The following is a 142,901-nucleotide window of genomic DNA, read 5'->3' on the forward strand; positions in this document are numbered from 1 at the left end:
GGAGTTGTCCCACCTTTCTGGGCTGAACCAATGTACTTCTTACATGTACTGATTGATGTCTTCTGTATCCCTACCATGTATAAAACCAAGCTTAGCCCGACTACCCTGGGCACATGTTCTCAGGATCTGCAGGGGCTATGTTACAAGCCATGGTCACCCATCTTTGGATCAGAATAAATCTCAAATATTTTAGAGTTTGACTCTTTTCGTTGACACTCATGCAGCAGACTATTGCCATCATCCAGGCTACACACTGTTAAATGGAAAAACCTTAGACACGTGTATGTTTTAACTGAGTGTATTTGAGCAAAACAAAGCAGATTCCCGAATGGGGCAGCCCTCCAAACCAGAGCAGGTAAGAGAACTCCAACCAGGAACCTGATCTGATAGCACCTATAGGAAACAGAAGTGTGTGATGGAGACAGCTAATTTGATTATAACTTCATTGCTTAACTGGTTACAGAGTTTCCTGCCATAAAGTAAAGCTCAGTTACTGTAGTTAAACTCCTTATTGGTTTGGTCTGGTAGGTGTAGTTCAGGGTTTCACTCTGTTATCAGAAAGGGGTTCCAATCCAGACCTCAAGAGGGTTCTTGGACCTTGTGCAAGAAAGAATTCTGGGCGAGTCCATAAATTGAAAGCAAATTTATTAAGAAAGGGAATAAAAGAATGGCTACTCCACAGGCAGAGCAGTGGCACTGGCTGCTTGACTGAATATACTGATGAGACTTGAAGCCAGCTGGACTTCCTGGGTCAAGTGGGGACTTGGAGAACTTTTCTGTCTTACAAGAGGATTGTAAAATGCACCAATCAGCACTCTGTAGCTAGGATTGTAAAATGCACCAGTGAGCGCTCTGTAGCTAGCAAGAGGATTGTAAAATGCACCAATCAGCGCTCTGTAAAACGCACCAATCAGCAGGATCCTAAAAGTAGCCAATTGTAGGAAAGATTGAAAAAAGGGCATTCCGATAGGGCAGAAACAGAACATGGGAGGGGACAAATAAGGGAATAAAAGCTGCCCCCCCCCCCCCACCAGCCAGCAGCAGCAATCCACTTGGGTCCCCTTCCATGCTGTGGAAGCTTTGTTCTTTTGCTCTTCATAATGAATCTTTTTTTTTTTTGAGGTGGAGTCTCGCTCTGTCGCCCAGGCTGGAGTGCAGTGGCCCGATCTCGGCTCACTGGAAGCTCTGCCTCCCAGGTTCACGCCATTCTCCTGCCTTAGCCTCCTGGGTAGCTGGGATTACAGGCGCCCGCCACCATGTCCGGCTAATTTTTTGTATTTTTAGTAGAGACAGGGTTTCACCGTGTTAGCCAAGATGGTCTCGATCTCCTGACCTTGTGATCCACCCGCCTCGGCCTCCCAAAGTGCTGGGCTTACAGGCATGAGCCACCACGCCCGGCCTCTTCATAATAAATCTTGCTGCTGCTCACTCTTTGGGTCCATGCCACCTTTAAGAGCTGTAACACTGTGAAGGTCCACAGCTTCATTCTTGAAGTCAGTGAGACCATGAACCCACCGGCAGGAACTAACTCCACACACACTTATAGTTATCTCTTGATTATAGGCTAAATAAGGAGAGGATTATTCATGAGTTTTCTGGGAAAGGGGTTGGCAATTGCTGGAACTGAGGGTTCCTCCCCTTTTCAGACCATATAGAGTAATTTCCTGATGTTGCCATAGCATTTGTAAACTCTCATGGCGCTGGTAGGAGTGTCCTTTAGCATGCTAATACGTTATAATCAGCAAATAATGAGCAGTGAGGACACCAGAGGTCACTTTTGTGGCCATCTTGGTTTTGGTAGGCTTTCGGCCAGTTTCTTTACTGTGTCATCTTATCAGTGCGGTCTTTGTGACCTGTATCTTGTGCCCACCACCTCATCCTGTGGCCAAGAATGTCTAACCCCCTGGGAATGCAGCCCAGTAGGTCTCACCCTCATTTTACCCAGTCCCTATTCAAGATGGAATCGCTCTGGTTAAAAGGCCTCTGACATGTTGAGCCATCCTTTCACCTCAGCCTCTCAAGTAGCTGGACTACAGGTGTACCACACCAACCCCTGCTAATTTTCCAAAAAATTTTGGTAGAGAAGGGGGTCTCCTTATGTTGTCCAGGCTGGTCTCAAACTCCTGGGCTCAAATGATCCTTCCATCTTGGCCTCCCAAAGCATTGGGATCACACGCACGAGCCACCGCACCTGGCCCCACAAGTTTCCTTTAGCACCATGAGGGTGGCTTCAAATAGGGTGGCAGTGGAGGTAAGAGGCCATCAGCCACAGGAGGAGCGTGGGTGGGAGGGCAGGAGAGGTCAGAATGCCTTCCAGGGGTTTGGGCCTCAGCGTTGGAGTGATGGAGCTGCCCTGACCTGAGACGGTGGAAAGCGAAGGGGCCTCGCAGTGAGCTGGTTTGGGGTTCAGGGCAGAGGTTGCGCCTGGAGCAGAAAGGCACCTGACTGCTATACTGGGGGCACATAGTGGGCCTCGGCACTCCACCTGCCAGCAAAATCATTTTCTATAACGCCGCATGCCTAAAAATGGGCCGATAAACACAAACCAGACCCTAAAACAGATCGTTGTTAACTCTTCAACCTGCCTTCCAGCCGAACTCTCTTAGGCCAGAGCTGGGGCCAGGCCGGGTTGGGCATCGCGCTTGTCAATCATCTGGAACGGGGTGTGATTGAGCGAGTTGGGATCCCACTGCCTACAGCCGCGCGGAGGCGGTCGGGAAACCGGAAAAAGCTTCCAATGGCTGTGTTTCCGGCGGCGGCGCGGGGGCAGCTGGGAATCCGGAATGCTGCCCGATGGCCCTGGGTCCTCGCTGTGGGGCAATCGGGGCTTGCAGACGAGGTAAGGTCGATTCCATTTGGCCCGGGGATGGTCACACGCGCGGGGGCCGCAACTGCCGTCGCCGGCGCGGTCGTTGTCGCATTGCTCTCGGCCGCACTCGCGCTGTACGGGCCGCCACTGGACGCAGGTACCCGACCGCTGACCGCCTCTGCTGGCTCGCGAGGGGGAAGCGCCGCCGAGGGGCAGCCCGCGCGCGGGGCCAGGGCGCCGTGTGGCCTGCGGGGCGGAGTAGGGAGAGGACGGAGGCCTCCTGGAACGGCGCGGCGACGGCTGGGCGCGGCTTGGGTGATGGGAGCCTCCGTGCGGGGTGACAGAGGGGCAGAGGGTGGTGCCGGGCCGGAGCCAGTGCGCGTCCCAGGAGCGGCGGAGCCCGCGCGGTGGCCGGGGAACGGGGGGCCGAGGGCCGAGGGCCGGTAGGAGGACCCTGGGGCGCCGTGGTGCGCTGGTCGGATCCGTCTGCTCTGCTCTGTCCCCGCTCCCGGTCTGGGAAAGATGCTCGCCAACTGCGGGCTTGCTGTTTGGTCGGAGCTGGCGACGGGGGCCCTCCTGGGGCCCAGGGACGCGGCGGGCGTGCAGGCGAGCTGGCCGGCTGAGCGGGCTTCGCGCACACCAGGAGCAGGGCCGTCTCTGCATCCCCAACTTGAAGCCCCAGTGCGACTGGGCAAGTACAGACCCTGCACGTCCTTGGACGAGAGGGACTGGATACTGCGACGCCTGGGCCGCAGAAAAGGACTCCACCAGCCAGGCCTCCTTCGCCCGCCCCCGGTTCGGGGGGGGTGTGTGTGTAGGAGGTTCCTTGGGGAGGGAGGCTCACCTGAGTCATCCCCAGAACCTGAAGTGCTGGCCAGATGTCCCCGAGGGCCCTGCCCTGGCCTTGGCTGGTCCTTGCACGCTGAGATGCCTTTTCAAATAGAACGGATAAGGTAGAAAGAATTTAAACAAGAGCTGAGCAAGTGCTTGGAGCCCCATCTCTTCATAGGGTTTTCTTGTCTTTCTGTTTGCCTTGTTGGTATTGGTGTATCTAACATATTTTATACAGGAAGTAGTTCGTGTATGTCTCATTTCTCATAAGGAGAGATTGCTGTTATCCACCTTGGTATAGAAGATAAATAGAAGCTCAGAGAAAGTGACTTAGCCAGGATTCTCCAGCCAGTGAGTGGCCGAAATGGTTAAATGCACCATTTGTTGCTGCAGTCATTAGACAGATTTTACCTTGTGTGTATGTTGGGCATCGTCAGAGAGTTTTGGCTTTTTGTTTTCATCAGCACACACTGAGAATGCATTGGGTGGCGCTGAGAGGGTACTCTACACTGCACCTCACTCACACCAGCAGGGAGGCTTCTTAACACTTTATTTAGAGATTTATTTGTAGCTCTTTACCTTAAATTCACACACCGTGATTAGTAGCAAGATTTTTCATTGCGCTTGGTTGAGGATTTATTATCAGACTGCCTAAACTTTTACGAAAAGCCAGGTAGAGTTGTATATTACTGAGGCTTTAGGAAATATTTCAGTTAACTTAGGGATTGTTGTTAGATGCTCTAAATTAGTTATAACTCACATTAACTTAAAGTATTTTTGTTTTTTTAAGTAGAATTTTCCAGTACTAAAAGCAGTTTTAGCACAAAGCAGCAGTGATAGTCTTCCCCAGACACGCTTCCTTAAAACAAAAGCCAAACAAATTTAACCTGTTCTTCCAGACTCAGAATTGTCCTGAAGAGTTACTGAATGGGATACATCTTAAGTCACCTATTGTCAAGGCCTTTTCATCCTTCAGAACTTTGATCTTTATGTGTAAATGTTTCTGTGTTAACATTTGAAATGTTAAGTTCAAATGGTGACGTCAGTAAGCCAGCTGGAACTTGCTTCACTGCCAAGTGCTGGGAAGTTTAGTTGACCTGCTTTGGCCCTTTTGCTAACAGAAGCTGTTTATCTTAGGTGAATGCTGGTGAGCAGCCTGGATTTTACTTTGTGTTAATACAATTCTAGTTAAGTGAAAATGCTATACTTCTTATTTTGCCTTAAAATGGCAGCATTTTACACCTACTGTGTGCCCACAAAAATAAAAACAAAAACATGGCAGCACTTTGGTAAAATAGTGTCTTGTGGCCTGGCTTGTCCATTACTAACCACAGCATCTGCACAGGTTTCTCTCTGGGCCCCAGTTTCCTTATCTGTAAAAGAAAGATAAAGTGTTAGTGAGGAGAGTGAATCATGATGTCTTGACTTCATCGAACATGTATCAAGTGTCTTGTTCTGTGCCAGGCTGTGTTCGAAGTGATTGAGTCCCACATGGAAGCAGTCAGTGCTGCAGCTTGCGGATGGTGCCACATTCCCTGTGGGCAGGCAGTAGTAGGGTGCTGATTCTCTGCCAGTCCAGACATAAGAACTTCCTTCTTATGTCCAGGTCAACCCCTACCATGTAGGTTGTCTGTGTGCTTGAAAGGTTTCAGAACCCCACATGTCATAATAGTTACTTTTGGTATCACTTTGAATTTTTAAAATTATGTAGCAAAAAAGTTACTATTAATTATGTTATGAGTTTAAAATAATTTTAAGCTAGCTTCCATTTGAGAGCCATCGTTCTCATGTGTAAATCTTTAAATATTCAGTTTCTGGATGGTGCTTATTGTTCTCCAGGGTTCTTAGACCCAGCCCTTACAGTAGCATCATGGCCAGGGAACTGGGAATCTGACAAAGTCTTAAGATTTCACAACGGAACAGGAGCAGGAGGAGGCGACTCCCGCTGGTGGGTTGATCAAGTTGCTATCAAGGTGATTTGCACATTTTGGGCTCCAAAACACTACCTTCTGTATAAGATAAAGGAACAGCTCAGAACAGGATTCTCCCCCGTGTTTTCTTCCTAGCTATGATAAAGATTGCCGTGTGAATGCAGTGGGTTTTACACACTCAGAATTGATATTTTTGGCTTGTGGTAAATGGGACTTTAATGCTTAACCTGCTGTAGAAAAATCCGCCTTAGAAAGTGGCCCTTATTCGTATATTGTATTCGATGTTTAAGCCCCCTGATATCTTATCATTTTAACAAAGCTTACCTTGAAGTGCAGGAAAAATTGTATGTGTTCTTGTCATTATTTGAATAACAACAAAAATCAGTATTAGCTTTAAAGCCTGTAGGTTTTAAGCGTATCCATGCCTGGACTAGCATATCTCCTCTTTCTCAACCAAAAAGATCAGAAAGGTGCTATCCCAGTACCAAAAGTACTGGGAGGACTTTCAGCAGAGTGTGATGCAGAAGGGAAGCTTTTCTGCTCTGAGGAGCAGATGCGGAGAGGACAAGCACTTGGAACAGAGCATCCCTGGGAGCTCTGGTGCTGCAGTGTGACTCCGAGGCGGCCCTGCCGTGCCCTCCTGGGAGTGCTGGGCGACACTGGTTGCAGAGGGGCATTGGTGCTCCCCTCCACCTGACAGGTGCTCCACCTGGACTCGTGGCTGCAGCTTAATTTTGTGTCAGATCCTTTCCGGTAATGTATAGGTTATTTCAACTATGAGGCAAAGTACAAATGGGTAGTTCAATGTGGGTTTATGATATTTGCCCTTTTTGATATAAACATTAAATATTTCATACCTCACCTATAGTACTTTTTTTAAGACTTAAATCTGAAATTTAAGATACAGATGTTTGTAAGATATGAATCTTGGATATTGGGAGAAAGAAGCCTCCTGGAAAATGTACAGTATTATCTGGTGGAACCATTTTATTCCTTTTCTTATTGTGAAAAATACACATTTATCAAGTATTACCATTTAGGAGTTGTTTTCATCAGGCAGGGTACATTGATATAAATGTTAATTTTTAACATCCGTAAGTTGAAGTCTGACTAAATTGTTTTTCTCTGTGATTTCATAAGTCACAATTTATATTTTATATGACCTTAAATATTTAATTTGAAGTACTGGTATATTTAAAGGTGCTAAAACTACACGCATGCATCTCTACTAGTGGTTCTTAATCCAGGCTCATTTTGCCCCATCCAGAAGACATTTGGGAGTGTTGAGATATTTCTGGTTGTCACCACTGGGTGCGTGTACATGCACTGCTGACTGGGTAGAAGCCAGGGATGCTGCTCAGCATCCTTCAGTGCATAGAACAGCTCCCCACGACAAAGACAGGATGCTGATCGATATCCATAAATGTCTTTTTTTTTTGAGACAAGAGTCTCGCTGTGTCACCCAGGCTGGAGTGCAGTGGCATAATCTTGGCTCACTGCAGCCTCCACCTTCTGGATTCAAACAGTTCTTCTGCCTCAGCCTCCCGAGTAGCTGGAATTACAGGCATGCACCACCATGCCCAACTAATTTTTGTATTTTTATTAGAGATGGGATTTCACTATGTTGGCCAGGCTGGTCTCGAACTCCTGACCTCAAGTGATCCACCCACCTTGGCCTCCCAAAGTGCTGAGATTACAGCGGGGAGCCACCGCGCCTGGCCCCATAAATGTCTCTTCTAGACAACTGTATTGTTTTAAAACCATAATTTAGCCCGCCTGGAGGGATTTCAAGGATGGGTGCATCGGACCCCTGCAGGTAGCTCAGCAAGCTTCATTGTGTCTCTCCTTGGCCCACAGTTTATAGTGATTCTGTGCCGGGTCTTGTGTGTTGGTCTGGAAGAAGGTGAAAAGGTTTGGGGTTGGGCTGAGCGCGGTGGCTCACGCCTGTAATCCTAGCACTTTGGGAGGCCGAGGTGGGCAGATCACAAGGTCAGGAGATCGAGACCACCCTGGCCAACATGGTGAAACCCCGTCTCTGCTAAAAATACAAAAATTAGCTGGGCGTGGTGGCATGCGCCTGTAGTCCCAGCTACTCAGGAGGCTGACGCAGGAGAATTGCTTGGACCAGGGAGTCGTAGGTTGCAGTGAGCCGAGATTGTGCCACTGCACTCCAGCCTGGCGACAGAGTGAGACTCTGTCTCAAAAAAAAAAAAAAGGATTTGGGTTGATGGGGATTCATAGGATCTTTTTATCTTGGGGAATCCCAGCATCTGCTCTATCAGCTAAGGCAGTTACATCTACCCATAAAGAAAATTCCTTCAAAAGTTTTGTTGAGTAAAAAGTAAAACTGTAAGAGTTAAAAGACAAAGCTCTTTTGCCGTGAAATGCTCAGTCAGCTTTGGGCTGCAGTCAGTGGAACTTGTGACACTGGTTTTTCTCTGCTGCTGAGATAATTGGAAGGATAAAAATATTGAGTGCCTTGTTTGAAAAAATACTGTTTATATTTGCAAAGATCCTTTCATTCTAGGGAGAATATATGCTTTATTCATTGAGCTCTATAGAACATACCAGCATTTCTCTCATAGCCGAGCTGTTTTAAATATTAAGGTAAAATATATAACACAGGAAGCTCTTCAAGAAAGGCCAGTTGAAGTGTAGCTGTTTAGAGACAACTCAAGATGATGAAATTACTTTAAATGCCACTTTGAACCCAATTTAAGAGGTGTGCCATATTTAGAATGCCATTTCTAGGTTATTTAATTAATACTCAGTTGAGTGTTGGAATACAGTTGAGAGTAATATGATGAATCTGTCAGACTTCTGAGCATCCCAGTGGATTACAGGTGGGAGCTTGCTTTCCAGTTTGTGAGGAGAGAAAAGACCTAATAATCCTAAAGGGAAATTGAAATGAAGTGATAGTTTATTAAGTAATAATGCATTTTTTTACTTGATAAAACTTTCTGGGAAATTAAATGGTCTTCCAAAATTTCAGATACATTTCAAAAATAGACCTGATAGAAATAGCATATGTTGTCCTGGTGGGGTGGCTCATGCCTGTAATCCCAGCACTTTGGGAGGCTGAGGCGGGCAGATCACTTGAGGTAAGGAGTTGGAGACCAGCCTGGCCAACATGGTGAAACCCTGTCTCTACTAAGAATACAAAAATTAGCAGGGCAGGGTGGCAGGTGCCTGTAATCCCAGATACTCCGGAGGCTGAGGCAGGAGAATCGCTTGAACCCAGGAGGTGGAGGTTGCAGTGAGCAGGATCGTGCCACTGCACTCCAGCTTGAGTGACAGAGCTAGACTCTGTCTCAAATAAATAAATAAATAGCATGTGTTACTATATGTGTTAATTACATGTGTTTAGGCTGGGCATGGTGGTTCACGCCTGTAATCCCAGCACTTTGAGAGGCTGCAGCTGGCAGATCACTTGAGGTCAGGAGTTCTAGACCAGCATGGCCAACATGATGAAACCCTGTCTCTACTGAAAATACAAAAATTAGCCAGGTGTGGTAGTAGACGCCTATAATCCCAGCTACTCAGGAGGCTGAGGCAGGAGAATTGCTTGAACCTGGGAGGCAGAGGTTGCAGTGAGCTGAGATCACGCCACTGCACTCCAGCCTGGGCGACAGAGTCAGAGTTCGTCTCAAAAAAGAAAAAAAAAATTGCATGTGTTAATGTAATTTTGAACATCATATTTGCTTACAGAAATCCATTGGGTAAAAATCTATAGCATTCATAATAACTTTGGAGAGGGTTTTGGCTAATGGGCTATTATGTGTACTAACAATATCTGTTTACCTTTCTGAATTATTCATTTTTCTTGTCTTTCAGTTTTAGAAAGAGCGTTTTCGCTACGTAAAGCACATTCGATAAAGGATATGGAAAATACTTTGCAGCTGGTGAGAAATATTATACCTCCTCTGTCTTCCACAAAGCACAAAGGGCAAGATGGAAGAATAGGCGTAGTTGGAGGCTGTCAGGAGTAAGTAGCTGATGTGCAGTGTTGGTGTTTAAAAAGTCAGTTGCTGGCTGGCTGCTTACCTGACTGTCATTCACGCTGTCTAGTTTGACCTCAGTAATCATTTCCAAATGCAGCCTGATAGGACACTCAGTATTTTTCAGTGATCCACTTTTTGATTAACTAGGAAATAACTCTGAGGAGCCCTGACTGAATTACTCCCTCGTGTGTGTCAGTGTTAAGTTTTGTCGTAGTGGGGAAATGAGCCTGTTTTTTCCACTTTCTGCTTTTCTGTATTTAACTGGACTTCATACCACAAGCATGTTTTTTGTATTTAGGATAGAAACACTCAGCAACCTCTTGGTTTACTTTGTCAATTTAAAGATGTTACTGAAAGTCATTTATGAAATTTGACAAATCCCTAGCTTGCTTCTGTTCTGTTTTGCTGCTGTGTTTGGTACGTAGCTGTTTCTAAGTTGTCCTTGGGTGTGAAGGATACCTTCTGCCTCTGACGGAAAGCCTGCCGTGGCTCCTCTTTCTGTTTCTGCTTGCTTTCTGTTTGCATGGATGTGGTATCTCTCTTTGCCCATCCCTCCATTTGCAGCTGTTGATCGTGCCATAGGGTGTGTTAGAGTTGTTACTGGATCAGGTATGTGTGCATTTTACATGCTGGTGACGCTGCTGAATTGTCCCCCCATTGCGTTAGTGTGTGTTGCCTCCCAAGAGCACCTGTTCCCTGCAGCCCTTGGAGGACAACCTTTGCTAGTCAAGTCGACAAGCTTTCTTGTTGTTTTAATGCATTTCTCTTATTAGTGAGGCTTGTTTTCACATGATGGAAGAGTGTGTGCATGTATGTTGCCTGTTCTGTACTGTCTTTTGCATTTACAACGCTATTGACACCGCTTTGCAGGAGAAGGCCATGTAAGGTGATGTGTATCAGCATTTGCCCAGGTCTCTTTTTCTTGGGTTAGCAAAACATTTCACTGCTCGGAATGGACATAAAGGTTGCATTTGCCCATCTGACGGAGGGCAGGGCTCTTCCTTTCTGTGCCTGAAGTGCCCTTAGACCTGGAGAGCCAGGGATTCCAGAACAGCGAGGCGGAAGCAGCTGGGTGGTGGGTGCCGTTTCTTGTTTGTCCCAAGTGGCCCCCATCTGGCCTCTGCTGACTGTGACTCTTGGAGGACGGGGTCTGCCCACTCTGGGACCCTGTCCATGCCCGACTGCTCCGAACATGTGGTTGTCACTTTCTTCTCTCCAGGCAGAAGCCTGCGGTCAGCTCCTTACCTTGAACATTCACATTGCAGGGAGACTGCAGGCATTACTGCCAGAGATTCACTCTCCTGAAATGCATGAAGGTTTTATGTAAAAGATCGACATTTCTGGCTGGGCGCGGTGGCTCATGCCTGTCATCTTAGCATTTTGAGAGGCCGAGGCGGGCGGATCACCTGAGGTTGGGAGTTTGAGACCAGCCTGACCAACATGGAGAAACCCTGTCCCTACTAAAAATACAAAATTAGCCGGGTGTGGTGGCGCATGCCTGTAATCCCAGCTACTCAGGAGGCTGAGGCAGGAGAATCACTTGAACCCAGGAGGCGGAGGTTGCAATGAGCCAAGATCGTGCCATTGCACTCCAGCCTGGGCAACAAGAGTGAAACTCTGTCTCAAAAAAAAAAAAAAAAAAGACATTTCTAGTCAAACCTGGTTCATGTTCATTGAACATTTGCTGAGCATCTTTTAGGTGTTGGGTTTGTGCTGTGTGCTTCATGTCTCTGTTATTTATTGATAAACCATGTCTATATTGTTTATGTCTATTTTTTATTGATAACCTATTTATTGATCAAGGTATGCTTACCTTATTCTCAGAAGTTTTTGACTCTAAATACCTTCTTTTTAGGTACACTGGAGCCCCATATTTTGCAGCAATCTCAGCTCTCAAAGTGGTATGTTTACTTAAAATTCTTTATTGGGATTTTTCTGGTAGAGAGTTTGATTATTTAAATATGATTAAAGCAAATGTTTTCTGATAGAAATCTAAATAATATCTTAGGGTAATCATAGCTAATAGAAACACCTTTAAGTCTATCCTGACATCTGTGCATAAACAAGATCACTTCAGTTGAAGCTCATTTTTTTTTGAGACGGAGTTTCGCTCTTGTTGCCCAGGCTGGAGTGCAATGGCGGGATCTCGGCTCACAGCAACCTCCGCCGCCTGGGTTCAAGCGATTCTCCTGCCTCAGCCTCCCGAGTAGCTGGGATTACAGGCACCTGCCACCACGCCTGGCTAATTTTGTTTGTATTTTTAGTAGAGTCAGGTTTTCTCTCTGTTGGTCAGGCTGGTCTCGAACTCCTGACCTCACGTGATCCATGCGCCTCGGCCTCCCGAAGTGCTGGGATTACAGGCGTGAGCCACTTCACCTGGCCTCAATTGAAGCCCATTTTTAAAACCTAAAGCGTGATTTGTATTGTACTCCACCAAAGTGCACCTGGGATGCCTTTGTAGGTCCCAGCTGAAGCCGCTGATCCTGCAGTTTCCCATGAGCTGAGCAAGTGCTAACGGCCGGCCTCTTCCTGTGACCCTTCCTCCTGGAGGGTGACCAGACCGAGCTGGGCCGTGCTGGTGTGTGTGGCTCTGACCCTGCCTCTGCAGTGGCGGCAAAAGTCTTTCTTTTTAGGTATTGTGCTCTGCGCCCTGGCCCTTTGCTAAGCCACCTGGCTGGGTGTAATCCGAGCTAGTATGTTTCTCATGCACGTCACCAGGGCTGAGTAATGAGCGCTGGACGCCTGTGTCTGGTGGGTGGGCAGCGATGCCGGAGCGATCCCTGAGTCAGCCTCTTGTGCTCCTTCATCAGGGCGCAGATTTGTCCCACGTGTTCTGTGCCAGTGCGGCCGCACCTGTGATTAAGGCCTACAGCCCGGAGCTGATCGTCCACCCAGTTCTGTGAGTCGCTCTGCGCCGGCTTCTCGTAGGTTCTCTTTCCCTCCTGCATCATTTGGGGTTTTGGCACTGACACCGAAAGCGTCCTGATGGATTTTCCATCCTCAGAGTTTGTCAGCAGGTGCTGTAGAGGAAGTAGGGAAATGAAGGAGCCCATTCTTCTGGGGTCAGAATAAGACAGAGACAGAGGGGTGGAGAGGTGGGTGGGGGGAGCTTGGGCCTGTTGGAAATGGCCGGGGCCCAGCTCCAGAGGCAGGGAGGCCTGTGGGCTGTGTGTGACAGGTTTGCAGAAGGTGGAAATGAAGGGCCTCTGAGCAATAACAAGACCCTTCCTGCACTCGGCACATATGTCTGGTGCCAGGCCCTAGCCTGTGTTCCATGGGTCAGCGTGGAACTGGGCAGGCAAAAACCTGCCCCCGTGGGGCTCCCCCAGACCGCCTATGCTATAGAGCTTGCTGTGTGGAGGTTTTCTCTCTGCCGTCCAGGATTGTGGCCACGAGGGCTTGAAATGTGGCTGGGAGGTGCGGGAGCAGAGCTTTTGCTCTTGTTTACTTTTCATTGTGTGTGTTTGCACCGACTGGATTGGGCTGTGCTGCTCTGGAGACAAGGGAGAGGAGGATGTCAGGTGGTGAAGGAACCGTAGAGAGCGGCAGCAGGGAGGGGGCTGTGACAGTGGGCAGAGGGGCGGTTGGGGCGGCAGCGCAGTGTGATGACGCCTGGGTCGAGCCCGGCCTCTCCACACCAGAGAGGAGCCGGCGCGGAGCTCCAGGTGGGGTGCTGTGATGTGTCGGGTGACCAAGAGGTGCAGGGCTGGGCCCCACAGGGTGTGGGGCTGCTGTTAGGGCTGTGGCTCTGGCCCTGAGTAAGCAGGGCAGGGCCAGTGTGGGTCATAAAGGCTCCTAGGCGGCTGTGGGGCTGGGCCGGAGGCTGCGGTAAGGACCTGTGGGAGGGAAGGGTGCACTCAGATGGTGAGAGGGGCCGGATTCTGGGCATGTTTGGAAAGTTTGGGGGTGGAATTTGCCGACAGATTGGATTGGAAAAGGCAAGTGGCACAGACTCCACCAAGGGTTTTGGTCTGAGCGAGTGGTCACTCCCTGTGGTGGAAACGGGCTTGGGTGGGATGAAGATGAGGCGTTGGGTGTGGGGTGCAGTTTGGCTGCCAGTTAGACATCCAAGGGACGTGGCTAGAGGGCATTGGACAGTGGGGACACGGACTTGGGAGTCATGCACATGTGGACGGTGCTTAAAGCTGGAAGACGAGGGAGTAAGAGGCAGAGGGGGGCTGGGGTTGGGGGCAGGGGGGACTTGGCACTCAGATGCTGGGAGCACGGGCTGGGGAGGAGGCAGCAGGGGCCTCCAGGAGTCAGTGAAGCCGCTGTTTCCAGACAGCTCTAGAAGGGCCTGTGTGTGCGACTCTGGGTCAGTTGGAGATGAGGCCTGAGAACGGTTGGTGCATCTCACAGTGCGGGGTGACCCTGACAAGGGAGCTTGTCGGGGAGGAAAGGGGACAGAAGCCTTAACAGTGGGCTCTAGGAGAGGTCACACCGAACAGGAAGGAGTTCTGAAAAAGCAAACCCCTGCCTTGTTCTGAATGAGAAACTGCAGCAGGGTCAGTGCGTTGTGTGTGCGTTGTGTGGGGCCTGGTCTATAAGCACACAAAGTAGGCTTTACAGCCACACATGTATGTGATGGAAACAAACGGGCTAACTTTAGAGGGCAAAGATGATTTTGAAAATAGCCATCGCTCTTTTTCTAACTTGTCGTAACTGTTGAAAGCTAGGCATGTAAATCCGGGCATTAAAAGAGAGATCAGGGAGAGGCAATGGCCACATGCAGTGTGGGGCCTGGTTTGGGTCCTGACATGGGAAGAGGACATCAAGAGGAAATGGGAAATTTGGAAAATGCTGTGGTTTAATGAATAGTATTAACCAATGTGAACTTGGTCATGCTGATCCGGAATGTGGGTGTGTGAGGCGTTAACCTCGGGGAGGCTGGGCGAAGGGTACATGGGAGCCTTCTGTACTGATTAAATAATAAATCTAAATTACAGAAATTATTTAAAAGTCATTACTATTTATAAATTATTTTTTCAAAATAAAATGTAAACACATACATGACAGTAAGTAAATGAGGAATTGTGGGTAACCATCCTGGCCTTCCTTTCCTTCTTTAGCGACAGCCCCAATGCTGTTCGTGAGGTGGAGAAGTGGCTGCCCCGGCTGCACGCTCTTGTCGTAGGACCTGGCTTGGGTAGAGATGATGCGCTTCTCAGAAATGTCCAGGTAATGTGTATACTCACTCACTTCCCTCATGACAGGCTTAGCCCTTGGGCGTGAAGTTGGAACAGAGGCATTTCTCTTGCATTTTGTGTGGTGTTCCGTGTGCCTCTTCGTGGCATGATTGAGATAAGATTTGAGGGACGGAGGAGAAACTGAGTGCAAAGGTGGGGAGGAACTGTGCTGAGATCTGCTTCCCTCTGGGCCCGACTGTTTTCTCATGGAGCAGCTGCAGGAGGTGTGTGTGTGGAGTTGCTCAGATGTTTTATGTCTGATGTGAGGAGAGGGTGAGCAGGACTGAGGAGGTGACAGAGGTTTGGGGTGAGGCCTGGGTGTACCTCCCAGGCCACCCCCTTCTTGCTGGGGGATCCTGGGGTTCCCTCAGCCTCCTGGGCTGTTGTTCCCACACAGCCCTGGCGCCATGCTCTGCTGACATCAGGCTGTGAGGTGACACGGGCCTGCTTGTCCGTGCCCACATGCATATGCGCATGGACTCTCATTTATGCTGGTATTTCTTTCTTAAAGTTCATCTTATGCCCACCTAAATCCAAAAGATGAAAGTTATTCTGATCACTTTGTGCCTGCTGTAAATAAATACCACCTGGGATCAGGGGCGATAAAAAGATGGGGATGGCTGCCAGCTCTGTGTTCCCTGCGTCCTCTGACGCTCCCTGGGCTGGTGTGTCTCTGCTGGGGGTTGTGCTCCTGTGGGGCTGCCCTCTGAGACCCTTTCTCAAGTTCCGGGGGACCCCTGTTAGAGCTCCTGGGGGAAGACACCGTGTGCCAGATGGCCTGGTGCCACAGGGTGCTCACATGTGCAAGGCGTGGTGACTGCATGGGGCTCAGAGGCCGGGCATTAGTGAGGGACTACGCTTGAAGCCCTTAGAAGGTGCCTGGCCATTTTGTGTTCCCCAGATCAGCAGTCACCCTGAAAATGCCAGCCATCTGCATGGCACTCTGTTGGGTGCTTAGTTAATGGAGGGGTCTCTGAGGCTGCGGGGCTTGAAGGCGGCGAGTGACGGAGCCAGCAGTGCAGGATGAGTCATCTGAGGGGCAGGCAGACGCAGGCTGACACTGCACAGACCAGGAAAAGCGGCATGGGAGCCCGTCTTTGAGCTTTAAGGTCTTACCCGCTCACCGGGAAGGAGGAGGTGGCCATGTTTAGGAGCAGTAGAACCCTCTGTCATCCCCGGGGAGAGGCTCTCAGTGGGGAGTCCCATCTGCAGGCTGCTGGTCTGCGTGCACGGCTGCTGCTTCCTGTCCAGCTCTGCATCCTGGGGGTGCGGATGAATTAAAGGTGAACAAGCCAGAGTGCTCTGCTTCAGGTTATTTTCTTTGTGAATTTAAGTTCATAATTTAAAAACTGGTATCTTAAAAAACCACTGTACTGCATGGAAGTGTGAAAGGTGGGAAGTGAGGGTGTGCGTCGCTGCCCCTGCAGCCCAGACTCCGGACCTCGCATTCTGGTTCCTGTACACTGTTGCCGTGGTCTGGAGAGCCCTCAGGTCATGTAGCGTGGGCTGCCGCCTCCTCGTCAGCTTCCAGCTCGTGTCTGGCGCGGAGCAGAGGCTTCCTACTTCGTCGACATTCCTGAATGAGGTCATCATCTGGTGTAGGCCTGAAAACAACCCGATTAGGTAGATTTCTATTCATAGCCCCATTCTTCTGATGACAGATTGAGTCCTGGCAAGGATTCAAGACGCCCGTGGGATCTTGTAGCAAAGAAACTGCAGAGATGGTTTTTTAGAAACGACTTTATTTAGATGATTTACCTACCATACCCTTCACCCATTTAAAGTGAACTATGCGGTGGCTTCAAGTATATTCACAGTTGTGCAACCATCACCATGATCAACCTTAGAATATGTTTATTGCCTCCAGAAGCAGCCCATCCCCGTTAGCATCTGCTCCCTGTTCCCCAGTCTCCCCAGTTCCTGGCAGCCACCCAGCTAGTATGCTTTCTGTCTCTCTGGATTCGCCTGTTCAGGACATTTCATATGAATGGAATTATGCAACGTGTGCTATTTAGTGACTAGTTATGTCACTCTGCATAATTTTATATTTAGAGTTACCTGTGTTGTAGCATGTATCAGTATTCCATTCCTTTTTATATCTAATATTTCACTGTATGCATACACCACCTTTGGTTTATCTGTTGATTAATTTATGGAAAATTGGTTTCCACTTTTTGTGTGGATGTGTTTTCACTCTCCTGGGTGTTAAGTGTTTCACATTTTGAGGCCCTGCCACTGTTTCCCATAGCGGCTGCACTATTTTCCATTCCCTCCAGCAGTGTGCGAGGGCTCTGATTCTCCACATCGTCCCCAGCACTTGTTACTGTTGTTGTCTACTTAGCAGCCACTCTAGTGGGCGTGGAGCGACCTCATTGTGGTTTGGTTTGCGTTTTCCTGGCAGCTGATGCTGTTGAGCATCTTTGCATGTGCTCATTGGCTGTTTGGGTATCTTTTTTTGTTTTTGTTTTTGTTTTGTTTTGTTTTTGAGACATATTCTCACTCTGTCACCCAGGCTGGAGTATAATGGCGTGATCTTGGCTCACTGCAATCTCCGCCTCCTGGGTTTAAGTGATTCCTTTGCCTTGGCCTCCAAGTAGCTTGGACTACAGGCGCCCACCATCACACCCAGCTAATTTTTGTATTTTTAGTAGAGATGGGGTTTCACCATGTTGGCCAGGCTGGTCTCGAACTCCTGACCTCAGGTGTCCGCCCGCCTCAGCCTCCCAAAGTGCTGGGGTTACAGGCGTGAGCTACCACGCCTGGCCTGTTTGGGTATCTTCTTTGGAGAAGTGTCTATTCATACCCTTTCCCCACTTTGAAAACGGTTTTTTGCCTTTTTATTATTGACTTTTAGGAGTTCTTCATATACGTTCTAGACACAGATTCCTTATCAGAGAGACGATTTGCCGATATCCTCTCATTCTGTAGGTTGTCTTTTCACTTCTTTGATGGTTTTGTTTACAGCACAGGTTTTTAATTTTGAAGTCCAATTTAGCTGTTTTTTCTTTTGTCCCTTGTGCTGTTGGTGTCTTATCTCAGAAGCTTCTGCCTAACCCAAGGTTTACTCCTACATGTTAAGAGCCTTATTGTTTTGGTTGTTACTTTAGCTCTGCAGTGCATGTCGAGCTGATGCTGGTGTGGTAGGAGGAGGCTCCAGCGTCAGTCTTTTGCTTGTGGGTGTTCAGCTGTTGCAGCACCATGTGCTGGAGAGACTCCTCTTTCCTCCCAACTTGTCATCCTCCCTGACAATCCGTTGACCCTAAATGTGAAGGCTTATTTCTGGACTCTTGTTTCTGTTTTGTTGATCTGTACAGGTGTCCTGCAACTGCCCAGTCTTGACTGCTGTGGCTGTGTAGGAAGCCTTGACGTCGGAAAGCCCGAGTCCTCCAAATTCGCTCTTTTTAAGGTTGTTTTGGCTCTCCTGGGTCCCATGCATTCCAGTTTTGGATCAGCTTGCTGATTTGTGGAATAGGCAGCTGCAACTTTGGTAGGGATGATGTTGAAACTGAAGATCAGTTGGGGGAATGTCTAACAACATTAAGTCTTCTGGTTCCTGGGCTGGCTTTGAACCCACGTTGTCTGAATCTGGAGCACAGGCTCTTGACCAGTGCACCTGTCCTCACACTGTGCTCTTTGCACACTCATTAACAGTGTGTCCTGGGGACTTTTTCATGGAAGGATATGTGGATACTCATTATTTTTAACAGCCACATCAGAATTTATGGATCTACTACAGTGTATTTAGTTCATTTACACTGTTTTCAGCTTTTTCTTCATGTTAACATCAGTGGTGTCCTGAATCTGTGTGTTTTGTGCACTCTTTTGGGTGAAGTTCCATTGCTGAATCAGAGTAAGGACGTTTAAATTTTTGAGAGATGCCCCCAGATTTCTCCCTAGTGTACCACGGTTTGCTTTCCCATGGGTGGGGACACCCTTCTGCGCTGGGTGCTCTGATGCTGCAAACCTTTCTTGGAGACCCATGTAACATTGCATTTTCCAGGGTTTGAATATTCACTTTTGAGTACTATTTGCAAATACATTAAAAGAAAACACAGAAACAGATGAAAATGTCAGATTGTTGCCAAATACTGCAACACGAAATCAGAAACTGATCTAAAATCTGAATTAGCAAAAGCCTGCCAGTTTTAACAGTAAAGCCAAACTCAGGGCAAGCAGACAAAGAATTTTTATTGTTAATAAAGGGAATAAACTTCCATGAAGTCTCAGGTACCTGCCTCCCTGGAAGGGGCTTCAGGACACACTGCTAATGCTCGGACCAGTGTCAGAGCCAAATACACACTTTCCTACAGCTGGAATGTGCATCATAAACAGGCTGAAATGAGCACTTTGTTAGGCGAGCAGCTAATGCTTTGTCAGCTTTCAAATTTCATTTAATATACACGGCTTTAGTTTTCAATACTTTAAATTATTCTTAGCATGTATTTTTGTGTCCGGAATTGGTGGGTTTTTGGTCTCACTGACTTCAAGAATGAAGCCGCGGACCCTCGCGGTGAGTGTTACAGCTCTTAAGGTGGCGCGTCTGGAGTTTGTTCCTTCTGATGTTCAGATGTGTTCGGAGTTTCTTCCTTCTGGTGGGTTCGTGGTCTCTCTGGCTCAGGAGTGCAGCTGCAGACCTTCGCGGTGAGTGTTACAGCTCTTAAGGCAGCGCGTCTGGAGTTGTTCGTTCCTCCCGGTGGGCTCGTGGTCTCGCTGGCTTCAGGAGTGAAGCTGCAGATCTTCGCGGTGACTGTTACAGCTCATAAAAGCAGTGTGGACCCAAAGAGTGAGCAGTAGCAAGATTTATTGCAAAGAGCGAAAGAACAAAGCTTCCACAGCGTGGAAGGGGACCCGAGGGGGTTGCCAATGCTAGCTCGGGCAGCCTGCTTTTATTCTCTTATCTGGCCCCACCCACATCCTGCTGATTGGTAGAGCCGAGTGGCCTGTTTTGTCAGGGCGTTGATTGGTGCGTTTACAATCCCTGAGCTAGATACAAAGGTTCTCCACGTCCCCATCGGATTAGTTTCATACAGAGTTTCGACACACAGGTTCTCCAAGGCCCCACCAGAGCAGCTAGATACAGAGTGTTGACTGGTGCACTCACAAACCTTGAGCTAAAACACAGGGTGCTGATTGGTGTGTTTATAAACCTTGAGCTAGATACAGAGTGCCGATTGGTGTATTTACAATCCATGAGCTAGACATAAAGGTTCTCCAAGGCCCCACCAGAGCAGCTAGATACAGAGTGTCGATTGGTGCACTCACAAACCCTGAGCTAGACACAGGGTGCTGATTGGTGTGTTTACAATCCCTGAGCTAGATATAAAGACTCTCCATGTCCCCACCAGAGTCAGGAGCCCAGCTGGCTTCACCTAGTGGATCCCGCACCGGGGTTGCAGGTGGAGCTGCCTGCCAGTCCTGCGCCGTGCGCTCGCATTCCTCAGCCCTTGGGCGGTCGATGGGACTGGGCGCTGTGGAGCAGGGGGTGGTGCTTGTCGGGGAGGCTTGGGCCGTACGGGAGCCCATGGAGTGGGTGGGAGGCTCAGGCATGGCGGGCTGCAGGTCCCGAGCCCTGCCCCGCGGGAAGGCAGCTAAGGCCCAGTGAGAAATCGAGCGCAGCGCCGGTGGGCTGGCACTGCTGGGGGACCCAGTACACTCTCCGCAGCCGCTGGCCCGGGTGCTAAGTCCCTCATTGCCCCGGGCCAGCAGGGCTGGCCGGCTGCTCCGAGTGCGGGGCCCGCCAAGCCCATGCCCACCCGGAACTCCAGCTGGCCCGCAAGCGCTGCACACAGCCCCGGTTCCCGCTCGTGCCTCTCTCTCCACACCTCCCTGCAAGCTGAGGGAGTGGGCTCCAGCCTTGGCCAGCCCAGAAAGGGGCTCCCACAGTGCAGTGGTGGGCTGAAGTGCCGCCAAAGTGGGAGCCCAGGCAGAGGAGGTGCTGAGAGCAAGCGAGGGCTCTGAGGACTGCCAGCCTGCTGTCACCTCTCATTTTGTTTAATGTTTTCTATTTTAATGTTTTGTATTATCAGGTGTCTATCAAGTCAAGATCACTTTACATGCTACTGCAGTGTATAATCTTGTCACAATGTATTGGTTCATAATAATAAAAACCACCAAATATTGATTACATATATGTGTGTGTATCTATACATGTAGTTTTTTTTTTTTTTTAATAGAAAACCTTTGAAACCTTCACTGTAATCCTATCAGGGAAAAATGATTCCGTTTATTGTTGTTATTTTAAAACATGTAAGTAAAGTGATATGAAAAATACATAATGACTAATGATTTGGGGAATTCTCAGGAATTCAGATTTCCTGCCTCCGAATGCTGCGTGTTAGTATCTGTTGGAGAACTGGAAGCCCTCGCTGGGGCGGGGGCTGTCTTCATGGGTTAGCCTAGGAGCCCAGCTGTTGTTCATAGCGTTTCTAGTGGGCTTCGCCTTTCAGAGTTCCCAGTGTCCTGCCTTATTTAGGGGCTCTGCGAGTTCATTGGGTCTTTCTGCTTCTCTATTTTATTCATTTACTTGATTATTTTCCATTTATTGTTTGATGGCCTGATGTTGCATTTTATTAAGAGTCTGCTCAATTTTCTTTCACTCTTGGGAAAAGTGTCTTAGTCGGTTTTGCGCTGCTGTAGCGGTACCACAGACTGGGTAATTGATAATGAACAGGCGTTTACTGGCTCACGGTTCTGAAGGTGGATGTCTAACATCAAGGTGCCGGCATCTGGCGAGGGCAGAAGGGCAGGAGAGAGACCCTTATGCCCCTTTTAAAGGTCATTAAACCCACCCATGAGGACACTGCCACATCACCTTTTAAAGGCCCCGCCTCCCAGGACCCTCCCCTTGGCAGTTAAGTTTCACCGTGAGTTTCGAGAAGACGCATACCCACACCATAGCAGCAGGCACGGTGCTCAGTCTGGGTTTCTCTTCTGGCAGGGCATTTTGGAAGCGTCAAAGGCCAGGGACATCCCTGTTGTCATCGACGCGGTGAGTTGACCTCTCTCCTCCTGGGTTGGACTCCCGGAAGGCCTGTGCAGTGAGCACGGCTCCTTGTTCTGTGCAGGATGGCCTGTGGCTGGTCGCTCAGCAGCCGGCCCTCATCCATGGCTACCGGAAGGCTGTGCTCACTCCCAACCACATGGAGTTCAGCAGACTGTATGACGCTGTGGTGAGTCAGTGGACCCCCTGGAGGGTAGACACAAGCCCTCTTCGTCCTGAAGAGGGTGAAGGACGAGCTCCATGCTTCTGCCCAGCCTGTCCCTGTGGACACACCTGCAAGTAATCGCTGTGCCTCTCCCAGCGGATGGCGCGTCTTCCCATTAATGCGCTTGGATTGGATGAACGATGGTGTAGTGGGCTTGGGACAGGCAGGGACTCGGGTCAGCCAGCCCCTCCTGCAGTGCACTCTGGACAGGTCACTTTGTCTGTGTCCTGAGTGCCTCATCTGTAAGGTGATGATGGCATCTGCTTCACGGGGTTGTGACGATGAGATGAGGAAACCTATGTAAAGCCGTGAGTCCCCACATGGTAAGTGTTCCATCAATGTTAGTGCCCAGTACGACTGGAATTTGTATTACTCCTGCAAAGCTCTCAGAACCCAGTCTTGGGTGGTCCTCCTTCAGCCTGCTCTGATGAGGTAGAGGATGGGCACTGGAGCAGGCACCGTGTCAGCACCTGCTCGGAGGACTCACTGCAGGTGATATCCTGGGCATCCTCCCACCTACACGGCCTTTAACAGGTGCCTGGGTGATCCCTTTAGACACGAGAGCATGAGTCTCATGGTGCATGGGACAGGGCTATCTGTCGTCGTGTGTCTGAGGAAGACTTTGCTTTTTCTGTGTCTTCCTGTGTTGTCATAGCTCAGAGGCCCTATGGACAGCGATGACAGCCATGGATCTGTGCTAAGACTCAGCCAAGCCCTGGGCAACGTGACGGTGGTCCAGAAAGGAGAGCGCGACATCCTCTCCAACGGCCAGCAGGGTGAGTGGCGGCTGCCCTCTGTGCATGGGCCGGTGCCAGGTCAGTCAGCATGGCCACACCGAGCATGAGCCCTGGAAGACCTCTCCCGTGCACACCCGTGTTCACACACATTCACACGGGGATTCCTGATGAGCTCGTCAACCACACTTTCTTCAGAGTCCATGTTTTGACTTTTCACTGTTTTGCCAGGGGAGGTGACAGTGGTGAGGGCAGGCTTTCGAGCCGTGGGCCTTACCCGTTGGTTGAATTCCCTTGCCTCAGTTATGAGAAGCAGTCTGGCAGGAGGGTGCCTGCAACAGCAGGGCACAGTGCAGGGTCCCGCGTCTCCAGCTGCCACCTTCATCTCACCTGTGGCATCCACCATCCATGCAGTTATTTGGGTATTTTATTGCATTTCATTCTCTTTTATCAAAATGACTGGGAAGTGCAGAAAGCCCTAAAGCTGATGCTGGTAGTGGAATCTCAGGCACTGAGTGTGGCGAGTCTCAGCTGGCCACTCCCACGGAGCCTGGGGAGGCTTCAGCAAGAGCCAAGTGAGAGCAGGGCAGAGGCTGGGCCCAGCGCCAGCGAGGCATCTGGGGAGCCGTGCCCTTGTCAGCGCTGAAAACGGAAGCCCCTCCATTCAGGCCTGAACAGATGATGGGCAGCGAATGTACTCACCTGCTGAGCTGCGGGGCTGGACTAGGTACCAAAATCAGGGTAGAACACCGAGGCATCTGTGGGCAGGTGTGTGCACATCCACACTTGTACACTCACGTTCACATGCACAGTTGTGCTCACAGCCTCGCACACGCCCTCGCACACTCATCCACACACAGCTGTGCACAAGGAACACAGAGCAGATGTTCTCAGAGGGACTCTGACACCTTTGAGATGAGGGTTTTTTAATCACTGGAAGGCTCTCTTGGGTCTAACAGGTTCAGAGAATGTAACACCTGTTTTTCAAAACATTTTTCAAAGAAATAGAGAATTCCCATACACAGGCATACGTGACGTTATGAGGCCGGTGGAGGCCTCGCTCGGTGTTGCCCTGTATGGTTGAGCTGTGGTTTAAGGTGAACTCTGGAGTGTGGGCTGCAGGTGAGGGCTCCTTCCCCGGGAGCTGGTGGGAGGAGCTGGAGGCTGGTGCCGCCCTGCTCAGAGCTGCCTGCTTGGGCTCGTCTGAGGCGGTTCCGAGCTACAGGTGTCTCCACCAACCTGCTGTGCTACACGGCGGGGTCTGGGGCAGCCTCACCACTGCGTGTCTTGGTTTCCTCTTCTGTAAAACAGAGGCTGCCTCCAACCCTTGGAACAAACAGGGAAGAGCCGTAGCGGGCAGGATGTGAGTGGAGCCTCAGGCTGCTCCTGGAGGGTGTGGCTCTGCCTGCCGTGCGGCCTTCCACACCCGTGGCTACTGTCACATTCACACACATGGCCATGCTGACACCTGCTCTCACTTCTGCCCTGTGCAGTGCTTGTGTGCAGCCAGGAAGGCAGCAGCCGCAGGTGTGGAGGGCAAGGGGACCTCCTGTCGGGCTCCCTGGGCGTCCTGGTACACTGGGCGCTGCTTGCTGGACCAGAGAAAACAAATGGGTAAGGCCACGTCTTCGTTTCTTCTACTTTGAAACCGTCTGATTTTTCTAAGCTGTTTCAGTAGCTCATGCGTTGAATAAGTAGCCCTGGAAACACTGACAATGAACTCTAGGCTTCACTGGAGCGATCTCGGCACAGGCGAACCCTCTTGGCAGAAGCTTCCACCCCACACTTGGGGCTGGGCCTGTCCGTCATTCACTGTGGATGGGGCCTGGGGCAGGGGTGGTCTTCAGAGCTCTCCAGAGAGTTCCGAGGCGCAACCGAGGCCCAGCAGCCCGCTGTTCCGGGAAGTTGAGTGGTTTATTCTGTGTAACACAGAATACTAAGATAGAAAACAGACAGGGTCAAGGCTTAGACACTTGTTTTCAAGATGTGAATTTTCTTTAAGAGACAGCAGAATTCTAGGACCAGGGCCCTTGGCCCAGTTCTGTAGTCAGAGAGCTTTATGAATGCAAGCAGTTCCCATACCTCTAAGCATCTCCATTTCTCTTCTGTGAGCCCATCAAGGTGGTGGCTGCAGGTGCTAGGTGTGGCAGACCCGGGCTTCTGGAGGGTGGGCAGGGCTGTCATCCAGTGGCCTCATCTGTCCTCATTGCCGGGATGGCAGAGTCTGGGACCATCCCCCAAACTAGGTGTGTCCACATGAATTTGAGAGCCGAGGAGGTAGGGGTGTGGGCAGGAGTCTTACTGTTCATTCTGCTGGGTTCACTCTAGTTCCCTCCACCTCTCCCCCAGGAGATGGAGCCCTGGTAGCAGGAATCCACATTCTCAGACCTCAGATGCCCTCCGCACCCGGGCACTGAGAGCACAGTCAAACAGGGCTAAGCAGCTTGTGCCGCCTGGCTTTCCCCGGGAACACCTGGCCCACGTGTGCCCTGGCCCTGGACCTGTCTCCGAGTACACAGACGTTTCCTGTGTGCCTCCTGCCAGGGAGTAGTGGAGGGTTAATGGTGGTTTTCACTGTGATAAACCTGCTTTCTCCTCAGAGGCATATCAGACTTGAAATTGACAATTTGGGGTTCTGAGATTGAAACAGGAGTCAAAACCAGAGCCCAGGGTAGCTGCGGCCCCCAAACCACGACGCCCACTTCCCCACACCTCCTGCTGTCCCCCTCTCCGCAGGTCCAGCCCTCTCCTGGTGGCCGCGTTTGGCGCCTGCTCTCTCACCAGGCAGTGCAACCACCAAGCCTTCCAGAAGCACGGTCGCTCCACCACCACCTCCGACATGATCGCCGAGGTGGGGGCAGCCTTCAGCAAGCTCTTCGAAACCTGAGCCCACGCAGACCAGAAGTAAACAGGCACCTTGGACGGGGGAGAGCGTGTGTGTGATGGGAAAATCCGGACCCACGCGTGTGCTGAAGGCGCACGGTGCTTGCCAGATTTTCAACTTGAGCATAAATTGGTTGCCGTTGAGAATTTAAGAATCTGGAATATTGCAACTTTCGGTTAAACTTAATGCATGGTTGGAGATGTTATGGCGACACTAAACAAAGTATTCCTGAACTTTCCTTAGCTCCTTGGTAGTAACTGGGAAGACAGAAATGAAGAAAATCACATGAGAATGAAGAATTCTTTAGCAGCTCAACAGAATTTCTTTCTCGGCCTGCTCCCAAATCGGCGAAGTTTCTACTTGTTACTCTCTCTGCCGACGCCCTTCATTTCTCCCCCGCTTCCCTTCCCTAGTCTTTCCTCCGGCAGGGAGCTGGGCAGGGGTCCCCGGGTGTCTCCCTGAGTCCCGACTGCACTGACTGGGTCCATCAGAGGGCTGCTTCGTTCTCCAGCTCATCTTCTTTTAAAGTGGTGACTAGCTTGGTGGTATCTGGCTGCTGGTATTTGGCTTATTGACATACTCCAGGGTAATCAATGATGACTTTGTTGGCAACCCTTTTGGAGGCACCATGGGAACAGAAGGAAACATGAATGACGCTGACCCTTGAGTGTGTGGGTGGGCAGCTCTGAGACGCCTCCTGTCCCACGCTCTCCGGTGTCCCTGTCTACACAGGGGTCCCCATGATACCCACCAGCCCCAGCAGGGCAGACCGGACCGGGGACGGGCACGGTGAAGGGCTGCAGCCTGGGGTCTGACGTGGCCCCTAGTGCTGTCTCAGGAGAAGGCTCTGGAGGACTTGGGGCACGCTGGGCCTGGTGCAGTGATGGCGCTAAGGAGACCCGGGGGAAGACAGTATCGTGGTCACGTACGCTTAGGAAGCAGCACAGCCATGTCCTCAGGGATGTTCGCGTCCAGTAAAGACACTGGTAACTGCAGTTTCAGCAAACACGCTTCATGGCAGTGTCGACCTCGGGTTAGCTTCTGTTGTCTTTGTGGATGGTTTTCCTGGAGCGGCCTGACATTGACGTGTTCTCTGGTCCCATGTCTTAGCGGGGCGTGGTACGGTTTCATGCCTGACGCGTGCATTAGGGTGTTCTCTTATACTTTCAGTAGCGTCTTTCCACAGCAAGGGCAAACCCTCCTGGTTCCCTTCAGAGTCTTTTTGGCCTGATGATGACTCTTGAGTGATACCCTGTGATGCAGACATGCCCCAGATGGATTCTACTTTCTTTAAAACTAGGAACTTTCAAGATTAAAAAAAAGATTGTCACTACTAATTTGACACCTAACTTCAGAAGCTTCACTGTCTACATGTGAACTTTTCCAGAAAAACTGTGCCATGGACATTTTTCCACTGGGGAATTAACATCTAAATTCTGGTAACTATTAAAAGACAGATCTGGTTAATTTAAATTGAGTGTTGTATTTTTTTTCCTTAAACAGCTAAAGCTCACCTTTCAACTTTCTTAGGTGAGGACATTGTGAGATGCCAGGGAGATAAGAATATCTAAGCCTGTCTGTGTGAGATTGGCCTCCTCGCCAGCGCCTCTCCCGTGGTGGCTGCAATAAAGCACCTTGAAGGATAAGCCCAAGGCAGCCCCTTCTTTCCTTAGGAAATACAATTCAGCAGTCCCAGGAACTATTCGTCTGGTTTTTGTTCTAAGTAATCCCTTTGCTTAAAGGAGAGAATGGGTTTTTTTATAAGCAGCTCATTGCTTCCATGTTCTTTCTCAAACCCACGTATTTCACGCACTCGCTCCAGCCGGACACGCTCCCAGGAGCTTCCCTGGACCAGGAGAGCAACGGGAAAGTGTGGGGGGGTGGGCGGCCCGTGAGGCAGTGGCCTGGCTGTGGGGGACAGAATGCCCCAGTACTGAGCAGCCCTGTCGAGATGCCTCATTGTAAGGAGCCCTCTGGGGACTTTTTCTATGTGGGTAGCTTTACTAGGGTGATTTTCTAGGTGAGTGACTTCTGAACTGTAGACAGGAGACCTGTACCTCAGGGTCACGGTTAAATGATGAGCAAGCCCGTATCCCCAGTCACGGGTCCCGCTGCTGCCTGTGCCCTTGGGATTCAGAGATGCCAGTGTGACAGGGAGAGGCCTGGCCCAGGGTCTGCGAGCAGGAAGAGTGGAGAGGGGTCACCCTGCTGAGTCACTGACAGCTGTGGCGCTGGGCTTAGCACAGAAAGGTGAGATCCAGGAGCAAGGCGGGTGCTTCAGAAGGCCACCGGTCCTGTAGCCCAGGCAGCCTGCCGTGCGTTGGCCGCCACCTCCCGCTCAGGAATCCTGTCTGTCACAGCTCGCCAGCTGGCTTTCAGCCTGGCTGCCCTGACTCCTCCGGAACCAACCTTTCTCAGGCCCAGCTCGACCCCATCACTGCTCTGCACAGACCATGACCACCAAGACGGCCTGCAGCTGCCAGGATGTTAACTGCAGCGGGACTGCAGACGGGTTCTCAGCTGCATTTTTTCTACGCTGAATACGTTACTTTTGTAACCAGAGAAAAAACGTAAGATTGTGTTCTTGCTGGGGGAGGCGTCCCACCTCTGCTTCAGACTATGCTGCTGCGTGGCCCACCCACCTCACCCATCCGCAGCCCCTCCCTCAGGAGGAAACAGGCTGCATTCTGCCGCCTCCCGGGGTCCCTGCTCTTCTGTTGCTGTGTTGTCTGTTCCCTGGGCACAGGGCCAGCAGGTCTCACGCGCAGGCACATGTGCTGCTGGATGCTACTGAATGTCTGTCACCATTTCACTCACTCAACGGTGAGTCTGTAGCCACAGAACGCAGTGAGTGTTTAGGCTCAGTTACTAACAGACGCCAGTGGGACACTGTTGGTTGCCTTACTTTAATGCTGACCTAGCAGCCCCGACAGGAAGCTTCAACATAAAGCCTTGACCGTGAGAAGTGTGGGTGCGTCTTGTCGTGAGCAGGTTCATGGCTGTGCTCCATCCTCAGCCCGCTGATTTTTGGTCTTTTGTCCTTTGATCCAGCAGTTCCCACGTGGATGTTGTACTGCTTCTGTCCTGGAGAAGAAGAGTGAGGTCCAACTCTGAGCAGACACCACGTCATGTGGCACAGGGGGCTGACGGGCGTAATCAGGTTCAGGGTGCCTGTTCCCTCACCGGCCTGTCCTAAAAAGCTTGCCAGGCGCTTAGAAAGGGCCCCACTACCTCCAGCAGAAGGCCAGGAGCTTCGAGGCACCTGCAGGAGGTGGCGGGGGCTGAGCAGGACCCACGTCCCCGTGCTCAGCGTCCCCTGCAGCCAACTTGGCCCCTCCCTCACGGCCCTCCCACCTCATTTTTTATGGGGGTGGGTTTCTCAGAAGCATGGGCCGGGCGCAGTGGCTCACGCCTGTAATCCTGGCACTTTGGGAGGCTGAGGTGGGAGGATCACCTGAGGTCGGGAGTTTGAGACCAGCCTGACCCACATGGAGAAAACCCGTCTCTACTAAAAATAAAAAATCAGCCGAGCATGGGAGTGCATGCCTGTAATCCTAGCTACTCAGGAGGCTGAGGCAGGAGAATCGCTTGAACCTGGGAGGCAGAGGTTGTGGTGAGCCGAGATCACGCCATTGCACTCCAGCCTGGGTGACAAGAGTGAAACTCCGTCTCAAAAAAAAGCATGGTTATGGGGGATGTCTGGGCCTCTGATGGCCCCACGTCTGTGTGACACCTACCTGTTGACCTACCCGGCTCCTGGGGTGATGTCCCTGACCTGGGTGCGGCACTCACCTTGATGTTGATGCCGTGGGCAGTCAGGCCCCGGCGCAGGGTGTCGCATGCTTCCAGCAGGGGCTGCCTTTCTAGGAGCTGCTGCCGCTGGGCGTCCCCCGTGGCCTCGGGCATGGCCAGCGCAAACTGCCGGACCTTCTGCCGGAACCGCACCAGCTCGTCCACCACACCATGCAAGGTAGCCTCGCTGCCGTCTCCTGAAACGTACTGAAGCCAGCACGGCATGGTTACATCCCCTGGAGACTGTGGATGCCCCCCTCCCCACCCCGTGGTTGGGCTCTGGGCCGAGACCCACCCAGCCCTGGGCTTCCCTGATTCCCTACAGCTGGGCCTCTTTCTGAGTCTGGCAGGGATGGGTACGGCCCGCAAGCGCTGGGCTCTGGGCAAGTCTCCACTCTCAACTCTGAGCATCTGTCGTCCAAGCAAGGCTGAGTGATGCTCACTCGGGAGTTGGAAGGGCTGGGGGCTGCACGCCGCCCCGCCCTGAACACAAACGCTCCCTGGGTTCCAGACCCCACGCAATTGTGGCCGAGGTATCAGGAGCAACCTGAGGATAAGGCTGGGGGGCAGCGACTGAGCACTTGCACACGCGTGTTTCGGCAAATGGTCTGAGATTCACAGCCTCAGGTGCTGAGGACGGGATTTGCGCAGAAGGCCTCGCGCTGCCCTCCCACTGAGAATAGATCCTGGGGCGGTGTGGAAGGGGCAGCTGTACCTATTTGTTAAATCCATGTGTGTAAAATAAGAAACAGACACAACATTTGACCTTGGTGTCAAACTACTTAACCCTCCATACACCCCTCAGTTATTGCTTCCACGATAAAAGACAATTTTTGTTATTACAAAAATATGAGCCCAGAGTGGGCCCAGACATTGGGCCTTGCGGCCGGAGGAAGGTGAATGAGATATCTTTGACAAGGGCTAGGCAGAGCTTGGCCAGATCCCACTTTTCTTACTCAAAACAGACTCTGGAAAGCCGCCCCTAAAAATGAACATGTACATTGCAAAAACTTGGGTCATCTCACACCAGTCGACTTTTATGTGATTGGCAACAGACGCCGGACTGCTGGAAAGGGGAACTAAGTCTACCAGGTGATCAACAGGTATACAAATGAGCCAAACTTGGAAAAGACACTATAGTTCTCTGTTGAGAGCCAGCGAGACGTGTTTGGCCCAGAGCCAGGCCTTCAGCACGCCTGCTCGGGCCCCAGTCCCAAGCGGCGGGACCCTCGGGGTGCCGGGCAGCTGGTCTAGAGTGGCAGCCCCCGTCCAGGCAGCAGCAGCCGAGCCACACCCCAAAAGAGCCAGAGCGCCTTGTGCTGAGAATTCTACAAGGGTGTCCAAAGAATGACAGGGATGTTCAAGGACACAGCGCCAGCCCCAAGGGGCCTCCATCAGCCACATACAAAGTGATGGTGGGGGACTTTAAGAATAAGGCAGGAAACCTCAAATCTGTATTGATACAATAAACGAGTTTTAGGTGAGCCTGGTAAGGAAGAGGACATTTTCATAGGATCCAAGTCTCTCTGCAAAAACGCTCTTGAGTTACAAGGGAAGAGAAGGAATGTGGAGAAGCCTGGCAGCGTCCACCTTCACTGCACAGCCAGGGTGAGCCTCGCTGGGAAGGTGCAGGTGACTCGTGCCTGTCGGGGAGCCCGTCCTGTCCGTACAAAGCGTGCCAGGCAAGGGGGCTCAGGTCGCCAACTTGCCCTCAAATGGGTCAGGAAAAATGTTCTCTTACTGTGCCTGTGACTTCTGCACATTCTGAGAGTCTTTGAACATAAACGTGTGTGCAGAGCTGGCGACACTCTGTTGCTGAGATGGACTCATCTCTGGTTCTGCGCACGAGAGTTTGCCAACTGCAGAAGTAGAATTGTGCAATTCCAATTAATAAGTATTGGCTCTGAGTGTGTTTATTTTTCCAGGAAAGTAACATGTTTTTAAACAGGTAAATACATTAGTGTGGCATCATAATGCTCTATTCCAAGTTAAAAGGGTAAAGGTTATTGTCCCAACATGGAGAAAATTCCAGAATTAAGCATTTAAAATAATAGGACCTACCTGTTGATTTGCCAGAGAAATTCCAACAGTTTCAAAAAACTGTTCAAAGTAAGAGATGATGGCACCAAACACAGCAGGACTTCTCGGCCCTCCAGGTTCCTGTAAGAGATCATGTCGCGGAAGCTCCTTAAAAGCAGTCTTGATGGCAGTGGGCAAACGGAATTCAATGTCAAAAGACAAAGGCTTCAGCAGGTCACTTCAGTCTGGCCTTTCTCCTGGCTTCTATGGAGGGAGGACACAGCTCTGGCATCGGCTACCTCACTGCAGACCATACAACTATAGCTGCATGAGGAATCTCTTGTGCCTCAGTTTACCCATCAGTCATGTGGGTGGTGACTAGCTCATCAGGCTTCGCGGGTGAAGCATGACCGTGGAGTATGGCAGGTGGCGCATGGTAGGTGGAGGCTGAGTGGGCACTGGGCTGGGTTTCTCAGAAAACGGGGAAATCCTGGTACGTGGCTCACATCAGTTACCAAGCACAGAGACCCTTGTGTGACACTAGCCTTAGTTTGCAGGTGCCCCAGAATTGCAAAGGTTGGGAAGGAAAAGCGCAGGACAAAAGCCAGCCTCTTTACTTGTCCCCGCCCCTTGCCACAAGAGGCCCCTGTTGCCCTAGAGCTGGGCCAGCCTGGTAGTGCCGGCAGCAGCTGCGGTGAAGGCAGGAGGCCGCGGACGGGCTGAGGAGGAGGAGCTCCCGTGCAGGAGCAGCCTGGCTGCTGGACCTGCCCCAGCCCAGCCTGGCTGCCTTCAGTGCGGGGCAGCCTGTTCCTGCAGCCGGCTGTGACTCAAATGCCCGCCCCCCTCAGAGGCGAGCCCTGCGCGTCTGCAGTATTTGGACCAAAGGCACCCGGCAAGGGCACATGGCACCCTGCCCCACCTGCTGGTGCTCTGAAACCCAACACTGCACGCAGCCAGGGATGGAGACCTCCACAGAGATGCTCAACTAACAGAGCATGTGGCCAGAACCCACAGGTGTTTCCAGAGGTGGGAGAGGCACAAACATCCTCGGCTTCCCGGGTCATCAAAGGTCACAGGGCTCCTGACGCAGCGCCTCCCAGGGCCTGGCAGGGAGACCCTCAGACGTGCAGGAACCAAAGCCTGCCGCCACTTTCACGGTCTTTGTCCCACCTGCCAAACACTTGCAGTGACCCACGAGTCCAGGCTCAGACCCCTGGGTGCTTGGTGTGGTCATCACACTGGGGTGCAGATTGCATAACAGTGCATTGGGGTAAATGGGTCTTTCCTTAAAAAGTTCCCCACAAAAGCTCTCTGGGAAAGGGCCATGAATGCAGTGGGGACATGAGATGTGTCCCCTGAGGATCAAGCACACAGAATTTCTTAACCTCAGGGGCTCCTGAGAGCTTGTTCCCCAGGTGGCCCTGAGGCCCGGGAGGGTCAAGCCCCAGGCTGGGTGCCATCCCGTGTGTCAGCAGCAGACTTGGGCTCCATGAGTTCCTCCACAGAAGCTGCGGGAGGCGAAATCAGCAGAGATGCCACCCAACCGACATGAGAAAAACCCACCAGAGGACCCGACCCATGCCCCTGGCAGCAGGACCGCGAGGCCACCTGTTCGTTGAGCTACCTTCAGGGACGCCCTGAGCTGTCCATTCCCGTGGTGTGCAAGGCCCAGGATGGCATCAACCACCCTGGGTGTGTCAAAGTCATCTGCCAAGGCCGCCTTCACGGCCCTCTTGGTGCTGGAGAGCCTGAGGGAAGAGGAGAGAACAGTCACAGCAGAGGGAGCTCCACTCTCCCCAGGCGGCCCCCACACCAGTCCTTCCCCAGGGAGAGACGCTGGGGGCTCTAAGCTGGGGACTTTCTCTAGGTCTTATTCCCAAAGACTTGAGTTCCTGAGTAGCAGAAAATTATGTAACATCAACTGCAAACTGTCATGTTACCCCAAGAAAAAGTCCCAGAGCAGAGGTCACCTGTGACACTTAAAATACAAGACACACGTGGGCATTTTCATGATGGTTTTAAAAATCAATAGATATTGAGGGGAGTGGCAAGGAAGACTCGGTGGGGGAGAGACGGCACGGCTGACCACTCACAAAGAGAGGCTAGGGAGGCCCAGCCCGGGGCTCCCGGATCTCAGCCTCCCGTGGCCACTGGCTGCCTACCCTGCTGAAGCGGCAGGGGTGGGTTATCACCAAGACCATCCGGAAGACTCTGCACGCCAGGATGAATGTGCAGCGCTGCCCAGGACACCCGTGGGTGGGGAGTGGAGGCGATGCTGTGGGCCCAGGCCTGTGTGTTTTATAGATTTTGGCTCCTCACCGTCAGGACTGGGAGGGATGAGCAGCTCCGCTCCTCGCACAGGGAACCCGAGCCCAAAGCCACTCTGAGCAGGGGGCTCAGAGCCCGAGGGCCCCAGGCACACTTCCTGCCCAGCGCCGTCTCCCTGGGACGTCTCGGGAGCCCCTGACCCCACACCTCCTGTCCAGCACCCAGTGTCCTGTGGCCTCTGGGGAGCCCCTGACCCCACACTTGCACCTCCTGCCCAGCACCCTGTCTCCTGGGGCCTCTCTTGGCAGTCCCTGACCCCACACCTCCTGTCCAGCGCCCTGTCTCCTGGGGGCCCCTCTTCCCCTTCAGGAGCCCACCAGCAGCACCCAGCAGGCCACAGGAGGGGTGCCACGCCGGGTGCTAGGCGGGCCTCTTACCTCTCCCACAGCATCGCTTCCCTGACGGAGCCGCAGGCCAGCTGCCCCTTCATGTAGGCACGTGCATCCTCCAGGAAAGAGCCCAGCCCCAGGAGCAGCTGCTGAGCTTGGAGCATGGCGCTGTCACTGTAGTCGATGGCTGAGGAGGAAGAGATGGTCACTGAGGCGGTGCCCACCATGCTGTGCCCCTGCCCTGGTCCAGCAGAATCAGTGTTTTCTGAGGGCACTGCCACCCAGGGACCACACGGAGAGCGGGACATGTGGCTCTCACTGCCCTCCAGTGACCGCGAGTCCCTAGGCCCACTGGACACAGACCACAGGGTCTGTCCCAGCTCAGTGGCACCTGCCGTGGGAGAACAAGGTGGCGGTGGAGACATGCTCCCAGTGCTTCCAGCCAAGAGGTGCATTTCCACTGACGGATGGAGGTGCGGATGAATGGCTGGCTCTGGAAAGAAGGAGCCGCGCCCTGGATGGAGGTGTGGATGAATGGCTAGCTCTGGAAAGAGGGAGCCCCACCCTAGGGTCAGAGGCACCTCTAGGGAAGGCCCCCCCCAGGGAAAGTGCCTGTGTGTGATGGGACAGCCCAAAGGGGGAGGGAGGAGCAGTCCCCAGACCTGGCTTTAGAGTCTGTGGGAGTTTCTTAGGCCACCTGGATGAGGAGCCCAAAGTGGAAGGGAGGAGCAGTCCCCAAACCTGGCTTTAGAGTCTGTGGGTGTTTCTTAGGCCACCTGGATGAGGGGCCAGTGTTTCTGTTTACATCTGTTCATTTCTTGTGGTTTCTAGTCTACTGCATTCTGATGGGTAAGACAATAGGAGTGAATCGCTTTGCAATGATCACATATCCTTGGATATCAGCAGAGCCAGCCACACATTTCTAGAACCTTCTCGTGCCTACTCTGTTTCCCAGGCTGTCTGAGTCCACAGTCCATGCTTTTGAGGAGTGCTGCTTTAAACAGCTCTTTGAAAACCACAAGAATAAAAAGAGCCTATCTGGACACATATGCTGAAAATTACATCTCAAGATGCCTACAAGTCCTGACTTCAAAACGAGAATTCCAAAATCAGACATGGCTTCAAGCTGGAAGCAACACAGTGAAAACCTCCCCCAGGGCTGTCTAATATCTTACTTAACATTTTTCCTTTTTTTCTAAATTCACTTTCAGTTTTTACTTTGAATAGCTTGATAGAAAAGAGAAAAAGCCAGAAACCCACAAAGCGATCTGACAAAATTTAAAGATAATATTCGGAGACTGATAGAGTTGATGCATGGGAGGCTGTTAGAATAAGATTACCATTAATGACACAGCAAGATGAGGCATCCAGATGGGGAGGGGCAGACAGATGCCCAGGATGGAGACGCCTTCTGCCTCAAGGTCAAGGACAGCTGCATTTCTCCAAAGAGGATTCTGCTCTACAGATGGGAGACGCTTCTCCAAAGTGTCAGTGCAGCACAGACTTCAAGGGATGCCACCACCGTCCCCCTCCATCTTCCCAAAGGTGAAGAAAGCATGTCTGGGAAGATCCTGAACTCCCACACCATTCGTGGATGGAAGCTCAGACAGCAAGCGACGGCCCAGCTCCTCATGGCCACCTCTGACCTCGGCGGGGTGGGGCAGTCGTGTCCACTGTGGGGATCCACGTCCTGACTAACCTTGTGTTCCTAGAAATCCCTCACCGGCAGATAGGTGCCTCCTGAATCCCACCCAAAATTCCCACTGGGAATGTGTTCCTGAAAGAGCTGCCCAGGCTTGAGAAAGCCTCTTTTCAGACCAAACTTCGTATTCAAAGCTCAAAAAGAACTGCACACAATTAGGACAGTCATACAAGATGCTGCCCCTAATCCTGCCACAATCTGCGAGAAGGGAGGCGGGGCTTCCGAGGGCAAAGAGCCCCTGGGAAGGGATCCGCGGGGAACAGCTTTGAAAGGACCACAGCCCCCAGCCACGAGGGGAGCAAGCACGAGCCGGGGAGAGAGCTCTGCGCTCGCACACGGGATTCATCTCCGCCGCCTCTGCCCGTTTCCAGCAACACGGAGCCAGGCGGAAACAGTTTCTCCAGCCCATTCGCCTCCCCGACTCTTCCTCTCACGGCACGGCTGGGCTGCTTTCATCACGCATAAGTGCACACCACACACACATGCTGCACGAGGCCAGGCGAGCACGAGGCTGGCGACACTTCTTTCTCAAGCTCGTGCGCCTGTGAGCGCAGGTCCCCTGGGCCGATGCACTGCAGTTCCACCCAGGGGAGAGGTTCAGACCACGTCTCAGAAAACCTGAGTTTGCAGTAGAAAGCCAACAACGTGGCGTCAGAGCCAGGATAAAGACATGGCCCAAGGTAGCCTTTCGGTGGTCAAAGGTGCAGATGTCTGTGTGCCCCACTCAAGCTGACAGAGCTGCAGGCCGGGTGGGGTCTGTGCCAGGCCGCAGCCCGGGTGAAATTCTGCAGGCACAGCACAGGGGAGGGAGATGGATGGGACCAGCCCAGGGGCTCACCCAAACCCACCAAAGCTTTGTGTGTGACATAAAGTGTGCTGGCCAGATAGATTCACCCCATGGGGGAATGAGAATAAACTATGTTTTGGCTGCATGTCCCCACTCCTATCATCTTCATTAAAAAGGTGAAATCATCAATTTGGAGCAAGAGAGCTACGTAGGAGGGACAAGAAGGGGGAGAGGGAGGTGGCATGACAACAGCAGCAACCCAGGGCCTCGGCAGTGTCAATGGAGCAGAGGGGACACCAGAGGCCAGAAGGACAGCAACCCTCGCTCACAAGGAAGGAACTGTCACCATCTCCAGAGGACACTGGCCCTGCTCCTGCAGCACTAGCCATACACTGGGACCTTATTGCCAGTTAGGTGGTCAAGCCAGGCAGGGCAGTATCACTGTCCCCAGCCCTCACTTGCCACCAGGGATGCAGCTCTGGATAACGACTTTTTTTTTTTTTTTTTTTGAGACAGGGTCTTGCTCTGTTACCCAGGCTGGAGTGCAGTGGTGCGATCTCGGCTCACTGCACCTCCGCCTCCTGGGTTGAAGTGATTCTCCTGCCTCAGCCTCCCGAGTAGCTGAGATTACAGGTGCATGCCACCAAGCCAATTTTTTTGTATTTTTTTCAGATGGAGTCTTGCTCAGCCACCCAGGCTAGAGAGCAGTGGCATGATCATGGCTCACTGCAGCCTCTGCCTCCCAGGTTCAAGCAATTCTCCTGCCTCACCCTCCTGAGTAGCTGGGATTATAGGCACACATCGCCATGCCTGGCTAATTTTTGTATTTTTAGGAGAGACGGGGTTTTACCACGTTGGCCAAACTGGTCTCGAACTCCTGACCTCAAGTGATCCACCTGCCTCAGCCTCCCAAAGTGTTGAGATTACAGGTGTGAGCCATCGTGCCAGGCCTTTTGTATTTTTTGTAGAGATAAGATCTCACTATGTTGCCCAGGTGGGTCTCAAACTCCTGGACTCAAAACATCTGCCAGCCTCAGCCTCCCAAAGTGCTGGGATCATACACGTGAGCCACCATGCCAGGCCAGTGCTAGACAACTCCTGGCCAAGAGCCTAGCCCGGGGCAGCAGGCAACTGTGCAGCATGGGAGGAACCGTCATCACCCATCCAGGAGACCTTGCTCTGCTACACACCGTTCGGGGAAGTGCTGTCCCTGGGCAGGGCAGGCAGGGTCACGTTTGAGGGCTCCCATGTTCGGGGCCGTGCCAGGCTGGCCCCTTCCAATCTCCCAGTTCACACAGCAGGAAGCCGAGGTGCTGCGGGTTCACGACTTGTCCAGACCCAGAGAGAAGGAGTGGAGAGGACTCGAGCTTGACGAGGAAGCCCACATCCACTGCGGGCCGAGCCCAGACCAGCGCTGGGATCCCTCGTCCTCTGGGTTCACTCTCAACCCGAACCGTAAGGCACACAGCAGCCTCACTCAACAAGGTTCTGCTTATTCTCTGGTCTGCATTTTGCTGTTCTCAGTCCTGTCAGAATGACTGTCTCCGAGCTGGGGGGGAGTCCACTCCGCGTGTGCTCGGCTCACCTGAGCGGTAGCTGCTCCGCAGGCAGAAGAACCGGAAGACATCGGGGGAAAAGGTCTTCAGAAAGTCCTGGTAAAGCGAGAGACAGGCAGTCACGAGGCTTTGCTTTTACGCTTCGCACTGTTCAGAGAACATGTTACTTTCTACAATTACATAAGTTATCTCTACCTATCAAGAAATCAGGAACCTTGATGAAAATGAGCCCTCCAAACACAATTACCACCTGTTTCCTGGTGATTTCCTCACTGAACTTTCCACGTTCGATCTCAGTATTTGTGGAAAGAGCAAGAGAAAGCCGGTTTGCCCTGAAAATCCGCACCTGCGCAGGCTCCAGGAGGAGCGTGTCCTGTGCTCAGCCTGGGCTCTCTTTCTGCACGACGGGGACGTGGGACAGACAGCATGGAGCGATGCTGTGCTCAGGAAGAGACCAGGTAGGTGGCGGGAGGCCACCAGCTCTGGCCTGCCTGCAGGCCCCCAGGAGAAGCTTGCGGTGAACGTCAGAGCCGGCTGACCTCCAGCTCAGCCCAGCCAAGGGGCGACAGCCTCACTCATCCTATTTGGTGGCACAGTTCTTGTAAACACTGGGCTAAAGCATGCGCTAAGCCTGTCTCTTGAAGACTAAACCACCCAGCTTCTGATTAAACCTAAGTAAAACTCAGAACCCAACCGGTATCCTCCTATAGATCATTTAGAAAACGTCTGTCCAGAAAGAAGTGGAGCTTTCTATATGAGGAAGCTTAGAAGAGGTCATTAGAGGCACAGCAAAAGCAGCGCAGCCCTCAGCAAAACCTCCTGTGGGGCGCTCAGGGTTCAGCTCTGGCAGCTACTTTTAAGAGATGAGATGAGTGGGGGAGAGAAGGAAGAGGGCTCTGCCCAGCTTGGGCTTCCACTGTGGCCCCAAGAAAGAAAGCCGAGCTCCGACTGCACCCCTGGCCAGGGACGCGCTCCGACGGGAGCCCGAGTGGCTCCTTGCCTGGATCTGCAGCACATGGTGCCGGCTCTGACCAAAGCCCCCTTTCCTGCCACCACCTCAGAAGACAGAACTGGCTCACCCCATGCCTGTCCTCTGCGCAGGAAGCTGTCGCTGACCTTGCTGGAGTGAGAATTGCATTTCCGTCTCCCTCTGGTAAACCCGATCCCCTCTTCTCTAGGCTGATGGGCAGCAACACAAGCCCAGAGCACAGGGGCTGACACCAACCCACAGTCTGCACCCGCTCATCAGAGCTCAGATACCCACTTCCTCTGCAGGGTGGTCGTGGGAGCACAGAGCTGCCAGGGAGAGTGAGCCGGAAACGGCGGAGTCCAGCTCAAAATACTGCGTCACAACACATGGTATTTTATAAGGCATAAAAGACCAGTCTAAGGCCATGCTGCTCAACAACCCTACTGAGAGCAAAACAAACACAACTGAAGAGCGTCTTGGGGTAGAAGGGGCTGTCCCTGCTGCAGGCTGCAGCGGCCTCGCCCACCCAGTAGGAAGGAGGGGGCTCCCTGGACTGCTGAGCTGGAAGGAGGAGGACACTGCTCCACCTGCCTCCAGGGCTCAGTCCCTTCAGAGGACGGAGCAGGTCTGGTCTGTCTTCTACCAGGAAGGAGCTCAGCCCCCACCCCACAGCCCAACTCCTGTCTGCCTGTGCCTGAGGCAGTGAGGGGCATTCTCATGTGGGGTGGCGTTAATCAGAAAGCTGCTGGGCCAATGCCCTAACACAGGGGTGCTCAACCTGGGGTCCACAGACCTCCTAGGGGCCCACAGAGAGAAGGTGGGAGGGCGGGGAGATCTGTGAACTGGGATGGTTCAACAGTTATGTGTTTATTTCTGCCAGCCTTGCACCGAAATGGGTATTTCCTTCGATGGTCAGTGTAGGCAGCAAACACATCCGGAATCACAGAGCCTGGCATGGTGGCCACAGCTGCCACGGGTGACCCCACAGGGATGACATCACACACCACAAATCACACGAGAGGATGGCAGCCATCAGACCCCACCCACGCTGAGCTAACCGCTGAGTCAAGCAGAGCCCCCGCTCCGCTACTTCAGTATCATCAACGGCCTTTGGGATCCTATGTATTTTATTTTATGTATTTAAAGCAAATTGTAAGGCTGGGTCCACAGACTTCACCAGGCTGCCACAGGGGCCTGGGGTGGGGAAGGGGGCTGGGGTGTGTGTGTGTGTGTGTGTGTGTGTGTGTGTGTGTGAAGAGCCCCTGTCCAATCCAACAGTAGTTCATCAGTAATCACACTGGAATTCAATTTCCGTCTGTCCATCTCCCGGGTGCTCCTTCCCAAATTGTGAAAAAAGGAATATTACTCCTGGGTCCTCTAATTCGCAACTCGCAGGCTCACTTGAGACCCTCCCTCACCCGAGGTGCTGTGGTTCCAATTAACGCACACAGCCATGTCCTGCTGGTTTCAGTTCAGGTTGCGCCCTATTTAGGTCTCCAGGTTTCGGTGTGGAAACACCACTCCACAAGCAGCCTCCACGCTCCCCACTGCATTCCAAAAACGATTTCACCTGGCTTTCTCTCAAAGGGGTTTTCCTCTCAGAATGTAAACGCATGCAGAATTAGCCTCAATGTGTTTTCACAAATCTAATAGTTCTCTGAAACCCCAACAACATTAAAGGCTTATCTTCCCTGCTCTTGCGGGGGCGGGCGCTACTGCAGCGAGCTATAGTACTAGTTTTAACAGAAATCTGGAATCTAATCTTTCTAGAGCATTGAGTTTCTACGGACTAAAGGAGAAACATATTATAACTTCTTCATTACACAGTATTCTGACAATGATGTGAAAACTCTTGAATACTGTGGGTGCACACGGACATTAATTTTTTAGCGTGTGCCTGCTCTGTGCCGGCTGATATCAGCAAGTTTCTATACTACTCCGGTTCCACCGTGCAACCTGCCACGGCTACCTGAGAGGCAAAATGTGGCGACGGCAGTGTAAGCTCGTGCTGGAACTCTCCAGGAGGTAAGCAATCTCCCAGAGCCCAGGCCGGACGACCGGATCGGCCTTCAGGTGGGGACGGTAACAAGCCATGTGAGCCCCAGTGACCTCACGAGGTAACAGGGTGCACACTCACAGGGAGCCCGCTGGGTACATATGCCAGTTGCCGAGGGACTTCCTATGATGCCAGCGCTGCACACACCCCTGGAGCCCCTGGGCAGAAGCAGGCACCAGAGCCTCTCTACTGGGCCAGGCCCTAGCTTGCTTTGAGACGTACAGTAACTAGAAAGCAGGTTTTAAACCATTATCTGAGCTCCAGGGTTGAGCTCTTTCTACATGGACCGTGGCCTCCATTACACAGAAAGCATTGGGTTTTCACCCAGGCTGTCATAAAGGTCTATCAGTGGTGTCCAAGACAAAGAGGACTGGCGGGAAAAGGGTCTTATGCTAGAAACCAGGAATGTGGCAAGTATTTTTAAGATGTGGGGCAATAACTTAACATCTCCAAGGAACTATGGGCTAGGGTAGGTGCGAGCTACCAAAAATATAAATGAAAAATCACCAGTAAATACATATAGACAAATCAACACAGCAAATAGACAAAGGCATGGACATTTAAAATCTAGTTGCCATTCTTCACAAATTAACAAGAAAAATGGGCCAGATGCCATGGGTCACACCTGTAATCCCAGCACTTTGTGAGGCTAAGGCAGGAGGATTGCTTGAGCCCAGGAGTTTGAGACCAGCCTGGGCAACATAGTGAGACTTCGTCTCTAGAAAAAATACAAAATCAGCAGGTGTGGTAGTGCACGCCTGTGGTCCCAGCTCCTCAGGAGGCTGAAATGGGAGGTTTGCCGGAGCCCACAAGTTCCAGGCTGCAGTGAGCTAGGACTGCACCAGGTGCCACTGCACCAGGTACCCAGGTGACAGCAAAACCCTCTCTCAAAAAAAAAAAAAAAAAAAAAAGGAAAAAAGGTAACCTGATTAAAATTCTAATTTGATGCTGGAGAGACCTGGGAAACAGACATTTTAATCTACTGCCAGTAGGAATGTAAATCACACTCGTTGATAAAGTCACCAGGGGCTCTGTCCAAAACATTCCGAATGTGCCCGTATCTTCTGATGTGCGATTCTACCTCAAGGCACTTTTCTCAAGTCACTAATCATTAGATGTGCACAGATATTTAGCTAAAGGATATTCATCACAGCACTGCAGCCTGCAGAGTACAGGTCTCACAAACAAGCCCAACAACAGGGAAATAAAATCACGGTGCCTCACTGTGGCTGCTAAAAATAATGCAGACATGGCAATGTCTGTGAAAATTGAAAATGCACATACCCTAGTGGAAAATACAGTAGGATTTAAATGACCATCAATAGGGGATTCTTTAATTAAGCTGCACCCACACACTGGACTACGCAGCCATTCGAGAGAATGAACCAACTCCATATGGTAGAAAACCGACTGAGGCCAAGAGATTAATCAAGCAAGCGCAAAACTACACGACTGTGTGTGAAGGGAAAGTGAGAAGCACAGCTATAGGGAGATGTGTGCACACACACACCTGCTCCGAGAAAACTAACTGCTGCTTCAGGAGGGAAGCCGGGCAACAGTGAACGTGGTCGGGCAGGAGGCCTGCTTTCCAGACTTAGTACCTTTGAGTTTTTCTACCGTGTGCTTCTCCGTCTTGTCTGCAGTTTTCAAACTTTCTGAAATTAAACCCATCATGTCTATAATCAAATTAAAACCTCACTTAAATTGTTAGGGAAGAGGCGGCATGCATACGACACTGCCTCATGAATGAGACAGAGGAGAAAGGTTTATGTGTATTGGCCTATCGTGTGTAACGGAACACAGGAAGACGAATCCAAAACAGAGAACACAACTGTGGCTGCTGGGGAAGGAATGGGTGCAGGCGGGCTCCAGGCCAGCCTTCTCCATGCTCTCTTTAGTGTTAATGCTGAACCCTGCAAATGTTTCACAGATATGACAAATAAAAGTAAATTGGGACTGGATGCAGTGGCTCACGCCTGTAATCCCAGCACTTTGGGAGGCCGAGGCAGGTGGACCTGAGGTTAGGAGTTCAAGACCAGCCTGGCCAACATGGTGAAACCCCATCTCCACTAAAAATACAAAAATTAGCTGGGTGTGGTGGTGTAGGCCTGTAATCCCAGCTACCTGGGAGGCTGAGGCATGAGAATCACTTGAACCTGGGAGGCAGAGGTTGCAGTGAGTTGAGATCACACTAATGCACTACAGCCTGGGTGACAGAGCAAGACTCTCAAAAAAGACAAAACAAAAAGTAAATTGAAAAGGGGAAGAGAGAGACCACCACACTGGAAACAAACAGAACAAATGAACCTCTTGTGTTAATGAAAGGAGATCATTACATGCTGCGAGTGTATGTGCAGACCACAGAGCTTTAGTGGGGTGCAGTCTATAAGAAAAAGAAATTTCAGTCCAGAATAGGTGAATCACAGAAACAGAAAGTAGATGAGCGGCTGTCGGGGCTGGGAGGAGGTGGGAGTGAGAAGTGATGGCCCATGGATGTGGCGTTTCTTTTTGGGGTGATAAAAACGTTCTTAGAGGCCGGGCGTGGTGGCTCACGCCTGTAAGCCCAGCACTTTGGGAGGCCGAGGCAGGTGGATCACAAGGTCAGGAGATCCAAGACCATCCTGGCTAACATGGTGAAACCCCGTCTCTACTAAAAATACAAAAAATTAGCCAGGCGTGGTGGTGGGCGCCTGTAGTCCCAGCTACTCAGGAGGCTGAGGCAGGAGAATGGCGTGAACCCGGAAGGCGGAGCTTGCAGTGAGCCAAGACTGTGCCACTGCACTCCAGCCTGGGCAACAGAGTGAGACTCTGTCTCAAAAAGAAAAAAAAAAAACGTTCTTAGATAGTGGTGGTTTCACAACTGCGAATATCTTACAAACCACTAAGCAGTACCATTTAAATAGTATACTTATATAGTATGTGCATTACATTTCAATAAAGCTATTAGTTTAAAAAGAAATAAGAGAAGCCTTAAGTTTTACTCAATAGTTTTACTGTTAATGGTAATATTGGTATTAAGTTTTTAAATTTATTTTGTGTGTATTTTAAGATAAAACAAAAAGTTGATATGCTCTTATAAGATGTTTAGTAAGAGAGGAAAATAAAGAGCTAAAACTAAAAAGCCCTGTGATATTAAATTTTATTTGGATATATCAAAATTAACCCAAATAAGGAATCTATTGTGTATGTGCAGGTTTATCTCCCTCTCCCCTAGCTCTGACCCCTGAAAAAGCGTAGACGCAGTGTCACTCTGGTAGCAATCAACATCGCAGTGCCCAAATCTTGCCTTCAAAATCCCATTTCCCCTCAAAGGCAGGGTGGCTGCTTGGAGAAACGGCAGGTCTGGGTAGGAAAGCAAAAGGCAGGCATGTGCAGGAGGGCACAACAGAGGCCGAGGGGCCTGTCCCTGGGGGACCAGAGCCAGTCAGAAGAGCCCTCCCTGGCTAAATCCGGGATGATTTCAACACCCAAAAGATAATGACTGAATTGACAATACACTAAATAAATATAAATCACTGACTCTGTCTACTAAAAAAAGAAAGACAAAAACACTTTTCTTTAAGAAGAATGCCAACTAATAAATGTAAAAGAGGGAACAATTAGACAACCATGACTTTGCAATAACCAATGAAATACATGATCAAAGTGAAGCCTCTAAAACCATAGGGTGGAAGGTTATTAGGAAACAAATTACCATGCAGCATGCCACCTCTCAGATGCTTAATATTCATAAGAAGAAAATAAACTCTGCAGTAGAGGGATTTGGTAGTCATTCCTTAACAAATGGTAAAACTTACCATCATGAATCGTAGGACAACCTGACCTTGCAGTCCCCAGGGAATGCACTGTGAGTTCACAGCATCCACTACAAGGTATTCCTGCCAAAAAGCTTCTACCTGGATCAAACTGACCCTTTAACCCTCACTTCCCGTGAAACGAACTACAGGAGACAGAAGAACAAGCTAAATGACAACACAATGAAACAGACAAATCCAAAATGTGGGATGTTCAACAAGACAAGTGGCTCAATCTCTTCAAAAAGTCAACACCACAGGAAAAATAAAAGTAGAAAGACTGCTGTAGATTAGATTAGAAACCTAGAAAGAACAATGAAATATAATTCAGCCTAAAGGAAGGAAATTTTGACATGGAATAAAGGAGCACAGGTGAATCTTGAGGACACCATGCTAAGTGAAATAAGCCAGTCACAAAAGGACAATTACTATGTGATTCCACTTACACGAGATCTAGAGCAGCCAAAATCATAGACACAGAAAGTAGAAGGGTTGTTGCCAAGGCCTGGGGAAAGGGGAAATGGGAAGTTGTTCAGTGAGTCCACAGTTTTGGTTTTACAAGATGAAAAAATTCTAGAGATCTGTTGCATAACAATGTGAACATATTAACACTACTGAACTGTATGGTTAAGATGATAACTTTTATGTTACGTGGTTTTTTTAACCACATTAAAAAAAAAAACCCTAAAAAGACACAACATACAAATGCAACACATGAACCTTGATCAACTCCTCATTTAAAAATAAAAGTATAAAACACATTTTGGGGATAACTGGAGAAAACAGGCCAGGCGCGGTGACTCATGCCTGTGATCCCAGCACTTTGGGAGGCTGAGGCAGGTGGATCACCTGAGGTCAGGAGTTCCAGACCAGCCTGGCCAACATGGTGAAACCCTGTCTCTACTAAACAAAACAAAACAAAAATTAGCCAGGCATGGTGGTGTGCACCTATAATCCCAGCTACTCGGTAGGCTGAGGCAGGAGAATCATTTGAACCTGGGAGGTGGAGGTTGCAGTGAGCTGAGATCACGCCACTGTACTCCAGCCTGGGTGATAGTGAGACTAACAAACAAACAAACAAACAAACAAAAAAACAGACTACAGACTAGATAATATTAAGAAATTACTGCTAACTTTTTAGGTGTTTGGATTATGTAGGAAAGCATCCTTATTTTTAGGAGTTGGTTACAGAATAGAGAAGTGTGATGATGTCTTCAATGTATTTCCTAATGGTCAATAACAAGCATTATATACAGGTGTCCATGTGCACACATGCTCACACAAATGTGCACATGCACACACACGCTCACCACTCCCATAAACACAGATAAAGCCCCTGAAGGGTACCACAGCCTGCCAGCCCTGAATATGCCTCCCTGGCATACAGATTATTTTGAGCTAAGGACCACTGAGAACAAGCAGATGCAGGAAATGCTCTAAAAACAGGGTGCAAGTTTTCCTTGTAAACAAAGCTCCCAGTTGTAAAAGATGTATCCTGCTGTAGCAGGGTGAGGACTCCCTAACAACTCTCAATAGAGAGGCTCAATTTGCAAAACATTTTACTCAACAATCCTTGTTTATCACTTTTCCTAGTCACCCTCCCAAAACTTGCCTGCCCCTCCTCAAGCCCAAATCTCCTTTTTTTTTTTGTTTGGCCTAGCATGGTTCACAGGCAGACCTCAGACATACTGAAGGGTTGGTTCCAGACCACCACAATAAAGCGAATATCACAATAAAGCAAGGCACACATATTTTCTGGTTTCCCAGGGCATACAAAAGTTATGTTTACACTATTATACTGCAGTCTATTAAGTATATAATAGCATTATGTCTGAAAGAACAATGTACGTACCTTAATGAAAAAATATTTTATTGCTAACAAAAATGATAACAATCATATGAGCCTTCAGTGAGTCATCTTTTTGCTGGTGGAAGGTTTTGATTCAATATTATGGCTGCTGACTGATCAAGGTAGTGGTTGATGAAGGCTGAGTTACTGTGGCAATTTCTTAAAACAAGACAATAATGAAGTCTGTGCCATCAATTGACTCTTCCTTTCATGAAAGATTTCTCTGTAGCATCCAATGTTTGATAGCATTTTACCCACGGCAGAATGTCTTTCAAAATTGGAGCCAATCCTCTCAAACCCTGCCACTGCTTTATCAACTAAATGTATGCAATAGTCTAAATCCTTTGTTGTCATTTCAACAATGTCCACAGCATCTTCACCAGGAGTGGATTCCATCTCAAGAAACCACTTTCTTTGCTCATCCATAAGAAGCAACTCCTCGTTTGTTCAACTTTTATCATGAGGTTGCAGCAGTTCAGTCACATCTCCAGGATCCATTTCCAATTCCAATAGTTCTCTTGCTATTCCCACCATATATGCAGTGATTTCCTCCAATGATGTCCTGAACCCCTCAAAGTCAACCATGAGAGTTGGACTTAACTTCTTTCAAACTCCTGTTAATGTTAATATTTTGACCTATTCCTATCAATTATACATGTTCTTACTGGCATCTAGAATGGTGAATCCTTTCCAGAAGGTTTCCAATTTACTTTGCCCAGCTCCATCAGAGGAATCACTATCTATGGCAGCTATAGCCTTATGAAATATTTTTCTTAAATAATAAGACTTAAAAGTTGAAATTATTCCTTGATCAATGGGCTGCAGAATGTTCTGTTAGCAGCATAAAAATATTACTCTCATTGTATGTCTCCATCAAAGCTCCTGGATGACCAGGTGCACTGTCAATATTTGGAAAGGAATCCTTTTTTCTGAGCAGTAGGTCTCAACAGTGGGCTTAAAATATTCAGTAAACCATGCTGTAAATGGATGTGCTGTCATACAGGCTTTGATATTCCACGTATACAGCACAGGGAGAGTACACTTAGCATAATTCTTTTTTTTTTTTTTTGAGATGGAGTCTAGCTGTCGCCCAGGCTGGAGTGCAGTGGCACAATCTCGGCTCACTGCAACCTCCGCCTCCCAGGTTCAAGCGATTCTCCTGCCTCAGCCTCCCAAGTAGCTGGGATTACAGGTGTCCACCACCACGCCCAGCTAATTTTTGTATTTTTAGTAGAGACAGGGTTTCACTGTGTTGACCAGGCTGGTCTCGAACTCCTGACCTCATGATCTGCCCACCTGGGCCTCCCAAAGTGCTGGGATTACAAACGTGAGCCACTGCACCCAGCCGATTTAGCGTAATTCTCAAGGGCCCTACGATTTTTTGAATTGTCAATGAGCGCTGGTTTCAACTTAAAGTCACCAGCTACATTAGCCCCTAACAATAGTCAGCCTGTCCTTTGAAGCTCTGAAGCCAGCCATTGACTTCTTTCTAGCTACAAAAGTCCTAGACAGCATCTTCTTCCAATAGAAGGCAATTTCATCTACATTCGAAAGATCTGCTGTTTAGTGTGGCCACCTTCATCACTTATTTTAGCTAGGTCTTCTTTCCTTCAACCTCACAAACCAACCCCTGCTAGCTTCCAACTTTTCTTTGCAGCTTTCTCATCTCTCTCAGCCTTCATAGAACTGAAGAAAGTTAGGGCCTTGTTCCAGATTAGGCTGTGGCTTACAGGAATGTTGTGGCTGGTTTGATCTTCTCTATCCAGACCACTCAAACTTTCTCCATTATCAGCAATAAGGTTGTTTTGCTTGCTAATCATTCGTGTGTTCGCTGGAATAGCACTTTTGATTTCCTTCAAGAACTTTTCCTTTGCATTCACAACTTAGCTAAATATTTGGTGCAAGAGGCTTAGCTTTCAGCCTGTCTCAGCTTTTGACATACCCTCCTCATTAAGCTTAAGCATTTCTAGCTTTTGATGGAAAGTGAGAGATGTGTGACTCTTCCTTTCACTTGAACACTTAGAGGCCACTGTAGGGCTAGTAACTGGCCTAATTTCAACAATGTTATGTCTCAGGGAATAGGGGAGTCCACGGAGGGGCAGATTTAAGGGAATGGACAGTTGGTGGAGCAGTCAGAACATGCACAACACATACTAAGTTCTGTCTTCCATGGATGTGGTTCATGGAGCCCCAAAACAATTACAACAGTAACATCAGAGATCACTGACCACAGATCACCATAACAGATTTAATAATGAGAAACTTTGAAATATTGCAAGAATTACCCAAACATGACACACAGAAAGGAAGTGAGAACATGCTGTTGGCAAAATTGTGCCAACAGATTTGCTTGGTGCAGGGCTGCCACAAACCTTCAATCTGTAAAGACACAGCATCTGCGAAGTGCGGTCAAGTGAAGCTCAATAAAGCAAGGTCCCTGCAGTGGCGGGGCTCCGACCCACTCTGCACCATGCAACCCCATGGTCGGGTTTGGACCCCCTCTGCGTCATGCAACCCCATGGCCGGGTTCAGACCTCTCTCTGCGTCATGCAACCCTGTGGCCGGGCTCCGACCCCCCTCTGCGTCATGCAACCCCGTGGCCAGGCTCCGACCCCCTCTGTGTCATGCAACCCCGTGGCCGGGCTCTGACCACCCACTGCGTCATGCAACCCCGTGGCCGGGCTCCGACACCGCCCCCCACATCATGCAACCCCGTGGCCAGGCTCTGGCCCCACTCTGCATCATGCAACCCCGTGGCTGGGCTCCGACTCCCCTCTGTGTCATGCAACCCCGTAGCCGGGCTCCGACCCAGCTCTGCGTTATGCAACCCTGTGGCCAACCCCCCTCTGCATCATGCAACCCCGTGGCTGGGCTCTGATCCCCCTCTGCGTCATGCAACCCCATGGCCAGCTTCGGACCCCCTTCTGCGTCATGCAACCCTGTGGCCGGGCTCCGGCCCCCCTCTGCGTCATGCAACCCCGTGGCCGGGCTCCGGCCCCCCTCTGCGTCATGCAACCCCATGGCTGGCTTCGGACCCCCTTCTGCGTCATGCAACCCCATGGCCAGGCTCCGACCCCACTGCATACCATGCAACCCCGTGGCTGGGTTTGGACCCCCTCTGCGTCATGCAACCCCGTGGCCCCGGGCTCCAACCTTCCTCTGTGTCATGCAACCCTGTGCTCCACCTCCACGTGTGCCGTGCACGCTCTAACACATTTCTCTTTGTTTTTCTCTTGCTAATCTGTCTTTGGCCAGAGTCTAATTTACTAATTTAATTGAGGCTCCCAATCTAAGCTGGGTAGGCGAAAAAGATCCTACACAGCAAATACAGCAAAATCATCACAACTATTGAATCTGGGTGGAGCCATAGTGATGTTTCTTTCAACTTTTCTATCGGTTTGAAATTTTGCCTAGGATAAAACAGAAAAATTCTACTTAAGGAAACTATATACAAATTATTTTGTGAGGAGCAGTCCCTGTTGGTGTATCCTAAATCTGATGGGTACAGCTTTCACTGGTTTGCTATTTAGGCGGTGAGATCTGGATACTATTCTTCTCCATTTATTTTGCAATTAAATTAAATCTGGCTTTAAAGACAGGCCAGAAGACAAAGGAGGAGTTCAAACTATGTCAGCCAGAGCCCTCCGTGGGTGCGCCCGTTTTCCATTCACACGGAAATTCACATTCCATGTGTCAGCACCATAGCACGATGCCATTTTTCAGGTTGGTTAAGGATCCAGCCAGCTCTGAGCCTATTAAAGGCAAACAGCAAAACCTAAACAAATCCCAAAGCCACACCAGTAGGAGGTGGTGGGTGAGGGCGGGAAGGAAGTCAGCAGATGCGCCAAGAGGGAGACAACCATTATAAAAGGAAAAGGCAAGGAAGAGGGCGCCGGCCTTGAAACGCGGAAAGAGAAAGGGAAGCTCCACCAAGAAAGGGACTGCGGAAACCTGCAGGAGGCGCACAGCTGAGGGCGCGATTAGGCGGAGAGCCACTTAAAGTGGGAGGGAGGTGAGGCAGGTCTCGTCATAAGAAAGGGGCCAGAGGGCACTGGGAATGGGATTCCGTGGTTCTCAAATGACACAGAAGCCTTTAAGATGGGTTCCACAAGCTATCGGCACCTCAGAGATACAATACAAAAAGCACGTTACCTTAATAGTAATGTAGTTCTTTAATGATTTGGACATTTTTTCTTCTTTGCCTTTGGCGTGCAAATGCCCTGAAACAAAAACAAAAGCATTCAGTCTGAGCTGGGTGAGGAGACTCTCTGGCCTCAGGGACACGTGGCTCCCCAGGAAACGAATGGGAACCTGCACATATCCAATGTATAGACCAGTGTATGTTGGTATAAATCTGCCCCCAAATCTTCACCCGTGCTGGGCCTTCCGGGAAGACACGACCTGCCCTTGTTCCACGGTGCAGGGACACCCAGCCCCACACTGAGAGCAGATGGCAGGGGTGCCCCAGCTGACTCAGAAGCTAAACAAGAGCCAGCAACCGTGGTACCGACAGCAGTATTTCATCTATTTTCTCCTCTCCTGTAATTCAGAGATACTGAATTCAGATACTGGTCAGCATCTGAAGAAACGACAAAGCTCTCATTTGACAAATCAGGCACTTGGGGGTGAAGCTTGTTGACCGTTGTCCAAAAACAGAGTGGCACTTGTGGGTCTCTGAGTGGGAAGAATCAGAGGTCCTGTTGCAGTTGTTTTCACAGACTTTGATGACCTGGGTATTATTTCATCCCCTATGTATGTGAAAGACAGGAGGAAAACCAAACTCATTTAAGGAACTCCTAAATCTGACCCTGAAATTCTCCCTGGCCTGTAGCTTTTTACAAGGCTTATCTCCAAGAGAAGGGCTTTCTGTTTCTAACAGAAGACTCTTCCTCTTTTTCTGACACAACTTCAAACAGGAGTGCTCCAGGCCGGACGCAGCGGCTCACACCCATAATACCAGCCCTTTGGGAGGCTAAGGTGGAAGGACCGCTTGAGCCCAGGAGTTTGGAGACCAGTCTGGGCAACATGGCAACACCCGGTCTCTACAAAAAAAATTAAAAATTAGCTGGGCGTGGTGGGGCACACCTGCAGTCCCAACATCCCAACAACTCAGGAGACTGAGGTGGGAGGATCACTTGAGCCCAGGAGGTTGGGCCTAGAGTGAGCTATGTTCATGTCACTGCACTCCAGCCTGGGCCACAGAGCGAGACTCTGCCTCAAAAATAAATAAATAAATAAACCAACCAACCAACCAATTAGAATGTGATTTCCAAAAAACATATACAACTTTGAACATGTAATTCTATATAATGTGATTACACCAAGTGCGATTCTGATTTTTTAAAATTGATGATAGTTGGAAAACAAAACACATTTGCTAAGGCCTGAATGTTTATGTCCTCCCAAATTCCTGTCAAAATCCTCAGCCCTCAGGTGACGGTAACTGAAGGCAGGGCCTGTGGTGGGTGATGAGGTCACAGGGGCAGAGCCAGTGTGAATGGCATCAGTGCTCTTATAACAGAGGCCCCTCGAGAGCTGACGGCCGTCTACAAATGGGAAGCAGGCCCTCCCGAGACACCGAGTCTGCCAGTGCGCTGACGCAGGACTCCCAGCCAGCAGAACTGTGAGGAATTCATTGCTGTTGTTCATAACATGCCCGCTTTCAGTATTTGGCTATAGCAGCCCTAACAGGCTGGGATAGTGTCTGCCCACTTAGCTCTTCCATCCACTGGGTACAGGAGAACAGGTGTCACTTCTTCTGCGTCAGGAGACACTGATGTTTTGTTTGGGGCCAAACTAGTACGAAAAAGATCGCTGGTATCTTAACAGGTAGTAAAAAATCACTGAAAAATAGCAACAAAACTTTCCCACCACGTGCGGTGGCTCACGCCTATAATCCCAGCACTTTGGGAGGCAGAGGTGGCAGATCACTTGAGGTCAGGGGTTTGAGCCCAGCCTGGCCAACATGGTGAAACCCTGCTTCTACTAAAAATACAAAAATTAGCCGGGTATGGTGGTACGCACCTGTAGTCGCAGCTACTAGAACAGCTGAGGCAGGAGAATTGCTTGAACCCAGGAGGCAGAGGTTGCGGTGAGCTCAGATAGTGCCACTGCACTCCCAGGCTGGGGGACGGAGCGAAATTGTTTCAACAACAACAACAAATGCTTTCCCATTCCCACATCAGAAGGTGAACACGACCTCCGTTTCTAGACCCCGGCCCCTCCTCATTACCTGACAGGACGAAGCGTCGGCACAGCTAAGGCTGCCCTTCCTGCCCCCCAGCTCCACACTCGCAGAAGGGCTCACAGCAGGTCATGGTTGTCAGTAACAAACCCTGACCTACTGAACAGGATAAACCTGCAGACAGAAACGCGCCTGCGGAGGGAGCAACTCCAGCTCCTCAGACAGTTCAGGGAGCGCTGAACTGAGCCCTGAACAAAGTCAACGAGGAAGTGACTTCGGGGCAATCAGCCTCATCTATTTACTTTCATGAAGAAACCCAAGTGAACCCTGCTGCGGACCAGAAAACTGGAGCACTTCTGCATTTAATGTCACCTTGCTGTGACATCTTAATTTCCCAATTCAAGGGTTTCAAAAACTAGTACCTGTTAATTTCCTGTATTTCAGATGTCAAAGTTTGCATCTCCAAATCTATCACTACCAAACACTCTTTATCTTTCTTCATCTGGGACAAGGGACACGACTACCTCTGTGCCTGAGACACAGTGTCTCAGCCCCACTATCTGGGCTCCCAGCACGCCTCCTCTCCAAGAACACAATTCAGAAGTCCTTGGGCCACGGAAGAGAGACCTCCTTCCCCATGGTCAAAAGTGGAGTGCAGGCCCCCGGCTGTGGAAATCAGTGCTCGGCTCCCCGAGGGGTGATGCCTTAAATATTCCACCACTGGGCAGCGTGCACCCCCTTCCCACGTGAGCGCCAGCTGAAACGGAAGTGAGGGCGGTAGGCGTTTGTTCTGATTAGAAACTCCACCGACACCGGAATAAAGTGGATTTCAGCTAGTGCTGAGCCCTCCCCAGGGAAATGGTATGGGGTGCTGGACAACAGCTCCTAAGTCCTCAAACAGCCACGCAGCCAGCTTTGTTTCTGCTTCATTTTTAGACAAAAACTGGGGCACTGTGAGAGGCAGACACAGTAGGTAATGGTAGGGGCAGAGCCGCCTGCTGGGTCCCCCGACTCAACAGGGTAAGCCCGGGGTGAAGGACATGCTGCAGGAAGTGACTTCGGGGCAATCAGCCTCATGTACTTTCACGAAGAAACCCAAGTGAACTCTGCTGCGGACCAGAAAACCAGAGCACTTCTGCACTTAATGTCACTTTACTGTGACATCCTAACTTCCCAATTCAAGGACTTCAAAAAATAGTATTTGTTAATTTTCTGTATTTTAGATGTCGAAGTTTGCATCTCCAAATCCTATCACTACCAAACACTCTTTATCTTTCTTCATCTCAAATACCTTAGCTGTCCATCCCCAAAAGGTAATAAGACTAGTTAATCATGACCCTGTAAACTTGGAAATATGACTCTTCCAGTGCATCCAAGTGAATTCCAAAACTGCTGGGTTCGAGGTGTTGCTTAACTCATGGTGTTGCATCCACTTCTGAGAGCAGACAGCTGGGGTTCATCAGTTAGGTGTTTGAACAGTGGAAGAAAGGGCAATGTTATTAGAAGATGGCAGAGATGTCTAGTGACAATATTACAGCTTCAGAAAGGAGTGTTCATAATTATCGTTACATTGTACTACTTCAAGTTCCTTCTTAATAGTTTTACTTGAAAGAAACCTTATATAGAACAGCATTGCCAAACATTTTCCATATTCTAGTCAGTTCTAAAAAGGTATAATCATTGCTGCAATCCAAGGAAGCTCATGTTCAAATGATTGAAACTCAAAAATAATTTAAGAGGCAAATCCATTTCTTGACCTATTAGCTGATCTACTATGTATTTCCAAATGTAGCTGTTCCGCCGACAAAGATAGAACTGCTAGAATTGAAATAGAACAAATTAATCTGAAGTTATTACTTACCAGAATGCAGAAAATAATTTCCCCACTGCTCGCACTGATGAAAGACTTCGCACTGTGCAATTTCGTTTTCATGATGTGGAAAAGCTAAATCTATCCCACCTGAATGGATATCCAGTTGATTTCCAAATACCATACTGCAAGACACAGTGCAAAGTAGTGAATTCATTCAATCAAGCAACATATTTTCTTCTAACCTCATCTATTTATTCCTTCCAGCCTTTTTAATTCAATGAATAAATGGATCTCAATTTTACATCAATTTGCATGATAATTTAACTGATTCAAATGAAAACTGAAATCCTGTCATCACAAACCCGTAATTCATGACTTTTCATCCTAGTAAAGGCACTTAATCCTTTTTGCTCCAGGTTCTTTTTTTCTCTTTTTTTTCTTTCTTTTTCAACTCAAAAAATTACCTTTACTTACTTTCAATAGGTAGAGTTTAGTGGTTTTCCAATTTTAACAAGAGATGGAACTATAAAATCATGACAGTGTTTCATCTGGCTTTTGCAAGTGTAACTAACAGTCACCTACGAATAACAAGGTAAGAGAGTTCAAAGCAACACAGGTTGCCATTTCTCCTACAGTGCTGTGCCATGCCTCCATAAAAACCGCGTTTCTGCAAACCCATACAAAAAAAATTAATGGGGTTGATGGGGGAAATGAGGCTGGGCCAGCCCACTCGAAGCTCTGTCCCTGGACCAGCTGCAGAAGCATGGCGACGCAGCAGGCCGGTGGATTTTCTTAAAATGATAGATACAGAAATTTCTAAGGTGCCAACACCTCGCAGAGGTCCTTCCTGCTCCCACTGGTCTGGTTCCCTGTGCTCGGGGAAGGACTGCACACGGAGGTCTCGAGCCTGGGGAAACAGGCATCACAGAAATACACGCTGTAGTGTGACGTTCTAAGACTTTTACATCTTAGCCAGGCGCGGTGGCTCACGCCTGTAAACACAGCACTTTGGGAGGCTGAGGCAGGCGGATCACAAGGTCAGGAGATCGAGACCATCCTGGCTAACATGGTGAACCCCATCTCCACTAAAATACAAAAAATCAGCCAGGCGTGGTGGCGGGCGCCTGTAGTCCCAGCTGCTTGGGAGGCTGAGGCAGGAGAATGGCGTGAACCCGGGAGGCGGAGCTTGCAGTGAGCCGAGATCACGCCACTGCACTCCAGCCTGGGCGACAGAGCGAGACTCCATCTCAAAAAAAAAAAAAAAAAAAGATTTTTACATCTTAGTGACGGGTCGTCTTAGGGTAACTCTAACATTCCCTGCAGTTCAAATGCCGTGAAGGAGACTGTGGGACCAGGAGTGGGGAGGGGATGGGAGGGGCCTCATTTGTATTTGGATGGGCAATTCTCCCTTCCGAAGATCTGAAGCCAACACAACGACGTGAAAGTTTCACAAGCTGAACTATGGGGCCACAACCTTCACTATGTTAGTTTCGCTCCTGATCTCTACGTTACACCTATTTTAAAATCAGAGAAGGCTCAGAAGGAACAACAACAATGGTCTCTTCATTATTTAATCTTTCAACAAAAATAAGAATTTCACATAACATTACATTTGAAACTCACTAAATGTTTTCTACCTGCTTTAGAGAAATTATTTGAATCTAAAAAATGAATCTACAACCCAGTTTATATGCCATAGTCTGCTATTAAGTATTGATAAACACATAGAAGTAAAGTGTGACTGGTGACTGGACATTTTTACTTTTTTTTCATCAAAAGTCAGGCCCATGCTTCCTACTAACAACAGGGTTTGAGGTCTGAGGAATGACAGAAGCGTTTCCAGATGAGCCGCATAACCACAGTGCAAGTGGTGGGGGCTTAGCAGAAAAGGGAATCTCTTTCTGGGTCTTAAAGAAGACCCACCAAAATTTAGATAGGCAGGTCGTGGGGGACAAGGCCTTCCCTCCTGGTGGAATGGGGCGACCCTACTCGGGGCTGAATACTCAAGCTGTCTGGGAGTCCATGAATGGAGCAGAGTCCTCGTGTGGGAGATAATTATCTCCACCCAAACCCCCTCTACACCCAGCCAGGAAACACATCCCGGATACAAAGCCCACAGGTTTCGGGGTGACTGGATTTATCCATCTGAAAATCTCTGATGTAGCTACTAGCTTAAAATGTTTACCTTAATCATCCTTTCCTGTGTTTCTAATTTTTAAAAACTGTTTATTAAAATAAATATTTGCTATCAAGTATACTAAAATCCATGAGTTAACAGTGATTTTTTTAAAACCCATTTCTGGTGCCGTTTCCAAGATGGCAGAATAGGAACAACTCCAGTCTACAGCTCCCAGCATGAGCGATGCAGAAGACGGGTGATTTCTGCATTTCCAACTGAGGTACCGGCTTCATCTCACTGGGGCTTGTCAGACAGTGGGTGCAGCTCACGGAGTGTGAGCCGAAGCAGGGTGGGGCATCGCCTCACCTGTGAAGTGTGAGGGGTCGGGGAATTCCCTTTCCTAGCCAAGGGAAGCTGTGACAGACGGTACCTGGAAAATCAGGACACTCCCACCCTAATACTGTGCTTTTCCAATGGTCTTAGCAAACGGCACACCAGGAGATTATATCCTGTGCCTGGCTCGGAGGGTCCCACGCCCACGGAGCCTCGCTCACTGCTAGCACAGCAGTCTGAGATGAACTGCAAGGCGGCAGCGAGGCTGGGGGAGGGGCACCCGCCATTGCTGAGGCTTGAGTAGGTAAACAAAGTGTCCAGGAAGCTCGAACTGGGTGGAGCCCACTACAGCTCAAGGAGGCCTGCCCACCTCTGTAGACTCCACCTCTGGGGACAGGGCATAGCTGAACAAAGAAGAAACTTCTGCAGACTTAAACGTTCCTGTCTGACAGCTTTGAAGAGTAGTGGTTCTCCCAGCACGGAGTTTGAGATCTGAGAACGGAGAGACTGCCTCCTCAAGTGGGTCCCTGATCCCCGAGTAGACCAACTGGGAGACACCTCCCAGTAGGGGCTGACTGACACCTCATACAGCCAGGTGCCCTCTGAGACGAAGCTTCCAGAGGAAGGATCATGCAGCAACATTTGCCATTCTGCAATATTTGCTGTTCTGCAGCCTCTGCTGGTGATACCCAGGCAAACAGGGTCTGGAGTGGACCTCCAGCAAACTCAACAGACCTGCAGCTGAGGGTCCTGACTGTTAGAAGGAAAACTAACAAACAGAAAGGACATCCACACCAAAACCCCATCTGTATGTCACCACCATCAAAGACCAAAGGTAGACAAAAACCACAAAGATGGGGAGAAACCAGAGCAGAAAAGCTGAAAATTCTAAAAATCAGAGCGCCTCTTCTCCTCCAAAGAAACGCAGCTCCTCACCAGCAATGGAACAAAGCTGGACAGAGAATGACTTTGATGAGTTGAGAGAAGAAGGCTTCAGACGATCGGTAATAACAAACTTCTCCGAGCTAAAGAGGATGTTTGAACCCATCATAAAGAAGCTAAAAACCTTCAAAAAAGATTAGACGAATGGCTAACCAGAATAAACAGCATAGACAAGACCTTAAATGACCTGATGGAGCTGAAAACCATGGCACAACAACTATGTGATGCATGCACAAGCTTCAGTAGCCGATTTGATCAAGTGGAAGAAAGGGTATCAGTGATTGAAGATCAAATGAATGAAATGAAGCAGGAAGAGAAGTTTAGAGAAAAAAGAGTAAAAAGAAATGAACAAAGCCTCCAAGAAATGGGACTATGTGAAAAGACCAAATCTATGTCTGACTGGTGTACCTGAAAGTGATGCGGAGAATGGAACCAAGTTGGAAAACACTCTGCAGGATATTATCCAGGAGAACTTCCCCAATCTAGCAAGGCAGGCCAACATTCACATTCAGAAAATACAGAGAACGCCACAGAGATACTCCTCGAGAAGAGCAACTCCATGACACATAATTGTCAGATTCACCAAAGTTGAAATGAAGGAAAAAATGTTAAGGGCAGCCAGAGAGAAAGGTCGGGTTACCCACAAAGGGAAGCCCATCAGACTAACAGCAGATCTCCTGGCAGAACCTCTATAAGCCAGAAGAGAGTGGGGGCCAATATTCAACATTCTTAAAGAAAAGAATTTTTAACCCAGAATTTCATATCCAGCCAAACTAAGATTCATAGGTGAAGGAGAAATAAAATCCTTTACAGACAAGCAAATGCTGAGAGATGTTGTCACCACCAGGCCTGCCTTACAAGAGCTCCTGAAGGAAGCACTAAACATGGAAAGGAACAACCAGTACCAGCCACTGCAAAAACGTGCCGAATTGTAAAGACCATCAAGGCTAGGAAGAAACTGCATCAACTAACGAGCAAAATAACCAGCTAACATCATAATGACAGGATCAAATTCACACATAACAATATTAACCTTAAATGTAAATGGGCTAAATGCTCCACTTAAAAGATACAGACTGGCAAATTGGATGAAGAGTCAAGACCCATCAGTGTGCTATATTCAGGAGACCCATCTCACGTGCAGAGACACACACAGGCTCAAAATAAAGGGATGAAGGGAGATCTACCAAACAAAAGGAAAACAAAAAAAAGCAAGGGTTGCAAACCTAGTGTCTGATAAAACAGACTTTAAACCAACAAAGATCAAAAGAGACAAAGAAGGCCATTACATAATGGTAAAGGGATCAATTCAACAAGAAGAACTAACTATCCTAAATATATATGCACCTAATACAGGAGCACCCAGATTCATAAAGCAAGTCCTTAGAGACCTACAAAGAGACTTAGACTCCCACACAATAATAATGGGAGACTTTAACACCCCACTGTCAACATTAGACAGATCAACGAGACAGAAAGTTAACGAGGATATCCAGGAATTGAACTCAGATCTGCACCAAGCGGACCTAATAGACATCTACAGAACTCTCCACCCCAAATCAACAGAATATACATTCTTCTCAGCACCACATCGCACTTATTCCAAAATGGACCACATATTTGGAAGTAAAGCACTCCTCAGCAAATGTAAAAGAACAGAAATTGTAACAAACTGTCTCTCAGACCACAGTGCAATCAAACTAGAACTCAGGATTAAGAAACTCACTCAAAACCTCTCAACTACATGGAGACTGAACAACCTGCTCCTGAATGACTACTGGGTACATAATGAAATGAAGGCAGCAGTAAAGATGTTCTTTGAAACCAATAAGAACAAAGACACAACATACCAGAATCTCTGGGACACATTTAAAGCAGTGTGTAGAGGGAAATTTATAGCACTAAATGCCCACAAGAGAAAGCAGGAAAGATCTAAAACTGACACCCTAACATCACAATTAAAAGAACTAGAGAAGCAAGAGCAAACACATTCAAAAGCTAGCAGAAGGCAAGAAATAACTAAGATCAGAGCAGAACTGAAGGAGATAGAGACACAAAAAACCCTTCAAAAAATCAATGAATCCAGGAGCTGGTTTTTTGAAAAGATCAACAAAATTGATAGACCGCTAGCAAGACTAATAAAGAAGACAAGAGAGAAGAATCAAATAGACACAACAAAAAATGATAAAGGGGATATCACCACCGATCCCACAGAAATACAAACTACCATCAGAGAATACTATAAACACCTCTATGCAAATAAACTAGAAAATCTAGAAGAAATGGATAAATTCCTGGACACATACACCCTCCCAAGACTAAACCAGGAAGAAGTTGAGTCCCTGAATAGACCAATAACAGGCTCTGAAATTAAGGCAATAATTAATAGCCTACCAACCAGAAAAAGTCCAGGACCAGAAGGATTCACAGCCAAATTCTACCAGAGGTACAAGGAGGAGCTGGTACCATTCCTTCTGAAACTATTATAATCAATAGAAAACAAGGGAATCCTCCCTCATTTTAAGAGGCCAGCATCATCCTGATACCAAAACCTGGCAGAGACACAACGAAAAAGGAGAATTTTAGACCAATAGCCCTGATGAACATCGATGCGAAAATCCTCAATAAAATACTGGCAAACCGAATCCAGCAGCACATCAAAAAGCTTACCCACCACGATCAAGTGGGCTTCATCCCTGGGATGCAAGGCTGGTTCAACATACGCAAATCAATAAACGTAATCCATCACATAAACAGAAGCAAAGACAAAAACCACATGATTATCTCAATAGATGCAGAAAAGGCCTTTTGACAAAATTTAACAGCCCTTCATGCTAAAAAGTCCCAATAAACTAGGTATTGATGGGGCGTATCTCAAAATAATAAGAGCTATTTATGACAAACCCACAGCCAATATCATACTGAATGGGCAAAAACTGGAAGCATTCCCTTTGAAAACTGGCACAAGACAGGGATGCCCTCTCTCACCACTCCTATTTAACATAGTGTTGGAAGTTCTGGCCAGGGCAATCAGGCAAGAGAAAGAAATAAAGGGTATTCAATTAGGAAAAGAGGAAGTCAAATTGTCCCTGTTTGCAGATGACATGATTGTATATTTAGAAAACCCCATCATCTCAGCCCAAAATCTCCTTAAGCTGATAAGCAACTTCAGCAAAGTCTCAGGATACAAAATCAATGTGCAAAAATCACAAGCATTCCTATACACCAATAACAGACAGGGAGCCAAATCATGAGTGAACTCCCATTCACAATTGCTTCAAAGAGAATAAAATACCTAGGAATCCAGCTTACAAGGGATGTGAAGGACCTCTTCAAGGAGAACTACAAACCACTGCTCAATGAAATATAAGAGGACACAAACAAATGGAAGAACATTCCATGCTCATGGATAGGAAGAATCAATATCGTGAAAATGGCCATACTGCCCAAGGTAACTTATAGATTCAATGCCATCCCCATCAAGCTACCAATGACTTTTCTCACAGAATTGGAAAAAACTACTTTAAAGTTCATATGGTTTAAAGTTCAAAAAAGAGCCCGCACTGCCAAGACAATCCTAAGCCAAAAGAACAAAGCTGGAGGCATCATGCTACCTGACTTCAAACTATACTACAAGGCTACAGTAACCAAAACAGCATGGTACTGGTACCAAAACAGAGATATAGACCAATGGAACAGAACAGAGCCCTCAGAAATAATACCACACATCTACAACCATCTGATCTTTGACAAACCTGACAAAAAAAGAAATGGGGAAAGGATTCCCTATTTAATAAACAATGCTGGGAAAACTAGGTAGCCATATGTAGAAAGCTGAAACTGGATCCCTATCCTTACACAAAATTAATTCAAGATGGATTAAAGACTGAAATGTTAGACCTAAAACCATAAAAACCCTAGAAGAAAACGCAGGCAATACCATTCAGGCCATAGGCATGGGCAAGGACTTCATGACTAAAACACCAAAAGCAATGGCAACAAAAGCCAAAATTGACAAATGGGATCTAATTAAACTAAAGAGCTTCTGCATAGCAAAAGAAACAACCATCGGAGTGAACAGGCAACCTACAGAATGGGAGAAAATTTTCACAATCTACCCATCTGACAAAGGGCTAATATCCAGAATCTACAAAGAACTTAAACAAATTTACAAGAAAAAAATCAAACAACCCCATCAAAAAGTGGGCGAAGGATATGTACAGACACTTCTCAAAAGAAGACATTTATGCAGCCAACAGACACATGAAAAAATGCTCATCATTACTGGCCATCAGAGAAATGCAAATCAAAACCACAATGAGATACCGTCTCACACCAGTTTGAATGGCAATCATTAAAAAGTCAGGAAACAACAGGTGCTGGAGAGGATGTGGAGAAATAGGAACACTTTTACACTGTTGGTGGGACTGTAAACTAGTTCAACCATTGTGGAAGACAGTGTGGCGATTCCTCAAGGATCTAGAACTAAAAATACCATTTGACCCAGCCATCCCATTACTGGGTATATACCCAAAGGATTATAAATCATGCTGCTATAAAGACACATGCACACGTATGTTTATTGTGGCACTATTCACAATAGCAAAGACTTGGAACCAACCCAAATGTCCACCAATGATAGACTGGATTAAGAAAATGTGGCATATATACACCATGGAATACTATGTAGCCATAAAAAAGGATGAGTTCATGTCCTTTGTAGGGACATGGATGAAGCTGGAAACCATCATTCTGAGCAAACTATCACAAGGACAGAAAACCAAACACCGCATGTTCTCACTCATAGGTGGGAATTGAACAATGAGAACACTTGGACACAGGGTGGGGAACATCACACAACGGGGCCTGTTGTGGGGTGGGGGAGTGGGGAGGGATAGCATTAGGAGATATACCTAATGTAGATGAGGAGTTAATGGGTGCAGCACACCAACATGGCACATGTATACATATGTAACAAACCTGCACATTGTGCACATGTACCCTAGAAGTTAAAATATAATGAAAAAAAACCCATTTCTACAAATAGGAAACATACGCGTGGTTATTCACTAAGGAGATCTGTAACACTGAAACGCTAGGAACAGTCTAAACGCGCGGCCGGGTACCCTGCTGCCTGCAGAGGGTCAGGCCACACAAACCAGCACCACGGTAACAAACTAACCGTGGGCCAGGCGCAGTGGCTCACACCTGTAATCCCAGCACTTTGGGAGGCCAAGGCGGGCGGATTACCTGAGGTCAGGAGATCAAGACCAGCCTGACCAACAGGGAGAAATCCCATCTCTACTAAAAATACAAAATTAGCCGGGGTGGTGGCGCATGCCAGTAATCCCAGCTACTCAGGAGGATGAGGCAGGAGAATCGCTTGAACCTGGGAGGCGGAGGTTGCGGTGAGCCGAGATCGCACCATTGCACTCCAACCTGGGCAAGAAGAGTGAACCTCCGTCTCAAAACAAAAAAACAGGAACATGAAACTAACTGTGGCGAGCCCCATTGGCAGCTGTGCAGCACGGGGCATGGGCGGTATGCTGTCTTTCACACACCCCACCCACGGTGCCCCTGGCTGCGGGCAGAGCCACAGGGTGTGGACACCTGAGGTGCGTCCAAGGGGACCAGGGAGAAGGCGGAGAAAGCTCTACTGAGAGGCAGAAACCAGGACAGAGAGGGTGTTTCCAGAGTAGGGGATGCCACAGTGGGCCAGGAGAGCAGTGTCGTGTGACTGAGTGGGGGCAGCAGGCAGCTGCGGTCCCAGGCAGACAGTGGGAAGAGGAGCTTTGGTGACAGAGGACCCACATGAGGGTGGCTGGGGGACTCCAGGAAGATCTGGGAGGAGCTGGAGATTTCCGCCACAGAGCACCCTGGCATGCGAGTTGCCTGAGCTAGAAGAGCTGGCGGGAAGGCGGAGAGGGATTTGGGGGCTAGAGAAGTGCGAAGCGAGGAGGGATGTAGGTGCAAGCACTCTCCTCCAGGGCCCCAAGCACCAGCCACTACAGAGAAGGGTGAGGGAACAGGGCAGCTGCAAGTGTGAACCAAAAAGCAGCCTCTCCACTAAACAGAGGAAGTGCTGAGGTCAGGAAAGCTTGATGTGTCATGGGTTTCGTTCATCCCGTTCCATGGCCCGTCACACTGCAGCAAAAATCTCTTCCCAAAAAATCACCCATGGGCACACGTGCCAGGCTGCACCTGCTCCCATGCACATCCTCTGCTGCCCTGAGCAGGCACCAGGGGAACTTGAGCCCCAACCCCCACGAAGCGGCAGGCACCTTACCTAGCGATGGCAGAGCACTCGATGTGCCAGCCCGGCCTCCCGGGTCCCCAGGGAGAGGCCCAGAACACCTCCTGGGGTTTGGCCGCCTTCCACAGGGCGAAGTCACTGGCATGACGCTTGTCAGAGTCCGCTGCAGATGATAAACGGTACATCAGTGGGAAGAAGCTCAGTCACCCCACCACGGATGCTCAGACATTCACCCCCACCACAGAAACCCAGACAGTCACCCCCACCATGGAAACACAGAAAATCACCCCAACATGGAAACCCAGACAGTCACCCCCACCACAGAGACCCAGTCACCCCCACCACGGAAACACAGAAAATCACCCCAACATGGAAACTCAGACAGTCACCCCCACCACGGGGACCCAGACAGTCACCCCACCATGGACACGCAGACAGTCACCCCACCACGGAAACCCAGACAATCACCCCCACCATGGAAACCCAGACAGTCACCCTTACCACGGAAACCCAGTCACCCCCAACATGGAAACACAATCACCCCACCACAGACATGCAGACAGTCACCCCACCACAGAAACTCAGTCACCCCCACCAGGGAGACCCAGACAATCACACCACAGAAACTCAGACAGCCACCCCGCCACGGAAACCCAGACAGCCACCCCGCCACGGAAACCCAGACAGCCACCCCGCCACGGAAACCCAGACAGCCACCCCGCCACGGAAACCTAGACAGCCACCCGCCACGGAAACCCAGACAGCCACCCCGCCACGGAAACCCAGAGTCACCCCGCCACGGAAACACAGTCACCCCGCCACGGAAACCCAGACAAGTCACCCAACCACGGAAACCCAGACAGCCACCCCGCCACGGAAACCCAGACAGTCACCCCCACCATGGAAACACAATCACCCCACCACGGACACGCAGACAGTCACCCCTACCATGAAAGCCCAGACTGTCACCCCACCAGGGAAGCCCAGGCTGTCACCACCACCTCACCCCCACCACAGAAGCCCAGATAGTCACCCCCCACCACAGAAACTCAACTGGTCACCCCCACCAGGGAAATCCAGCCGGCCACCCTGATGGAAGCCCCTCCAGCCGCCAGTGGGCGGCATGCCCCAGGCTGTATCTCTTCGAAGGAGCCTTCGCTTCTCGCTCACTCCTGTTTCACCCACGTGAGGGACAGGAGCACCGGCAACACTTTCACCTCAGATGCACCAGCGCACAGGGAGAGCTGGGCGGCTGGGAACCCACAGAGGCTCATTTCTCAGGAATGTACTGTGGACCGGGTGGGGTTTTCCCATTTTTCCTTATTCTGTCTTACGAGAAATACTCTGCTTATCAGTAACTGAGTTTCAGGGTTGTTTTTTCCAAAAAGATACTAATCACACAGAGTGAAAGGTGCGTGATCGTGTCAGGTAACGTGGCTTATGGACCCGAGACTCTGAGCAAGGTGCCCATCACCGTGCGGTGAGGCTGCCAGTGGCGCATGCTCACCAAAACCTGCTGTCCCATCTGCCCAGGACAGGCACACCCCATGTGCACAACGTCCCAATATCACCCTTTCCACCCGGGAGCACTGACACAGGCGTCCATCACCTTTGATGAATTTAAAGAGTGCAGACACAGATACTTTTTCTGGGTCAGACTGGACAGGCTACGTTTTCATTACTAGTCACTTTAGTAAGAATAACATCCTCTGGGCACCCAAGCAAACAGAACAATTCCTACATAGTGCATGGCAAACGAGAGCATCAATAACACCTTATGCCGAAGGAAAATACTTAAGGACAGAAAATGCGGCCAAGGACTGTATTTCCAGCCAAACTGACTTTGAAGTAGAAGGCAGCACACTGTCATCCACAGGCACAAATTCAGAGAATACTGTTCCCAAGAAAGGGCTCTTCCTTCAGAAACTGCTGGGGAATGAGCTTCAAAAACAACAGGGAAAAAGCGGACCTGGAGATGGTGGGAGGGGGGAAGAGTGGACAGGGCTACAGAAGGCAGCGCAGGCGGAGGCTGGGCACTCCAACATATGGACACGCGGGGCGGGGAGGAGGCACGTGCATGGGAACCTTCTAACCGTGGTCAAGCCTCGGGCAGGGCTGGTCCGTGATGGACTAAAGCAGGTGGATGCCCACTGGTCATCCGGTCACGCCCGGTGTCCTTAAAGGCTAGGACTTGCCACAGGGGAAAAGGGAACCACACATGTGAACAGACAGAGGGGTTAATGAAACCCCGTGGCCCTGAATTTGAGTATCAGTGTGACCTACGGAGCAGATGCGTTCATTACCTCAGTCTATGGGAGAGGCCAAGAAACAATGACAGACAGCAATGACAGATGGCAACAATGAGTATCCATGGTGCCCACGCTGTGTTCTCAAAACACCATTTCCCATTAAAAGTAAAATGGGAGCTGGGCGCGGTGGCTCACACCTAGAATCCCAGCACTTTGGGAGGCCGAGGTGGGCGGATCACCTGAGGTCAGGAGTTCGAGACCAGCCTGACCAATACGACGAAACCTCGTCTCTACTAAAAATACAAAAATCAGCCGGGCGTGGTGGCGGGTGCCTGTAATCCCAGCTACTGTGGAGGCTGAGGCAGGAGAATCGCTTGAGCTCGGGAGGCGGAGGTTACAGTGAGTCGAGAACGCGCCATTGCACTCCAGCCTGAACAACAAGAGTGACATTCTATCTCAAAAAAACAAAAGAAAAGAAAAGAAAGAAAGAAAGAAAGAGAAAGAAAGAAAGAGAGAGAGGGAGGGAGGGAGGGACACCGGGCGTGACCGGAGGGAGGGAGGGAGGGAGGGAAAGGGAAGAAAAGGGAAGAAAGAAAAGAGAAAAATGGGGCTTCCAGGAGAAACAGCTTATTTTAAGATGAGCCAGGAATATCTTACCATATCAGATAGACAGCCACAAAACTATCAACTACAACAGGGCTGAGTGTAAGGGACTCGGGAGTAGATCCTACCAGCAAAAGAGGGGGCACGCCGAGGCTCAATAAGGTGACGGCAGCAATGGATTAAAACGGCATGTGCACTGAAGCCCATGAGCTCTCAGCAACGAAAGAACATGAACTGGTCACTGCCAGAGGAAAATATGGAAGCCAACTCCTTGTTCTGAAAACTGGTAAGTTAAGGAAAAGGTCCTGCCTTTCTTATTACAAACTGTACCACTGAGTAACCAGATGACAGTCTGCCTGTATAAAAGTATTCCAGCAAATGGGCCAGGCCCGGTGGCTCACACCGATAACCCAAGTACTTTGGGAGGCCGAGGGGGGGTGGATCACCTGAGGTCAGGAGTTCAAGACCAGCCTGGCCAACACGGCAAAACCCCATCTCTACTAAAACTACAAAAATTAGCTGGGTGTGGTGGCATGCCCCTGTAATCCCAGCTACTCTGGAGGCTGAGGCAGGGAGAACTGCTTGAACCTGGGAGGTGGAGGTTGCAGTGAACCGAGATCATGCCACTGCACTCCAGCCTGGGCAACAGAGTGAGATTCCGTCTCAAAAAACAAACAAACAAACAAACAAACAAACAAAAAAGGTATTCCAGCAAATAAAGCAGAATGGGAGTTGCACCACCATGCCACCTCTTTTTGCAGTGAAGGATCTAAGCCTAGAGCGGCCAGGGCTGCTGACACACAGAGGCAGAGCCCTTACGTGTCTCCTGGTGAGGAATACACCATCTACAAAGTAGCCTTCTCCAGAAATTTAGAACTGGATTAAGCCTCTACATTCAACTACCAGTTTGCAAAAAACACACAGGACAGAGGGAAATGTTACAGACACTCCAAAACTCAGAGCAAGCGAAATCCCACTGGGGGAACCGTGAGACACATGACGTTTCTCCCTCAAATGAGCAGCAAGGGGAAAAAGCCAGGGGAGGAACATATGGACTAAAAACAAGACACAAATATAAAACAGCTAAGGCTAAGTGTCGTGTTAAGGGACACGTGTTTGGGCAATAAACCCATTCAGAAAAATGAGGAGGTGGCCACTGTCAGAGTTAGGGCAGTAGTTGCCCCCAGGGCAGGGCAGAGAGGCTGGTAGGCAGGGCAGGGGAGGTTAGCGGCCAGGGCGTGGGACCCGGAGGACTCAGGTGCCTTCGCTCCCTTGCCATTGTTGTCTCCTTCCACTAGGGGGTGACCGCAGGGTCTCCACTGAACACATATTCACTGAGCTGGGCATTTTTGTTTGTTTGGTAGAGACAGCAAGGGGTCTCACTACATTGCCCAGGCTGGTCTTGAACTCCTGGCCTCAAGTGATCCTCCAACCTTGGCCTCCTAAAGTGCTGGAATTACAGGTGTGAGCCACCATGCTCAGCCAAGTTGGACATTTTTTAATGGTGTTTTCTATTGTTGTGTTATTACAACAATTTAAATTGAAAATTAAAAAGACAACACCATTGCTTTGGAAATAACATACACTAAGGCATTAAAATTTTTTTTCACCATATGTAAAAATGGTGGTTTTATTATCTTTGTTTTGTGTAATTCTATTTCCTAATTTTGTACCATTATAAATTATATAAATATGTTGCTTTTGTATAAGAAAATATTTTTTATTTTAAAAAGCACTGCTGTGAAGATGTGGAACGACAGGGACTTATTCCTCACTGGTGGGGATGCAAAATGGTGCAGCCACTCTGGCAGAAGCTGGGCAGTTTCTGACACAAATAAGCCTCTTCCCAGAGGACCCAGCATTGTCCTCCTTGGTATTTGCCCAAATGAGCTGAAAACCTGCACGTGGATGTTTACAGCAGCTTTATTCATAATTGCCAAAACTCAGAAGCAGTGAAGATGCCCTTCAGTAGGTGAGTGCTTAAGCTGCTGTAAATTCAGACACTGGGACGTGACTCAGTGTTAAAGAGAAACGAGCTCTCAGCCATGAAAAGACACGGAGGAAAATTACTGTGTATTCCTAAGTGAGAGAAGCCATTCTGAGAAGGGTGCACAGTGTATGACTCCAACTATATGACATTCTAGAAAAGGCAAAACTAGAGACTGTAGAAAGACCAGTGATTTCCAGGGATGGGAAAGAGGGAAGGATGAGCAGACAGACCACACAGGATTTTTCAGGGCAGTGCAAGTATCCTGCGTGATGCTGGAATGGTGGAAACACATCACTATACATTCACCCAAACCCAGAGCACACAGTGCCGAGAGTGAACCCTGATGCCAACTCTGGTCTCTGGGCAAAGCTGATGCGTCAATGGTGGGGGATGCTGACAGTGTGGGGGGCGGTGTGGAGGGTAGCAGGTAGACAGGAATTCTCTGTACCTTACTCTCAAATTTCCTGTGAAGCTAAAATGGCTCTAAAAAACAAATCTATTAAATAAATAATTTTAAAAAACCTTCCTGATGCCAGAATGTACAACTCTCAGAAACTTCTCCTCCACATGTGTAAGCAAAGCCCACACGGCCTGCTGGTGGCCACGCCTCACACATGGATGATGTGGGCGTCTGTGTTCCGGCCTGTGCGGGGAGCGGGACAGGACACCACGGCGGGGGAAGGAAAGAACCTGAGGGGTCAGTGCTATGGATGGTTAGGATTCATTGGCACAGTTTATGGCGCGGAAAGACAGTGCCTAAAACCAGAAATACCTTGAACAGTCTTTGGGGTCTGTCCCTGTTATTCTTGTTTGATTCCCTTAAACAGTATCCTTTTCAAATTATTTTAAATTTAGTTCCATATGCTGCGCTTACTATTTCTTCTCCATAAAAATGTTTTGACCTAGTAACTCCCTGGAACAGAATAGAGCAAGGAAGAGACTCAAACAGATTGGAAGTTTAACACATAGTAAGACACGTATGGGAATTAAATGTACGGTAACAGCAAAACACTGAAGAACGCGAAAATATGATGTACGTGTATGAGGTTTTCAGGTGCGCTGAAAACCCTGGGGAAGAAAAAGGAGACGGTGACCAGCACTGTCTCCAGGGAATGGAGCCAGGCATGCTGGGGGCGGGGGTGGACGACGCCCCAATTGCCGTTTGAACTTTATGCCTCACAAGCTGGAGCCATCCACAGAAACCACACTAAATTTAAAACACAGCTGTGACCTGGGTAAGGCCAGTGTCTGAGCAAGTGGAGGGGTCTGTGCTCCAGATCTCATCTCCCCAGAGCTGAGACCCGAGGCAGAGGTCAGGGACCCACAGGGCTGAGCCCGGCCAACCCACCTGGCTCTCCGACTGGACCAGGGACCACGCCGACCAATTTGCCATACTTGTCTCCTCTAGACTTCAGATCGAAGTAGACATTGCCTGTTTATAAAGACAATTATGAATTCATCACTTCTCAGTCTGAATATCAGCATATTGACAACCTTAACATCTAACAAGTAATTAGAATTTAAATACAGAACATAGCATTTGGCCCCATATACATATATAGTATTTATATTTTTATAGACAGGGTCTTGCTGTTGCTCAGGCTGGAGTGCAGTGGTACAATCACAGCTCACGATAGCCTTGAACTCCTGGGCTCAGACAGTCTTCCCACCTCAACCTTCCCAGTAGGTGGGGCTACAGGAGTGACACCATGCCTGGCTTAATATATTTGTTAACCAGAATTAAAAACAATACTATAAGATAAATGCATGATTTGGACATATCATGAGTACACAGACATGAAAGTGAAAACACAAATGTAAGTTCTCTGTAAACTACTGAGACAATTATTCAATCAGAAAAAAGAAAAGTGTTATCACTGACCTTCATTTAGATCTTGTGCCTTGTGTTACACAACAGCTAACAAAGACACTCTTTCTTTACTTTATGTTACACACCAGCTAGCAAAGACACTCTTTCTTTGCCCAGTCATCTTCTAAAACTACCTTTTTACTCAGATTGAAAACATCATCTGGCTGGGTGCAGTGGCTCACGCCTCCAATCCCAGCACTTTGGGAGTCCGAGGCAGGAGGACTGTTTGAGCTGAAGAGTTCGAGACCAGCCTGGGCAACATAGTGAGACCCCATCTCTACCAAAAAAAAACACACAAAAAAATCATCTGCATATTGAAGTGTCTGTGAGGCTGAGTGCCAAGGTCCGCTTTGCAGTCTGAGGTCAGAACCTTCTCCAGAGCCTCCTGCAAGCCTGGGCTGCCCTTGCCCCTTCCACCACAAAGCCTAAGAAAGCAGAGCTGGGGAGGAGGCGCTCAGAGTGGGAGCTTTGTCAAGAACAAAGCGCTACCAACCCATGCTCCAAGGCTGCCCGGCTGCAGCCGCTGTGTGTTCCAGGCCATGTGTCTCCCTAGGAAGGAGGCAATGCTCATCCGGGCTGTGACCACGGCCATTCTCAGTACCACAGATCCGCAGCCACCATCCAGCACCCTCCAACCACACAGCAGCATGTAGCTGTCCTCAGGCCCCAGGTGTGGGTGCAACTTTTAGCCTTTACAAAGTTTGAGTCTTCACATTCTTTTTTACTAATGCAGTTACTGATTTGCATCAGTACCGTCCTTACTGCGGACACTGGTGTTGGTAAGATCAAGGAAACTTTGCAACTGGCAAACACAAGCTGCACCCAGGACCTGCCTCATGTCCTCAGCCTGGATGTCCCCCTCCTGTCCTCTGGTTCATCCCCAGCACCAAGTGCCAGCTTAGTGGTCAACCCCGAATGACCAGGGAGGACGCTGAAGGGACAGGGCAGGGTTTTCTGTTGAAATGTCACCCGGCTTTGTTTGCCCAAGCCACACTGGCCTTTCCTCCCACCAGTGACCATTGTGCTCAGAAAACCCTGCCCTGTCCCTGCAGCGTCCTCTCTGGTCATTCAGGGTTGACCATTAAGCTGGCACTCGGTGCTGGGGATGAACCAGAGGACAGGAGGGGGACATCCAGGCCCTGGGAGCTGCTTTCTATGAAGTCAGAATATAAACAGTGCTTTAAAAGCGCTTCACTGGAGAGAAACCACTCCCTTAAATGGTGGAAACATTCCCCCTTCACTTTGCTTTATGTTATCAATTTGCTGAAGAAATTGTTTTTCACCAAGAGTTCAAAGATCAAATTACAACCAAGCCCTTGTGGAATTGTCACAAAGTCCAAATTACTGGGGTTTGAGTGAATGTAAGTGTATTTTGAATTAATTATATTTATACTATCATTAAATTGTTTATAATAAAACACAGTAACAAAACAACAAACAGCATTCAATCCTCAAGCCTGTGAAGACGAGAATCCCTAAAGACTCGTGAACATTTATCAGTTTATTCCTAAAATGGAAGCACAGGCCCACATATCTTATTTCAAGTTACACGACGGCAAAAAATTAATTCCTGTGTTTTCTGGTGCAAACTCTAATTCAACCACCTAAGTCCTTTAAAAAAAGTTTTTCTTGGGAGGCTGAGGCAGGAGAATTGCTTGAACCCGGGAGGCGGAGGTTGCAGTGAGCCGAGATTGCGCCACTGCACTCCAGCCTAGGCGACAGAGCAAGACTCTGTCTCAAAAAAAAAAAAAAAAAAGTTTTTCTTTGAAACAAAATCTAAATATACCACATTAGAACAAGTAAAAAGCTACTTCCATACACAGAGCCTACTGAGCAGATCCTCAGGGCCTCACGTGCTCATCTTACGCTCCAAGTAGGACCCAGGAAGGACAGGAACGTCCAGGGCAGTGCTTCATGCTTTCTGACTCATTGCAACAAACATTCAATACCTACGTATCTTCAGCCATGGGCTGGATACTTTAAGGCGTCATTCAATAAAGCAAAAGGTTTTTATGGTCTGAGAATTTATGATCTAGATGGGGACAAAATACGAATACATTAAACAGCAAACTATGGCAGTGCAGAACTGGCTGCCAAATGGTAGAGCAGAGATATCAAGGCTGAGAAAGTAAGTTCACTTTCAACTGTGCTGGGTGAAGGACTTCATGGAGAGATGAGGCTGTGGTCAGGGTTTGCGGCCAGGATGGGTGGGATTTAGTTCAGATTTATGGCGACGCTTCATCACCAAAGCAGCAAAACAGCAAGACGCCAGCCTTGCCTGGGGGCCACCAGACAAAGATTAGCATCCGCAAACCAACGAAACCACCTGCAGTAAGCAACATGCAAATCTAAACACAGACTGCTCCACAGGAAAACTGACCTGTCAGAGTCTTGAGTCTACATGTGCTTACCCAGAAAAAATGAAAAAAAAAAAAAAAAGGAGAAAAAAAGAAAAAAGAAAGAGGAGGGGAAAAAGTGAGGAGACTAAACCAACAAATGCACACACAGCACATGCCCTGGGGACAAGTGAGTGTATTTAATACAGAGAGGACACGTGAAGCTAGCCAGAAATTCTTCATCGTCTGAGGTCTGACCATGACATCTGGACTCCTTTTATGCAGAGATGCATGTTGAAGTGTCACAGCTGATGCGACAGAACATCTGCAACTCACGCTTTTTTTTTTTTTTTTTTGAGACAAGGTCTCGCTCTGTCTCCCAGGCTTGTGTGCAGTGGGACAATCATGGTTCACTGCAGCCTCGAATTTCCTGGGCTCAGTCTATCCTCTCACCTTGGCCTCCTGAGTAGCTGAGACTACAGGAGCATGCCACCATGCCTAGCTAATTTTTTATATTTTATTTTTGTAGAGAAGGGGTCTCTCCATGTTACCCAGGCTGGTCCTGAACTCCTGGACTCAAGTGATCCACCTGCCTCTGCCTCCCAAAGTGCTGGGATTATAGGTATCAGCCACCATGCCCAGCCCTGCAACTCACTTTTTTATTTTTATTTTTTGAGACAGTCTTGCAATGTCACCCAGGCTAGAGTACAATGGTGTGATCTCGGCTCACTGCAAACTATGCCTCCTGGGTGCAAGCAATTCTCATGCCTCAGCCTCCAGAATAGCTGGGACCACAGGCATGCGATACCAGGCCTGGCTGATTTTTTGTCATCTTAGTAGAAATAAGGTTTTAACATGTTGCCCAGGCTGGTCTCAAATTCTTGGCCTCAAGTGATCCACCCGCCTCCACCTCCCAAAGTACTGGGATTACAGGCGTCAGCCACCACGCCTGGCCCTGCAACTTTTTTTTTTGTGCAGGGGAGGGTGGGGGGACGGAGTCTTGCTCTGTCACCAGGCTGGAGTGCAATGGTGTGATCTCGGCTCACTGCAACCTCTGACTCCCGCAACTCACTCGTAATGGCCTGTGAAAAAACGATAGCCAAACAGACGGGGGTGACCTGGGCTGACTTTTAATAAGAAGAGAGCAGGTCTCTGGAGGTACTGTGTTTGTCCCCAACTTTTTGTTAGGAAAATACCTAAACAAAGATGAAATAACACCACAATGAACACCTGTACACCTACCACCTAGATTCCACGACTGTTACCAAGACTAGCTGTCCAGACGTTCCCCTCTCCCTGTGACTGGAAAAGATTTTTAGAACTAATTCAACCATTTCGCAAAGAGACACAATATTGTAGAAAACCCCACAACAGCTTTGCTGTTGGAATCCTAGCAAGACAGAAGTAAATTTTAGTATGTTCCTGCAGCTGATAAATACATCCAGTTTCTCCAAATCCCAGTAATGTTTTAGTTTTAAGAACATAAACCGGCTGGGCACAGTGGCTCACACCTGTAATCCCAGCACTTTGGGAGGCTGAGGCAGGTGGATCACAAGGTCAGGAGTTTGAGACCAGCTTGGCCAACATGGTGAAACCTTATCTCTACTAAAAATACCAAAACAAAAAAAATGTAGCCGGGCAAGGTGCGTGCACCTTGTAGTCCCAGCTATTCAGGAGGCTGAGATGGGAGAATCGCTTGAACCAGGGAGGCAGAGGTTGCAGTGAGCTGAGATCGCACCACTGCACTCCAGCCTGGGTGACAGAGTAAGACTCTGTGTCAAAAAAAAAAAAAAAAAAAAAGAACATAAACCCTACCTTTTGCCGTTGAATAAGCGTTCCCACGAGCAATGATTCCTTCAATGAAAGAAATTATCTGAGGAATATTTTCGGTTACCTTCAGGTACACCGTGGGTGGGAGAACCTGCAAGGAAGTGGAGACGTGACCGTGTTTCCCTTGTGAGAAGCACAGGTCAGCCAGCACCAGCTGTCATTGCTCACGCCTGTCACCCTCATGGCAGGAACAACCAGCCCCACACTTTACCTTCAGGGCTGCCATGTCCTGCTTGAAGTCTTCCTCATAAAGACTGGCGAGGGAAGCGGGGGAAATATTCATCTGCAGAAGGATTAGATGTGCATGTTAATGAGTCTGGGGCATTCGCAACAGAACCACCCAGCCACAAGAAAGCCCACGTGCACAACACGACAGCAAACGTACCCCGGCCACCTCCGGTGCCTCCGCCTCAGTTTGCCCCCACCCACTCACCAAAGCGGGGGCACTCATTTTAGGTACTGAACTTTTACTAGTAGCTTAGCTAGAAAAAAAGGCTTATTGACCTTGTCTTCTGGTTAGAGAAGAAATAATGTCACAATTTCCATTATATAGTAAAAAACAAATCAGCTGGGTGCAGCGGCTCACGCCTGTAATCCCAACACTTTGGGAGGCCAAGATGAGAGGATCGTTTGAGACCATGAGGTTGAAGCTGCGAACAGCCATGATCGTGCCACTGCAATCCCATCCTTGGCAACAGGGCGAGACACCATCTCCGAAACAAAAATAAAAATAAAGTAAAATAGAAAACAAAACATACCAAGGATCCTCCACTTTTCTAAGACAAGGGCAAAATCACCCTAGTCCAGTCTGTATGATAAGAAACTAGGTTCCTATCTTATCCCTTAATCCTCAGGAGAAAAAAAAGTAGTCAAAAATATACTAAAGAGGAGGCTGGGTGTTGTGGGTCATAGCTATAAATCCCAGCACTTTGGGAGACTAAGGCAGGTGGATGACATGAGGCCGGGAGTTTGAGACCAGCCTGGCCAACACGGTGAAACCCCGTCTCTACTTAAAATACAAAAGTTAGCCAGGCATGGTGGCGCACACCTGTAATCCCAGAGACTCAGGTGGCTGAGGCAGGAGAATCACTTGAACTCAGGAGGCGGAGGTTGCAGTCAGCCAAGAAGGTGCCACTGCACTCCAGCCTAGGCGACACAGCAAGACTCTCTTCCAAAACAACAAAAAAAGAAAGATCAAAAAGGAACCTCTAAAGAAATATTTTGAAAGTAATTTAACACACTACAACTGGGATTTAATGGAGTACTCATTCCCTCGGGTCCCATGGCTGGGTTTCTGGAGATAGACCACCAAAACAGTCCAATCAATTCCAAATGTGGGGGCCTTGGGGGCACGCATCTGCAGCCCCTGCCACATTATCCAAGGAGGCTGAGACACAAGACTAGGTTCGCTCATGTTATTTCATAATTTCAATGAAAAACTCTACATGAACAGATGCACAAGACACTGTGAAGCTCTGGAATGGAGCCGGGCATCATAACTGCTGGTCCTGCTCAAGTGGCCTTTGGGCCTCCCAAGCACAGCACCTGCCACCTGCTAGTCTCCCCGAGCTGCTCCACGCAGCCTCGGGAACCAAGTCTCCCCATTTCACAGGTGAAGGAATTACCACTCTAGAATACTGAGAAACTTTCTCAAGCGCAACGCCACACGTGGGGCCAGGTCCCAACCATGTGACCCTGAGACCCAGGGCTCTGAATGGCATAGTCAACCCAGAAAGCCCCACCAAAGAATACCCACTGAAGAAAGCAAGCTGGTGAACTATGCGTTGCTACCCAGGTGTTGTTTAAGCTTTGGGGTCTTGGGCAAATCAATAATCAAACCTCCTGGCCTTCAGTTACTTTACAGCATGGAGATACTCTACCTAGTAATCCCTTAGACTGCTAGAAGAACCGCTGTGTATATATGGGCAGGACAGCTTTGTAAAAGAAAACATTACATAAATATCACATTAAAGAGAGAAAATACACAGCACCTAGCACATAGCTGGTACTCCAATACACTTCAGCCCCTCTCCTGCGGTACAGTTTTGTGGCAAAGCAGACCTTTACAACAATAAATCAGTTAATGTATGTCTATCCAGGGGACAAAAGACCAAAGGAAAAAACCCAAAAGTACTGTGTCTTCTTGCCGCTTCAGACTCCCCCAGAAGTCTCAAATTCCATGCAATTTTGGGCCTAAAGATCAGTGGGGTGGCTGGGCGCGGTGGCTCACGCCTGTAATCCTCACACTTTGGGAGGCCGAGGTGGGCAGATCATGAGGTCAGGAGATCGAGACCATCCTGGCTAACATGGTGAAACCCCGTTGCTACTGAAAATACAAAAAATCAGCTGAGCGTGGTGGCAGGCGCCTGTAATCCCAGCTACTTGGGAGGCTGAGGCAGGAGAATCGCTTGAACCCAGGAACTGGAGGTTGCAGTGAGCCAACACTGCCCCACTGCACTCTAGACTGGGCGACAGAGCGAGATCCTGTCTCAAAAAAATAAAAAATAAAATAATAAAGATCAGCAGGTTGCTTAATCTATATTTTTCTGCAGAGGTAATTTATTGCCAGGAGAAGTCAAATGGCATGAAGGGGTGCCCAGACTTGGCTTTCCTCCCAGAAGGAAAATACAGTGACCAGTTTTCCCACAAGCATGAACGTGGTTATATATATACATTTGCGTCTTTTTCTTGGAATCCCCAAATGCAGCCCATTCCACACTCTGCTCTGTGCTGCTAGCTTCTCTCCCTCGCAGCACACAGAATCCTGGGGGTCCGTCATGCTGGACACACTGAGCTGCCTCGCTCCTTTCAAGGTGGCCTCTACTCCCCCTTCCAGATGTGTCACTACGTGCTTACCCGGTCCTGTCCCGATGCACATCCCATCCTCACCACTACAAACACAACTGTGCACAGGTCACTTTGCAGCAGCCCAAGTGTGCCTGTGAGCTACACTCGTAGGCGGGAGACAGAGGGCACAGGCTCATGGACTTGGCCGCTCCTGCAAGCTGCCTTCCAGGAAAGCTGTGCCAGCTACACCCGACCAGCAACACCTGGAGGTGTCTGTCTTCCTCTGCCCTCACCTGCAGGGTCAGCCAACTTTCACATGGTGTCAGTGTGACAGCTGACAAGTGCTTTGCTCTTTAAGCTTTTACCTCTTTTGAGTAAATCTGAACATCTCGCATGTTTAGGAACTATCCGCATTAAATGACCTGTAGTTATCCACGCCTGTGTTTCTATTGAGTGGTATAGGTCTTTTTCTTATTGGATGTTAGGAATTCTTTTCTTTTTTTTCTTTTGAGACAGAGTTTTGTTCTTGTTGTCCACGCTGGAGTGCAATGGCGCAATCTCAGCTCACTGCAACCTCCACCTCCCGGGCTCAAGCGATGCTGCTGTCTCAGCCTCCCAAGTAGCTGGGACTACAGGCACACGCCACCACGCATGGCTAATTTTTGTATTTTTAGTAAAGATGGGGTTTTTCCTTGTTGGCCAGGCTGGTCTCGAACTCCTGACCTCAGGTGATCCACCTTCCTCGGCCTCCTGAAGTGCTGGGATTACAGATGTGAGTCACCGTGCCAGGCCGGAAGTATTTTTATATTAAAGAAATTAACCTTTTATCGCTGATATAATTTCCATTTTTCCACAGTGTTTCAACTTTATGGTTGTTTCATGAAATGTAAAAACTGTCATTTTTATACTTAGCAATCTTTCATATTTCTGAATCTTTTCTCATAAATGGCTTCTGGATTTGGAAACAAAATTACAAAGCCTCCCCAATATGAGGCTATCAAATTTGCCTTGGGGTCTCTTTTATATTTAAATCTCTGACCTGCCTTGAATGCGGCTATGAAGCCTCTATCTACCTCTGGCTTATGTTTTTCTCCAGATGACCCCTAGCTGCCAACACTCTATGGAATAATCTACCTCCCGCCCCCACTGATTTGAAATGCCATCTTTTATCATAAAACAAACTCCCATTAATTATCAGGGCTGTTTCTGGACTTTTTGGTGTATTCCATCATCTGTTTATGCGTGCTTTGTACAGGTGTTTAATTTCTGCAGGCTTTAAAGCCACAGATAACAGATCAGCAGATGCTTGGACACCAGAGGGTTAGGGGGTGCAGGGAGGAATCCCGAGGGGCACAGACACAGGGGTGAGGGATGCATCCACAGGGGCATCCCTAGGTCAACATTTGGCAAGCTGCACCTTCCTGAATAATACATGCAATCTATTGTAGGTCAATCCTACCACATAAAGCTGTGCAGAAAAAAAAAAAAAAAAATATATATATATATATACACACACACACATATATATATACATATATACACACACACATATATACATATATATATACACACACATATATATACATATATATGAGAAAACAAAAACCTTCTATAGCTTTTACAATGTTTTCATATTTGGTGGCCGGGCGCAGTGGCTCACACCTGTAATCCCAGCACTTTGGGAGGCCAAGGTGGGTGGATCACCTGAGGCCGGGAGTTCAAGACTAGCCTGGCCAACATGGAGAAACCCCGTCTCTACTAAAAATACAAAAAATTAGATGGGCATGGTGGCACATGTCTGTAATCCTGGCTACTCGGGAGGCTGAGGCAGGAGAATCGCCTGAACCCGGGAGGCGGAGGTTGCGGTGAGCTGAGATTGTGCCATTGCACTCCAGCCTGGACATCAAGAGCAAAACTCTGTCTCAAAAAAAAAAATTAATAAATAAAAGTTTTCATATTTGATAGGGCTAGTCCCTCTCAATATTCGTCTTTTATAGACTTTTCCTATTCTTCCTTTTTTTTTTTTTTTTGCTGTTCTATATGAACTTTAGAATTAATTTATCTAGACCGGCGTGAGCAACCTGGCAAAACCCTGTCTCTACAAAAAATACAAAACAATTAGCCAGGCGTGGTGGCATATACCTGTAGTCCCAACTACTTGGGAGGCTGAGGCAGGAGGATCACTTAAGCCTGGGAGATGGAGGCTGCAATGTCCAAGATTGTGCCACCACACTCCAGCTTGGGCAACAGCGTGAAACTCTGTCTCAAAAAAGGAATTAATTGGCTGGGCGCGGTGGCTCACATCTGTAATGCCAGCACTTTGGGAGGACGAGGTGGGCAGATCATGAGGTCAGGAGTTCGAGACCAGCCTGACCAACATGGTGAAACTCCATCTCTATTAAAAATACAAAAATTAGCTGGGTGTGGTGGTGGGCGCCTGTAATCCCAGCCATTTGGGAGGCTGAGGCAGGAGAATCGCTTGAACTCGGGAGGCGGAGGTTGCAGTGGGCAGAGATTGCACCATTGCACTCCAGCCTGGGCGACAGAGTGAGACTCTGTCTCCAAAAAAAAAAAAAAAAAAAAAAAGAATTAATTTATCTAGTTCAGAAAGAGACAACATATAAACACACAAGCACACACACTTTAAAGGCTCATCAGGTAGAATACACCCCAAACACCCAATACTCCCTTCTCTGCACGTGGCTGCACCAGCACCAACGGCCCAGTCCTAGAGGACATGGCTCACAAATGCTACAACGACAAGGAGTTGTAAGTGGAATACCCACCTACTGCTGCTGGTGCTGGGGAGAGAAAACTTACATTCTTTTTTTTTGAGGCAGTCTCGCTCTGTCGCCCAGGCTGGAGTGCAGCGGCGCAATCTCGGCTCACTGTAAGCTCTGCCACCCAGGTTCACGCCATTCTCCTGCCTCAGCCTCCCGAGTAGCTGGGACTGCAGGTGCCCGCCACCACGCCCGGCTAATTTTTCGTATTTTTAGTAGAGACGGGGTTTCACCGTGTTAGCCAGAATGGTCTCGATCTCCTGACCTCGTGATCCACCTGCCTCGGCCTCCCAAAGTGCTGGGATTACAGGCGTGAGCCACCGCGCCCGGCTGGAAACTCATATTCTAAAAGTCAAACTGCTTGCTACATTTAACCTGAAACATATGATCATTCCTCATACCGGGGTAGTGCTGCTTTCTCACTGCCATAAAACAAATAGACGAGGTAGAAAGGCGCTAAAATGGGGTCCTAGTCCTATTTCGGATTCTCTCAGGTAGCTCTAACGATCGTAAATCATTTTAAGTTAGCTATCTCTCCAGGACAGGAGCCCGCTGGCTGGCCCCTGTGTCCAGCCCTTCCTCAACATTTCACCTTCTTCCAGAAAGCCAGGGTGATGCAGGCCAGTGTCCCGGCACACAAAAAGAGAAACTTTGGCTTGAATTACTTGGAGACATATATAATAATTTTTCGGTTTTTTTGTTTTGTTTTTTGTTTTTTGAGATGTAGTTTTGCTCTTGTTGCCCAGGCTGGAGTGCAATGGTGCGATCTCAGCTCACCGCAACCTCTGCCTCCCAGGTTTAAGTGATTTTCTTGCCTCAGCTCCCGAGTAGCTGGGATTACAGGCATGCACCACCATGCCCAGCTAATTCTGTACTTTTAGTAGAGACAAGGTTTCTCCACGGTGGTTAGGCTGGTCTCAAACTCCTGACCTCAGGTGATCCTCCCACCTCGGCCTCCCAAAGTGCTGGGATTACAGGCGTGAGCCACCGTGCCTGGCTTAATGATTTTTCTTAATATAAAATGTTACTGGCTGGCCGTGGTAGCTCACGCCTGTAATCCCAGCACTTGGGAGGCTGAGGCAGCTGGATCACCTGAGGTCAGGAGTTTGAGACCAGCCTGGCCAATATGGTGAAACCCCATCTCTATTAAAAATACAAAAATTAGCTGGGAATAGTGGTGTACGCCTGCAGTCCCAGGTACTCGGGAGGCTGAGGCAGGAAAATCGCTTGAGCCTGGGAGGTGGAGGTTGCGGTGGGCTGAGATCCCACCATTGCACTCCAGCCTGGATGACAAAGTGAGACCCTGTCTCAAAACAAAAACAAAACAAAATGTTACTATGTGAATATATCCTACCTCTTTTAATTCTTACCCCAGATTTGTTGAAAACCTGTGCTTTTCATCTCTGACAACCTATAAAATGGTGCCAAAAATTAAAGTCAAGGGAGTGACTCAGAAAAGTGTATTATTATAATTTAAAATATTTTAAAAACAAGTCTTGGAGCAGATGGCATGAAAGATATTGTTATCATTTTAAAAGCTTGCATGAGAAGAAACCCAATGTCCAACGGTGGAAGAATATGGGTAGAGAAAACGCAGCACAGTCGGCTCTCTGTATCCTAGGGTTCTGCATCTGTGGGTTCAATCGATCTCATATAGAAAATATTAAGAAATAATGCCAGGCACAGTGACTCATGCCTGTAATCCCAGCACTTTGCGAGGCCAAGGCAGGAGGGTTGCTTGAGCCCAGGAATTAGAGACCAGCCTGAGCAACTTAGAAGGCCCTGTCTCTTCAAAAAATACAAAAATTAACTGGGCATGGTGGCACATGCCTGTGGTCCCCGCTACTCTGGAGGCTGAAGTGGGAGGATCCCTGAGCCTGGGAGGGTGAGGCTGTAGTGAGCCGTGATTATGCCACTGCACCCCAGCCTGGGTAACAGAGTGAGACCCTATCTTAAAGCTAAATAAATGATAAAAAATAATACAAATTTTTAAAAAATATAGTACAACTATTTATAGAGCATTTACATTGTATTAGTTATTAAAAGTAATCTAGATATGATTTAAAGTATATGGGAAGATGTGCATAGATTAAGTGCAAATATATTTTATATCAGGGACTCGAGCATCCAAGGATTTTGGTATGTGGGGAAGGGGTCCTGGAACCAAAACAAAAGCATATATATTCAGAAGATAGACAGCAAGGAGAGTGTACATGCAATGTGACATTATTCAGCCATAAAAAGGAAGGAACTTCCGGCACAGGCTGCAGGTGGATGAACCTTGAGGAATTATGCACCATTTAATGCTGTAAATGTACTTAATGCCACTGAATTGCACATTTAAAAATGTTTAAAATCGTAAATTTTATATTATAAAAAAGGTAAAGAAGAAAAATAAAAGTTTTAATTTTACCTTCAAAAAAGTTTACATTGGATAAAAAGAATTACCTTTTTTTTTTTTAAATTATACTTTAAGTTCTGGGACACATGTACAGAAAGTGCAGGTTTGTTACATAGGTGTACACGTGCCATGGTGGTTTGCTGCACCCATCAACCCGTCATCTACATTAGGTATTTCTCCTAATACTATCCCTCCCCTAGCCCCCCAACCCCCGACAGGCGCCGGGTGTGTGATGTTCCTCTCCCTGTGTCCATGTGCTCTCATTGTTCAACTCCCACTTATGAGTGAACACCATGCGGTGTTCGGTTTTCTGTTCCTGTGTTAGTTTGCTGAGAATGATGGTTTCCAGCTTCACCCGTGTCCCTGCAGAAGACATGAACCCATCCTTTTCTATGGCTGCACAGTATTCCATGTGCCACATTTTCTTCATCCAGTCTATCACTGATGGGCATCTGGGTTGGTTCCAAGTCTTTGCTATTGTGGACAGTGCTGCAATAAACATACGTGTGTATGTGTCTTTATAGTAGAATGATTTATAATCCTTTGGGTATACCCAGTAATGGGATTGCTGGGTTAAATGGTATTTCTGGTTCTAGATCCTTGAGGAATCACAACACTGTCTTCCACAATGGTTGAACTAATTTACACTCCCACCAACAGTGTAAAAGCGTTCCTATTTCTCCACATCCTCGCCAGCATCTGTTGTTTCCTGACTTTTTAATGATCGCCATTCTAACTGGCATGAGATGTTATCTGTGGTTTTGATTTGCATTTCTTAAAGAATTACCTTTTCACTAAACACTAAAAAACAGATGTTTTCATAACTATGGGTTTCAGATACACGTTTTATTACATTGAAGTCAGACATTATTTTGAGGAAAGAAACTATTCAATATCATCTTAGGATCTTGCTGTGTACCAAGTATGGAAATTCTCTGGTTCAAAAATTAACTACTCTCTACAGTTAGAATGTTTAACCAATTCTACCAAGTTTTTCATATTCTAATCATAACATTTTAAAAAATGTTAACAACCAATCCCTCCTCATGGCATCTGTGAAATTAACTCTTGCTTCTTCCTCCCTTTACCACGCTGGCCACCTCCTCCTTCCTGCAGTTCTCTGCTCCCTGGATTCGGGGCTCTTGTCCCGCTTCTCTGATGGCAACGTTCCTGCCCCACCTTCCCCATCGCCCCCATGACACCCTCCGAGTACACTATGTCCTCACCTCTCCTCCCATCCCCTGTGGGGCCCCTTCTCTGTCCCACGGGGCTCCCTCCAGAACTCAGCCAGTGTCTCAGCCTCTACCAGCTCCCTGCTACCAGGACATGGGGACTGACACAATTCTTTCTGATCTTGAAGATTCATGAGAGGCACGAAGTTACCAAGTGCTTTCATTTCAGACTCTGGCTGCCCCGACGGCAGGTGAAAGCCCCGAACCACTGACCTTCCTTCTTTACCAGTGGGGCATTTCCAAACATCACCTCTGCTGAGGGTTACCTGGTGACTATGCATTCACGCACACTTAGACATCACGCACCTGCCTTCTAAATCCTGCCTCTTATAGGCTGGGGGTAAGGATGTGAAGAAATACATTTAAAGTGGGAGCCGATTTCCAGCACTGCCAGTCTCTCAATGATCTGACTCTCAGTTGCAAGATATCAAATAAACTGTTCCCCCTTTGACCTAGCAATTCCGCTTTGGAAATTAATTAACTTTTTATTTAGAGACAGAGTCTCACCCTGTGGCCCAGGCTGGAGTGCAGTGGCACGATCTCAGCTCACTGCAACCTCCACCTCCCGGGTTCAAGTAATTCTCGTGTCTCAGCCTCTCGAGTAGCTGGGATTACAGGTGCACACCTCCACACCCAGCTAATTTTTTGTGTTTTAGTAGAGACAGCGTTTTGCCATGTTGGCCAGACTGGTCTCTAACTCCTGGGCTTAAGTGATCCAGCCTTCCAAAGTATAGGATTACAGGCGTGAGCCACTGCACCCAGCCACAGGAAATATATTTATAAGTAAATAAAACAAAAGCATATATGTTCATAGCAGCACTCTTTTTAACAGCCAGAAGCAATACAAACAGCAATTGGGAAAAGGCTAGAACTGCTAAACAGCCCCATGCGGTGGGAGACTACCCAGTTATGAGAAAGACAAATCAATAGAAAATAGGAAGACAGAGACCTCAGTGAAAATGTTCAAGGACCTCACACCATTCCTTTGACTCATGCCTAAGAGACAAGAGAAGAGCTCTGTTCACTCAACAAATGACAAAGTTCAGCCTCTTTTCAGATAAACGCCCCAGCCCAAAGGCGGCCTCTGACTTCCAATCCAAATCTTTAGTCACTAGTTCCACCCCATTTCACAAAAGGAAGATGCATGGGTGTGACGGGAGGTTAAAGAGGAAGGGAAGCCACAATGACAGACAAATGCTATCATTCAAATCTCACTGACTTAACAAGTATGTATATGTATACTTTTTTTTTCAAAAAAGGAAATCCAGGCCAGGCGTGGTGGCTCACACCTGTAATCCTAGCACTTTGGGAGGCCGAGGAGGGCGGATCACCTGAGATCAGGAGTTCGAGACCAGCCTGGCCAACGTGGTGAAACCCCGTCTCTACTAAAAATACAAAAATTAGCCAGGCATGGTGGTGGGTGTCTGTAATCCCAGCTACTCGGGAGGCTGAGGCAGGAGAATCGCCTGACCCCGGGATGTGGAGGTTGCAGTGAGCGGAGATAGCACCATTGCACTCCAGCCTGTGCAACAAGAGTGAAATTCTGTCTCAAAAAAAAAAAAAAAAAAAAAAATCCAGCAAGTTGTTTTTAAAAGGCACCAGAAACACTGCTATGGTTTGAATGTTTGTCCCCTCCAAAACTCATGTTGAAATTTATTTGCCCTTGTAACAGTATTAAGAGGTGAGAACTTGAAGAAGTGATTAGGCCGTGAGGGCCCCACCCTCTTGGATGGGCTTCATGCCTTCTTAAAAGGGCTTTCCGGCCAGGTGCAGTGGCTCACACCTGTAATCCTAGCACTTTGGGAGGCCAAGGCAGGAGGATTGCTTGAGCTCAGGAGTTTGAGACCAGCCTGGGCAACATAGTGAAACCGCATCTCTACTAAAAATAGAAAAAAGAAAAAAATTAGTCATGTGTGGTGGTGCACAGCTGAGTCCCAGCTACCAGGAGGGCTGAGGTGGGAGAACAGCTTGAGCCCAGGAGATCAAGGCTGCACTGAACTATGACCACACCACTGCACTCCAGCCTAGGCGACACAGTGTGACCCTGTCTCCAAAAAAAAAGAAAAAAAAAACCAAAGGAGGGGTGGGGGCAGGGGGCTTTTGGCAGGGGTTCTTTCTCTCCCCTTGACCTCTTGCCCTCCACCATGGGATGATGCAGTAAGAGGGCCCTTGCCAGATGCTGGCACCTTGATCTTGGTTTCCAGCCTCCAGCATAGTGAGCAAATACATTTCTATTCATTGTAAATTACCCAATCTGTGGTGTTCTGTTATAGCAGCACAAAACAGACTAAGACAAACACCGTCTAATTAGCCAGACTTCAGAAAAGCACCACATTAGAAAATGAAATGGAAAAATATGCTCTTGGAGTGTCAAACTGCCAAACAGCAGCCCACCACTGGACAATCCACAGGTGGTCTCCACAAAAAGCAGAGAGAACAGGGGTGGAACAGGTGCTGACCATGGACGCCGGTGACAGGTGCATGGGTTCATATGCTCTTCTCTCTACTTCATGTGTGTTAGAACATTTCCACTGTAACACATGCTGGTAAAAGCAGTGGTAACTGGCAAAGTATCACAAGACTACATCTCGTCTACATCAAAATTAGGTCAGCTTTACTTAAATTCCTTCATCAGATTCAGGAAAAGGAAATAGCCAGTCATCCTAACTAACACACAAATGAATAGACTGTCTTGTATGCTAAACCACAGTGAATTGTGAAAATGGGCAAAAATGTCCAGAGAGAATGGTGATTAGAGGAAGCACCCGCAATGGAGAAAGCCGACACAAGACAGCATGTGGGGCAAAGAGTGACAGCGTTTCATCAGAATGGCTTCTTTAGGAAAAGTCTTCCTCACCAGCAGTTAAAGTCAAAGGACCCACCAGAGCCCTTCCGGTAGAAGTGATGTGCGGGGCACTGGCCCCCAGCCAACAGGGAGAGCCCAAGGAGGCGCCTCCAATGTCCCACCTGCCTGTACAACCTCATCCACTGTGTCTTCCCAAAGCTTGCCAGGCACCACACTCCAGATGTGGGCCAGACTCCAGTGGGGCCCTCAGCCTGCACGGGAAAGAGACTTCTGCTACCCGCCACAAGTGCGTAGGCCATTCCCACCTGGCAGGGGTACTTGCCCAGAGATAGCTGAAGTCAGAGCCATGGGAGTGGCCCTGCCCCTGAAGGGCTGTGCAACCTCAAGATGTGATCACCTTAACCTCTTGACTCTTCTGCAAGATGGGGACACATCCAATGAACCTAAGTGGAGGGCCACCTACAAAATCAAAGTCCTACAATCCTTGACAGTGTCAAGGACATGAGACAGGGAACCACTGAAGACTGAAGGAGACCGAGGAGACAACAGGACTCTGGAAGGCGTTCTAGGACAGAAAAGAAAGAGGCGCTCGGGGACAGGGACAACACCTGGGGTTGACGTCCATGTCACCCACACCAGCGCACTGCATCAATGTCCGGTTCCTGACTGGGAGGGCTGTGCGGGCCTCGAGAGCCAGTGACCTTGCTCTGAAGGCACGTGTGGCGTGTCCAGAGAGGGGAGGCGGCCTGGTGGGAAAAGTCTAGAACAGAGAGAAGATGATGGCCCAACGCAGCGCAACAATGGCCACGAGGAAACCCAGGCTGGCTGCAGGAGATCTTTGTACTATTCTTGTCATTTTTCTGTAGATCTCAAATCGCTTCAAATATTTTTTTAATATGGAATAAAATGTGTTAAAAAAAAGCACAATAAGGTCTGCTCTGCGCAGCACACAGGGTTGTTCTGAGACTGAAATACTAATAGATACAAAAAGTACTTTTTAAACTATCAAGACACAGACATGAAAGGCATCATTAGCACAAATATGAATATGTCCAATCAGTGGGTCTGGTTCCCTCAGTAAAGAGAAAGTCAAGTCATTTCCCTTGGAGGCCGAGGGGCCAGGGGAGGGAGTAATATTGGAGCCAGGAGGTAACGACAGGAGGCCACAGAAAAGCCTTCAGCGATCACAATACGATAGATGTTAACTTCCTTTACTAGGGCACCAAAGAAACCCTGCTAACCCAGCACTGTTTCATGTCTCAGATTACACCCACTGGCCACACATGGACAATAAGATGTGAGAACTACTTGTAAAATGCAAACAAGAACCACTTTCTTTTTTCTTTTTTTTGAGACAGAGTCTCCATGACCCAGGCTGGAGTGCAGTGGTACAATCTCCGCTCATTGCAACCTTCGCCCCCCCAGGGTCAAGCGATTCTCCTGCCTGAGCCTCCTGAGGAGCTGGGATTACAGGAGCCCGCCACCACACCTGACTAATTTTTGTATTTTTAGTAGAGACAAGGTTTCACCATGTTTGTCAGGCTGGCCTCAAACTCCTGACCTCAAGTGATCCACCTGTCTTGGCCTCCCAAAGTGCTGGGATTACAGGCGTAAGCTACCACGCCCGGCCAAAAACTACTTTCAGGAAGGGCTCAGAACACTAATCAATGGCATTATCAATAGATGTAACTCTTCTCCACTTACCTCATTGGCTCTTTTGATGATTTTATCATCTACATCTGTAATACCCATCACCATGACTATGTTGCATCCAAAAACCTTGGTTAGGATCCTTCGAATGATATCAAATCTAACATATGAGCTGAAAGAAAAAAAGGTCAGGATGTCTTTATTACACAAAGTCATCAGTTATCTTTGTAAAAAATCCATTGCATTTTAACATGCTGCTCCATAACTTCCACTGTGTAGCACAATGGACAGGTCAGCGGAGCAGGTACAAGGAAACTCCCTCTCACTGATGACACCAGGGCCTGGGCCACAAGGGTTCTCAGGAGAAACTGACAAAGGTATTGCATCAATTTCAGGACACAATATTAGCATTTTTAATTTTGGAGTTGTTGCTTAAGTGAGTTGAAGTCTATTTAATTGTATAAAAATTCACTCATAATACAATCTCCCAGTTAAGATCGTGTTTTCACCATTCTTGTTCATGTTCTAGAGTAATTCTAATTTTTCACTATGACAAAACAGAAGCAAATACCAAATCAAAACAAGTACGATCGCATTAAAGCCATATAAGATTACTCCTAAGAATGCACACACTAGTGTAGAATATTTAAAAATGCCAGCTTATTTATATACTACACTGGGGTAATTCAGACTTGTAAAACTAAAAGGGTTTAAAATCTACTTAGCATCTCAAGAATCTGTTTTCCCATAAAAGTTACCTTAAAACTCAAGGTTATCTAATGTCACACTCACCTCTGCTATCCATGTGGCCTAAATTTCAGTTCATAAAATTGTTTTCTCTTAGGGTGGTGTGGGGGAATCCTAGCCATGTTATTGTATCACTTTAACCTCCCACACACCCCCTCCCTCTCCAAACACAGCTGAGACCAAATCTTGATTCCAGGGACAAAACTATCTCCAAAACTCAACAAGATAATTAACCTCTTACAGCCCAGTCGGCTTGCTTATAAATTTGGCAAAATCCCACCACCCCACAGGACTGCTGTCCAGCCTTACCGCCTGTGCAGCATGAATTCCAAAAACACAAGCTATTATTACCATTCTCATCACCATGCTCTTCATTCACCTCAAGTTGGGAAAGAGTCTAAAAGATGTGAGATTTACAAGAAAAAAATTACAGGAACCTAAAGCAAATGAAAACAAGAGTCAAGTCCCTTGCTTGGCCCAGAGGAGCCCAGGCTGAGTCCCGGAACTGCCCTTGGAGACAGCAGAGGCTCCACAGCTTGGCAGAGCTGGCGGAATGCAGGGTCATGAGCAACTTGAGACCCTGAGACGCTGCAGGCAGGCTGTGACCACAGGGGCCACTCTATACACAAACACGCACACACACGCCTTGCAAGTGCCGGGCAGCCGAGTCTGAAGAACATGGCATCAGGAGACCTCAGCTTGCTTCTGTGACTCCACCATGAACCATGCTACCGTCAGCCCGGCTCTTTCTGCCCCATTTTCTCCATCCACTGGGTGAGTGTGCTCATCTGGGTGATCGCTGAAATGATTCATTTGCTAAGAGTCTTCCCTCAAAACGCTCCAGTGTGACTCCGTCTACCATGGCATGAAATCCAAACTCTCTGGGCCAGACCACGCAGCACCCTCCCCAGCCTGGCTGCAACTGACGCCCCATCCCTTCCCCTGCTCCTCCCCCCTAGCACCAAACTGATCTATTTGTTTTCCCCAAACAGGGTTTCCATCCCTCTGACCTCTTCTGGAAATGGTGGAGGCTATTTTTCAGGGTGTCTCTTTCCAGTGAACTGAGTGCTACCCATTGCTCAAATTCTACCTTTCTGCAGCAGGCACTGTGTGCATCCCTGTCCTGCTGGAGCTGAAATAATTACATCATGCTAACGACATCAGATGGTTGCATAAATAACCACTGAAGGAGTACAATGCTAGGAGAGCTGAGATGGGGAGAGGGAGGTGGGGCAGGCCAGCCCAGCAAAGGCCTGGAGGGGTTGGCCAGGCTGACAGGAAGGTGGTCAAGAGGAGAGTCCCAAGCTCCCACCAGCCCCTGGGAAGGCCCTGTGTGGACACAGCTTATAACATGCATTCAGCTGCACACTTAAGATGTGTATTCTTTTCTGTAGTCATAAAGGTAAATATTATACAAATTTAAACTGCAAGACTTGACTCTCCTAGTTGGAAATGAGAAGAGATTCTCTCCCCAACAACTGTTAGGATTTCTTCCTCAGTCCTCTTCAAATGCATGTCAATCTTTTAAATGGCTAAATAAACCTCTTGGCAGTTTTACAACTCAAGAAAATTTCAAAACCTGGGACCCACCTCTGAAATGTAATCAAGGAAAATAACGCCCCGTTTCCCAGTGTCCTGGGAGGAGATGGGCCTACCTTGTCATCTGACTCCACACTGTAACTCACCTGAAGCAATGGGTTATGCTATGGTCTGAATGTTTGTCTTCCCTCCAAATTTATGGTTGAAACCCTAACTCCCAAGGTGACGGTTTTAGGAGGTGGAGCCTCTGGGAGTGACAAAGTCATGGAGGCAGAGAGCTCATGACTGGGGTTAATGCCCTCATAGAAGAGACCTCAGAGAATTCCCTCTACCTTCTACCATGTGAGGACACAGCAGGCAGACCCTCACCAGACACCAAATTTGCTGGTGCCTTCATCTTGGACTTCCTAGCCTCAGAAAGAAAGAAATTTCTGTTGTTTATAAGTCATCCATTTTAGGATATTTTGTTACAGCAGACTCATAGACTGAGACAGGCTGTATCCCCAAAGCTACATAGAAGGATGAGATTTCTGTCTTTGCAGTTATTTTAGCTCATCCCCTTCTGGTTTAAGGCTTATTCAGTAACAGAACTGTTTTCTTTCTCTTCTACCTTTGTGGAAAGGTTTTCCAGGGTGGGGATTTTGTTTTTAATATTTCCCCAACATATTTTATAATTCAAGAAAGATGTCGAAATATGCTTTTGATAATTAAAAGTATGTTAGCCCAAAGTAAAGGGGAAAAATGTATATTTAAAGTATACAGAGTATGCCGGGCATGGTGGTTCATGCCTGTAATCCCAACACTTTGGGAGGCCAAGGCAGGTGGATCATTTGAGGTCAGGAGTTCGAGACCAGCCTGGCTGACATGGTGAAACTCCGTCTCTACTAAAAATACAAAAATTAGCCGGGCGTGGTGGTACATGCCTATAATCCCAGCTACTCCGGAGGCTGAGGCAGGAGAATTGCTGCCAGGAGGCGGCAACTGGACCTGGGAGGCAGAGGTTGCAGTGAGCCGAGATTGCACCACTGCACTCCAGCCTGGGCGACAGAGCCACTCCGTCTCAAGAAAAAAAAAAAGTATACAGAGTAAATGTAACTTTTTACTTTTAGTCTAGGACTGAACAATATTAAGTTTTAAAAAATCTACAATATGTCATTTTTGTACATTATATTTTGGAAATGTACAAAATATTAGGAAAAGTGGTAATTTTGGCAAATGTAGGAGGCAGTACATCTTATGGTTAAAGAGGTCAAGAGAGCAACCACTTCGCAGTCAGAGAAACCAAGCCTCACCCCAGTTCCAATACCTCTTCAATGTGTCATCTTAGGAAAGTTACTCAATCACTATTGAGCCCCGTGACATCTCACATGTGAGGTACAGTGTTAAGCAGCATTTTATGGGCATTATTTACTAAAATTGTTATAAGATCCAAGTTATCATTCCCATCTCAAAGATGAAGAAACCAGGACTCAAAGCAATAAAGTGACCTGCTCAGTGCTGTGAAGCTAAGAAGTGGTGGGGCCCAGGAATGACTGATCAGCCGGACCCCGGGACCCCGCAAAGGCCTCTTGATGTCACCAAACCCAGCAAAAAACATCTAGTTCCAAAACGGGTCATTTTTCAGTGCTCCATTGCCTCCCTGAGTTTCCTCACCTGTAAAACGGGTGTAAGTGCTCAGAATCCCTATAAGAACCAAATGAGGTTGTAACATTTCCCACAATGCCTGGAATGTAGGAATTATTCTGCATCCCTAAGTTGCCACTTAAGAGATAAAAGAAATCAGCAAAAGGCTTTCAAAAATAAATGGTCCTTTGAAGTATGAAAATTCAAATCCAGGAAACTCACCAAGCATGGCCAAGGTGCGCATGATCATATACAGTTGGTCCACAGCTATACCTGGAAACAAAGTTAAAATCCATCGTGTGGAACATATTTGCAAGAAAGGACATTCGATTCTGAGTTATAATGATCATATAATTTTTAAAGTAATCACTTCTGGGGGATGAATAGCCGGGGTTTTCATACTAGCTCAATTCACACCCAAACCTGCAAAAGCACCGCGCACCCCCAGCTTCTAGAACGGCGCCCTCCATGCAGCTTCCTAAACGCCCTCCCCAGCCCAGATCCCGTTCAGCCGTGGGAAGTCTCCGCCACGATCGGCCCCCGCCCGTGCCCCAGTCCCGCGCGGCCCACCAGGAGGCGGCTTCGGCGTGCGCCACGATTAGGGGTTCTTTCCTCCCGGTGAGGCTGTTGTACACCTGCACACCCGTCTCCCGGCCCGTGGGCTGCAGCCAGGCCCGCCCGCGCCCCCCGCTCGCCGACCGGCCCGCAGGCCAGTGCCACCCAGCCCGCCCAAGGCCCAGCGCGGCCTGGAGCAGCGGGGGGCCCAGGCCTGGGCCGCGCGTAGTCCTCAACATGTCAGCGGCCAGCGCCTACGACTGGGCGGAGACGGGAGCCACGCCGGGTACGCTGCCGGTCGCGCAAGAGCAGCACGGCCCCGCCCCGCGCCGCCCACGCCCTTGGGGCCACGCCCACTCCCGGAAGCAGTCCTCAGGTAGCGCCTCCCTTTGGCCTGGCTCGAGTCGCCCGCGGCAAGGGTGGAGAACCAGGGCCCGAAGAGGTTGGGGCGGGGAAGGCCCGGGGTGGAGGGAGGAGGGCGGTGCCGCGCCGGGAGGCCGTGGGAAGAGGCGGTACCGTGCCGATCTCCTCTCCTTATTAGCCCAGGTCCTGCGAGGCGTCCGTGTGCGCGCGGTACCAGCCTGGAGCTGTGTCCGCCGCGCGGGGGGAGCGTTTACAGTGCAAGCTTCTGTTGCCGGGCCCTGGCCTGTTAGCGAAGCACGTGTGCATCCCAGCACAGCCCACGTCAGCACGCTAATACACAGTGTCCACCCCAGAACACACGTCAGCACCCCAATACAGTGTGCACCCCAATACAGTGTGCACCCCAAACACACATCTGCGCCCCAATACAGTGTGCACTGCAGCACACCGTCAGCATCCCAACACAGTGCACCCCGATACACAATGTGCAACCCAACACAGTCTGCACCCCAATAAGTGTGCACCCCAATACACAGTATGCACCCCAGCACACACATCAGCATCCCAATAGTGTGCACCCCAATACAGTGTGCACCCCAGCACACACATCTGCACCCCAATACAGTGTGCACTGCAGCACACCATCAGCATCCCAACACAGTGCACCCCGATACACAGTGTGCAACCCAGCAGTCTGCACCCCAATACACAGTATGCACCCTAGCACACACCACATCAGCATCCCAATACAGTGTGCACTCCAATACAGTGTGCACCCCAGCACACACCATGTCTGCACCCCAGTACAGTGTACACCCCAATACAGTGTGCACCCCTAATACACTGTGCACTCTAACACACACCATGTCTGCACCCCAGTACAGTGTGCACCCCAACACAGCACGTGTGCATCCCAGCAAACACTGTCTGCATTCCAATGCAATGTGCACCTCAATAGAGTGTGCGCCCCCACATATCTACACCCTAATACAGTGTGCACCCCAATACACAGTGTGCAACCCAACACACACCATGTCTGCACTCCAATACACAGCGTGCCTCCCCCACCATGATCCCGTATCTTGAGAACAAAAACATTCTGAAAGTTACTCACAATAGCTTGACAAACGTGCCTCTATTGGGCCAGGCGCAGTGGCTCACACCTGTAATCCCAGCACTTTGGGAGGCTGAGGCGGATGGATCACCTAAGGTCAGGAGTTCGAGACCAGTCTGACCAATATGGTGAAACCCCGTCTCTACTAAAAATACACAAATTAGCCGGGCGTGGTGGCGTGCATCTGTAGTCCCAGCTACTGGGGAGGCTGAGACAAGAGAATCGCTTGAACCCGGGAGGCAGAGCTCACAGTGAGCTGAGATCACGCCACTGCACTGCAGCCTGGGCAACAGAGGGAGACTCCGCCTGAAAAAAAAAAAAAAAGTGCCTCTATTGGCGTCTTGCAATACGATGTCTCAAAAAAAAGAAAAAGTCCCCTTTGCTTTTCCAGTTCTCAAAACAGGAGACGTTCCTCTGGTTTTTTGTTGTTGTTTTTAGTTTGCTTTGGTGTTTTATTAAAAAGCAAAGGTTTAAGTAGAGACAAACAAGTGTGTACCTAGAGTAGTTTCTCAATATCCTGGAGTCCAACTCTGCAATTCTGTTTCAAGCTAACTGTAGTCTAATGTAATCTATTGTCTAATTTAATAAGGTTAAAATGTTAGAATTAGGAGACTGTATAGCCTACATCAATGCTAACCACTCATGTTACCTAACTACTCTAAATTCTCCTGAATATTATCACTTCTTGCCTGCCTTATGTTATTTTGTAACTTTCCAGTGCTGTGTGTATATTTATCTCCCTGAGTATCTTAAATTGTACATTATTTTGAACTTCTCACTGTGCCCTGCACTAAATTCAGAAAAGGACTTGGGTTTTGTTTGTTTGTTTTGTTTTGCTGTGGCTGGAAAAAAATTTTTTTAAAGAAATAAAAGGGCTTGTTGAATGTTGATGAATTAATCCCTTACGAAAGGGATTAATTGTGCAGGTGGGAAGAAATCTGGGTAGTAAAATACCTGATAAAGCTGATTCAGATATTAGATGTGCCAGTAAATAAAGCAAATTAACAAAAAGCTCAGTTGCAATCTGTGAGAACACACGAATTCAAGGAAATAACTGGAGCAGAGATTCTGAAAGCAGCTTTGTAACACTGAAGATCAAATCTGCACATGAATCTGGACATGCAGTATATTTGAATTGTTCATAGAACATCACAACTTTTAAATTAACAATAGTATCTTCTGTCTTCAGAAAATTCATGTAATGTTTTTAGCCCCTCACTGGCAGTGATTCTATTATGTTTTCTTTTTTTTTTTTTGAGGCAGTCTTGCTCTGTCACCCAGGCTGGAGTGCAGTGGCCCGATCTGGGTTCACTGCAGCCTCTGCCTTCTGGTTCAAGCAATCCTCCTGCTTCAGCCTCCACAGTAGCTGAGATTACAAGTGGGCACCACCGTGCCCAGCTAATTTTTGCATTTTTATTTTTATTTTTATGTATTTATTTTTGAGACAGAGTCTCGCTCTATCACCCAGGCTGGAGTGCAGTGGCACGATCTCGGCTCACTGCAACCTCCACCTCCCAGATTCAAGTGATTCTTCTGCCTCAGCCTCCCGAGTAGCTGGGATTACAGGTGCGTGCCACCACGCTCAGCTAATTTTTGTATTTTTAGTAGAGACGGGGTTTCATCATGTTGGCCAGGCTGGTCTGGGACTCTGGAACTCCTAACCTCAAGTGATCCAGCCACCTCAGCCTCCCAAAGCGGTGGGAATACCAGCCTAAGCCACCACACCTGGCCAATTCTGTTTTCTCTTTTTTCTTTCTTTTTTTCTTTTTAAGATGGAGTTTCACTCTTGTTGCCCAGGCTGGAGTGCAATGGCGTGATCTCCTGGGTTCAAGCGATTCTCCTGCCTCTTTCTCACGTCTCCCGGGTTCAAGCAATTCTCCTGCCTGTCTCCCGAGTAGCTGGGATTACAGGCATGTGCCACCATGCCCAGCTAATTTTGTATTTTTAGTACAGATGGGGTTTCTCCATGTTGGTCAGGCTGGTCTTGAACTCCCGACCCCAGGTGATCCGCCCACCTCGGTCTCTGACAGTGCTGGGATTACAGGCATGAGCCACCGTGCCCGGCAGCTAATTCTGTTTTCTTAAGGCTTTTGCGGATCATCAAAACAAGGAGAAACATAGCTCATTACCTAATGATGGTTAGAAATGTGATCTTTTTGCATATTGAATATTTGCAGGTTGAATATTAAGGTAAAGTAAAATAGACCGCTAATGCTCTTCATTACTATACCTCCCAGCCTACATCTTCTCCCGTGCTGGGTGCTTCCTGCCCTCGAACATCGGACTCCAAGTTCTTCAGTTTTGGGACTCAGACTGGCTCTCCTTGCTCCTCAGCTTGCGGACAGTCTATTGTGGGACCTTGTGATTATGTAAGTTAGTACTTAATAAACATATATATGTATATACATTTTATATATATATATATATCTCCATCCTATTAGTTCTGTCCCTCTAGAGAACCCTGACTAATACACCATATATACATAAAAAGAGGATCCGTTTAATTGAAGTCACCTCCCTCTCCAATCTAGGTCAGAACGAGGAAGTGTGTTAAAGTTAATGATTCCAAAATATCACTAATGCCATTTCTCAGTCCTTAATGACAACAATAACAAAATCAAGTTCTCAGTATTACATTTTCTTTCAAGGCAAAATCTTGTAAATCAGAAGTAGAGTTGATTACGGTAGCATATGGTTTAGGGGTTTTCAAGTTTAAGATGAATGAGTTTGCATTTATTTTTTAAGCACTTTGAAACTTAAACAATTCTATGCTTGCCCAGGCGCGGTGGTTCACGCCTGTAATCTCAGCACTTTGGGAGGCCAAGACAGGCGAATCACCTGAGGTCAGGAGTTCGAGACCAGCCTGGGCCAACATGACAAAACTCCGTCTCTACTAAAAATACAAAAATTAGTTGGGCGTGGTGTCCGGCACCCGTAATCCCAGCTACTCAGGAGGCTGAGGCAGGAGAATCGCTTGAACCCGGGAGGCGGAGGTTGCAGTGAGCCGAGATCACGCCACTGCACTCCAGTCTGGGTGACAAGAGCAAGACTCCGTCTCAAAAAAAGAAAAAGAATTATATGTTCATCTCTTATATCTGACTCTCATAGGTTTGAGCATTTTCAGTTAGACTGGAAATATAATTCTAGAAAAAGTTTAATTTTAAATGTTTCTTTTTAATCCATTTGAAATTTCTGTTCTACGGAAAAGTTTTAACATCCATTTTTGCAACACGCCACAGGAAACAAAACTGAAAGAGACAAGATTCTTCGACGTATCTTCAAAATTAAGCACCTTTCTTCAATGACATTTAAAATTCGTTATCAAAGGTAATTATGTTTTATTGCTTGGTCTTCTAAGTTTGTTCCAAAAAAGATAAAATCTTTTTTGACTTTTTATCCCAAGGGGTGGGCTAAAAGTTTTATGGAATGTAAAGCTCCAAAAAACTTTTCACTACTGTATCCCCAGCGCACGGACCAGTAGTCGGCACATGGTAGACACTCGTCAATATTCCTTGTTGAATGCATAAGATGCCTTTTTGGTTTATGTGTATGTGAAGAGAGTACATAACGAGAGGAACAAAATCATTACTCAGATTGTACTGTGTTGTGATTTTTTTTTTTTTTAAAGAAAACCTAGGTTAAACTCCATCTTATCTTTGTAAAGGGTAAATTACTTCCAACTTTATTCTTGAGTTCAGATAAACACTATTCATTCTAGAGCCAATGAATGCTAGGAATAGAAGAACCGGTCTGTTTCTTACTATTGTACTTTTAAATTACTTATATGCTTTTTGAGGGAAAGGCGTAATTTTCCTTATTCAACTTTGTACTCCCTCTATACTCTGTATTCGACATAATGTTTGTTTCCACATAATGTTATCTTGTCGTAGTCTTTTTTTTCTCTTTTTTTCCGGAGATAGTCTTGCTCTGTCGCCCAGGCTGGAGTGCAGTGGCACAATCTCGGCTCACTGCAACCTCCCCTCCTAGGTTCAAGTGATTCTGTCTCAGCCTCCCCAATAGCTGGGACTACAGGCACGTGCCACCATGCCCTGCTAATTTTTTGTATTTTTAGTAGAGACAGGGTTTCACCATGTTGCCCAAGCTGGTCCCGAACTCCTGATCTCAGGCAATTCGCCCGCCTCGGCCTCCCAAAGTGGTAGGATTACAGGCGTGAGCCACCGCGTCCGGCCAAGTGTTATAGTCTTTTGTGCAGACCAAGTAGTGGCCAATAAATCTTGTAGAAACTAAAGTACTCATTTGCTTTTAACTAGGCCAAGACTAGAATAGCGTGATCTGTAAGTAAAATAACAGCCATTTTCCCAAATATCAAAGCCAAAGCTCTCCTGCTGTGTAGGTGAGATGAAGGGGCTTAAAAGTGAAGATTAAATCCACTTCAAAGTGTAAAGAGTATCCATCCATTTATCATTGCAGCAACGTTGCAACGTGAACAATCCGATTCCAAATACAAAACAGCTCAATTCAGTCTCTTTAGCGTACTCACATCCATAGCACAAAACACCCGGCAGGGCCCTGGAATGAGCACCACTGCGGTTAATAATCTACTCTATAAATACTGGACGAATCCAAATTTTTACTGGATTACACAGAATACGTTTTTTAAAAATCCAAAGAGTTTTAGATGTTACAACAGGGTTCCATCAAATACCACGTTTCCAAATCTTACCACCAGAATGTGTATCCATTTCAACTGCAATTATTTTGTGTCTAAAGCTGTGTACTCTGCTTTGCAACAGGATAAACCCGGTGGATAAAAGCTGAAATCCGACCCTGTCCTAATTAAGAGGCTAAGAAAAATGGAGAACCGCGCTGGCGTGGAGTTGATACAGAAACACTGCAAGGGCTGGGGACAGGGCTTAGTTCGTGGAATACACAGGCAGCACCACCAACCCGGCTCTCCGGAAAAGAGAAAGTCCGGTGAGAAAGGTGAAAACTGACAAGGCACCGTTCTCCGACTTGCTGAAAAAAAGACAATGCAAATAGAGCAGGGTCCAAAGCGAAAGAAAATCAGAGAAAAGCAGGCAGCCAAGCGTGGCAAACGCAGCTTTCGGGGCCACCCCGGAGGGGACCCGCGGCGGCCGCAGCGGGGCGGAGGCCGAAGCCGAGGCCGCCCCGGAACCGGAGAGCCAGGCGGGAAGTGCACAAAGGCACGAGGCCACGCCCAGGAGGGGCGGGCCCTTTGGCCGGAAGGGGGCGGGCCGGCGCGCGGGGCCGGTCGCCTAGGCAACGGGCTCGCGTGGCGTCCAGGCTTCTCAGAAAGCCCAAAATCCGGGAGCTTTGGGAGGGTAGAGAGGCGACGCGGGGGAGGGCGGTCCGGGGAGCTGAATGGCCCCAGGATGCCGGCCGACCGGGTGTCTGCATACTGTGGGCGGCCTTTCCAAGTGTGGGGAGCGGCCTCCGAGAACGGTGTCCATGGCACAGGGCGGGAAGAGATAAGGCCTAGGGAAGGCGCCCCTCGGGCCTATCCACCTCTTCTGGGGCTCGGCACTAGGAAGCAGCTTCCCTCTCAGGCCCCTTTGTCTCCAAGCCGTTCCAAACTGAGTACCGGGAGACGACACAAAGGGAGGGCGGTGACGGATAGCGCAGGCGCGGGAGCCGCCTAGGCTGCTGGGAGTGGTGGTCCGGCCGCGGAATGGGTAGGTCTCCCGCGCACTCTGCGGCCGCAGCTCAAAGGACACCGAGAGGGTGCCAGTGCGCATGCGCTGCCACTTCCGCCCGTGCCCGGCCCTCCCCTTCCTTCCGCCTCCCGGAGGACTTGGGTTTCTAGTAGTAAGAGTCCGGGGGGCATTACTCACGGTCTCCCCGCCTCCTCTTCATCGTGATTGGGCTGTCAAAGTGATGTTGGCAAGTAGATTGGCTACTGCCGTTGCCAGTTCTGTTTCGGGCCCTACTTATACTGCGCTGTGGGGGCGGGGACGAAGAGTCAGGGGCTGAGGAGCGAGTTGTGGTAGTTGCTGTGTACCATGGTCTCGGAGGGTTCTGTCCCGCGGCCCGTTAGGTCCTGGTCGGGTTTTCAGCGAAGCAGGCCGCTCCCCTGCGTTTCCCAGCGGGCGTGCTGTGCCGCCCAACAGGATCTGCCTCCAAGTGCCAAAAACTCCTAGTAAAGTTTGCGCCTCGCCCGCCGTCACCACCCCAGCGGCCCTGACGCTGTCCCCTCCGCGACCCTCGCCCCTGGAAAAAGTGACAGGCAAGGCCACGCCCCCGCGAGGGCCGGCCTCGAGCCCGCAGCCCCCAGGGCCCGGGACGGTGAGGGGCGTGAATGCGGCGGGGGGCGGGGCCGTTGCCGGGGGAGGGGGCCGGGGCGCATGCGCGCTGCGCAGCGGGGCTGAATGTTTCCCAAGTGTTTGAAACTGGTATTTGGGTTTTCCACGTTGGACAAGTGCGGCTCGGCGGCCAGCGGAGCGCGCCCCTTCCCGCTGCCCGCTCCGCTCCTCTCTTCTACCCAGCCCAGTGGGCGAGTGGGCAGCGGCGGCCGCGGCGCTGGGCCCTCTCCCGCCGGTGTGTGCGCGCTCGTACGCGCGGCCCCCGGCGCCAGCCCCGCCGCCTGAGAGGGGGCCTGCGCCGCCGGCCGGGGCGTGCGCCCGGGAGCCACCGCCACCGCGGCCCGCGCCCTCAGGCGCTGGGGTCCCCGCGGACCCGGAGGCGGCGGACGGGCTCGGCAGATGTAGCCGCCGGGCCGAAGCAGGAGCCGGCGGGGGGGCGCCGGGAGAGCGAGGGCTTTGCATTTTGCAGTGCTATTTTTTGAGGGGGGCGGGGGGTGGAGGAAGCGGAAAGCCGCGCCGAGTCGCCGGGGACCTCCGGGGTGAACCATGTTGAGTCCTGCCAACGGGGAGCAGCTCCACCTGGTGAACTATGTGGAGGACTACCTGGACTCCATCGAGTCCCTGCCTTTCGACTTGCAGAGAAATGTCTCGCTGATGCGGGAGATCGACGCGAAATACCAAGGTACGGCCGGGTGATGGATGGGCGGGGGCGGCCGCCTCCTTCCCGGCGGGTCCGGGCGCGCCGCGGAGCCGGGCCGGTCCTGCCGTGGACCGGAGGAAGCGGCCGGCTCCGCAGCGGCGGCCCTCGGCAGGGGCAGGAACAAAAGGTCTGGAGCGCCTTTGATTCGCCAAGGTCCTTGTGTGCAAAGCCCGGGACACGGAGGAGGAAGGAGGCGCGAGAGGTCTCGCTGCAAGGCTGCGCGACCAAAGCGCTCTTTGTAGTGAAGTGATGAGGCGGGTGCTGCGGGGGAGGGGGCGGCGGGTCCAAGCCGCGTCCTCTAGGAGGGGGTGCAGATTACGGCGCGAGATGGAGGGATGTGCCGGCGCCTGGGGCTACAGGGCGCCGAGACGGGGCTGCAGGAGGAGGGCGGCTGTGGGCCGGGGTTCCCGCGGACCCGGTGCCTCGGTCCCGGGCAACGCCGCTCCTCTGGCCCTTCTTCGTCGCCCCCCACTCAGTCCCGAATCTGAGTGTTACATAAAGTACCGGGTAGTACTCCGCTCGGGGTAGGTCGGCCGCCCCCGCCCAGCCCCCTCCGGCCCTCACTTGGAGCTGGACACCGAGTAGGGGCCGACTGCGAGGGGCGACGCCGCCGGTTGTAGTTTGCGGAGGACGAGGGCTTTTCTCTGTGTGCCGTAGGAAAGGGAAGGGAAGGGGAGGAGCGGAGGCGGGGAAGGCGCCCATCTGCGCTGCGCTCGGGGGGGCGCGGGCAGATCGCTGGCTTGGAGAGGACCGTGGCAGGTGAGAGGACCTGTGGGTCGTTCTCTGCAGACCTGGCCGCCCAGGGTGTCAGAGAGAGGTGGCGAGTTCGTGTCCGCCGGGAATTGTTGGCTGTTGGGGAAACTTTCCTGCGAGGTCAGTCAAGGCTTTGGGGGCTCTGTTTTGAATGTGGATCACCACTCGGAGTTTACTAATGTTTACAAGGCTGCGCAGTAGGGAAACGGAAGAGTTGGGTGGGGGCAAAAAAAAAAAAATTGACTGCTGTCCCCGAAAGTACTAGACGCCTCTGCCGGGAAGGCGCCCCTGCGCGTTCTATCCGAGACGTAGCTTCGCAGCGACTTTTATAGGAACTTCATTAGCATATTATGGAACGTCCCGCCTCAGCCCCCCAGTAGTTGGCTGTGATGTCCTTCGTGGAATGTCCTTATCATTCCCCTGCGGAACGATTGGTCGCTGAGGCGGATGAAGGCGGGCCTAGCGCAATAACTGGTATGGGTCTGTGTTTCCGCTGTCTTCTTTTTTCTTTTTCGGGGAGGAGCGGGGTGGAGGGTGGACGAGTTGATTTGAACGTCTTCGGGTCGCTCGGCCTCCAGCCTTGGATTGGTTCTTCTCGCTGCTGGGGCGGGCCGTGCTCTTCCGCCCTGCGGTGTGGTTGGTTCTCCTCCTGGCCTCCGCCCTCCAAATCGGCGATTCCCATAGGCGGCGGCTCTCGGGGTGCGGGGTGAGTCTCCCGCTGGCCTCCTCCCCATTGGCTGGAGGCCTGGCGGGTGTCGCCCCGGCCCCTCTTCCCGCTCAGCCCGGCCACTTTCGGGCGCGGATTTATAGCAGTAGCAGTGATCCCGGGCCTGTGGGCTCGGGGCCGGGGCTGCAGTTCGGACCGCCTCCCGCGACCCGCGGGACCGGCTCGGAGACAGTTTCAGGCCGCATCTCTGCTGACCCGAGGGTGGGGCCGCGCGTGGCCGTGGAAACGTGAGTGATTGGGGCTGCGTCCACGAGCGGGACCCTCGGCGCAGAAACTTTTCTGGAAGGTGCTGTCCTCGGGCCGGACGGGCCCCGTGGGGTGACCCTGGGGCTCCGGACGGAAGGAAGGCAGGGGCTGAGACCACTTTGATCGTTCGACGATAGAAAAAAGTAGCGCGGGGCGGGGTGCAGGGTTCCAGCTGTCCAGACAGCAAAGTTCATGGAGCCACTTTGTCCTCCTGTCGTTGCTGGGGAGAGCCTGGCTTGCTGCTTGCTTCATGTTCACCTAGGGTGATGAACTTTTTGGCTTCAGGAAAGATCACAGTCCTGCCCCCCCGGGAGTACTGGAGCGGCGCAGCTGGGAGCGCCGAGAAGCGAGCGAATCTGTCGCAAGGGTCACAGCTCCTTGGACTTCGGTGTAAATGCTGAGCTCTGCCGCGTAGTTCTGAAAGACTTCCACAGACCTACTCTGTAGGAAGTCAAACGTCTTTTGCTTAGTAGGCATCAGTTGTATGTTAATTCATAAACTTGGATTATAATTAGTTTATCGATTTAAAATGGTGTTTGAGGTTGCTTGAATTATTTTTCAAACATTATCATAAAAATACCCACCCACCCCCTGGGAAGTTCGCTTCATAAAGAACTTCAGTGCAACCCGTAGGTAAAATTAAAATACATTTAAAATAATTGGACAAACCAATTTAAATGTTGCTACAACCCCATTTAATCTGTAAATTGCATGTGCTGCTGCTTTCCATGGTAATGTTGGTGTGGAATATGTTTGGAAGAAAGGCAGTAGTGTCTGAAGCTGAGTTGCTGGCATTGAAGGAGCAGAGTGTCTGGAAGGATGGCTTCCTGTTTAGCAGTGGTGTTGTTCCTGTTTATAAATATTTGTACTTAGTGGCTTTGTTGATAAAATACTTTGCTTGGAGTATCAAAGAAATATTAGGTAACAGAAATACTTCTTGGTAATTTTGCGATGGGATATGTGTTTCTCTTGCCCACAAATTAGGCTTCACCTGGATGGAAGCTTGCTTGTGATGTAAAATAACTTCTGTGTTATTAAATTTTAAATTTATATGATACAGTTTTCTGTGAAATGACAATATTGTCTTTAGAACTTTGATTACTGATGAAAAGAAGTGGTACCATTTTGTAACCCTAAATCCATTTAAAAATAAATGGTACACATATTTTAACATGATGATAAATAAGTTGAATAAATTGGTATTACTTGGATACGTTGAACACAGCTATTTATTTTTATAATTAATTACTATATGAGACTAGGGCATTCCTCCTGGTGGCAGGCAGCCTGCATTGTTCCTCTAGGAGTCTTCAAAGCTGTCTTTAGTTTGAGAATATACTCTGCAAAATATTACCATTTAGAGAAGCTTCCGCGTTGGCCTGAGTTCTGATGTTTACTCTAGTGTTAGGTATATGTCTTATAACTATTTGGAGATAAGATCTGGAAAGGAAGGGGGTAACATTTTAGACAATCCCTCCCACTCTCCGCCCCTCCCCTAGTTTACAAGTAGTATTGTTGGCCAGGCACGGTGGCTCACTCCTGTAATCCCAGCACTGTGGGAGACCGAGGCGGGCGGATCACCTGAGGTCGAGAGTTGGGAGACCAGCCTGTCCAACATGGAGAAACCCTGTCTCTACTGAAAATACAGAATTAGCCGGGCGTGGTATTACATGCCTGTAATCCCAGCTACTCGGGAGGCTGAGGCAGGAGAATCGCTTGAACCTGGGAGGCAGGTTGCAGTGAGCTGAGATCGCGCCATTGCACTCCAGCCTGGGCAACAAGAGTGAAACTCCGTTTCAACAAAAAAAAGTAGTATTGTTGCCTTGTTTAAAGAGACTGCAAAAAGGTTTTAGGAGAATAATCTGGTACTGTTTAATTTAATGGTTACTGTTTGAGGAAAAAGAACTCTGGAATTTCTGTGTGTTTAAGTAGCCTGTTAGCAAGGCTGTTTACTTCAACTAGATTTTTTTAATAGCTTTTGTTTCTTGAGAAATTGCCTAATTACACTTGCCAAATTACACTTTAAAATCATATACACTGTCCTCTAACATGCCCAGGAAGGTTTACATTTAAATACTGAAGAGGTTTTCTTTTGTTTTTGATAACATTTTAAAGTCCATTGACTTTAACAGATGTGAAGATGTTTTTGTTTAAGCAGTAGATGCAAAAGTAAAACCTACCAGCTTCGCTTTAAAGCAAGGCTAGTGCATTTACTGCAGTTAAAAAATAATAATAATAGCCCATCACAGTGGTGCTTCTGTAGTCCCAGCTACTCAGGAGGCTGAGGTGGGAGGGTCTCTTGAGCCTGGGAGGTCGAGGCTGCAGTGAGCCGAGATTGCACCACTGCACTCCAGCCTGGGCGACAGAGACAGACCTTGTCTCCAAAATAATAACAAGTCATAATAATAATAAAGCAAAGCTAGGTTTTCTGGATTATTGTGGCAGAACTGTTCTTGCTGTCACTAATACAGAGGGATAACATGCTAGAATAAATGTGGGGACTGAAACTGAGGACCTAAGTCACAAAGTAGCCTGGACCTTTACTGTTAACCCGGTTCTTTAAATCATAGAGAGCTATTATATAAATTTATACACATTCTCCCATTTAACAGGGTATTGTAGATGTTGGTATATTAAAATAAAGAAAATAAAGACCTTTTTTATTTGAAATATTCAAATAATTTATAATATATTAATGTTTGTATATTGTGTATAAATGTAATAAATACCATGTTTATATAATGTTATATGTATATTAATAATTGTATTCAAATAGAAACATTTGAGTAAAAATGATGGCAGTATAGACATAGTCATTAATAGAAAGTATTAATAAATGTTGGGTCCCGAGCACTGCACCTCATTTAAACGTTTCCTGTTAATGGCTTCGGGCGTTGTCACCCGTGCGTGCCTGGGAACTGTTCTCAGGTTCCCTGGGGTGGCTGGAGCGGCTCCTGCCGCTGTGGAAGCTGGGCCGGCATTTGTGTTGTGTTGTGTTGTGTTGTGTTGTGTTGTGTTGTGTTGAGGTTAGCACAGGAACAGATAGGCCCGGGAGGGCCTGTGGCTGGTGGGCTTTGTTCTGGGCAAGCCGTGCGCTGGCCCCTAGGCTCCCTGCCAGCCCTCTCCGTAGACCCGTCCGGGACCGTGTGGGTTGTCCCGGTGTCCTGCTCGCGAGTGACGCCTGTCCTTCTTGCCCCCAGAGATCCTGAAGGAGCTGGACGAGTGCTACGAGCGCTTCAGTCGCGAGACAGACGGGGCGCAGAAGCGGCGGATGCTGCACTGTGTGCAGCGCGCGCTGATCCGCAGCCAGGAGCTGGGCGACGAGAAGATCCAGATCGTGAGCCAGATGGTGGAGCTGGTGGAGAACCGCACGCGGCAGGTGGACAGCCACGTGGAGCTGTTCGAGGCGCAGCAGGAGCTGGGCGACACAGCGGGCAACAGCGGCAAGGCTGGCGCGGACAGGCCCAAAGGCGAGGCGGCAGCGCAGGCTGACAAGCCCAACAGCAAGCGCTCACGGCGGCAGCGCAACAACGAGAACCGCGAGAACGCGTCCAGCAACCACGACCACGACGACGGCGCCTCGGGCACACCCAAGGAGAAGAAGGCCAAGACCTCCAAGAAGAAGAAGCGCTCCAAGGCCAAGGCGGAGCGAGAGGCGTCCCCTGCCGACCTCCCCATCGACCCCAACGAACCCACGTACTGCCTGTGCAACCAGGTCTCCTATGGGGAGATGATCGGCTGCGACAACGACGAGTGCCCCATCGAGTGGTTCCACTTCTCGTGCGTGGGGCTCAATCATAAACCCAAGGGCAAGTGGTACTGTCCCAAGTGCCGGGGGGAGAACGAGAAGACCATGGACAAAGCCCTGGAGAAATCCAAAAAAGAGAGGGCTTACAACAGGTAGTTTGTGGACGGGCGCCTGGTAGTGAGGACAAAATAAACCGTGTATTTATTACATTGCTGCCTTTGTTGAGGTGCAAGGAGTGTAAAATGTATATTTTTAAAGAATGTTAGAAAAGGAACCGTTCCTTTCATAGGGATGGCAGTGATTCTGTTTGCCTTTTGTTTTCATTGGTACACGTGTAACAAGAAAGTGGTCTGTGGATCAGCATTTTAGAAACTACAAATATAGGTTTGATTCAACACTTAAGTCTCAGACTGATTTCTTGCGGGAGGAGGGGGACTAAACTCAACCTAACACATTAAATGTGGAAGGAAAATATTTCATTTAGCTTTTTTATTTTAATAAAAGTAATATTATTACTTTATGAACAATTTTTTTTAATTGGCCATGTCGCCAAAAATACAGCCTATAGTAAATGTGTTTCTTGCTGCCATGATGTATATCCATATAACAATTCAGTAACAAAGGTTTAAAGTTTGAAGATTATTTTTTAAAAAGGTAAATGGTTAAATTTTACATGACAGATATTTTATATATTGGCCTGTTCCCCAAATGGCCATTTTAAAATGCTTGGGTACACTTCTCTTAAGTGGTCTAGTCAAGGAACCTCAAGTCATGCTTTTGCTATCACCAATCATAGTGTAGCCATCTTTAATTTATATCAGGTGTATAAATGTACATTTCCAAATGAACTTGCACTTGTTATATTATAATTGGAAGTGCAGTCAGCAGATGCTGTTGTGAAGCTAATGTCACAATTATGTGCAAAGGTGTGCTTCCTGCTGTATGTGAGCTGTAAAAATGTTATGTGAAGAAATAAATGAAACTTGGCCAGTTTGTTCCTCTAGTAGTATATTTAATTTTGACATAAGTAACTTTTAAAATTTGTCTTAAAAATTTATACACCAGCAATTTAGACAAAGCCTTAAGCAAATTTTGTATTATTGTTCTCACTTATTATTAATAATGAAGTAGAAGTTACTTAATTGCCAGCAAATAAATACGTGTCAAGAAAGAATCTGTATTCAGACCCTGGGTCAGGAAATTACTGCCCACTTGTCAAGTCCAGCCCACCATCTGTTTGAACATTATATGAAGTTTAAATTCTAGTGTCCATAAATAAAGTTTCAGTGGAACACAGCCGTGCTTATGTGCGTATGTATTGTCTGACTGCTTTTGCAAAACGGCAGAGTTCAATAGTTGCACCTGAAACCATTTGACTTGACAAGCCAAAACTATTTTCTGGCCCTCTGCAGAAAGAGTTTGCTGACCTCTGATTTAGACTAGCATCTAACATTGATTTGCCCACATATTGAAAGGGTCAGTGGAGTTTTCATTTATTATTTTTTATTTTTTTGAGATTGAGTTCCAGGCTGGAGTGCAATAGCGCAATCTTGGCTCACCGCAACCTCCGCCTCCCAGGTTCAAGCGATTGTCCTGCCTCAGCCTCCCCAGTAGCTAGGATTACAGGCATGCACCACCACGCCTGGCTAATTTTGTATTTTCAGTAGAGACGCGGTTTCTCCATGTTGGTCATGGCTGGTCTCGCACTCCCGACCTCAGGTGATCCACCTGCCTCAGCCTTCCAAAGTGCTGGGATTACAGGTGTGAGCCACCATGCCTGGCTGGAGTTTTCATTTTTTTTTTTTTTTTTTTTTCTGAGATGGAGTCTCACTCTGTCTCCAGGCTAGAGTGCAGTGGCCCAGTCTTGGCTCACTGCAACCTCTGCCTCTCGGGTTCAAGCGATTCTCTTGCCTCAGCCTCCCGAGTAGCTGGGACTACAGGTGCGTGCCACCATGCCCAGCTAATTTTTGTATTTTTAGTAGAGATGGGTTTTCACCATGTTGGCCAGTATGGTCTCGAGCTCTTGACCATGATCCGCCCACCTCGGCCTCCCACAGTGCTGGGATTACAGGCGTGAGCCACCGTGCGCTGAGTGATACGTGGTTCACTTTAACTTCGCACATGGTAAAATCAGTTTCTTTCCATGATCTGTTTCACAGTCTCTGTGAAGCTACCTACCACAAAGAAGTAGTGAGTGATGACTTTCTAGAATCTAAGTATATGGCATGTATTTATTATAAGTAAAACATTAAGTTTGCTGATTGTTTACTTGTGATAAACAATTATTGTGAACTTTATTTGTGCTGGACATAAGTGTCTGTTTTACAGTGAAATTCCATTATAGAGGGTTACTTGGTAGAGAAATGCAAATTGTAGTTGGTCATATACTAAAATTTGAACTTTTTACATATCAATACTTACAAATAGGTGTTTACTTTCCCACAAAACTCCAGAACATTTAAGAGTCTCGGGTGTTTAAATTTGATGAGATTTACCCAAACAAATAGTGAACAAAAGGTTTATGAAAATAAGTTATGAAACTAAAATACTTAATAAACATCCAGTGACAATAAAAATAGCTTGAGTCTTTGCTTATATAAAATTTTATGCTAATTTTTCACTTCTATATTAATTGGAGGTAATAATGCAAATTAAGTTATAGAAATGAAGATTCAATGAAATGCAGTTGCTCATCCTGGATTTCTTCATATTCAGTTTTGGTGTAGACAACTGGTGAAGAGAGATGGCTCAGAGGCCAAGCCTTGCAATCTAGGAACCCAGCCCTGTCCTTAAGGGCTTGATCTTGAATAAATTGCTTAACAGTTGGTCTATAGTTCTACACTTTTAAAGTATGTTTCACAGAGGGTGGTTCCAATAAATAAATGCACTGGCATATTCAAATGTTGGATAATTTTTCTCTAGCTTTCTTCAAGTTTCTCATAAGGACAGGTGGGTAGCCACTTATTCTTTAAAAAAAATAGATACAATACAGAGTCGTGTTGGATTGGCAGTCTTAAATCACTCGTTATTTCCAGTGGACATTAAAAAAAAATCACAGATAAGTACTTAAAACACTCAAGATTTGGGATTTAGATCATGATTAGATACAATAGAAAGATCCTGGAATCCCGACATGAGGACAAAAATGGTACTGAATTCTTTTTGAAAAATAGATTACTGAAAAGCGATCTAATGTAGAACAGTTGCTTTTACTTAGATGTTCCATGCATATTTGTTGTATAATAACCAAGTTATTACAGTTCAGATAAAGGGTCCAAAGTGTTTTCGTTATGATATAATACTTTCTATTGTAAACTGGACTAAAGAAACGTTGTATGTTCAAGGAAGTGTTGAGCAGCCATGGTGTTCCTGGGACAGGCTCCCCAGGTGCTGAGAGAGGTGCTGCAGGAGTCACAGACCTGCAGGCACGCACTTGCCAGTGACTGGGACGTTGGCTGGTGGTTCTCTTTTGGTGTGATTAGAGCTATGTGAGTTGTCTCAATACTCGAGACTGTCGGTGGTTGCCAATGCTGAATAAAGCATTTATCAAAGTAAAAGCCATTTCCTCTTATTATATATTATTTTAGAAAGAGTACACATTTAGTTGTGATATCCTTTTGTAGTTCACATTTATGTAGTGTTCCAGGTAATAAGTTACCTGGAACTTACCTGAACACTTCAATATTTCATTAAAGTATTAAATCTTTTTCTTAGGCAAAATGACTAAGAGCTTCATCTGTGCACTTCTAAAGACATGATGTGCTCTCGAGGACATCTAGCTTTTTTCCTTCTATCTAAAGTAATTTATGGCTCTAGAATCCTTGGCATATATGGAGAGAGGTTTTATTGATACTGTCTGCCTCCCTCTCCATTTTAGCGTGTAGAATGTGCCTCTTTCATCGCAGAGTCCAGGCAGTTCTCATCACCTTGGGGGCTAGATTTCCGGGGTTTTTTTAATCTGGAAAAATTGCTAGTCCATGACTGCATTTCTTGAGGCACTCGTGTTCTCTGCACAGGCTCTCATTGTGAACTCGTGGAGGGCTTAGGAAGACACCGCTAATGGGAAGGAGGTGGGAGAGCTAATGTGTGTTGTGTTGCTAAGTCAAAATTGCCTCCTGAGGCTTTTTATGAGGGGCTTTGTTTCAGAGTATTTATTTTAACTATTCCGTCTTTGTTTTTTAAGCAGCTCATCAGTGAGAATCCAACTATTACATTTTTTTCTAACAAACCAAACATTAGTGAGCTGTGCCCCCTGTGCCACCAAAAGAATGAGAGGAATTCTATAACTGGAACGAAGAAAATCATTAGGCCAGTTCTCTTTCCTTACCTCAAATACTCTATTACCTGACTGTTCATAAAGATGGGGTTGGTATTTTTCCAATTAAAAACCCCAATCTGAAAAGAAGCTACTACAAACTGAGTAATAGGTTAAATCTTTTTTTTTTTTTTTTTTTTTTTTCCTGAGACGGTGTCTTGCTCTGTCACCCAGGCTGGGGTGTAGTGGCCTGATCTTAACTCACTGCAACCTCTGCCTCCCGGGTTCAGCGATTCTCCTGCTGCAGCCTCCCGAGTAGCTGGGATTACAGGCGTGTGCCACCAAGCCCGGCTAATTTTTGTATTTTTAGTAGAGACAGGGTTTTACCATGTTGGCCAGGCTGGTCTCGAACTCCTGACCTCTGGTGATCCACCTGCCTCAGCTTCCCAAAGTGCTGGGACTACAGGTGTGAGCCACCGTGCCTGGCTAAAGTAGAAATTTTCTTTTTTTCTTTTTCTTTTTTTTTTTTTTTTGAAGTGGTTAGAAAAGTTTATTTTGTGCTTAGGACTTTTTTCTTTTTCTTTTTTCCTTTTTTTTTTTTGAGATGGAGTTTTGCTCTTGTTGCCCAGGCTGGAGTGTAATGGCGCAATCTTGGCTCACTGCAGCCTCCGTCTCCTGGGTTCAAGAGATTTTCCTGCCTCAGCCTCCCAAGTAGCTGGGATTACAGGCAGGCGCCACCACGCCACACCCGGCTAATTTTGTATTTTTAGTAGAGACGGGGTTTCTCCATGTTGGTGAGGCTGGTCTCGAACTCCTGACCTCAGGTGATCCACCCGCCTCAGCCTCCCAAAGTGCTGGGATTACAGGCATGAGCTACCGCACCTAGCCCCTTAGGATATTTTTCTAAGGCATCACAAGTTACACATCCAAAGTCTTCAATGGTATAATATTTTATATTAAAGTAGAATTTTCTACGAAACAAGAAAATGCTTGTTTCAGCAGGCAACTTTAAATAAAGGTACTCAGTGTCGTGGTGTATGTATATCAATATAGCCACCATTTATTGCCTCCTATATGCTAGACACTGCTAGCACTGCATACTTCATATTTTATGACAACCCTGCCAAAAAATGGCTGCTTTTCCTGATGAAGGTGCTGAGACTCCAGCCAGGGACCTGACTTGCACAAGGCCAACGCCCTGCATCTGGCTCCAAAACCAGCATCCTTGACCACCGCCTGGCACCCGGAGGCCTCCTCATGGTCAGGACCTGGCGTTGCTGCTGGTGTTCCCTGAACGCCTAACATGCCAGGAGCGTGCTGTCCTCCCAGCTCTGTGGGGGTCTTACGACTGAGAAAGCCATAGAAGGTGAAAGAAACGCTCATGGTCTCACGGGAGGAGAGAGCGAAAAAGTCTTAATTGCTGGGCTTCTTTGCCTGAATGAAGGGATCTGCAGGAGCCACGGGTATTTGCACTACCAAGTTCTCATGCTTCTGATTTTCCTCCAGGTAAACCAGGATGCTTACTTCAAGTTTCTTGTTTTGCCCTACAATGAATTTTAGGATTGTAATTTACCTGCAAGGTTTTTGTTTGTTTGTTTGTTTTGTTTTGTTTTTTCGAGATGGAGTTTCGCCCAAGCTGGAGTGCAATGGCGCAATCTCTGCTCACTGCAACCTTCGCCTCCCGGGTTCAAGCAATTCTCCTGCATTAGCCACCCGAGTAGCTGGGATTACAGGCACGCGCCACCACACCTGGCTAATTTTGTATTTTTAGTAGAGACGGGGTTTCTCCATGTTGGTGAGGCTGGTCTTGAACTCCTGACCTCAGGTGATCCACCCGCCTCGGCCTCCCAAAGTGCTGGGATTACAGGCATGAGCCACCGTGCCCAGCCTACCTGCAAGGTTTTAAGCAATTCACCAGGAGCCATGCACGGTGCTAGAATCAGCATGAGAGTCAAAGTCAGATTTGAATCAGGACTAGTTTATCACAGGTTAACCTCAAGGAAGTCACTCTTCTCTGCCCAATGTTCTCAGAAGCAAAATAAGGACAGTGATAATGCCCATCCCAGGAGTGGAGGCCCAGACTTGTTAATGTCTGAAAATACTGCAGAAATGCTAGAGCACTGTACAGATAACAATTTGAGTAATATTTTTGGTCAAATTATTCTAGTTTAACACATGTATTCTTAAAAAATGGACTTGTGATTCCTTACAGCTAAAGAGAATCAAGTCCACCCTTAGCATGTTAGCGGTCGCTGCCAGGTTCCTGCTGCATGAGGAGGAAGTTCTCCATGGCTGCTTTTCTATAAACAATTCCATTTCTCGTTGTAGAACACAGAAGTAAATACATCGAATTTTTATTTGTAGTAGCAATCAGAGCCTACTAAACTTCCTTTTGACTCACCTCTTGATTGAATTCAGAGTAGGCAGAAAATCTCATTCAATCTCTTCACTGTGTGGGTGAGGAAACCGAGGCCCAAGGGTGATGAAGCCACTTCCTCAAAGGCACTCCGTGAGTTGGTGGTGGGGCTGCCAGCAGGATGAAGTGCTGTTACTCCAGGCCAGAGCCGCTCCCCCGCTTCATCAGCCATGCTGTTTCATGGGTGCACCTGTTCTCATTTATGTGGACGTTAGGAACCGTGGGTCTCTCGTGTTAAGCCATAGGCCTTTAATAAAGACGTGTAGAGTAAAGCCTGAATCCAAGAATTGACATTTAAACATGAAACATTTTCTTTTCTAACTTGGAAACCAGTTCTAAAAACACACCTAAAAGGGAATTTCAGTTTGATTTGTGTGAAGGGAATATTTTTGGATAAATCTGTATGCCATTGGAAATGCAATATTTCTAAATGATTAATATTTGAGACATTAATGTAATATTTGAGACATTAATGTAATGAGACATGTAATGTCATGTAATGTAATGAGACATGTAATATAATATTTGAGACATTAATGTAATATTTTTATTACATTTAATAAATTTTATTTTTATTATAAAATTTTTATTATAAAATTTTATAAAAACAAATGTAAATGATCAATCACAGAGTTTAACAATGTATCCATTTACAAAGATGCCTGGAAACAGTTTGCTGTCTCCCAAAGAGTTTATTTAACATAAGAAATTGTTAGATAAATACTTATTTTCTCTATTATTTGAGCATCTTTTGGTTGCAAGTAACAATAATTGACTATGTCTCAAGCAAAGACAGGAAAGATAAGAGAAGTGTCAGAAAATTCAGGAATCGGAAGAGCAATGAGGACACCGCAGCAAGGATTTTTCTCTGCAGCACAGATGTGTTCAGACACAGTGCGGACCAGGTGGAGACCCATCCACGAGGCTCACCGTGGCCAAGGGGTAGATGGTGTGGTGGACACTGAGCTGCTGGAGTCTGTTGTGGACAGTCAGGTGCTATGTTAGAGCAAATCTTTCCATTTTAAAAACACTTCCCCGGCCAGGTGTGGTGGCTCAAGCCTGTAATCCCAGCATTTAGGGAGGCTGAGCCGGATGGATCACAAGGTCAGAAGGTTGAGACCATCCTGGCCGACATGGTGAAACCCCGTTTCTACTAAAAATACAAAAAATTAGCCAGGCGTGGTGGCACTTGCCTGTAGTCCCAGCTACTCGGGAGGCTGAGGCAGGAGAATCACTTGAACCTGGGAGTCAGAGGTTGCAGTGAGCCGAGATCGTGCCACTGCACTCCAACCTGGGCGACAGAGCGAGTCTCCGTCTCAAAAACAAAACCAAAACCAAAAACAAACACTTGCCCTGATAGATGCTGTGTTTGAATAGACGCTTGTGCCACCTTGACAGCTACTGGCTCTGGCTTAATTCTTTTCCCTTTAATTGGGATGTGCTCAGGGAATGGAAATTAATTTTTGTATTTTAAAGTAAGTAAAAGTTAGATGGAAGAGGGGAAATTATAGTTTTCCATGGCCAATATACACAATTTTCAAAATATTTATGACTCTTTGCACCATCAATCTGTTCCATAAACATGAGAAATTAGAAGTCAACTAACAATGAAATACTTTTATGACACAAAGATCTTCAATAATATGAGGTAGTTGAAAGTCAAGATATACAAGGATGACCTTCCTTGGCATCTTGGAAGGCTGGTAAGAACCATTTCACTTTGCAAATTTTGAAAACTACACTCGACCAAGAAGTTTAATTCTTTTTTTTTTTTTTTTTTTTTGAGATGGAGTCTTGCTCTGTCGCCCAGGCTGGAGTGCAATGGCACGATCTCAGCTCACTGCAACCTCCGCCTCCTGGGTTCAAACTATTCTTATGTCTCAGCCTCCTGAGTAGCTGGGTTACAGGCACCCGCCACGTGTAATTACAGCCACCCGCCTGGCTAATTTTTGTATTTTTAGTAGAGATGGCGTTTTGCCATGTTGGTCAAGTTGGCCTCGAACTCCTGACCTCAGGTGATCCACCCACCTCAGCCTCCCAAAGTGCTGGGATTACAGGTGTGAGCCACTGCGCCCAGTCAAGACGTTAATTCTTTAGAAAGTGCCAGGTCGGATGTGGAGAATAAAAAGATGAGCAGCTAAGAACCCAGTCTACAGAAGTAACAGCTAGATTGCACTGCAGGGGAGGAATGGGAATAGAATGTGTGAGGACAATTAGGAAACAGCTTGTGAGGCTTACTGCATGTGGCTCCATACTTCAGGAATGATCTAGAAAGGTCAAAGGAAAGCAGCACGGGAGGACTGTGATAAGCTCTCACAGGACACTGGTGTGAGGCAGATCTTACATGAGGTTACAACTCCTGCCACTGAGGTTGCAGTGCAACCTAAATTTTGAAAAATATAAGACATAAATAGACCATAGAAGAACAAATTTAATAATACCAGGAATACTGTTTCTTGAGAAACCAAAATACATGGACAGATTTACTAATTTTATTTCCTCTTATATTTCTATAATGTTATTTTGTAGAATGACTCTTATGACAGTTTTATTTATATTCTTAATATCCAGCATAGGGAAGAAGCTAATGAATGACATTTCTGGCTTTACTGTGAAATTATGTCACTGCAGTGTGTTCATGGGATAAAATATTGTTCTATTACCAAAGGCGTTGTGTTCCTCTCTTCAATGATGGGGCGACTTGAAATCTTTTTATAGGGTGCCAGGCCAACATTCCTCTAGTGCAGAGAAAGCAGAGGGTCAAACCTAGAAACAAAGATCTGGAAACTAATGGCTATCAACCAGACAGCAGGAAGTCAGTTGGTACTATCAATCTTTTTTTTCTTTTTTGGAGACAGGGTCTCGCTCTGTCGCCCAAGCTACGGAACAGTGGCAAGATTTCGGCTCACTGCAGCTTCCACTTCTCAGGCTCAGGTGATCCTCTCACCTCAGCTTCCCTGGTAGCTGGGACCACAGGCGTGCGCCACCCTGCCAAGCTAATTAGTTTTTTGTATTTTCTGGAGAGACAGTGTTTTACCATGTTGCCCAGGCTGGTCTGCTCAATCTTATAGAAGCCATGAAGAGCATCTTTTCAATATGGTGGACTAGGCTAGTCCCTAAACACATACAAATTTTGTATGAAATATGGGGGAAGGGAAAGGTTTTAAATACATACCCAAGAGGAAACACAAGAGAATTCTCCGTGTGTCAACACAAAAGAAATCAGAGCAAAAATGGCAAGCAGTTGCTGAAGAGGTAGGCATGTGACCAAGGTCTGTCCATTAAGGTGCCCCACCCTGCTGGCCACAGTGACCAGGGTATGAATGGGCAGGTACCCCACATCCATCACTACCTATCTTTCCTGGGACTTTTCTTCTGGAGCCACCAGCAAAAATACCTTTTGTCTTTTCATTGTTGCTGCTAAACCATGAGGATGTATGCCTGGACACCTGGTGGTATCTTACCCAGCACACAGAGAGTCAGCCTGGAAAATGGAGAGAAATACAGTGTCCTGATGGCATTGTTGAAACCCCTGAAGCCACATGAGCCCTGGAACTGTCAGTTATGGAGGTCAATAAATCCTTTTGTTCTTAAGCTAGTTCAAGCTGGGTTTGCATAATAACCAATTCACCCACCACCTCTATTTCCCAATCCTCCCAACTTCCCCAAGTCAACAGTCATCAGCGGTTGGTGGGCATCTATCTCTCCAGCTCTTTTTCTTTTTTCTTTCTTTCTTTCTTTCTTTCTTTCTTTCTTTTTTTTTTTTTTTTTTGAGGCAGAGTCTCGCTCTGTTGCCCAGGCTGGATCTCGGCTCGCTGCAACCTCCACCTCCCAGGTTCAAGCACTTCTACTCCCTCAGTCTCCTTAGTAGCTGGGATTATGGGTGTGCACCACCATGCCTGGCTAATTTTTGTATTTTTAGTAGAAACAGGGTTTCACCATATTGGCCAGTCTGGTCTCGAACTCCTGACCTCAGGCGATCTGCCCGCCTTGGCCTCCCAAAATGCTGGGATTGCAGGCTTGAGCCACCATGCCCAGCCCACAGCTCTTTTTCTATGAAATGATACACACACTTTTAGGGTGGTTTTGAAATGTGCACAAACCTCACACTCCTCCCATCCGAGTGGAGCCTGGTTTCCCTCCCTTAACTGCAGGGGAGCCTGTATGCTTGGGTTAACATGGAGAATGCATGGGACGTGACACCGTGAGACTTCCAAGGCAGCGCAACAATCACAGTTTCTGACTGATCCCTTCCTCTCTGTGGATGCTCACACTTGGGAGTCTGCCTCCTGGAAGGGCTGCACACAGGTGTTCCAGCCATTTCTTCAGCTGAGGTCCCAACTGGTAGCTAGTGCCAACCATCATATACATGGGCAAGATCGCTTGAAGGCGCTACCAGCCCCAGCTTCCAGCTGACACCCAGTGGAGCAGAAACAAACTGTCCCTTCCCAGCCCTGCCCAAATGGCAGATTCATGAGCAAATTAAATGTCACTGTGTTAAGCCATTACACTGTGGGGTGAATTGTTATACTGCAGTAGATAACCAGAACAATACCTATGTAAAGATACAGTTTTGCTTTACTTTTGCTTTTACAGAAATGCAATCATACCCTTGCAAATTGTATTGATTTGCAATAAGCAATTTTTTCCCCCTGTGTAATACTTTGCCCTGTTGGTCATTCCATATCAATACATAAAAATTAATTGACATGTTATTAACTACCACAAACAATTATGTCCTATGGATATGCTATAATTGAAACATTCCTTTATTGATCAATGATTAGAGTGTTTCAAATTTTTCTTTATGGCAAACCATTCCGAGATAAATATCTGTGTATTGTTTTCATCCTGCATATGAATATTTCTCTATGATTGATACACAGAAATAAAATTTTAGCAAAAAAGGTTTTCACACCATCTGTAGAGGCTAAGGCAACTCCATTCTTACATGCTAATCCACCATGCTGACATCTGATTAAGCCCAGTTCCAGGAAGGTCTCTAAGATTTCTATGTTATCTACTTTAAGATATATCCCACCAGCATCTGTGAGTACTTACTTCTCCTTACCTTTGCTGTCATTGGATATTAACCAAATAGAATTTTTCCTGTCTTGAGAAAAAACATTTATACATAGTTATGTAATACATTATATTTATAATTAAAATATTACATATGTAGTACATACATATATAATATATCCATATTGTATATTTTATTATTATTATTTGAGACAGAGTCTCGCTCTGTCACCCAGGCTGGAGTGCAGTGGCACAACCTTGGCTCACTGCAACCTCCACCTCCCAGGTTCAAGCAATTCCCTTGCCTCAGCCTCCCAAGTAGCTGGGACTATGGTTGCCTGCCACCATGCCCTGCTAAATTTAGTATTTTTTTTTTTTTTAGTAGAAACAGGGTTTCGCCATGTTGGCCAGGCTGGTCTCAAACTCCTGACCTCAGGTGATCCACCCGCCTCAGCCTCCCAAAGTGCTGGATTGCAGGCGTGAGCCACCACACCTGGCTCATATTGTATATTTTAGGTATATAAACATATGTATTAAGAATATATAATTTGCACTTCCCTTGTTTCTGTTGCCTTTGTACAACTTTTCAGATGGTATTGGCCATTTGTATTTATTCTAAAATGATTAATTTTTCTATTTATTACAGACAAAAGTTTTCCCCAAGTCTGTTATTTTATATTTGTTTATGGCATCTTTGTCATAACAAAGCTTTAAATTTTTGAGATCATCATGTCTGAGCTCTCTTCTTTACAGAATTTATATTATATTTTGCTTAAGAAAGTTGTTCCCACCCCCAAAATTATAAAATATTATCTTACAGTCTTTACATGTTTTTCAAATATCTCTTTTATCCATCTGGAATTTATTTTGGTTTTTAGGGTGGGGAGTCACTGAAATTCTTTGACAAAATGGAAGAATGTGAGGGATGCCATGTGGTATAGGGAAAGAGTGCTGGCCCTGAAGCCAGAGGACCTGGTTTCAGTCTCTGGCACGTACCAGCTGTGTGATCTGGGTGGAATTTCTTCATTTCCTTGACCCTTCGTTCCTCATTTATAAAATGAGTAATGATGCCTACCCCTCAGAGTGTTAATTCATACGACGTTCAAATGAGATAATGTATTAGTCCATTTTCACACTGCTATAAAGAACTGCCTGAGACTGGGTAATTCATGAAGAAAAGACATTTAGTTGACTCACAGTTCGGCATGGCTGGGGAGGCCTCAGGAAACTTACAATCATGGCGGAAGGTGAAGGGGAAGCAAGGCACGTCTTAATGGTGGAAGAAGAGAGAGAGAGAGAGCAAAGGGTAAGTGCCGCACTTTTAAACCATCAGAGCTTGTCAGAACGAACTCACTGTAACAAGAACAGCATGGGGAAAATCCACCCCCATGACTCACCCAGGTCCCTCCCTTGACATGTGGGGATTACAATTCGAGATGAGATTTGGGTGGGGACACAGAGCCAAACCATATCAGATAATATATGTAAAAGTGGCCATAACTTAATGATGTGTATTAACCCCTCTAAGTATTTCCTCAAATAGATGGTCATTGTCTCAAGCCAGTATTGAATACTCCATTACCTTCTCATTCATGAAATGTCAGCTCTATGATATATTAAATTTTCATAGACACGTGGGTGTCTCAGTTAGTTTCCACTGATTTATTCATTTATGTCTGTGAAAAATCTTCACTGTTTTCATTTCACTAGCTTTATAGTACTTTTTAATATTTAATAAGGCAAGCGCTCTGTTTGCTTCCTGTATAGTTCATTTTTGCATTGCTATAAAGAACTGCACGAGACTGGGTAATTTGTGAAAAGAGGTTTAATTGGCCTATGGTTCTGCAGGCTGTACAGGAAGCATGGCTGGGGAGGCCTCGGGAAACTTACAATCATGGTGAAAGGCAAAGGGGAAGCAGGTATGTCCTTCATGGCCGGAGAAGGAGAAAGAGAGTGAAGGGGGAGGTGCTACACACTTTTAAACAACCAGATCTTGTGAGAACTCACTATCACAAGAACAGCAAGGGGGGAAATCCACCCCCATGACATAGTCACTTCCCACCAGGCCCCTCCTCCAACAAGGGAGATTACAATTTGACCTGCGATTTGGGCAGGGACACAGATCCTAACCATATCACTTCCGTTAATGATTATAGATTAACTTGGAGAACACCTATACGTTTGGAACATGAATCTTCTCATGCAGGATATGAAGTATTTCCATTTATTCATGCTATCTATAATAGCCTTCAGTTATATTTTACAGTTTTCTTCACATTTCTTTCTGGTGTGTTGTGTTTTAGTTGCTACCACACATGGATCTTTTTTCCATGACTTTGATCCATTGGTTCCTATTTACATGTAATAACAAGTTAATGTTTGTAGGTTGATCTCAGATCTGGCCACCTTGCTGATATTTCTCATTTGTTCTAGAAGTTTGTCAGTTGACTCTCGTAGACTTTCTAGGTGGAGGACTGTCAGTACAACATTGCCGGTGCCACGCCCGTGACTGATAGTGGGCATCTGTGCTTCCTTTCCTTTCGTCCTTTAATTCCGTCTTACTGAATGAGCTGGGACTTCAATGAAAGGTTAAGTACAGTTGGCAATAGCAGGCATCAGAGTCTTGTTCTGATTCAAATGGAAATGCTTTGAATATGTCACCATTATTCTGATGTGCCAGGTATTTCCAAAAAATATTGTTTTGTCAGGTACAGGCAAGTTTCTTTTATGATTTTTGGTATTTTTAGAGTATTGCCAGAAGTTAATGCTGAATTCTGTCAAATACTTTTTTGGGGTTGAGGCTGAGGATAGCTATGTGAGCTACGTGTGGATCTTCTCCATTTATTTATTTATTTTAGAGACAGGGTCTCATTGTGTCACCCAGGCTGGAGTGCAGTGCTACGATCAAAGCTCACGGCAGCCTTGAACTGCTGGACTTAAGCAATCCTCCTGCCTCAGCCTCCTGAGCAGTTGGGATTATAGACGTGAGACACCATACTGGCCTTTTTTTTTTTCAATTCAGTAAATTTTGATCCCATTCTAGCATATGTAGCTTAAAAAACAATAATAATAATAAATGAATTTCGAAAAATCTTGGCATTATTGGGATGGACTCTTCCTGGCTGTGATGGATTATTCTTTTAGTCACCACTGTATTTGATTTGATAATTTTTTGAGACAGAGTCTTGCTCTGTCACCCAGACTGGAGTGTAGTGACATAATCTTGACTCACTGCAACCTCCTGCCTCAGCCTCCCGAGTAACTGGGATTATAGTCACCCGCCACCACACCCGGCTAATTTTTGTATTTTTAGTAGAGACAAGGTTTCGCCATGTTGGCCAGGCTGGTCTCCAGCTCCTGACCTCAAGTGATCCGGCTCCCTGGGCCTCCCAAAGTGCTGGTATGACAGGCCTGATTTGATAATATTCTATTAGTAAGTTTGTGTCTCTGAGATGGGGCTTTTAAAAAAGCTATTCTTGTAGTGTGTGTGTGTGTGTGTGTGTGTGTGTGTGTGTGTAGTATATTAACCTTAAGGAATGAATTTAGGAGGTTTACCTTTTTTTTTTTTTTAATGCCCTGGAAGCATTTATTTATCCTTCGAGGGCAAATTCCTCTTCAAGGAATTATTTGTCCCTTGAATATTTGTTAGAAATAATAGGCAAACAATAATCTTTGCAGTAAGTCTTTGACTACCTTTTCAATTTCTTCTCTTCAGGGTCTCTATCTCTTTTTTGTTGTTGTTGAGACAGAGTCTTGCTCTGTCGCCCAGGTTGGCGTGCAGTGGCACGATCTCAGCTCACTGCAACCTCCACCACCTGGGTTCAAACGATTCTCCTGCCTCAGCCTCCCCTGTAGGTGGGATTACAGGGGTATGCCACTGCGCCTGGCTAATGTTTGTATTTTTAGTAGAGACACAGTTTCACCATGTTGACCAGGCTGGTCTTGAACTCCTGGCCTCAGATGATCTGCCCGCCTCAGCCTCCCAAAGTGCTGGGATTACAGGCATGAGCCACTGTGCCTGGCCTCTATCTCTTCTTGACTCAGTGTTATCACTTTCTATTTTCTTTATTCCTTATTATATTTTCCATGAAAATGTTCTATTTCATCTAGGTCTTAAAATGCATTGGCATACTGTTGAACATAGCACTTACTTTTTCATCACCTTGATGACTCTGGTTGTATCACCTTTCTCATTTCTAAGATTATCGATTGTATCTTCTCTCTTATTTCTTAAATTGGCTTGTCACATACTAGTCCATTTAATTGATCTTTACAATAAACCAGTATTTGGTTTTATTGATTAAATCCATTCTTTTTTTTAATTTTTTTTATTTGAGATGGAATCTTGCTCTGTTGCCCAGGCTGGAGTGTGATGGTGATATCTTGGCTCACTGCAGCCTCTTCCTCCCAGGCTTAAGCAATTCTCCTGCCTCAGCCTCCCAAGTAGCTGAGATTACAGGCACACGCCACCACCCCTGGCTAATTTTTGTGTTTTTAGTAGAGATGGGGTTTCACCACGTTGGCCAGGCTGGTCTCGAACTCCTGACCTGAGGTAATCCACCTGCCTTGGCCTCCACAGTGCTGGGATTACAGGCATGAGCCACTATGCCCGGACTGTTACTATTTTTCTTTTATTGATTTATTATATTATCAGCCTGATTTTTACCTTTCTTTCAGTTTTTTTTCTCATAGTTTCTTGAGTTAAAAGCCTCTTGTATTTTCAGTCTTTCTGGTTTTCCAATACATGAATTTAACACCGTAAAATTTCATCCAAATACTCCTTTGTTTGCATCCTGCATGTTTATAATGTCATTCATTTCTAATAGACTGTATTTTTAATTTTATATTTTCTGTGAGTAGTTACTTAGAAGCACATTTTAAATTTTTCATAGGTATAATACTCTCCTTCAGCTATCCTATTAATTTTATCACTGATTTTATGATGCTGTGGCCAGACATTCTCTGGTCCTCATGATTTCTGCTTTTTTTTTTTTTTTTTTTTTTTGAGATGGAGTCTCACTCTGTCACTAGGCTGGAGTGCAGTGGCACAATCTCAGCTCACTGCAACCTCTGCCTCCCGGGTTCAAATGATTCTTCTACCTCAGCCTCCAGTGTAGCTGGGACTACAGGCGCGTGCCACCACGCCCAGCTAATTTTTGTATTTTTAGTAGAGACGGGGTTTCACCATGTTGGCCAGGATGGTCTCGAGCTCTTGACCATGATCTGCCCACCTCAGCCTCCCACAGTGCCGGGATTACAGGCATAAGTCACCACACCTGGCCTGATTTCTGCTTTTTAGAAATCTTTTTGTCCCTCTGATATTCTTGCATGTGGTCAATCTCCTATTATTTAGACATTGTGTAGCCACAATTATTTAATCTGTCAATTTCTAAGAAAAGTGTATTCATGTAATTTATATGGTTGTGGATTTGTTAGTTTCTTTTATTTCTACAAGTTTTCACTTTTGTGTGTGTCCTATATATATACATGTACATATATATTACTCTATGTGTATATATGTGCTATATGCATATACATATATGTATATGTACATATATACCCACATTTTATACATGTATGTACGTATATGCATCTGTGTATATTTATGGTATATGGTGTGTATATATGTGTATATATGCATACGCTATATGTATATGGTGGATATACTTTGGCTCTGTGTCCCCACCCAAATCTCTTCTCCAATTGTAATCCCCATGTGTTTGGGAAGGGGCCTGGTGGGAGGTGATTGAATCACGGGGGCAGACTTCCCCCTTACTCTTCTCATGATAGTGAGTTCTCACAAGATCAGGTTGTTTGAAAATGTGGGGTACTTCCCCCATTGCTCACTCTCTCTCCTGCTCCACCATGTAAGACATGCTTGGTTCCCCTTCACCTTCTGCTATGATTGTAAGTTTCCTGAGGCCTCCTCAGCTGTGCTGACCTGTGAGTCAATTAAACCTCTTTTCTTCATAACTTACCCAGCCTCAGGTAGTTCTTTATAACCCTATGAAAATGGACTAATATGGATTATGGTATCTGGAGTGGGATACTGCTATAAAGAAACTTGAAAATGTGGAGGCTACTTTGGAACTGGGTAATGGGCAGTTTGAATAGTGTGGAGGGCTCAGAAGAAGACAGAAAGATGTGGGAAAGTTTGGAACTTCCCAGAGACTCGTTGAATGGTTTTGACCAAAATGCTGATAATGATATGGATAATGAAGTCCAGGTTGAGGTGGTCTCAGATGGAGATGAGGAACTTATTGGGACCTGGAGTACAGCTCACTCTTGCTATGCTTTAGTAGAGACTGGTGGCATTGTGCCTCTGCCTTAGAGATCTGTAGAACTTTGAACTTCAGAGAGATGATTTAGGGTATCTGGCAGAAGAAATTCCTAAGCAGCAAAGCATTCAAGAAATAACCTGGCTGCTCCTGACAGCAGTCGTACGTGTTCACAAAGAGATGGTCTGAAATTGGAACTTTTATTTAAAAGGAAAGCAAAGCATAAAACATTTGGAAAATTTGCAGCCTGTACAATGTGGTAGAAAAGAAAAATCCATTTTTTGGGAAGAAATTCAAGCCAGCTGCAGAAATTTACATAAGTAAAGAGAAGCCAAATGTTAATAGCCAAGACAATGGGGAAAATGTCTGCAGGGGATTTCAGAGAGCTTCATGGCAGCCCCTCCCATCACAGGTCCAGAGGCCTAGAAGGAAAAAATGATTTCATGGGCTCAGACCAGGATCCTATTGCTCTGTGCAGCCTTGGGGCATGGCACCCTGTGTCCCAGCCACTCCAGCTCCATCTGTGGCTAAAAGGGGCCGAGGTACAGCTCGGGCTGTGGCTTCAGAGGGTGTAAGTCCCAAGCCTTGGTGGTTTCTATGTGATGCTGGGCCTGTGGGTGAGAAGAAGACAAGAATTGAGGCTTGGGAATCTCTGTGCAGATTTCAGAGGATGTATGGAAATGTCTGGATGTCCAGGCAGAAGTCTGCTGCAGGGACAGAGCCTCATGGAGAACTTCGAAGGGAAACGTGGGGCTGGAACCCTCACAGAAAGTCCCCACTGGGGCACTGGCTAGTGGAGCTGTGAGAAGAAGGACACTGTCCTCCAGACCCCAGAATGGTAGATCCACCAACAGTTTGCATTATGTGCCTGGAAAAGTCACAGACACTCCACACCAGCCTGTGAAGGCTGCCAAGGGGACTGTATCCTGCAGAGCCACAGGGGAGGATCTGCCTAAGGTCTTGGGAGCCCATCCCTTGCATCAGCAGTCCCTGAATCTGAGACATGGAGTCAAAGGAGATTATTTTGGAGCTTTGAGATTTAATGACTACCCTGCTGGTTTTCAGACTTGTATGGGGCCTATAGCCCCTTTGTTTTGGCCAATTTCTCCATTTTGGAATAGGAGCATTTACCCAATATCTGTACCCCCATTCTATCTTGGAAGTACTAACTTGTTTTTGATTTCACAGGCTCATAGACAGAAGGGACTTGCCTTGTCTCAGATGAGACTTTGGACTTGAACTTTTAAGTTAATGTTGGAATGAATTAAGACTTTTTAGGAGACTGTTGGGGAGGCATAATTGGTTTTGAAATGTGACAAGGACAGGAGATTTGGGAGGGGCAAGGGGCAGAATGATATGGTTTGGCTCTGTGTCACCACCCAAATCTCATCTTGAATTTTAATCTCCATGTGTCAGGGGAGGGGTCTGGTGGGAGGAGACTGGATCATGGGGGTAGATTTCCTCCTTGCTGTTCTCATGATAGGGACTGAGTTCTCACAAGATTTGGTTGTTTGAAAGTGTGTGGCACTTTCTTCCCCTTTGTTCTCTCCCTCTCTCTTGCTCCACCATGGTAAGATGTGCCTGCCTCCTCTTTGTCTTCTGCCGTGATTGTAAGTTTCCTGAGGCCTCCTAGCCATGCTTTCTGTTAAGCCTGTGGAACTGTGAGTCAATTAAACCTCTTTTCTTCATAAATTACGCAGTCTCAGGTAGTTCTCTATAGCAGTGTGAAAATGGACTAACACAATGGTGTATATATGTATATCATGTACATGCACACATATATTTATAGAATGTAAAATGGTGTGTGTGTGTGTGTGTGTGCACGCAAGGTGCTTAACTGTTCATTATTGTTTTATGTTTTTGGGAGATTGTAACTTTTTCTCCATAGGCAAATATCCATAAAAATTATTTAGACTTCATTCTAAATGGTCATTCTGTTCTGGGTTCTGTTGAAGTTAAATAAAATATGTAGTGACAAAACTTATTTAATGCTTTACTTGGGATACAAGCATTGCAATTTGGGGCATACACACAGGTGGGTGGTCCTCCGCATGTCTGAAGAATAAAAAGGAGATTGGAGGTTTTATAAAAAGGAGAAATGTTGTGTATTCCTCTTTGAGAAAGTTCATTGGCACTAGCAAAGTTTGGGGCAGCTGGCAAGCTCTGATTGGTGAGTGAAAATGGTAGTCATTAGCCTTACAGTTGTAGCAGGTTGTTTCAGTAGCGGTTAGATAAAACTGGTCTCAGGCTATAGCAGGCAGCTTTAGCAGGAAAGCTTGCAGAAAATTACATTCTTGGAGCAGTGTTATGTTTCCTGAGTCTCTTTTCCTCTGGCTTCTTGATTTATTTTAGTTGGTTATGACGAGTGACCCAATTCATATGATCAACTTTCACACTTACCCCTTTTGATCAAAATCTTTCTCTGAAAGCAGCCTGATCAACCATTTTGAAGTTAGGCTTAATTTTCCTTCAGTGCCAGGATGGACCTGTCACAGTTGTGTCTGTCCCATGTTGGGGGGAATATAGGTTGGTCTATATAAGGGTCCCAGGACACATTTGAATAACAAAGAGGCCAGAAGGAAAACTCTCAGGACAGGTTTGTTTGGAATCCAGCATCAAGTTCCATATGGTCAGTTCCATAGGCATCAGCAATCATCTTGAAGCACTGGGCTAATATTATTCTATTAAGAGAGTTTGCTTTACAAGGATTAGACAGGCTGTAAGAGCAAAGCTTAAAGAACTATGCTACAAAAAATAATCAGCAACTATATAATAAATCCAGTTTGTATAATAGTTCAAAGTCATGAATCTAATTTTGAAGGCAACCAACTGTAAACATTAAAAAGTCCAGGCATATCTGGTGAGACTTGCTGTAGCTACTGAGTAGCATTTTATGACTGGGTTGAATCAATGCAGAGAATGCCAATATTACAAAAAAGACCATCAGTACAATTAGAACAAAAAGTTGTGTTAGGGATATTTTTAAAGTTTCCCACTATATGGACTAAAATAATTTTTTTTTTTTGGAGATAGAGTCTTAGTCTTGCTCAGTCACCCAGACTAGGGTGCAGTGGTGCAAGCTTGGCTCACTGCAACCTCTACCTCCTGGGTTCAAGTGACTCTTGTGCCTCAGCCTCCCAAGTAGCTGGGATTACAGGTGTGTGATACCACACCCAGCTAACTGTTGTGTTTTGGTAGAGACGGGGTTTCGCCATGTTGGGCAGGCTGGTCTCTAACTCCTGGCCTCAAGTGATCTGTCTGCCTTGGCCTCCTAAAGTGCTGGGATTACAGGCATGAGTCACCATGCCCAGCATAACAATTTTTTAGGTCAGATTTTGTCAAGTTACCAGCAGAAGCTACTGATTGTGAAATTTTAATTATACCATTATACTGTCGAATGAAAAAGATAGTATTAAGGTGGATAAAAGTCTCATTATGAAACAGAGTCTTGTTCTGAAGTCTTCAGAAAAGCTGTTTACAGTGTGGAAAATGTCAGCTTCTCACTCTGATTTGCAGTTTCAATGTCTCTTGGTATAGCATTGGCAGTTTGGTGAACTTTCTTTGTGGCTTGTACATCAAGCATGAGACTTGTTCCTTAAAATTCATCTTGTTTTAGCTAATAGGGCTTTGGGAACAGAGAAGTTCCCATTTTACTACCTTTATAGAAGAAAGTTGGAATAGAGGAACATAACAGAATTTGGAAAATGTACAGAGCTACAGTTTAATAACAGTTGTATTATAGCTCTCCTTTAGAGACATGAATTTTTCCCCCACATTGATCTTATAGGAATCTCAGATTTAAAAACCTCTTGAAATTAGGAAGCCAAACAGAAGAAAACTTTAGATTTTACTTATAGTCTTAAGGTTCCTGGGCCTGCTGGGAAGTGAATGATCGTTTTTCTTTACTCACTGTAAGGCTGAGAACCATTGAAGTCAGATGGTGTATGCATATTTTGTTTTTATTTATTTTTTTAGAGACAGAGCTCACTCTGTCACCTAGGATGGAGTACAGTGACACAATCATAGCTCACTGAAGCCTTGAATTCCTGTGCTCAAGTGATCCTCCCACCTCAGAATCTGAAGTAGATAAGACTATTGGTGTGTGCCACCATGCCTGGCTAATTATTATTATTATTTTTTAGAGACAGCATCTAGCTATGTTGCTCAGGTTGGTCTTGAACTCCTGGCCTCAAGTTATCCTCCCACTTCAGTTTCCCAAAATGCTGGGATTATAGGTATAAGCCACCACAACTGACCTATATTTTCAAATATGACATTTCAGTTGAAGTCTTGGCAATATAACAAATATTTTGTATTGTATTCTGCTATAAAGAGAGAGTAGATTTTTCTTGGACTTAGGTAAATAATCATATTGCCATAAAAATACCCAGAAATAGTTTTTGAATTCTGGGACTCAAGTAAGAAGGAAACAAAAACAAATGCTTTTATCTGTGTTCACAAGTACACATGTATTAGTCCATTCTCACACTGCTAATAAAGACATACCTGAGACTGGGTGATTTATAAAGGAAAGGGTTTTATTGACTCACAGTTCCACATTACTGGGAAGGCCTCAGGAAACTTACAATCATGGCAGAAGGGGAAGCAAACATGCCCTTCTAGCAGGATGGAGAAATGCAGAGCAAAGGTTGGGGGAAAGCCTCTTATAAAAACCATCAGAGCTCATGAGAACTCACTTTCACAAGAACAGCATGAGGGTAACAGCCCTCATGATTCAATTACCTCTCACCAGCTCCCTCCCACTACACATGGGAATTATGGGAACTACAAGATGAGATTTGGGTGGGGACATAGCCAAACCATATCATTCTGCCCCTTGCCCCTCCCAAATCTCATGTCCTCACATTTCAAAGCACAATCATGCCTTCCCAACAGTCCCCCAAAGTCTTAGCTAATTCCAGCATTCACCCAAAAGTCCAAGTCCAAAGTCTCAACTAAGACAAGGCATGTCCCTTCTACCTATGAACTTGTAAAATCAAAGCAATTTAGTTACTTCCTAGACACAATCAGGGTATAGGCATTAGGTAGATACACCCATTCCAAAGAGAGAAACTGGCCAAAACAAAGGGGCTACAGGCCCCATGCAAGTCCGAAATCCAATTGGGCAGTCATTAAACCTTAAAGTTCCAAAATGATCTCCTTTGATTCCATGTCTCACATCCAGACCCTGCTGATGCAAGAGGTAGGCTCCCATGGCCTTGGGCAGCTCTGCCTTGGTGGCTTTGCACAGCCCCCTCCTAGCTGCTTTCATGACCTGATGTTGAGTGTCTGCGGCTTTTCCAGGTGCATGGTGCAAGCTGTTGGTGGATCTACTATTCTGGGGTCTGGAGGAGAGTGGCCCTCTTCTCACAGCTCCATTAGGCAGTGCCCCAGTGGGGACTCTGTGTGGGGGCTCCAATCCCACATTTCCCTTCTGCACTGCTCTAGCAGAGGTTCTCTATTAGGGCTCCACTCCTGCAGCAAACTTCTGCCTGGACATTCAGGTGTTTCCATACATCCTCTGAAATCTAGGTGGAGGTTCCCAAACCTCAGTTCTTGACTTTTGTGTACCCACAGGCCCAACACCATATGTAAGCCACCCAGGCTTGGGGCTTACATCCTCTGAAGCAATGACCCAAGCTGTACATTGTCCCCTTTTAGCCACAGCTGGCACTGAAGCAGTTGGGACTTAGGGCACCAAGTCCCTAGGCTGCACAGAGCAGAGGGGCCCTGGGCCTAGCCCATGAAATCATTTTTGCCTCCTAGGCCTCGAGGCCTGTGATGAGAGGGACTGCTGTGAACGTCTCTGACATGCCATGGAAGCATTTTCCACATTGTCTTGGTGATTAACATTCAGCTCCTCATTACTTATGCAAATTTCTGCAGCTGGCTTGAATTTCCTCCCAGAAAATTGTTTTTTCTTTTCCAGCACATCATCAGGCTGCAAATTTTCCAAACTTTTTTGCTCTGCTTCCTTTTGTGTGCTTTACTGCTTAGGAATTTCTTCTGCCAGACACCCTAAATCATCTCTCTCAAGTTCAAAGTTCCACAGATCTCTATGGCAGGGGCAAAATGCTGCCAGTCTCTTAGCTCAAACATAGCAAGAGTCACCTTTATTTCAGTTCCCAAAAAGTTCCTCATCTCCATTAGAGACCACCTTAGTCTGGACTTTATTGTCCGTATCACTATCAGCATTTTGGTCAAAGCCATCCATCAGGTCTCTAGGAAGTTCCAAACTTTCCCATATCTTCTTTTCTTCTTCTGAGCCCTCAAAACTGTTCCAGCCTCTGCCTGTTACCCAGTTTCAAAGTCATTTCCACATTTTTGGGTATCTTTATAGTATTGCCCCACTACCCAGCACCAATTTACTGTATTAGTCCATTTTCATGCTGCTAATAAAGACATTCCTGAGACTGGGTAATTTATAAAAGAAAGAGGTTTAATTGACTCACAGTCCAGCATGGCTGGGGAGGCCTCAGAAAATACAATCATGGCAGAAGGGGAAGCAAACACACCTTTCTTTACATTGCGGCAAGAAGGAGAAGTGCAGAGCCAAGCGGGGGAAAAGCCCCTTATAAAACCATCAGATCTTGTGATAACTCATTATCATGAGAACAGCATGAGGGTAACTGCCCCCTTGATTCAATTACCTTCCACTGGGTCCCTCCCATGACATGTGGGGATTATGGAAACTAAAATTCAAGATGAAATTTGAGTGGGGACACAGCCAAATCATATCAATACTTCACCAAATTGCTATAAATTATAGATAGTTTAAGAGAGAAAATTTTCTTAAATCCGTAAAAGAAAGCATTTCAGTAGAGAACAATGTTTCAAATAACACTCATAAAAGCATTATCTTCATCAGTTATTCAATCTCATGTAGTCAACTTTTGTTCTGCTTGATCTCCATTAGTTTCATGAGTTCTTCATCTCTTTATTAAAGTTCTGGAAATTTTTATTTATCTTAGGTGTGGCAGAAACCTGTATTTAACAGTACTTGCTGGAGTCTTTTCCACAAATCTGATTATAAAATTTTTTGAGAAGAATTTTCTTTTTTTATTTATTTTTTGAGACAGAATCTTGCTCTGTCTCCCAGGCTAGAGTGCAGTGGCATGATATCAGTTCACTGCAACCTTTGCCTCCTGGGTTCAAGCGATTCTCCAGCCTTAGCCTCTTGAGTAGCTGGGATTGCAGGTGTGTGCCACTACACCTGGCTAATTTTTCTATTTTTAGTAGAGATGGGGTTTTGTCATGTTGGCCAGGTTGGTCTTGAACTCCTGACCTCGGGTGACCCACCCACCTTGGCCTCCCAAAGTGCTGGGATTACAGGTGTGAGCCACCACACCCAGCCGAGAAGAATTTTAAAGAATAACTGTGGATGACAAAAACTTAGAGTAGTCATGGTTAAAAATCTGATAAACATTTATAATCAACAAGGAAATTTAGTTATTTCTATTACGTATAGTATTTCAAGATAACCAGAATTATGACTGATAGCATATTAGATTTCTATGACTATGTAATTTTAGAAACATATAAACAGCATACCTGTAAATGTAACTAAAAGATCTAGTATCATGTATTATTTGACAATGTTTTTCACACAATTTACCAAATAAGCCTAATCATTTAATATCTCTACAAGATGAGAAATATATCTTTCAAAGCTTTCCACAGGTCTGACTGGAAAATCTCAGAGTTAATTCAAGGTGAAAAAAACTTAAGTTAGGAGTTGATATTAGGGACATTTGTCAAAGATGTCAAAAGGTGCAAAACAGGTCACGCATAGTGGCTCACGCCTGCAATCCCAGCATTTTTGGAGGCAAAGGCGGGCAGATCACTTGAGCCTGGGAGTTTGAGACCAGCTTGGGCAACATAATGAAACCCTGTCTCTACAAATAACCAAAAAATTAGCCTGGTGTGGTGGTACGTGTCTGTGATCCCAGCTACTAGGGAGGCTGAGGTGGGAAGGTCACCTGAGCCCAGGAATTTGAGGCTACATTGAGCCATGATTGTGCCACCGCACTCTGGCCTGGGTGACAAAGTGGGACCCTGTCTCAAAAAGGAAAAAAAAAAAGGTCCAAAACACTTGATCAAAACAGAATCAGAGGTCACTATAAAATAATAGTCATTCATTTAACCAGAGTGACAACTGAAAGACTTCAAAAGCAATATGGAAAGTTACACGATTGTAAAAATATTAACCCTTCCAAGCTCACTTTTCCTAAGTAATCAAAAACCTACAAAAGGCAACACAGGAAATTATCTTGGTAAAGCATAAAATCTTTGTTTCTTAGGTCAGCTACCAAAAAGGCAAAGAACCTTGCACAGTGTGATGATTTCTCGTTATGGAAAGTTCATTTAGATAACCTGGAGGTCAAACCTGATTAAAAAAAAAGGGTGCTTGAATTTAATTAGACAGAGGAAAAATGTGTTCAAGATTATGAGTGTACACTACATCATAAAGGAATGTAAACAAGAAAACTAGCAGCTTAAGCAGAGGAATATATGGCTTTTAGTAACAGCATGGGAAGTTTCTTGGTTACATGGAACAATTCAGACATATTAAGAAAAGCCAGGAGTACAGAATCAAGTTATGCTAAACAAAACATTGCTTTTCTAGGTCTTCAGGGTAAACATTTCAGTGTCAGGCAGCAGAGTTAGAACAGAGGGGGAAAAAGTTACAGGAGTGTGCAAGAAAGTTGAAGGAAAGAGTTATAATCCTAGGACTTTTCAAGGGGAGAGTAAGTTGGAGGCAATGATATATGACTGCAAATTATGCGCAGCAAATACAGCAAAAGTTAGACTTCTGAGATACACATTTGAAAAATCTCTAAAACAAAACTCTAGCTCAAGAAAAAATTATGTTAAATGAAGAGGACAGCATTTTAAATCCAAAACTAGGGAAATGAATCTCAAAAAGCAGACGGCTGTTAAAGAAACAGATTTTTAAAATTAAAAATCAAAACCTCTTGCAATTTAATTCACAGCAGATCAATACTTTCAGAAAACTTTCATTTGAAATATAGAGGTATAGACTCTGGTCCTGTGTCACGGTGCCACGGACACCAATGTGGAACTTTTAGAAAAATACATAATTTATTTCCAATCCCAGACAATCTGATTACACATGTAACTTACTTCATTAGGCCCATCTTTTATAAATCCTCTTTGACTTGTTTAGACCTTTTATCACTTTCTTAAAACTTCCAGTCTTAGTCCCATAATTTTATTTTTAAACAACAAATTATTTTGTCATAGGACAAAGATTTACCACATAAAATTCTCATGCAAAATTATTTTTTCCTAAATTCATATTTTAATTAATAGATCTAAATATATTTACTTTTTATAAAATTTAAGAAGCCAAAAATGACGTTTTGTTTATTTAGCAATTTGTTTCAGTTTTAAGAAATCTTATTTAGCTACAATCCAGATATTTAATGTGCATTATTTAATTTTATATAACATAATTTTAACATTTACATGAAAAGTTAATTTATAAACATTTATTTTTATTTACAATCATCTAATTTCTTTGTTTTTAACAGTTACATTTTATGGGTGCTCTAGTTTAATGCCAAACACACAAAGCCAATTAAATGTAGCACTGAATATGCAGAGGCCAACTGAATGCAAGTGCAGATGGAAAATAAAGTGTGTACCTCCCAGGAAGGACGATAGGCCTTCTCCAAATGAAGCACAAAATCCCCTCATCCAAACCTTGGAGCTGAGGTCAACAGGAGGAAAATAACTTTCCCCAAGAGGAGAGCTTTCCAACAGGAGTGGGACAAACCCTCCCAACCAAATCACGAATAAAATGGAACTCGAACAAAATGGAGGGGGAGAAGAGGCCACTTGCTGATGCAGCGGGGTTCAAAAGGCTCCACTGTGGGCACCTCACACCGCTGTTCCAAGAACCAGTAATTCTTCCTGAGGTGAGTCAGCTTTGGATTTTACTAATGACGCTGTGTATGATAAAGTCAAATAAAATCTGTAGAGAAAAATCTCTAAATTTAACATTTTATTTGGGATATGAGAATTGCCATTTGGGGCATATACACACAGACCAGGTGGTCTTTGGGATGTCCAAAGAATAAAGTTGAGGTTGGAGATTTTATAAAAAGGAGAAATGCTATGTATTACTCTTTGATCATTGGCACTAGTTAAGTTTTGGGGAGCTGGCAAGTTGTGATGGTGAGTGACAGCAGTGGGTAAAACTAGTCTTAGAGGTGCAGCACATTGTTTCAGAAGTTATTAGGTAAAACTGGTTTCAGGTTACAGCAGAAGTTCAGCAGCCAGGCATGCGAAGAGTTCAATTCTTGGAGCAATGCTGTGTGGGCTTAGAGCTGCCCCCCGGGCTTCTTGACTCTGGGTTAGTTGGGCATGACAGGAATGACCCAATTCATAAGAACCACTTTCCCAGTTGCATATATTAATTCAGAATAGATGATTGCTGGGTGGTTCAATTTCTTGCATGTCTGAACTTATTCTCCTCCATTAAAAAATATATTCCTTCTGGAATTCCTCTTCCTATTTTCTTGTTTAATTCCTATTTTCTTTCTTTCAGGGCTTGCTATGTTACCCAGTTATTTACTGTTTCATATACATTTTATGTTTTTTTCTTCTTCCAGGTTTGTCCCATAATTCTTTAGGCCTCTCTCAAGCCTTCGAGTGGATGTTGTTTTATATTTCATCCAGCCTGGGAGTTGGAGACCTGATCTGCATTACCTAATCCACTGTTATCAGAAGCCAATAATAATAATAATAATAATAATGATAATTCTTTTTTGTTTAACTTATCTTTTATATCTTCTCTTATTTCTGCTCTATATATTCCGGAAGATTTCTCCAATTATATTTTCCATATCCCCTACTTGTTCTTTACCATTACCTACTGTAATATTATAACTTGAAGAAATTTTTTAAAATAACAAATAGAGACAGGATCTCGCGCTTTTGCCCAGGCTGGAGTGCAATGGTGTGATCATAGCTCATTGCAGCCTTGAACTCCTGGGCTTAAGCAATCCTTCCACCTCAGCCTCCCAAGTAGCTGGCATACGCCACCATGCTCGGCCAATATTTTATTTTAAAATTTTTTGTAGAGACAGGGTTTCACCATGTTGCCCAGGCTGGTATCAAACTCTTGGTCTCAAGTCATCTTTCCACCTTGGCCTCCCAAAATGCTGGTGTTACAGGCATGAGCCACTGCACCTGGCCAACTTTTACTTTTATTTTATTTTATTTTTTAAATGGAGTCTTGCTCTGTCACTCAGGCTGGAATGCAGTGGCCAGTCTTGGCTCACTGCAACCTTTGCCCTCTGGGTCCAAGCGATTTTCCTGCCTCAGCCTCCCAAGTAGCTGGGACTACAGGCATGTGCCACCACGCCCACTAATTTTTGTATTTTTAGTAGACAGGGTTTCGCCATGTTGACCAGGCTGGTCTCGAACCCCTAACCTCAAGTGATCTGCCAGCCTCTGCCTCCCAAAGTGCTGGGATTACAGGCATGAGCCACCATGCCCGGCAGCTTTTACATTTTTAATGTAAAATGTAAAATGGCTGCACCTGGCCAGCTTTTAAATTTTTAATGATGTAAATGTAATGAAGGATTTATTATTATATATTGCATTATAAATGTAATGAGAGATGTATTCGAGGAGTTTTGGGGAGAAATCTGGTGTCTTTCTAATCTTGCCTTGGCTATGTTCCTTTGTAGGTGTTTGAAGTTAACATGCTTTACTTGTTCTCTGTTAAGATGCTGCACCCGCACTATGAGTCTCCGCATACAGGTGGCTCACTTTTTTCTATGAATTAATTGAAACATATCAGAGGTAGAGGAAGTGATGTGTTAAACAGCATATGTCTCCACCTAACTCAGAAATACAAGTTTACAGATTTAATGTGGTCAAATTTATTTATAGTTTGTGCTCTTTTGTCTTACATGAGAAATGTTTTTTTCCACATTCAAAAAAAATCTTGATATTTAGATATTTTACCGTCTTTTCTTTCTTTCCTTCCTTCCTTCGTTTCTTTCTTTCCTCTATTCCTCTCTTTTCTTTTCTTTCTTTCAGGGCTTGCTACGTCACCTGGTTATTGACTGTTTTATATACATTTTTGAATCTCTTATCATAGTCCATGAAAAGCCCTGTCGAGATTTTACCTGCAATTGCATTCAATGTACACATAAATTGGACAAACATTCTTAACACATAATGTCTGTTAATTTACTTTGGTCTTCTATTAATTTTCTAGATCCCTCCTGCCCCCACAATAGACTAGTACATATTTTGTTAGCTTTGTTCCTAGAGTCTTATGTTTTACCTTTTCAAAATTAACATATTTGGCCAGGAGTGGTGACTCATGCCTGTAATCCCAGCACTGTGGGAGGCCGAGACGGGTGGATTGCTTGAGCTCAGGAGTTCAAGACCAGCCTGGGCAACATGGCAAAAACCCATCTCCACAAAAAAAAAAAAATTAGCCAGGTATGGTGGCACACGCCCGTGGTCCCAGCTACTTGCAAGGCTGAGGTGAGAGGATGGAGCCATAGTTATAGAGACATTGTTATAGAGACATTACATTGCCAGAATTGTGTTGCTGAAGCAGGCCGGAAATGGAGGATGTATTGTGACCTTTCTATTTCTCCATTCTCTGACCATCTACTAGTGACTCCCCTTGGCTGATTTCAATAGGGAAGCAGAGCGTAATGAAATCTGGGTGATGCCATCTGTGGAGTTAGCACCCCCAGGACACAGAGCATGGAAGGAAGGGCAGAAAACGGATCTGAGATTGAAGAACAGAGAATAACCAGCAAGTGTGCAACTTTCTCATATATCCACTGGATTAAATTTGTTATTTAAGCTGTTCAATTATATCATTACTATTTTTTGAAGGGGCTTATCATTTACTAAGAGATATAAAAATTCCTCACTATGTTTGTGGATTTGTTTATTTCTGTTTTGTTTTTAAATTATGCTTTTTACATTTTTTTTTTTTTTTTTGAGATGGAGACTCGCTCTGTCACCCAGGCTGAAGTGCAGTGGCGTGATCTTGGCTCACTGCAACCTCCGCCTCCGGGGTTCAAGCGATTCTCCTGCCTCATCCTCCTGAGTAGCTGGGATTACAGGAGTGTGCCACCACACCCAGACTTTTCTTGTTTTAGGTATGTCTCTGCTTAACAGAATATAGCTACATGTTCTTTCTTTATTTTTTTAAAATCCAGTCTAGCATTGTCTTTTAACTTGAGAGTTTAGTCCATTTATATTTGTTGTGATTTCTTATTTGTATTTATCTATGCCATCTGCTTATGTGCTATTTATCCTGCCCTTTCTGTTTTGTTTTTTTCTTTCTTACTATATCATTTAAATGCCCAGTCAGGAAAACAGAAAATACCGTACATATTTCACATAAAGGGAAATTATTATAAAAGTATTAGAAGTACTGGAGCAGAAAGGGAGTATGATGTTACCCAAAAATTAGTAACTAAAAACGATTATTGTTATTCCTAGAGCTAAAGAGGCCAAAGAGAAAATGAAGTTGAAACCATGCTGCCTGCTACACTTGACAGTTGCCACTCTTTTTTTTTTTTTTCAGATGGAGTCTTGTTCTGTTACCCAGGCTGGAGTACAGTGGTGTGATCTCCTCACTCCAACCTTCTCCTCTTGGGTTCAAGTGATTCTCCTGCCTCAGTCTCCCAAGTAGCTGGAACTACAGGCATGCACCATCATACCTGGCTAATTTTTGTGTTTTTAGTAGAGATGGGGTTTCTCCATGTTGGCCAGGCTGGTCTCGAACTCCTGACCTCTGGTGATCCACCCACCTTGGCCTCCCAAAGTGCTGGAATTATAGGCATGAGCCACCTAGCTGACAGTTGCCACTCTTGTTGCCACCAAACACTAGGGGAAAAATGAATTCTCCCTCCTACTCTTCAATCCCCACAGGTGCTTTCCACTGGCAAAATGTAGCAGAAAGCCAGACAGCAAGGAGCCTGGCTTCCCACTTCTATACTCAGAGAGGAGTATAGAAGAAAAAATGTTGCTAAACAAATATTATCTATCACTCTTGCTTTCTTTCAAAAAATTTTATTATTCAATTTTTATTGTTTAGAAGTTATACATACTCTTTGTTTTTCTAGTAGTTACTGTAGCCATTGACTTTGCAAGACCTGAAGTTAATATCTTTACCCTCCCCAATAATATAAAGAGCAATTTATATGCGTTGTTATCCAGTATTTTGATATTTTTTTCTCACAAATTAGACATTGTTTTATAGAGTCAATTTTTTGGCTTTCATTAAAACTTATTATAATAATATCTTTGCTTACCATGCCTTCTTGCATCTCAGAAGTGCTTTTTTTGCCTTAAGTACTGACTTCAGGATTTTCTTTAATGAAAATCTATCAGTTTACCCTTTAAGATTCAGTCTAAAATATATATATATATATATTTTACCTTCATTTTTATAAGGCAGTTGCTTGAGGCAAAGATTTCCAGAGTGACATATTTTATTTCTTTCAACACTTTGAGAGACTCTTCCACTGACTTTTGACTTCCATTGTCACAGTACAGAAGTCAATAGTTCATTCAACTGCCCTTCCTTTATGCTGATCTATTTTTTCTTTCTGCCAGCTTTTAAGAACTATTTACCTTTTGAATTCTGTAATTTTACTTTGATTGGTCTATTTTGTTTTTAAATTTTTCTAAGGATCCACTGAGCTTCATTGATCTGAAGACTGGAAGCTGTCAACAGTATTAGAAAATACTCGTCCACCCGCCTCAGCCTCCCAAAGTGCTGAGATTATAGGTGTGAGCCACTGGACCCGGCCAATTTAAAATTTTCAGTTATGTTTTTTATTTCTAAAGCGTACTTGGTTATTTTTAAGACTTCCTGCTTCTTTGATCATATTGTTGAGCTTCTAATATTTAAAAATCCTATTAAACATAGTTATTCTATAATCCTTGCTAGTTCTAATTTCTGAAGTCTTTGAGGATTTTACGTTACTCTCTATCTGGTTCTCAGCTGTAGTACCTTGTTCCCTTGTATGCTTTGCAATTTTTAAAATGTATTTACTTATTTCTTTTTATTGTGAGAAGCTAATATCTTTGGAATTTCACCTGTAGGAATTCTTAATGCCTCAGTTGAAAGTGAATTTCTTCACTGGGGATTTGCTTTTATTCTACCAACTGACCGGGGTCACTAACAATCTGGAAACCAAGTTAAAATCTCAGCTTGGGGGTTTTTCAATAAGTGGTATAAATGCAGACTGTAAACACTCATAAAAGCTGGCTGTGTCTTAAAATTTCCCACATCACACAGTATGTTGTGACGAGGTTGAGAAAGACAAAGCTTCCTTATTGTTCTTTTCTGCATGGCAAATTTATTCTCATTTTTTTTATATTGAAGTAAAGTTTTAGCTTTGTGAGCATGGGCTACCATAGACTTTCCAACTGATGCAGGATCTGGGCCAGATCCTTATAAGTGATGTTCCTCAGTCTTTGTGAGCCATGAGAAAAGGTGGGAAGCTCTGCCTGGGGCTTGACCTCTTCTTCATTCCCCTTGGCACCTTGGGCCCCACATAGCCATCCAGGAAGGAGCCCAGGAGCTCTGGCTTTGGCCTATGATAAAAGATACTTTTGGTACTAACAAGGATTTCTGTTTTCATTAAAGTTTCAGCCTCTGTGGATTTTTTTTAACCTCCTGCCATCTCAGCAATGCATGAAAAAACACATTTTAGCATATTCAGCACTTCAGTCTGAGAGTTGTTCAGGATATGTAGCCTGCTATATTGCTGGATAGAGAAGTCTTTTATCAACTCCCTCCTGCCCAATAAACATTGAGTTCCTAGAGACAAGAGACTGTGATTGATTCATCTTTATACCCTAGGACCTGACACACATTAGTGGACGCACAGGTATTATTTGAATAAATGCCAAAACCAATCATTTCAAGTTCAAGAAATTGGTTTGAATTTTTTTTTTTTTCCTGAGACAGAGTTTCGCTCTTTTTGTCCAGGCTGGAGTACAATGGCACGATCTTGGCTCACTGCAACGTCTGCCTCCCAGGTTCAGGCAATTCTCCTGCCTCAGCCTCCCAAGTAGCTAGGATTACAGGTGTGTGCCACCGCTCCCGGCTAATTTTTGCGTTTTTAGTAGAGACTGGGTTTCACCATGTTGGTCAGGCTGGTCTCTAACTCCTGACCTCAGGTGATCCACCTGCCCTGGCCTCCCAAAGTGCTGGGATTACAGGTGTGAGCCACCACACTTGGCCATTGGTTTGAAATTCTAAACACAATCAAAGCAATTTCCTTTCTGAAAACTCTCAAGGCTTTAACTCAACACCATAATGTAGATTAGAGAATTCCCTGGGAAGTTGGTTATCTTTATGAGCTATCTGTTTTAGTTAAATTAACTGGCAATATGCCCACTTTGTACTTTAATTTGAATCACATGGGTTCACTCCAATAGGACAGTAGAAAAGTTTATGTTGTAGCTAAATTGCCCAATTACATGAATCAGATTGCAAAGGTTAGAAAAGTATTCGTGGCATACTTTTTAAAATTTTTTTTTACTTCTTCTACTTTCCAATGATATTTTACATTTCATCCTTGGTGTTGGTATTTGCCATGATGATTGGATTGTCCCATTGGTCCATTCCTTCATAATTCAGTGTTCATTTCTTCAGTCAGCTTTTATGGAGTGTGCATCACATGTGCTGTGCTAAACACTGGGCCTGCAAAGGTCATGCATATTCCCTGCCTTCAGTGTTCTCCCAGTCAGAGGCTCACGTTCATAATCGCAATACCATTAAAAAAACAACAGTAGAAGTACGTATTGGGCACAACAGTGGCACAAAGGAGAGAGTGGGCTACTGTATTTAGGAACAGCTGGGAAGGTTTCCCTGGAGAAGAGAGTCCTTTGTTGAAGCTGGAGAGATGTGAAACCAGGGAGGCAGGAAGCAGTGTCTGGCCCAGTCTCCCCGTTAGGGGTCCCAGGTTGCCTTCCTGTGATGGACAAGGCTACTCAATGCTCACGCATGCCCAGATGTTCTTTTTAAAAATTTATTTGAGATGGGAGTCTCACTCTGTCACCAAGGCTGGAGTGCAGTGGTGCGATCTCAGCTCACTGCACCCTCCGCCTCCCAGGCTCAAGCAATGTTCCCATCTCAGCCTCTGAAGTAGCTGGGACCACAGGTGCATGCCACCACACTCACCAAATTTTTGTATTTTTAGTAGAGATGGGGTTTCACTATGTTGCCCACGCTGGTCTTGAACTCCTGAGCTGTAGTGATTGGTTCACCTCAGCCTCCCAAAGTGCTGGGATTACAGGCGTGACCGTGCCCGGCCAGTGCTCCAATGTTCTTGACCACTCAAGAAGTCCTAATTTTTCTTGACCATTTCCTAGGACTATGTTCATTGGCCCTTCTGAGGTGACAGTTGCTTAACAGATGGCCTGCCGCCTGTCCTTGCTCTTCCTAGACAGTGTGCATTTTCACACACCTCTGGCCTCAGTGTCCTTTCTCCTACTTTTCCTCCCTCCCTTTCTCTCTTAATATCACATAGAATTTTAATTTATTCTTTGCTATAGCTCTCTTCTT

General features: G+C 47.0%; 3 protein-coding genes across 16 annotated transcripts; 2 read left to right on the forward strand and 1 right to left on the reverse strand.

The window, feature by feature from the left end:
* Positions 1-635: 635 nt before the first annotated feature.
* Positions 636-27,054, forward strand: NAXD (NAD(P)HX dehydratase). Of its 3 annotated transcripts, none has more exons than XM_003832085.5 (10): positions 636-2,839; positions 9,406-9,556; positions 11,428-11,473; positions 12,383-12,471; positions 14,642-14,750; positions 21,696-21,746; positions 21,823-21,927; positions 22,619-22,739; positions 24,191-24,311; positions 25,434-27,054. In XM_003832085.5, exons 1-10 carry the CDS (start codon positions 2,794-2,796, stop codon positions 25,582-25,584), a joined length of 990 nt encoding a protein of 329 aa, XP_003832133.1. In that variant the 5' UTR covers positions 636-2,793; the 3' UTR covers positions 25,585-27,054. The 3 variants fall into 3 exon arrangements, with proteins under 3 accessions (XP_003832133.1, XP_008955703.1, XP_003832134.3); XM_003832086.5 differs by having other exon boundaries at positions 2,789-2,966; XM_008957455.4 differs by lacking the exons at positions 9,406-9,556; positions 11,428-11,473; positions 12,383-12,471 and having other exon boundaries at positions 2,729-2,839.
* Positions 27,055-28,468: 1,414 nt separating this feature from the next.
* CARS2 (cysteinyl-tRNA synthetase 2, mitochondrial) lies at positions 28,469-95,183 on the reverse strand. 9 transcript variants are annotated; one of them, XM_034936981.3, is made up of 15 exons: positions 94,883-95,183; positions 93,073-93,123; positions 88,996-89,113; positions 75,497-75,568; positions 75,271-75,376; positions 70,598-70,681; positions 64,441-64,570; positions 54,809-54,942; positions 50,916-50,983; positions 38,124-38,190; positions 34,098-34,236; positions 33,017-33,140; positions 31,435-31,533; positions 29,374-29,580; positions 28,469-28,665 (listed from the first exon to the last, which is right to left on the reverse strand). In XM_034936981.3, exons 3-15 carry the CDS (start codon positions 89,047-89,049, stop codon positions 28,594-28,596), a joined length of 1,356 nt encoding a protein of 451 aa, XP_034792872.1. In that variant the 5' UTR covers positions 89,050-89,113; positions 93,073-93,123; positions 94,883-95,183; the 3' UTR covers positions 28,469-28,593. The 9 variants fall into 9 exon arrangements, with proteins under 9 accessions (XP_034792872.1, XP_034792873.1, XP_008955705.2 ...); XM_034936982.3 differs by lacking the exon at positions 94,883-95,183 and adding an exon at positions 93,922-94,072; XM_008957457.5 differs by lacking the exon at positions 94,883-95,183 and adding an exon at positions 93,421-93,786.
* A 4,922-nt stretch (positions 95,184-100,105) lies between these two features.
* ING1 (inhibitor of growth family member 1) lies at positions 100,106-108,633 on the forward strand. Of its 4 annotated transcripts, none has more exons than XM_055097015.2 (2): positions 100,106-100,536; positions 106,790-108,633. In XM_055097015.2, exons 1-2 carry the CDS (start codon positions 100,533-100,535, stop codon positions 107,491-107,493), a joined length of 708 nt encoding a protein of 235 aa, XP_054952990.1. In that variant the 5' UTR covers positions 100,106-100,532; the 3' UTR covers positions 107,494-108,633. The 4 variants fall into 4 exon arrangements, with proteins under 4 accessions (XP_054952990.1, XP_034792878.1, XP_034792879.1 ...); XM_034936987.3 differs by lacking the exon at positions 100,106-100,536 and adding an exon at positions 101,710-101,845; XM_034936988.3 differs by lacking the exon at positions 100,106-100,536 and adding an exon at positions 101,967-101,990.
* Positions 108,634-142,901: the final 34,268 nt, after the last annotated feature.

Source organism: Pan paniscus, chromosome 14, assembly GCF_029289425.2.
Source record: "Pan paniscus chromosome 14, NHGRI_mPanPan1-v2.0_pri, whole genome shotgun sequence".
Lineage (NCBI taxonomy): Eukaryota > Metazoa > Chordata > Mammalia > Primates > Hominidae > Pan > Pan paniscus.

Bases quoted from the DNA above. Each gene is read 5' to 3' on its own strand.
- NAXD (XM_003832086.5), top strand. From the start codon at position 2,867: ATGGTCACACGCGCGGGGGCCGCAACTGCCGTCGCCGGCGCGGTCGTT. The intron at 21,928-22,618 runs GTGAGTCAGTGG...GTGTTGTCATAG, and splicing joins GCAGACTGTATGACGCTGTG to CTCAGAGGCCCTATGGACAG. The intron at 22,740-24,190 runs GTGAGTGGCGGC...TGCCCTGTGCAG, and splicing joins CCTCTCCAACGGCCAGCAGG to TGCTTGTGTGCAGCCAGGAA.
- ING1 (XM_034936987.3), top strand. From the start codon at position 101,710: ATGTTGAGTCCTGCCAACGGGGAGCAGCTCCACCTGGTGAACTATGTG. The intron at 101,846-106,789 runs GTACGGCCGGGT...TCTTGCCCCCAG, and splicing joins GATCGACGCGAAATACCAAG to AGATCCTGAAGGAGCTGGAC.
- CARS2 (XM_063595862.1), bottom strand. From the start codon at position 93,644: ATGTTGAGGACTACGCGCGGCCCAGGCCTGGGCCCCCCGCTGCTCCAG. The intron at 50,984-54,808 runs GTAAGTAATAAC...TTTTTGTTTCAG, and splicing joins AAATTATTTTCTGCATTCTG to GGCATTTGCACGCCAAAGGC. The intron at 34,237-38,123 runs GTGAGCCGAGCA...CTTCCTCCTCAG, and splicing joins GCGGAGCAGCTACCGCTCAG to CCATCGACTACAGTGACAGC.